The following is a 143465-nucleotide window of genomic DNA, read 5'->3' as shown; positions in this document are numbered from 1 at the left end:
CACATCTCAGGTGTTCTTTTCTTGTGTAGATAGCAGTGCTTTGCCGCCATTATATAATGCCAGAATGATTCTGGTTATTGTCGATGCACTAGCGAGCAACCTGCACGCGCACTATAAACAAAAAGGAGTAAAAAGGAGTAAACTGTCCTCTATCCCACTCCCATTTGAAAAACAGAATATGTTAAGGTAATGTTCACTCTCATTTTACTCCCATATAGGCGTATTCATGTTTGCAGTGCGGTATTCGAAAGTAACACTTGGGATCTGCAGCTTTCCTCGACAAATGTTTACATGAACACACTGGACACAACGTGACGGAAATCCCATCGCTTGGCTTCCAACAATCTACATGTAACACACGGTGTATGAGCACGATCGTTTCCGTCTTTAGTGCGTGCGCATGCACTGAATTAAATATTTTATTTCATTCCGAAATATTAAGTTGGCTTTTGCTTAAACCTCGCGCTTTTGGTCACAACTGGTGTTAGAGTAGGCCCACACAGTGTGCAGCTTTACGTACCTAGCAATTTACTGTTGAAAAAATATGTTACGGCACCCTCTTCCACCATTTCTGGCATTCATCAGAATCAATACTGCAAGCGACAAGCTGCACTACGCACCGTAATGTAGGGGAGGAGGAATAACCGCAAACTTGACAGGACTGAAGATCGAGAAGAGGACAGGACGAGCGGTAACTAGCAACTGAAGTTTATTGAAAAAAGACATGTTGCAGCAAAGGTTGCATCTGCGCATAGCGTACGGGAACTAAGATAGTGACACGTGGAACACACAAGATAATTAATGATATACATCGAAACGAACAAGAAACGAACAAAAAACAACAAAGAAATGCCCGTCACAGGTTTAACAGAAACCGGGTCTCTTTATCTAAAAGCGCCACAGAAGGCTCACTCACACACATATCAAGCCCAAGTTTGCGCATGTGTGCCGCCTCTAAAATCTCTCTTTCGAGTTTCTTTGTTGTTTTTTGTTCGTTTCTTGTTCGTTTCGATGTATATCATTAATTATCTTGTGTGTTCCACGTGTCACTATCTTAGTTCCCGTACGCTATGCGCAGATGCAACCTTTGCTGCAACATGTCTTTTTTCAATAAACTTCAGTTGCTAGTTACCGCTCGTCCTGTCCTCTTCTCGATCTTCAGTCCTGTCAAGTTTGCGGTTATTCCTCCTCCCCAACATGTCTGACCAACTGGCCCAAAGCTTCCCCTTGCTGCACCGTAATGTATTTCGTTCTGCGCGCGTAAAAGACGATATGAATGACGTGTGTCGCCAGACGACAAAAAAACAATGGCTCAGAATTTATCGCCCGATTTCAGTTTGACGGCATAAGCTGAGCAGTAAATACTGTCTTGATTCTAAAATTTCGCACATTGCACGTGTTGCATGCAGAACTTCTGCTCGCATGAAGAAGCGCAACTTTGTCGATGTATTTAGAGCAATAAAAACCCTGAGAGCGCTTTCTCAGTGCTTCTTGTGTTTGCTTGTGCATTTTACATATTAAGGCGAAAGCCTTTAATGGGTCATACTGTCGTCCGTCCGTTAGCAAAGCGTGTCACACGCGTGTAACTCGGGAACTAAAAAAGATAGAAGAAAACCAATGGTTGCTTCAGATAGAGGAGGAAAAAATTAACTTATAAGCCAAGTTCGATGACTGAAGAGTAATTAGTTAATTAATTATAGGCAAAAATGTCGAAATCGCATTGAAGTAGCGCGGAAGTCGATATAGCCACGAGAACGGTGTGACGTCACATTCACCGGATGTCGTCACGGCATAGTGAAAATTGTCACAGAATGGTCGGGAAAACGTCGGACTTGTGTCAAATTAGATGGAAAAATGTGTAATTAAGCGTAATTAACACTTAAGATCCCCGAAAGATCTATGATTTGGGTATCGATATAACCACGGGAACGATGTGAAGTTTTACATCCTCTTTTAGAACCTATGCAGTAGCTGATGGCAGAGATGAGGCAGATATACGGTTTCTTGATGCGCATAAAGTGAACAAGGGAGGGGAAGGTTTAATGGTGCTTGCAAACGTTTTGACGAAAGAACTTGTCTTCGACTCGCCAAAGCGTTCATCATTGGCGGTGTCTCCATAAGGTATTCACTCCGAGAAAGAAGCCCCGGGGCTTTTTCACGGAGTGAAGGCCCTATTTACCCCACCAGTGATGAACGCTTTGGCCAGAAGAAAAGACTTTTTGTCGAAACGTTAGCAAGCTCCCCGCAGCTTTCCCCTCCCTTGTTCACTTTGTGTGCGATGGCTTATAGTACCTCTCATGTTGGGCTATTGAGTACAAGTTAGTGGGCTTGACTCCTTTCGACGGCGGTTGTGCTTCGAAAGAGGCGCAGTGTAAAAACCCGCGTTTAAGGACACTTCAATGGACGTTAAGTAATACCATGTGGTCAACATTGGTACCTCTCCACTGCGGTGTGCTTCATCCCCAGCGTTGCATCGGCGCGTTGAAGCCTGAGAATCTTGATCTTGCCTCTGCGACCCGTGTGCTCTCAGGCACACCGAGCGAAGAGAGTAAGAGTATGAAGGCCCTTCAATACGGTAAATAAAGCTTATTGAAGACAGATTGTAGAAACTTTACTGTGAGACGCACGTCTTGATGTCTCTTGTCCAAATCAACTGATGGGAGCTTTTTTAGCAATCAGCAGACCGCCAAACCGTTTGCTGTTAGCGCTACTGATTGCTTGCGAAACTTCAACAAAAACTGGAGGAGACACTTAAGCTGCGCCTAAAGGGTATGTCGCGATGGCTTCAATGGGTTAATGCCCCTTTTTTTTCGGAATTAGTCACTCCCTACTTTACATTCATGTATCCCTGGGAGTCCTCATACCATTGCTGGTGAAATGGTGTAGCGGTTAAGCGACGCACCATTTCACTATCTTCACCGAATGATGAAGCAAAATGGGGGACTCTTCTCTTTATAACTCTCATTTTGAAATAGAATTTCTGGGTCTCACCCCTCCCCAAATCCGAAGTGGAGTAAAAGAAAAACAGTGTGTCAAGCATACCTCACCAACGCATTATACAATAAGTGAAAAATCGTGATATTAGATTTACTCATGCCTCACACTGATATGACGTCCACGTTTCATCTCTATTTGTTTTACATTGCCGACGCACGAAACATTGCAAGCGACACCCGACTTTTTGAATTGTCTCACAGAAAAATAAAAACGGCCTGGTTTTAAAGTAGAGATTCAAAAACGCTGCACTAAATGAAATCAAAATTATATTTTATAATCTCAGGGACACGATGAGCCCCCAGACGTGAAGAGACCGCCATGGTTGTTCTCTCAATACCAAGAGCAGTTGTCTGAGAAAGTAATAAAAAAGCAAAGAACTGAAAAAAAAAAAGACGGTTAATTCTGCACTTGCGAGATACAGCGACAGCTGTCGGGTTATTTTCGTTTTGCGATATACTGAGAGAAAGAATTTGAGAGCGACATACATAATTGTATAGGTACAGACTACTGTTATTAATTTTTAACCTCCATTTTCGACTAGCACTCCTCTCCAGTCTGCTGCTCCAAGCGCGCGACGCTGTTTCGATCTCGACAAACCCTCCCTCTTGCTTCCAGGTGGTTGGCGGTGGTTGCCGTGCCAACCACCTCCCGGTTACGCATTGAAAGCTCTCACTATACCCTCCTCCTTTCCCGTGATTACCACCATCCAGTTAGGCCGACTACTGCGACGCTAAGCCAAGGCAATGTCCTTTAACAACTGTAACTGTAAGGGGGAGTTGACGTAATGGGTGTGATTACAGAATAATGATGGGTGAAAGCGCAGCGGGTGCCACTAGCGGCGTTTACATGAACCTGACCGCTGTGGGTCGAGTCAGGGGATCGAGTTAGCAAGGTCAGTCCAACTCGACGACTGCGTGTTTAATGAACGCGATTCTAGCGAGTCAAGACCGCTTCAACTCCAGCGACACCAAGCGTCAAACAGCGCAAGCGGGAGAGGGCAGTGGCAGACGAAAAACAGGTTCGCATTTATCCTCTCCCCTCCCGCCAATCCGACTCTTCGACTCCATTCTTTTAGAAAGGCGGGTTAAGCGAGTTAGCCAACCCCCTGCAGGCGAGTTAACTCGACTCGCTCTGCCGCTTATTTTACTCGGCTCGACAGCGTTTACATGAACCCGACAACTGGTGTTTTACTCGACAGGCAAACACGGCTCGACTCGATCGAGTTCATGTAAACAGGCCTACTGTCTCATTGAATACACCTTCGATGCCCGGCAAAGGGGGGGGGGGGGGGGGGGGGGTGCTATCAGAGAGGGAGAAGACGGAGAAGGAAAGGAGGGGAAAGTCAACCACTAGAAGACTCCGGTTTGCAACCGAGCGCTGAGAGAAAGGGTAGAGATATACAAGTAAAGGCAAAAATATACAAAATTGAAGGTCAAAGTGAGCCGCATGTGTAAAGAGGTATTTGGAAGAAAGAATGTGACAAGTGAATGTGCTCAGGGGCACAGTTGCGACTCTATTTAACCGCAGTAATGACAGTCAAACGGGTTATGCGACCTTCCTTGCGACGACCACTTCACACGGACGACGACCAGGAAGATTCGTGGGTGTCTCGCCAACGTCGTTCACTCGTCTACCGCGGAGAAAGGGCTTTCTTCGGGCTGGCACATGATATCGAGATAGACAAAAAGAGAAGCAGTGGAGAAGGGGAGAAGGAGGGGTCTTGCAGCATGCGTGGCACGGGACAAAGGACGAAGGGATTTTCCGGACGCTAAATTATGTCGCGCAAGCAAAAAGCCATGTTATGTGCTAGCTCATTAATGCAACCTACGTGGCATTATTGTAAAGTTCTCTCGTTGTTTTTTTTTCTTTCGTTGGGGGCGCCGAAAATTTGTGACAGCGATTACGCGCGACAAGCTCTCGAAACAGCAATTTCCGCCGGTACGCTACAGCCTACGTGGAACCCAAATGAAGGAGTTATCTTGCACGTCACGCACAGTCGGCATGCTTATCTCGGCGTTCTTCGAATCGAAACAATTAAGCCGGGAATAATGTTTTTTTTTTCGTGTTGACGCCCTCTCCCTCTCAGTCTCTTTGTGATGACGTTTCATATCAGTGCAGGTGACGCTGTAGGTACATTTCACAATACCTTCCGGCATCTTTGAATCAAGGCTATTTCATTATCCTGCCCTTTATACACATTTCATCTGTGAGCTTCCTGGCCGTGCGTTTGCATTCTTACTGCGAAACTACCGGGGATAGTTTTCCTCAGCCATACAATGACGCGCATGTCTTACTTTACATATCAATCCTTAGAGCCACCGTTCTGATCTGCCTGTTTAAGTCACTGATCATGCTTTGCAATTCATCCCCAGAGTGACTTAGCAAGGCAATGTCATCAGCAAATCGCAGATTACTAAGATATGCTCCATTAACTCTTAACCCCCAATTGTTCTCAATCCAGACATCTGAGTATCTCCTGTAAACAGGCGGGGAACAGCACTGACGAGATCGTGTCTCCCTGCCTGACACATGCCCTTTCCTTATTGTAATTTTATTGCCGGCTTTATTAATAGCTTTAGTGGCTGTGCAGACGTTATATATATCTTCCAGGATTTTTACATAAGGTTCACTTACACCCTGATTCCATAATGATTGCATGATTGCTTCGTGCATTATGAAGGCTATATACATATAGGGGTTGGTTGTATTCTGCGCATTATAATTAGTAAAATAAGGGAGTAATTACTCATTGACGTCCACCCAAGCGCAGCCATACGGCTACAAAGGAAAGCTATACAGCTTTCTCAAAAACATCGCAGTTAAAGAAAAATTCGTCCTGGTCCGTGGTTCGAACCCGGGACCACCGCTTCACAGGAGCAGTCGCTATACCAATTGAGCTAACCGGGACGGCAAGCTTATGGTAGGGCGAGAGCGAATTGATCAATAACTCGAAGTGGAAACAGTGTTGACCAAATGTTTAGGGGAATCCCCCAAGGTGGAGTAGATTTGTAATAAGGGAGTAATTACTCATTGACGTCCACGCAAGCGCAGCCATACGGCTACAAAGGAAAGCTATGCAGCTTTCTCAGAAACCTCGCAGTTAAAGAAAAATTCGTCCCGGTCCGGCTCCTACTCCAGCGTCCTACTCCACCTTGGGGGATTCCCCTAAAAATTTGGTCAAGTAGTAAAATAATAAGTAAACAATAAATGTAACAATAATAATAGTAAGTAAAATATTACGAAAGTAAGAATTAATATGCAGAAAGCCAAAGTAATGTTCAATAGTGTCAGAAGGGAATATCAGTTTTCAACTGGTAACGGGGCGCTGGAAGTGGTAAGAGAATACGTCTGCTTAATGCAGGTAGTGACCGCAGATCCGTATCATAAGAGTGATACAACTAAGAATAGGGTGGAGTACATTTGGCGGGTTCTCTCAGATCATAAATGGCAGCTTGCCAATATCCATCAAGAGAACGTATAAAACAGCCTTATCTTACCGGTACCGGGTTTGATTTGATTTATGGGGCTTAACGTGTCAAAGCAACTCAGGCTATGAGGGACGCCGTAGTGAAGGGCTCCGGAAATTTCCACCACCTGGGGTTCTTTAATGTGCACTGACATCGTACAGTACACGGGCCTCTAGAATTTCGCCTCCATAGAAATTCAACCGCCGCGGCCGAGATCGAACCTGCGACTTTCGGGTCAGCAGCCGAGCACCATAACCGCTGAGCCACCGCGGTACTGACCTATGTGGAAGAAACGTGAAGGCTAACAAAAAGGGTTCATCTTAATTTTAGGACAACGCAGCGAGCTATGAATGGAAATTGATAGGAGTGACGTTATGAGACAGGAAGAGGGCAGAGTGGGTGAGAGAAAAACACGGGTTAATGACATCGTAGTCGAAATCGAGAGGAAAGATTGGGCTGGGTTTATAGGTATATAGGTTTATTAAAACCAAATACAAATCAATCTTGAGTGCATAACAAAAGTTAGTACAGCAGGAGGTTCCAAATTAAAACTGTCCGGGAGACCTCCAATCAGAAATACGTGAGCGCAAGTATGCTATTTTGGCACAGGAGCTGGAAAAAGGTATAAATCAAATTGAGCCCTATTAGTATAACTTGCTGCAATGAATAAGTTATACAATAGTCTGCGGGCATAATTTTTCAGGCAAAAAAAAAAGCAAAGGCATAAAACGGCAAAGCGAAAGAGCATGAGAGAGAACCCGCAATGCGAACAGCAAAATAACCAATAGTCGTTAAGGGTAACGGGCTGGATTCGAAGATAATACAAGCGTATCAGGGGGCGGCAGAAAGTTAGGTGGGTGGTTAAGATTAAGAAGTTACAGACAGGACAGAGGTAAGTGGAGAGATACGGGAGACGTATTTGTCCTACAGTGGGCGTAGTTGGGCTGATTATGATGATTATTTCCCAGAAGAAAATGAGCAGCTGCCCGCGCCGCTGATAAATTCGAAGATACTTCATTTGTTCGCGCAGGCGTCACCAGCCAGATTGCAACTAAGCTCTTTCACAGCGTCACGCATTTGCATAGCTTCGCCCGAAAGTGGTCGATCGTCGGTTCAAGCAGGATAAAATAAATACCAGTGCAGAAATGTCAGCAGCCCCCTCTCCCGCCTCCTCTCTTTACTTCCCGTCTCTCAAATGCGCCTCCTCTGAGGACTGCTTGTATCACATGACAAGTATTTTTTTCTTTATTGCATTTTCACAACGGGTACAAAGAAGTAAAACATGTCAGCAACACTTGCACTGACACGGCAGGTTAAAATTTTTTCAGTTCAACCAAGTCATCCAACACATTTAACCAAGTTGGCTGATCAGTCAGGCAGTTCCTGATACACTTCCCTCAGACGTATGACACCTTCAATGAAATGCTCGCGTGGAGATCTCACAACTACTTCTGCATTGTTGAATTGTGTCCTTGTTTTCCATAAACTATGGTGGCCAAGGAGCATAATAGTGTCATAAGGGATGTCCTGTTTTCCTACTGGTAAGAACCTGATGCCATGCGGGTGTAGTGGTAAATCTTTCTTTAAGGTTCTTTGAAGCCCATCCCAGAAGAAAAACGCATCCCAACAATCTAAAAACACGTGATCTATTGTTTCAGGTTTTTTACATAGAAAACAACGCTTTACCAGTCGTTTTAGCTCAGAGGTTATGGCGCTCACATACGATCGCTGCGGCCGCATCCCAGTGGAGCCGAAAAAGTAAAAAGCGTCTGTGGAATGTCGACGCACGGCAAAAGACCGCAGATGGTCGGAATTAATACGGACCCTTTAACTACGACACTCTTTATCTCTCTATCCTCCTGCTCTGATCCCTTCATCCGGCATAGTTGGGTTGTCCGCCTAGAGTGAGACAGTTACGGCTATCGATTACTATTATTGGAGCATTATCATTAGCCCCTGTAAACACTTAGAAACGTGTCTTTCCCGGCTCAGTCCTCACATATATTTCTATAGACAGTCCATAAATAGTCTTTACACAGTTGACAGACAGATGGAATATTCGTAAGCGCTCTCGCTGGCAACTAGCAAACATGAAAGTTTTGGACTCACATGCTTCACCAAAAAAAAGCCCCTAGGAGAAATGCCGGTGTTGAAAGGGGAAAAAAAAAAAAGCAATGAGGTGCAAGCCCATGTGCACAAGCACGCCTTTGAAAGAGTATCGCTGGCTGAGCGCGAAGTACACCCACTGTCAAAAATATACAGCACATCGGGTTTGGTCCTGGGCCATGCAGCGCGGCTCGTTATGTCTCGCCAGCCTGTGAAACCTCTGGAAAATTAGAGCAATTCTCGTCCTTTCTCCTACGGACCATGGAGCTTCCTTGGGTGTCACAAGAGTCCCCCTACACGGTTTGAAAGCGAAACCCGTGGGCTGCACACTTTTGGCATAGGCAGTGCGCGTTGAAAAATTAATGCATGCTCGGCGGATTCGTGCATATCTCCCCTAGTTTTTGGGCGCATACTCAGTAATAATTGAACAGAGTATGGCGCGACAACAACAAAGACGTAAAGAAGCACGAAATGCCTGCAGAAACGTATAGTCATGCCATGATCTGTTCGACTATAAACCAACTAGCCCAAACCAAAGTACTGCTATAACAGCTGAGCGATACCGCGCCATATGATATAGGCCTGCTTTTTACGGTGTTAAAATTTCTTAGCTCTTTTCTCACTTCTGTGCCGTTGGCACTGGCGACCGCAAGCCCACCGCCCGACACCCACCGTTAAAAATCCGTTTCCCACGTACGACCCATTTGTGCGCTGTTGCTGCCCTGCCATGCTTTTAATAGAAGACTAACATTCAGTAGAGCAACGCCTTCCCCACGCAAAGTAGCATGCCAGCGAATTTTAGACGCAGGCTTAATTCTCTCGCAAGTCCTCGCATTCTCTCGCAAGCGCAAGTCCTGTGTCAGTCTTTCTTGTGTACGCCTTTTTGCAGCCCTATTTTTCCTTTTCTGTCTTAAATTCTCTCTTTTTTCACTAAAGGGCTTCTCCCCCTCTCTCTCTCTCTCTCTCTGATTTCCATACCCAACAATGCTGAACAAAAGCATTTTTAAACGAGAAAAAGTTTATGAATGCAATTTTTTTTTCCTGTATGGTAATATTTAACTATACAATCAATATATCCACAGATCTCCTGTCGGCTAGATTGTCTTATTTCTTTTATTAACGTTTTTGTTATCGTCAAAAGCGTTCCGCATTTAGCGATGGAAACATTACCAAAGAAAGATTCTGCTACATATCAAAAGATTGGACCATTATCTTCATAATTTTCATATCAGTACCGTACAGATTTTCAATATTCAAATTTTTTTCCCAAGAATGTTGTACATGCGTTAATGACCTTCAGCACCCACTAATTTTGCAACTCGCAACCAACCCCTAAGCAGTCACCGCATCCAGTAAAGCGTGTATCGATCCCGCCTTTCAAAACCGATGTTTAATTAAGCGTATGCCAATACATAATGCATTTGAGGGATCACAGAGCCGTCATCACTGCGCATGTGGTTTCCCCTCTCTTGTTAGTGTCCTTGTGGCGCCGCCGTTCATCATGCACCAACTCGCCCCTCAGGCCATTCTTCTTAAAAAACTCCACCAACAGTTCTAATACATCTCCATTTCTCTGCAAGTGCAAGCCAGCTAAAACTGGATCATTTGCTTTATAGATTCGTAACCATTCTGTGATCTTCCCTTAGAATTTTGCTGTACGAATTTTACATGCGTCCGGCAATCTAAAATGGCATTTCCCGTTTTATTAATCAAATGATGCGGGCTATGCAGATTAGATAGACGGAGTTGTTCAGGAGGAGCCAGAGATATATACTTGGACAATACGAACAGCAGGGCAGGAGCTAAATAAAGAAACTATTGCGTTAAGATACACTCCCCAGTAAGTCCGGTTTTTAACCAACTCACCTCAAAACAGGTTCACCCGTTCTCTTCGCATCTGTTTTCTTTTGTTTTTTCTCCGCACTCGTACAATGCAAGTGCGCGCAGGGACCTTAGATACAGCTCGCGTTCAAGGCACAATGGAAGATGAAGCCGTGACGACAAAACGAATATATTTTTCTCTCTAGTTTTTATTCTTTTCCCGGCCTGTTCACTGTTCGGTTATCAGATGCGGGCTTCTCGAACTGGGCGGCTGTCGATAACAGAACCCTCGGCGCAGTGAGCCTCTTATCGGGACACTCTTTCAGGACACGAGTCGGAGGCACGTACTAGCGCCCGCCAAAGCCCTGGAAGGCAGCGACGTCTGCACGCCTCCCGTGGCGACGACAGGAAAGGTGCTTCGCGAAAACATCGCGCATTGTTCCTGCGGCACAATAAGCCGCCGACTGCAGCAATCCTCGCGTGCAGCCGAGTGGGTGCATTGTTTTTTGTTTTGTTTTTTTGCCTACCCAGTCGCCTCACTGAAGAAACGGTCCGTTTCTCCTCCCTTCCCGAGTCCCGAACCCCCTTGAACGTTGAGTCCAGTGGCTCAAGAGCGTCGTCAGTTGCGACGATACGTTCGACACCGCGGCCATAGAAAACTGTGGCCATGCTGCAGTCACAGCATGCTGACACCCAGTCGCACTCCGGCAGTGTTACTGTCCGAAAACATTTCGCTGCCAGTACAAAAAAGAGCGGTGGCAACGGACGGGAGGAAGTCAGGTGGGCGGATGAGATTAGGAAGTTTGCGGTGATCAGGTGATCGCAGCTGGCTTAGGAGAGAGTTGTATGGAGATCCCTTGAAGAGCCCCTGTGCTCGAATGAACATAACTGAGCGTATGGTGACATTGGCGACAAAAAGAAGACAAGAGAGAAGTTTAGAAGAAGGGGAGCAATAGAAAAAGAACAAGGAATTAAGGGTGAGATCAAAGGAGGCAGGAGAAAGAAATAACGAGAGAAATAATGGCGAAAGAAATAAATAGAAGGGAACGAAAACTGGCTAAACTAGGCTACAGCTTAGTTCCAACATGAGACGAGAGAGGCATTAATTTGCATCCCTTTATTTTCTCCACTTCTTCTTCTCTTCTGTTTTTTTCTTCTTCTTTAGCTTTCTCTTCTCCCGGCTCTTCGTTTGGCTTGCCTTGGCGTGTCGCCGATCTGTTTGGGCTCTGAGACAAGAAAGAATAACTAGAAAAATACTTCAGTGACATGACAACGCACGGTACGCTCCCGTTTAAAGCTCTCCCCTTAAAATGCGCAAGACAATATTGAGAGGGAATGACGGGTGGAGGCTAAAAGAATTTAAAGGGGGGGGGGGGGGGGGGGGGGGCGTTAATAACAAAGGAACAAAGAGCAAAAATCGGACTGCGCCACTCCACGGCGCTAACGCAACTTTGTTTGCGCGCGTCACACATATCTGCAAGGCACCGTTGCTATTAGCTGGTGGCCATGACACCGCGAACTGCACTTATGTTTTGACAAGCCTGGTGCCCCGCCGCTCTGCCGACTAGGTCATGGGCCTATTTTTTCTTTTGTTTTTTGTATTGCTGTAGCAACACACATATATTCACACAGAACGGGCGCAGTAAAACAGACGATAAACCCTAACCATGCAGCACCTTCGACAGAGCGGTTCCCGCTGAGAACTCTTGTCATTTTTACGAGATCATCCATTAGTCTGAATTAGTCATTGACGTATCGAGATCTCCCAAGTATTCTTCGGGACTTGCTTGTAATAGCAATGAAACACGCAGGTAGAAAGAACATGCGAAAGAGTGCCATTCGGCTGATAGCACGAAGCGTGTGCCTACACCTTTAGGCACCCGAAGTAATGCTCTCTGTTAAGCTATTCACTGTTGATATCCGTGAGAGGCGCAGAAAGATAGTGCATGCAGGTAAAGACAGAGTATGCATCCATCTAATCCACCTGGAAAATAGTTTTGCTTAAGCTCTTAAGCTCTGAGAAACTACTGAGAATAATACGCGAGCAGAACGCAGTCTTTTGGCTTAAAGGAGAATAACGGTCTGGTTGTTTTTCTTGTTATTCATGCCTGTTCGTTTCGCTAATTGCTAATTTCGTTCCTCACTTTGAAACAGCCTTAGAAAAGTACGCGAATCTTTACTCATAGAAGTAATTTCTTTTACCGTCGTGCTATGCAAGGCAGCCTTTAATCACAGATTGCGATGCCTTATCTCTGCACATATTTTCTTGTTGTCCCTTTTCCGAAAATTAATAGCACGCTCTGACGCACTTATCAGTTCCGAAACCATTGCAAAACATACCGTCGAAATGCGTCGATCAAGCGCGATATAACGCCAAGATTAATTTAGTATTTTTTTTCATTGTACCTCTTATCTCTTCATTCTCTGTCTACGTGATCCTGACAGCACCGCCGATATGACAAATCAGCGCTATCCAGTCATAACTACCTGTATTGTATAGGAGGTTATTAATAAACGAGAATAACCGAGTGTTCTCTGGCGATGTGAATTCCAGTGGCTAAACGGCGTCCCTTATGTGGTCCGACTGTGTTTCCCATTCACGTGCCTTGCACGCTGCCCCTAGCTGCGCCGCCTGTGCATTCTTCAGCAGCGCTGCTCCAAACGACGATACGGCGCTATCACGGGAGCGACGCGTGTTTCGACTCTCATTCGTTGGGTTTTGGTTCATTGCAGGGCGATTCCGGAAACCGCGATGACCTCTATCGCTTTATTTTTAAACGGGAACTGGGAGTTGACGGAGTCATCAGTGCAGCTTCAGTGAACTACTGGATCACATACATAACTCTCGTAGTACACATCTTGGATGCATTGATGCGAGTGAGGAGCGTGCCAAACTGCGAATACGCAGGCTTTCGTTCGCCGACTTAGCAAATCTATTCGGCTTAGAAACTGCATCAACTCAAGTGACCTTGAGACACATTCTTTTTCTTGGCGTTATAGGTTCTTTATTTCTTCGATCCAGCTGATACTGTGGTGGCAGATGTAGGCTCAAGCTCGGTGCGAACACAGGCAACACACACGATCCCCGGCCAGTCATGCTTCATTTTTACTCGCGATTGACGAAAGCCCAGGAATAAGTCAGAAAGAGCGCCCGAAAGAAGCGGCCCCTCTCAGAATACATCGAGGTTTCATAGCATCGCATGACGCGCAAACGCATAATTGCACCAATCAGTGCCTTACAAACAATGTTGCATCGCTCTGCGATCCTCCAACCGGGTAGGAATGTTTGGCCTCAGCGATTGTTTCTTTCTTTTTTTTTTTTTGACGTGAAGTGACAAAACAGTGATTGCGGAAGACTTTGTCCACAGCAGTGTAGATTGCCTCGCTCCGCAGTGCTTTGTTTTGGTTGTCGGTTCATCAGCACCGGATGCGTTGTATGATAAAAATGTCACATATCCAATTCCGTCACTGAATAAAAAAATATCCTGCTTGATGAAACGAATGCCCACCGACCGTGTATACTCGCAGGTATACAAAACGCCAGTATATCGAGAAACAATTTTATGTTGCCTCAGTGTTGAGCAACCTTCGTCGCCTTCGCTGACTCGTTATTGCCCTCGTTACAGAATATATATATATATGTATATATATATATATATATATATATATATATATATATATATATATATATATATATATATATATATATATATATATATATATATATTCTGTAACGAGGGCAATAACTTAGCATGACTGCATGAAAAACAAACAGTTGTTAGCTTCCAGAGGCTTTACATCATTGCCGGTAAGCAAGTGCCCCGCCTGTCCACACTGCATGAACTAAATCGAAACACTTGCACCACTGCTTGCTTGCAGGACCAGTGTCTTCAAGGTCGAGGACCACCAGATGATGATCGAAGCTGACCTTTCTTTTCTAGTTAGAACTGCAGCAAGGCAGGGTGATGTGCTTACGCAAAATTCGCCCCAACAGCAAGATCACATATTTTATTGCAATGTTTCTAACTGCAACAGAGCCATCATAACAACCTACGGTCACTCATACCAACAGGTTTCATTTTCTCAGAAGTTGCCGATAAAAATACAGTTGAACCTCGTTATAACGAAGTTGAACGGACCCGGTGATAACTTCAGTATAGCCGTAGCTTCGTTATAGCCCATGCTGACCGAGCTTCCGAGGGGAATCGTCACTGCTTCGTTATACCCATTTTTCTTTATAGACAGTTTTCTTTATAACGAGGTTCGACTGTAGAAACAATGTAGACATCTACGTCAGCTGTGTCAGCGCAAGAAGAAGCGGCCTTCCATGAGATTTCGCTTCCTGCCCTCTCATGACCAGAGACGAAGGAAGATAATGACTTGCGGTTTTCACTTTAGCTGCAGTTAGCACTTTCTTCTATTATTTCTCTGGGCAATGAACTGCGACACGACGGCTGTACATCGAGTGACAGGCGCCGATAATGCCACGGCAGGGACCTGCAGAAGAAGCGTTGATACGAGCCTTCCCACTGCGACAAAGTGTTCGTCGCCACCGCACTGGCGCGGAGCTCACTATAGTAAAAGAAAAAGAGAGACAACTTTGCCTCCAGACAGATAACTCAAGCACGTTACAGATACGTGGCGCCCAGAAAAACCAACAGTCTGTTGGTTGTTTCCTCTTGCATTGCGTGACTAGATAACACTAAGCATTTTTTTTTCTCTATAATTCGCAAGCAAGAAAAATTTCTTTGCCAATTACTTTTATACTGTTTATAGAACTGCAGATTGCGAATTTGACGTGAGATTAAAACAGCCAGACATTAGCACCCACACAATATTGGATAATATAACTTGGAGCCATACCCCATCGCATTCACATACATCCTATTCTCCGCCAGGTTTCATCGCGCCTGCTTGAACGTTGGTAGAGCGGTGAGTTACGCATAATGATAAGTGCTCAGAAAGTTTAAAAGATGTAGCTACGTACTGTGCAGGCAGGCCCCATAAACAACCAATGTCGATGAAGAAGGGGCACTTTACGAAATGCTCTGTCATTGCTAGACTTCCAGACAGCACGATCCGCACAACACACTGATGGATGACAATGTGGCGTGTCTCGACAGCTCTCCGTCGATGACTGTAGATAACATGAAATGACATTCAGGATCAGTCAGCGCGGCGAATTGTTATTGACGACGTCCACGTTGATGACGACCATCTCCTTCGTCACCGGATCCGGCACAGGCACCGTACAGTGTTCGGGGATTGATATAGGCGCGCCACTTCGGCTTTGCTTGCGGTGGGCTTCCAGCGCCTTCCTGGACCACTTGCCGAGTGCCTCGCTGGCCAGCCGGTCCCACTCGAGGCACGAGAACGAAGGCACCACCAAGTGGCCGCAGTTGAAGCACTGCCTCCGCACAACCTTGGGCAGTCCGAGTCTGCCCAGGTCGAAGAACACTTCCACGCCGTCGTCCGTCCAGCGGTGGTCGCAGCGGCGGCAGTGCATCTGGGCACGTCCCACTGCGGAGGCCAGCTTGGCCCTCGCCAGGAGGCTGTTGCGACTCCATCGAAGCCTCTGGTAGCTCTTGGCGCTGCTTCCACAGCCGCCTCCACCCCCAACCCCTCCGTTGCAGACGCCGTTGGCTTCGCCCAGGAGAGAACTGGACGCGGCGATGGACTTCTGGACGGAGTCCCTAATGGCCTTGGAGACCTCCGGCTTGGGCGGGGTGCTCGCTTTCTTTTCGGCCTGAGGAACCGCGCCGTCCGCTGTTCCGCGTTGGTTGGCGACGCTTGTTGAACTTCCGGAGGCACCCATCGACGGCTTACGCTCAAGGACTCACTGCACGCAATACCGTCCGACGCCGCGTACGAGGCGAGTGCCGACGAGCACGTCCCGCTTGTGTTGCTCGGCTGCCAGAGCTCACGGCTATCGGCGACCGTCGCCCGTTCGCAATCGGACTCTCATACAGCGATAAGCGGCGACAGAACGGAGCAGCACTGTCGCGAAAGCGCCACGGAGGTGGGCCCAGTGCACTATGGACGCCCACGGCAATGCGGGAAGCTTTTAATATTTATGAAGTCTGTTCAAACACACCGCACGTGGTTCTCCGCGTGGCGGAAGAGAACGCCCACCTGGTTCACTCGCACTCTTTCTCTTTCTCTCGTTTTCATTGCTTTCTGCAGCTGACGCTTGAGAAAGCAGCCGGTATAGGGGGGCTGGAGGGAAAAAAAAAAGCACACTGATGTCTACCCGTGTGTACACAGCGACGCACCATGCGGTAATTCAGCCACTCCATGTCTCGCCGTTTAGGGTATATGAGTGAATTTGTTCCCTACAGTACAAGCCAGACGCCAGTTATGAGCAACATATCAACGCCTTTTCTTTTTTGGAACCGATGTTGTATATCCAACATCACTTACTTGTAAAGGTAAAATTAACAGCGCAAATGAAATATAAATACGGAGACAGGAAGAAGACAAGACAGGCGCTGTCTGTTGTCTGTCTAGTCCTCCTTTCATTTGCGTAGATAATTTTACCTTTAAGACACATGCGTGGGCTGTCCCAGATACTTCTATTACTGCATCATTTGCTTCATCCCAAAGTTGCGGTAGTTACACCAACTTTTAAGCGCCCATATAATAATCGCTGCGGTGACAAAGGTTAAATGTAATATTTGCTGCTATTCCCAGAAAAGAATTCTTAAAATCGATAAGGTATTTGACAAACTGTGAACGCCGAAGACTCGATAAATGGCATGATCCGTGTGATCCTTGGCATATTTTATCGATGATTTTACAATACGCATGTGTTATAACAAATACATTCAAATAAACATAAATACGTGAACATTTTTAGGTATCCAGGGACTGATAGAATGTACTGGCATTATAATGGAAACATATCTGCAGCCCATGAACTGCAGGAAGTCGTCTCAAGTCCCCTCCATTCACGAAAGTAAGCAAACGTACACAGAAAAAAACGAGATGCTAAAGAATGAAATAAGAGCTTCCAATTCGTAAGGTATGCACGGTAAACCTCGCTCTTTTATATCTGTCTTGCAAGCGCTTCTCTCAGTTCCTAAAAAGTGAAAGAAGACTTTTCAGCATGCCTGCTATACGAGTGATTACATATAATAGTTTACTCACGCGCTTTCTTTTGGGGTTGGCTTCAGAACACAAGTTATTACTGCTCGCGTTGGTCAACGTTTTGCGGGCTATACAAATCCAAGCAACGATCTCACTCGCTCCCACTTCCGGCCTGTAACTCTGTTTCTTCGTTCTAGAAGTAGTAGAACCCTCGGTTTGTTCATCAAAATTGCGTATCTTATCACTTCTTCCTCTTCGATAACAGCCATATTACTCCAACATGCTTGCGATAAGCGTCATCTTGCTGCCTTGGAGGAACCACGCACGCAACTTTAGAGACAAGATATCTACTGCCATGCGAATCCGAGGCACGAGGACGAGCGTAGTATGAAACTTCTTGGAACGCAGCCACGGGAATCGCTGAATTACGTCACACAGCCCCGTAAAGCGTCGCGTACAACGCGAAACGGGTCGAGGGGTGTTGGACGCACGCCCCCGAGTCATGTGACGCTTTGCGTCACGACGTCTGTGAGGCAATACTCGTACGTTACAGCCGGGGACGGAGCTCTCGGGGATTCCTCTGCGGTATCGCTCGACGGGGCGCAAAGCATTCGTGCTGGTAAGGATAACCAAGCATTTAGAAAGGAGAGACCACACGGCGTCTCTATAAGAGTTGGCTGCTGAGCCAGCTGATACAGTATAAACACGCGAGAAAATTAGAAAAAGCGGGAGACGAACCAGCCAAATCCGGTACTAACCGCATTTACATCCGCAGTGACAACTGTAGAACTGACCTTGTTGCTTAGAGTGAGCGTTTAACAAGGAACAAGCACCGAACAACGAGGAACGTTAGGCAGCTCATCAGCTGGACTGCTGTTCAAGTTATAAACGGTCGAGGGAGGAGAAGGGAGGGGGGGGGGGGGGGGGAGGTACGCCATTGTTGTCCTGAAGAAAAAGCAGACGCCACAAATGCGTGACGTACAGCAAATACGAGATTATGATTAACGGTAGAGCAAATGCAAATTATGTCCCAAATATATTACAGACAATGACGTTATTCTGGCGGAAAAACTTGTCGCATGGGAACGGCGAACAGTCCAGTACCCGAGCTGCGTAAGCACTCTTTACTGAGTCTTAATTGCCCTTGCTTCTAGATGCGTAAAAGGCAGGACACGTAACTCTGCACGATATCGCAGTTGTAAATAGCATATGTGTTGGGTCTTTATCAGTTCTCCTTTGCACTATCTTCCCGGCGTATTTTCCAAAAAAAAAACAGTGACAACTGACAGTAATTTATATTCAAGGGAGATTGAAATTCCAAGCACTGGTGATGCGGAGAGATTTCAAAAGCAAACGCGAACTAGTGCTATTATTCAGCGGGTATATCAACTTATAGGCGGCATATCTAGCTTGCATCCGGAAAAACAACAATAATGTCTCAAAGGATGCCTCAAAGGATGCATTCAATTTCTTCTCCAATTACGCCCCGCCGCGGAGGCTCAGTGGTTATGGCGCTCGGCTGCTGACCCGAAAGACGCGGGTTCGATCCCGGCCGCGGAGGCCGAATTTCAATGGAGGCGAAATTCTAGAGGCCCGTGTACTGTGCGATGTCAGTGCACGTTAAAGAAGCCCAGGTGGTCGAAATTTCCGGAGTCCTTCACTACGGCGTTCCTCATAGCCTGAGTCGCTTTGGGACGTTAAACCCCAATAAACCAAACCAATCTTCTCCAATTACCTTTACAGCAAGAAAGAATTATGATTTGTTCTCATTGATTGACGAAATTAAGTGCCCCGCAAAGCACAGCTGTAAGCTCTGTTCTCTTCCTTCTATTCATTACGGCCTTCTCTTCTCTTTAGTTTACTCGGAACGTGTTAACAAATACGCGTATTCCGCCAAGCCTTCCACGTCTTGGACAAAACGGACGAGTCTTCAAGAGGTAGGCGGCAATGCTCCTTATTAACTGATGGAATTGCAGGGTTTCACATTTCACTAAAATTTTGGAATGCTATTTTTTTCATGGGAACGACACTTTCCTTTCTGGTATAGACTTTTTCATGCGTCCCTCGAGGCATCCGGTTTTTTAAGGCGCAGAGAGTGGGGAAGCTTAATTAATCCTCAACCCTTTCCTGTGCTACGAGAGCAGCCCAGTGCTGAATATGGCGACGCACATCAAACCCATTTTGAAAAGGTCTTATAGTCTGCTTCCGAGGGCGATTTCATTCGAGACATCTTCGTCAGATGCGAAACGCTTCAATTTCAGAAACAGCCAGGAGGCTGGTGAGGCCAGGGCTGCAATGTGAGCGAGGCAAAAAACATCGCGGAAACTGCAGGCCCTCAAGCATGGTCTTGGTCTCCGGACTCGTTCGGGGTCGAGCATTACCATGTTTAATGGTTGCTCCTTCCTGGAGATTAACTTCACGCAGATGTGAACGAGCTTTCTGAAGTTCCTGCGCGTTGCGCGTTTTAATTTAGAGTCTTGGCATGTCTCAGAAATTCAACCAGTGCAACAGCATCACAGTCTCAGAAGACGGTCACGATCACTTTTCCAGCTGACGGCTGTGTCATCAACTTCTTGAGGCGAGCGTACTGCTCGCACGTCTGTGCTACATGGACCTTCTCTTCATTAATGCTTCGCAAAGATGAGTCCATGAGCGACCGTTGATGCCATTTGACACTGAAAGTTACTTTCCATTGCCTCGTAGCCAGCTAAATTATATATGTAAGAACATGCGCAGTCAGAATTGTTTCATGCCGTTTGTCAGCTTACGACTGACCTACCTGGGACAGACTGTATTAACATCAAAATCTTCACCGACGGTATGAACCGCTGTTCAAGCGGTTCACCAACAATGTTGGTGATCACCTCTTCTTAATCTGACGATCCGCAGACGTCTGTTCGTCGATATCAGCAACCAGCTTCAGTGTGGACGCACGGACAGGACGTCCACTGCGGCGCTTGTCTTCAGGATTACAGGATGGGGTCAGTCTGTCGGCAAATGTATAGTCCGTCCCCGCCTACTGACCGTGTCGATGCCAACGCCAGTTAACCAATAAGCGAAACTCATTCGATATTGAAGATAATCCCGCAGTAAGAAATTCGATCAAGGAGCACTTTTCTGTCCTTGCCCTGCGTAGGCCGCCATCTTTCCAGCAAATGATTTGATGCTTGTGATGCTACTAGTACTAAATAACGCCAGCTTAGAGGAAATCTCATGCCTTCTGTTGAAGGTAGTGTCGCTTATTAAAAGGAAGCAACACTGCCACAACGGCTCGCCCTTGAGTTCGCAGAAAGGCAGCAAAAAAAAAAAGAAGTTGCCCGAAGAAACAAGAAGAAACACTCAAGTCGTAATATTTCCTCAGTGAAAAAGACCCCTGAGGAAAGTACACCGGAGTTCCTTTCGTGGTTATCAGAAAGACGTTAAGTAGCGAAGGTGTCAGTTGAGCATATACAGAGGGAACGCCTCCCAAAAACGCGGATAATCAGCAAGGCGCTGAAAATGCCCGTACACAATTTTCGATTTAATTGAGACATTTTTGACCACCATATTGCTAAGCACGGGATATATATCACCGGGAACTAATACGTATAAACCCGTATAAAGTCCGCACCTTTTTTTTTAAATTCAGGTGGGAATTTTGAAGGTGCGGTTCATACACACAATTTAAAAAACGTATAACCATGTTTTTCTCTCAATTATCTAGCCTAAAACAGGGGTGCGGCCAATGCACGGATGCAGACCTGAACAGCTCACTAAGGAACAAATTTTTACGCCAGTCACCAATGTGCGTGCCAAGCCGATAGTAGCGCTCCTAGTAGAGGTGCTTCGGTGCAGGAGGACGACGCTCTGGTGCACAATATTTCCGAAAGACACGAAAACGTCGCTAAGCTCAGGTTGGCCTCATGGCTTTCCCAATTAAGCTTTATACCTGAACTCGGTACCACGACATACAACTATTATTGCACATCACGAAAGCATAACATAAAACCTGCTAGTGCTAATCATCCGCCTTACCACTAACTTCACCACTAACCACAACTAACTTTCGTGCATAACAATTGTTTTGTTAATTATTGTATTCTGTGGGTTCGATCCCGGCCGCTACGGTCGAATTTCGATGGAGGCGAAATTCTAGAGGTCCGTGTACTGTGCGATGTCAGTGCACGTTAAAGAGTGGTCGAAATTTCCGCAGCCCTCCGCTACGGCGTCTCTCACAGCCTCAGTTACTTTGGAACGTTAAACCACACCAAAACAAACCAATTATTGCATTCTGGATTTATTTTAAATTTTGTTTAAAGAAGTGAACTTGCACCGTAATTTATTCTGTGACCACTGCTGCCTTGTATGGGCCCCCAGGCACTTTTCAAGCTGTCATAACACAGCTTTTTCGCCAGGAGGCCTTCAACCTCGAGTTGAAAATAAACGAATTGAATTCAATTGAATGTGTAGTCGTCATATACCGTACGATCTCGTGTAAAGACCGCGTCGTGTATGGGTCACAACCCCCTGTTTTGGACCAGATAAATGATAAAAATTATGGTTATACTTTTTAATTCGTGTATGGGCCGCACTTTAAAAATTCACTCCCGAATTCTTGAAAAAGGTGCGGCTTTCACACGAGCTTACAGACTATTATATTGTGACGAAGGGAATGGGTTTATTTACAGGATGAACGGGGATATGGGAGCAAACGGTGAAACGATGAACGGCCAGCGTCGAGCCAGTCCCAGCCTGGAGTACGCGCCCCCTTCGTCATCCTCTTCTTCCCTTGCTCCGCAGCGCGGCCCGGCGTAAGTTGCGTAGCGACCCGGCATAAGTAAGTTTCGTAACACTTCTCCCGGGGCATACGAAGCCCGACCCCGAGAGAGTTAAGACCTAGGATGACAGCGCTTCAGTCGAGCCACGTGAGCGACCTCTGTCTTTCGTGAGCGGCAATTCGCCGAGGTCACTTTCGCGATAACATAGGTGACTTCACTCAGCCGGCTGATAACGACAAACGGCCCGGCGTACTTCGAAAGGAATTTCTGGTACAGGCCCCGACGACGTAATGGTGTCCAAAGCCGAACGAGATCTCCGGGTGCGTAGGTCATTGCCATATGCGCATCGTTGTACCGAGCCTTGGCGCGGCCTTGAGCTGTGATGATTCGCCGACGAGCAAGTCGACGGGCTTCCTCAGCGCGGCAGAGGTGTTGCGAGAGGGTGATGTCCTCATGTGCGGAGAATGGCAGAATAGTGTCCAAGGAGGTCCGCGGGAGGCATGCGTAGAGCAGGAAGAAAGGGGAGGTCCGCGGGAGTCGTGTGTAGAGCAGGAAGGGGAGAATCCCGTGATCTCGTGTTTCGCTGTGTTGTAGGCGTACGCAAAAAATGGCAGCACGGCGTCCCAATTCTTATGGTCTGATGCTACGTACATGGACATCCTGTTGATCAGAGTCCGGTTGATGCGCTCTGTCAACCCATTCTTCTGGGGACGGTAGGGCGCAGAATGGCGGTATTCGGAGCCGCACAGCCGGAGTAGTTCTTCTACAACGTCGGCAGTGAACTGCCGGCCGCGGTCAATGATGACTACACGAGGCGCACCGTGGCGAAGAACGACGTGGGAAGGCAAAAATTCTGACACGTCTGCTGCTTTGGCGGAAACAAGCGCAGCAGTTTCCACATAGCGGGTCAAGTAGTCCACGGCTACGACAATCCAGCGGTGGCCTGCAGACGACTTCGGAAACGGGCCGACCAAGTAATTCCGATTTTCTCAAAAGGTGAGCTCGGTGGCCTTACCGGTTGCAAAAGACCGACCGGTGGTGTGTTGCACCGCTTCAGCCGTTGGCAGGGAGTACAGCTTGCTACGTAGTGCTGTGTTGTTGTGTACATTCTTGACCAGTAAAAACGTTGTCGGGTTCGAGCAAGGGTGCGAGCAAAGCCCAGGTGACCGGAGGTGATGTCATCATGCATGGCATGTAAGACGGCTCCGCGAAGAGAAGCCGGGACAACAAGCAGCAGAGGGGCGCCGTCAGCTGAGTAGTTCTTTTTATGAAGTAGGACGTCCCGGATAACGAAGGGAGTAGTAGTTACAGCCATGTGAGCCCTGTCAAAGAGCGCAGTCAAAGCTGGATCTTGCCGTTGTTCTTGTTGGAGCGAGGCACGGTCCGCAAATGTCTCGGTCAAAGAGGCTAGGCAGTCGTCCAGGTCGTCCTCACCGACTACCGTTGAAGGAAGAGGGAAACGCGATAAACAGTCAGCGTCAGCGTGGCGACGACCGCTCTTATAGGACACAGAAAAGTCGTATTCTTGAGGACGAAAGGCCCAGCGAGCTAACCGACCTGAAGGGTCGCGTAGGCCAACGAGCTAACATAGGGAGTGATGGTCGGTGGTCACGTTGAAGTGGCGTCCATAGAGGTAGGGTCGAAACTTGGCGACAGCGAAAACGATGACGAGACATTCCATTTCTGTGACAGCATAATTGCGTTCGGCTTTCGTTAAAGTGCGGCTGGCGTAAGCAACAACGTGTTGGGCGTCATTCTGAAGCTGGACGAGCACCGCGCCGACGGCCAAGCCGCTAGTGTCGGTGTGGACTTCTGTAGGAGCCGCGGGATGGAAATGACGCAAAACAGGGCCAGAAGTTAGCACGAACTTCAGTTGTTGGAATGATGACGCACATTCTGGGGACCACAGAAACTGATCGTCTTTGTGCAGGAGGCAAGTCAGCGGATGGGCAATTTGGGCGAATCCTTGGACAAATCGACGAAAATACGAGCATAGGCCCAAAAAGCTCCTTGAATGCTTTAAATTTTGAGGTTCTGGAAAGTCACGCACAGCAGCAATCTTTTGCGAGTCCGGCCGAGTCCCGTTCTGGTCGACGAGAAATCCCAGCACCAGGGTTTGTCGCTCGCCGAAGTGACACTTCTTAGAATTTAAAATTAGTCCGGCTTGTTGAATTCAATCTAGTACGAGTCCAAGACGGTCGTTATGCTCACGAAATTTCGTCCCATAAATGATGACGTCGTCCAGGTAACACATGCATACCTCCCACTTTAGGCCACGCGAGATTGTGTCCATAAATCTTTCGAACGTCGCTGGGGCATAGCACAATCCAAAGGGCATCACATTGAATTCGTAGAGTGCGTCAGGGATCACAAATGCTGTCTTTTCCCGATCCGCCGGATGCATCGGTATCTGCCAATAGCCAGATCGCAAATCCACCGACGAGAAACAGGATACGTACTGTAGGCAATCCTAGGCGTCATCGATGCGCGGCAGAGGGTAGACGTCCTTATTTGTGATGGCATTTAGACGATGATAATCAACACAAAACCTCCATGAATTGTCTTTTTTCCGCACCAAGATGACAGGGGCAGCCCAAGGGCTTGCTGACTCCTGGATAACACCTTTCTCCAGCATGTCTCGGACTTGCTCGTTGATTATCCGCCGCTCCGCTGGGGACACACGATATGGCTTCTGCCTGATAGGGGCTGCGTCACCGGTGTTTATCTGATGGTGCATATTCGATGCTGGTGGAGCAGGCAAATCGGCTTTGTGAGCAAAATAGAACACGGATGCGTAGTGAGTCAGGACTTCATGTAAGGCACGCTGCTCTGACGTAGAGAGAGATTTGTTGATTATGCGGTTAATATCGGCGTGATAGTCGTGTTCTGCCCTCTGGTGCGGGAGAGAAGGCACGGACCGAATATCCAAGGTTTCATAGTCGCCAAACGTCGCCAACTTGAGGCCGGAAGGTATACAAACGGGCTCCGACGAAATATTTACAGTTCACACGTGGGCGAAACCATCGACGGCCTCAACAATCGCACGGGGGACTAGGAGATTTTTTTTTTGGCGGCGTTGTTAAGGTTGGGTTCAACGAGCACACGACGGATGCCTGATCGATGGCAGAGCAGCGTACGGGCACAAACATTGCCGCCTGAGCTGGTAACAGTACATCTTTGGCGACACACAATACGCCGTTAACAGGGGCGGCTGAATCCTCAACTAAAGCAGACAGAATATTCCGCCGAAGGATAATTTCGCCAGCGGCGCCGTCGAGCGTCGCTCCACACTCACGCAGAAAGTCAATACCGAGAATAACGTCATGCGTGGCTCGTTCCAAAACCGTGAACTCGACCCTAAACGTTTCCCCAGCAATGGCGTACGGCACACGGCAGAGTCCCACAGGTCGCAAATGTTCGCCCCCAACTCCGCGAAAACTGGCGCTGCTGCGCTCCAAAGCAAACATAACCGTTGGCCCGAGCCGAATTTTAAAACACAAACTCATTACTAGGGCCCGGAAATTTAGGCACTAAAGAACCCCGAAAAAGGCAGGCATCTAGGCTCTAAAAAATGCCGAAATAGGCGCTGTAAAGCAGAAATAGGCGCCTTAAATAATACTCTTTATTCATAAGTACAAGATTCGCCAGTCAATCACGGAGCGTACGCAGTCCTCAACTGAAGCAATAAAGCGCATTCTCAGGTTTTCGAACTTGAAGCGCCTTCGGTTTTCGCTAAGCATAGCTTTGTACTTTGAAAGGCTTCTTTCGACGTCACATGAAGTTAGTGGCGCGAACCTAAAACATGAGTTGATAAGGGCTCAGGCCTTCAGGTGATGTGGCCGTATCGTCTCCGCGTAGAAATTCTCTGATTTGGGAAATTGTTTCTAGGCATCTATTTTTTCTACCAATTGTTGCATTTTCGTAGAAGCAGTAGCGCCCTTTACTTCCAGTCCACGAAGTGCTGCTGGTACTTCTGCCAATACCTTCAATGATTCATCTATTCAGTGTCCAGCCTTTTTAAACTTTGTGATCCTTTCCGTCAGTGTTGAGTAGTTTGCACTAATGTATGTCAGGCCTCTTTCCAAACTCGCCTCTTGGTACACTTCGAGAAAAACATTTCGTTACACTACGTTCAAGCTACACTTCGAGAAAAACGTTTGGCGAGACCCGCGCCTTTTGTGAGTGCATAGGCGCGCTCCTTTCATCATACTTAGACAGATGTCTCAAAATTGAAAAACGGCACCTAGGACCGAAATGCCGGATTTAGGCATTTATAGGCAAAAACTAGGTTAAATAGTAAGTATTTCCTAAAAAATGACAAAAAGGCAGGCAAGTGCGAAAATCCCGCGTTTAGGCACTTATAGGCATGTTTAGGCAAATGCCTAAAGTTCCGGGCCCTACTCATTACAGACACTACGGCACTGGTGTCCACTAAAGCGAGAGTATTTGCTCCGTTTACACTAACTCGCACTTTGTTTTTCAACATCACAGCAGGAAGAGGAATTGGCGAAGATGAACGTTCTGCGACCTCACCCCCATCGGCCGCTAGAATGGTGGTCGAAAAAATGTTTGACTACAGACTTTTATTTAGCACTAACTTAAAACAACTACTTCTAGCAGTTACTAACATTACAGAATGGCATTGCAGTATTTGGTGAAGTTGGAAATAAATTTGTCTAGTAACATCATGTTTTACTGAAGCTGGATCATTTTTTCGATGCTTACATGTGGATACCTATTATTTTTTTGAATTACTAGGCATTTCTTCAATGGTGCCTATGAAGCATATTGGAGTGAATTTTCATCCGAGAGATTCTGTGCACCAATTTTTTGTTTTCGTGGTGAGTGCGCCTGGCGGCTGGAGAGAGGAGTAGGTCGAAACCATCGCAGTGCCTCGCAGAACGCGTATTCTGTAGACGCGTGGTCCAGGTTTCTCCTGACAGTGGGTGCATAACAATTCTTTGCATCATTCCGGACAGTGCGGGCGATGGGATCTGGGTTAACATGCTAGTCTATGCAAAACTGTCTGCAGCCCCCTGCCGCAAGACCGATTGCTATCCACAGGGGCCTGACCTATGTCCGCACTTTTGTTCCGGCCTCCAATATGCGTCACACTTGAGCGCTCACACGGTAGCCGTACTTTGTGTATCAGCACAGGAACAAAAATGCCACTTTATCAAATATGAGGCATCGGAAGCGGATGATGCCACATGTGCAGACCAAGTGACACCGAAATAGTGTGTCCCTTTGTCAGATATATAGCCTACGTCGTTTTTGTTAACATCAGGCAAACACAATAAAAGCACACCTTCCATAGATTGTCACAGAGTTTCCACAATATACTAAACTTGTTTCTGCATGTTACAACTCTTCCTGGTTTCTGCGGAGTTACTTTGCGCGAATTTCTCTTCTTGATATATTTTTCCCCATTTTGTTCAGAATGAAATACGCGCCATCTGTGGCTATGAAGAGCAATGTAGGTTGACCAATAAGCGAAAATTGACACTAAGGGTACTCTGATCCACATTTCATCAAAGTTACTGAGTATGTGCGCAATGAAGGGTCATCGCCTAGTGGAAACACCAACCGCAAGTTTTTTGGGAATGATTGGTGCTGTTCTCAGGGACCAAAAAACGTTCCCTTCCAAAGGCGCTCCCTTCTCTTTTAATTTTCGACTGTTTGGTGGATATGCTTTGCCTGCTTAGGGCCTTAGGGTACGTAAATAAATAATAAATAATGCCATACGCAGGTCGTCATCGGCAATTCGCAGTCACTAGCGATGTTCGGCTCAGCGACTGCGCTTATATGCCATTCAACCTCTAACATCGCAGGCGGGTCCCTCAGTCATATCTGATTTCTCAGAAATAATCCATGCTTTTTCTGGCTGCGACGAATGATAGATACTTAGTCGAAATATTTTTGGCAAAAAAAAAAAATTCGATCGCTTGAACGGCCTTTAGATTTCGCGGCGGGGTACAAACTCTCCACAGAGAAAAAGCTCCGAAAAAATTATGTTTGGCACACTAAAAAGACTTGTTTCTTTGCCTTAAGTCAGCCAAAAAGGCTATAAAAGGAATCCCGTAAGCACGGCAGTGCTATACGATTGATCATAAAAAAGAAAATAATTGTATCTATAATTTTAACGCGATAGCGTTAAACGCTATCGCGTTTCGAAACTTTTCGAACGTATATATATGTTGCTCCACAATAAAATAATCAGTTGAAGTCAGCGCTGTATCGTCTTGCCTTTCTTTGTCCGTGTCTTAGGGGTGCGCTGTGTTTTTCCTCAAGATGAACTACCAACTAGCCCGCTCTTCCACCCTTGCAAGCACAGGAGGGCCTTGAAGGTGAAAACTGTCCGGCGTCGGCGGCGTCGACGTCGGTGTGAAGCCTCTGCCTGCTTAAGGCCGATTCACACGACGGTCCGTTCGCCCGCGGCCCGCGCACTACGTGTTCATGCGTCACCACATTGAGAGGTGCGCTGTCGGCCCGCGGCCTGGTCAGCGCGCCTCGCTGACGCGTTGAACACGTGATGCGCGGGCAGCGGGCGAGCGGACCGTCGTGTGAATCGGCCTTTACTGTGGGAGGTGACAGGTGGAGGGACGGAAACCCCCTCCCCACTTGTAGGAGAGAGGAGGAAGAGGCCGGACTAAGAATGGCCCCGCAAACACGGGCAGGAGAACTGTCTCTTCACGTGAGGCAGCGTCTCGGGTCCGTCATTGCGCCGTGTCTTCTCGTGGAGGCGGGGTACACGGCTGGGGCAGGTGGCGAGGTCGGTTCTTGTCTGGCAGGCTGCCGGCACGGCCGGCCGACGCAGGCCAAGAACTCACGGTGGACGACCATGGCTGACGCAGGACGCCCAAGCACCAGGGCCAGGATGCCGATGATTCCCCAGCACCTCACACCAAATGTCATGTTGCGGACAGCCGAAGAATGCGGCGCGGTGAACGATGAACAAGAGATAATTTGGTTGGTTGAGAGATATAGTTGTTGCTGTTGTTCTCTAAATAATGGCGCGTACCCACTGCGGGGGATTGGCCAAGACGCAGGCGGAAACTGATAGGTACTCAGAATGATAAACAAGTAAATAAATGAGCGGAAAAATGGTAAAAATGATAATAATAATAATAATAATAATAATTAGGAAATAAATGAAAGAAATTAAGATGTGTAATTGAAATAGGCTAAACAAATACTGTGAGATCGGTGACTGAAATAGAGAACGGGGCTAAATATTCCATGTTTCGGAAAGCTTTCGTTGCAGAGAAATAGTGATCATGAGAAAGAGCAGAGCTTAAGATGGCGGCCGTTTAGTGTCTGTAAGGAAGTTTTGCATGGCGGAGAGCACATTCCAGTTACTGTGCCCAAGGCAGGAAGCCCCAAGAGACAGAGCAACTCCAGCTGACAGACTTAGACCTAGCTGTCGTAACGGATGCTCTAGCAGGCGGCTCCGTAAAGAGGAGAAACGGCGGCAGGTCAACAAGAAATTATCTATAGTTTCGGGTTCTCCGCAGAACGGGCACAATGGGGAGACCGCCAGACCAGATCTATGAAGGTAGAAGTTTAAGTGAGGCACGCGACAACGTAGACGCGTGAAGGAAACCTCAAGCTTGCGTAATCGCCATCCTTTACTGCACCACGGGTAAAGGAGATGCCGGAATTCAGGAGAGGAGGTCAGAGCTGATGCTGCGAATTCTTTCAAGAGCAGATACCTGCGAAACCTGGCCGCAGTAATATATGCGCTGGGTGGAAGCACAGATACGACTGGGCCTTGAATAGATGCCTTCGCCAAGGTATCAGCAACCTCATTCAAATGGATTCCTCTGTGCCCAGGCACCCAGACCAACCGTAATGAACACACGTGGGGTGGAATCAAGCATTTGAGTAAGCGTAGTGCCTGAGATGTTGTAGGCGCGGTGAGAGAAGAACACAACGATAATGAATCCGTCATAATTATGACAGAAGACAAAGAGCTGTTTAATTTGCGCAACGCCAAGACTACTGCTGGAAATTCGGCCAAATAAATAGGGGTGTAATCGGGATGGCGGAGTGAGAATGACCAGTCAAGGTAGATGGAGAAAATGCCAACACCGGCCTTTTCTTCACACTGTGAGGCGTCTGTCGCTATGAGCACATAAGATTTAAAGCGCAGCAAGTAATCCTGTAATAAACCGCTGAGCAAATGAAAAGGCATTAACTTTGCATGTTTTGGAAAGATGTCATCAAAGACAATCTGAATAGATGAAGAATTGGCGCATACCGGAAGGATGTCCGAAATGCGGACGTTTAAGGGGTCAAGGAGGGATTGCACAAAACATATCTGATGGGTACGGGAACGAGACCAGGTTTCGTTGAAAAATGGCCGAGGCTGACGAAGGAAGATCCAATTGGAGACATGAAGCGACGAATCGCACGTTTTTACAAACGTTTTCACCGTTAAGAGCCGAAATCTTGAAGGCAATGATGGAATACGCGCTTCCAGGTACGAAACGGAATTCGCCACAAATTTTGGAAGGCCCAAACAGAGGCGCAACGCCTCCCGCTCCAAGAGAATCAAGGGGCTGTTGAGGACGAGGTTCGGGGTCGCGGCTCGACGGATCCACGGTCAGCACGACGCCCGTTTCCACCTCCAGGCCAAGGACAGGAATGCCGCTGAGCGACGGAGTTTGAAGGTGGCGGAAGAAGACTTGAATTTATTTACATATTTACAACAGAAAATGCGTCTGTGACTACATATTGACAAGAGTCCGGAACAGGAAGAAGTGTGTCAGCGACTGCTTTCGTCGCCGCGTTTTATGCGATCCGTCTTCCCTAGCTTCCCCAGGATGATGACGTCAACTCCAGGCTAGGAGAGGCCCGAAACCTTCACTCGCGCGCACAAACCTCCACCCCCGCACCTGTGGACACTCGTCACGCACGTCACGTCACGCGTTGAGCCGGGGAGACAAGGATGCCTTCGAGGTAAAGTTGATTCCAGGATGCAAGGTTCTCGGACGCTCCGAAGGTTCCCCGGGCTGCCAACACCTGTCCGTCAGAAGACATCACTCACGAAGGGTCGGAATGCGAGACCATGAAAAGGGCGGAAGTGGGCCTTTGTCCCTTGAGGACGTTCTTGAATGTTGTGGAAGTCCCCCGCCAGCCCGCCGCGATGCTCGATACTCAGAAGAGCCACGGTGACGAGGGCCCTTGACATGTTTACTGCGAAATGGGAGAGGCAGTACGTGTCCACCTGGGCGCTTTGTGTCCAGCTGTTCTTGTGGGTCCTGCCCGGAGACGCAGAACAGTACGTCGCCCTTGCCTCGTGGTGAATCCGGAACGACTTGAGGCAAGCGTCGCTGAGTTGACAGGGGTTTCTCGGAACCATCCAGGCGACACGTGGGTGCTGGTTTCTTCCTGCTAACGCCAATCTTAAGGTGGCGGTCCCACTCTGACGGTGAGCGGGAACCATTTTTGGTGATATTTGTACGTCGACTGTACCTCGCTCGTTCGCTTCATAAATATGGTTCAGATATCTCCGAAAAGCTACTTTTCTCTGCTTTTAAAAGATGCATTTTGTTTAACGGTAGCTGCAAATTTGTTTCAACTGTAAAAGAAAACGCAAAGATGAAAACTGGCAGTTGAGCTCAACTTGTCTCAGGAAATGCAAAATTGTGAAAAACCTCTTGCACCTAGAGAAATATCTTTCGAGATACTTTGAGATCGGATGCTAATCAACATATTTAAGCATTTAAAAGTACGTGTATAGATTAGTTTATTAGCCACACATGTTTGAAAAGCATAGAAAACAGAACAATGTAATCTGCAATAACTTTTGGGATATGCATTGCATTGCGGCGCCTTTTTGTACAGTTTGAGATCGTTTAATCGCCCTTCCATTCTGAAAATTTCATCCGTCTGCCTTGTTTAGTTTAAAAGTTATTCCTGATCAAAATTAGCGTTTTTTCGAAATAGTTAAAAACGGAATGCAAAATTGTTCAGGTAACCAGCGCGTGGCAGTTTTGAGATTTTGCGTGAAGAAACTTAATACTTCGCTCTACGCGGCTAAGCATCGCCTTTACTCTACGGCTTTTGGGGAATGCGCAATGTCTAGTTGATTTTAGCTACCTTTTTTGTTCTCCTCATGAAGGACACAAGCTCTTGAAACGTTCCGCGGCTTCTTTTTTTCTGGCAAATATACTCTTAAAATGTCGGTCTCTCATTCCTTTAATCAACTTGTAACAATTGCCAAGAACAAAGTCCACAGAATACAAACAATAATAGCAATAACGCAGCGACATGCGATAAATGTAGATAAATTTAGTAAGTAGCGCCATCTACACACATGCACGTGTACTAAATAATCACAGTTCAAAAAAATAACGAGTGTGGCGCTGCTAAACATTTACAATCAGGAGGTGTTCACGAGAGGGAACGATACCTCTACGATGTTCGCACGTTTCCCTCGATTTTGCCCTATGTAGTGTGTGTCGAACTTCCAAGCAGATTTCCGCCATATTGCTTTGCTGGATTGTTTTGTAGCGTAAAGCTAGTAAAGCCACACTACGCGGGTCAGAGCCGAGTTTTGCGCGAGTGTGCGCCGCCTGTTATGCGCAGCGCGAGAACCGCGTGACGTCACGAGAGGCGCAGGTCCGCCGGTGCGAGCTCCTCGCTGCCGGCGCCGCCGGCGTGCGCTCCTCTCCGACGCGTGACCTCGTGTTTACGACAGTTGCGCCGCGCGCTACTGCGCATGCGCGAGGAGGGTGCGCGGAGAAATGACGGTCGCGCTCAACATGTAAGCTCTGGTAAGCTAAGGAGAGTCGAGCCGCTGCCAAACGGCGCAGAAGACTGGAAAATGTAAATTCTTCCGATCCCGAGGTTGTCGCCTGGCAGTTTGCCGTCGAGCAGCCAAGGCGAAACGTGCGGCCGAAACACCGGATCACTTGACGCTACGTATATCCAGGCATAGCAGAGCTAAGCCACTGCCAATTTTTTTCACCTGACGCTACGAAACGCATTCTGGGCGTCGTATTATTTTTCGAGGACAGCTTTGGCATTGCTAAAGCGACAGGAAAGGGAAGAGACAGGCTTTCGCTTCGTGCTGCCGGTTGTTCGTTGTTCCGGCTAGCGCTGTGGAGGGGAAGTTGGAGAGCGCTCGATTCGCCTGCACTCAATGCACCAGTTCGGCAAAGTTCTGCGGCAGCGGCGGTGCGGCGGGTGTGTACCGCTAGTTCCGGCACTTTGAGCGCAGTTTGGCACTGTCTGCTTCCAAAACGGATGGTCGAGTGCAGGCCTGGTCGTCGCTAGCCTTTGCGATGCCAATGAATTGGAGCCAGCTGTTTACAGCCTACATCAGCGGCAGCCAACCTCTCGTATCTCATGAAGAAATGTGCAAACCGCACATCACAATAACATGTTGGCATGAACCAGCCTCGATCCGTTTCTTTGGAGAACTCGAGCAGCGTTCTAGCTTGTCGACGAGTGAAAGTTACTTGAGTCTCCGCCGTTTATCACAACTCGCAAACCATCATCTGCTTCCATGGCGGCTGCAGCTGCACTATTTCAGCACTAACCATGGAGCAGGTGCAGTTTTCCTGAACTAGACTCGCACTTCTTTCAAACGAATGCCGTGGTTCAGAGGGCACCATGTTCCACCGCTGAAATGAATTCATGTGGTATATAAGTCGGGTACAACTCAAGAACGAAGCAGCACATGCCCATCAAAGGAGACCGCCCAGCCAAGCGCGTCGACCGAACAGTTTTCTGTTCGGTCACCACAGGTGCGCCGCGACAGCAGTGGAGACTGAAGCTGCCACGACCGTCTGTTGCCGAATATGACCCCACCTGTAGCATTCAGCGCTTTTGCGAAAAAGACGCTCTCGCGCGGATCTATGCGAAAGGTGAGCAGCCCAGCCCTCTCCCCCCCCCCTCCCCCTTTAGTGGCCAGTGCAGCTGAGACAATTAACGGGGGCACCACACCTACTAGTACCTTCGCCTTTCTCCCTGTCTTTTCCCCTGCTCCTGCTCAGGTGCTCCTAGAGACGATGGCGGATGCCGGGGCAGCAAAATCTCTTCCTTTCTTTTTGCGTTATTATTCTTTTAGCCTTATCCCGAACAAAGGACATCCACCGTCGGCGACACGGGGACAAAGCGCCGACTCCTTCGTTCTCTTTCGCAGACTTGGCTGCATGCACAGCCACACAAATCGACGTGATTGGCTGGAGAGCTCCGTCTGAGTTGCGTGTGCCGCTTCGTTCTTTTGTTGTAACCGACTATAGTGCTGAGAAGTCCCCTTTTCGGGAACTGGCACAAAGGACCGCCCCCTCCCCTTGCCGCGCGCCCCTCCTGCAGGCGGGGTAGACTAGCGCCGCAGGAAAAGGAATTCTCGGAAAATGATTACAAGCACGTTATAAGCGCTGTTTACATGACGGGTTGAGTGGAGGGTTTGAGCTGAAAACCGGTTACTGGGTTCATGTAAACGAGTCGGGTCCGGGAGTCGAGGGAGCGAGTCCAGTCAACTCCGCTGCAGGGGGTGGGTTGACTCACTCGACCCCAACAGCAGACAGCACGTAAACCGGTCTGAGTAGGGTTAGTGGAAGGAGGGGTGATAAATGCGAACCTGTTATTTGCTTGCGCCGTAGCGCCTGCGAGGCAGCCGTGCATGCCGCAATCTTCCCGGCTGCCACTGCCCTTTCCCGCTGCGCCGTTCGACGCTTGGTGCCGCTGCTGTTGAACCGGTCGCGACTCGCTAAAATCGAGTTCATGTAAACATGCAGTCAAGTTGGGCTGACCTTGCTCAACTCGATCTCCTGGCTCGACCCGCCGAAGTCGGGTTCATGTAAACGAGGCTATAGTTTCCTGACAATAGACGGTGTGAAAATAGCAGCTGTTCCTACAGTTTCCAGGTACGCGCGCGTGGACACGCACGCATACACACACACATACGCGGGCGCACTTTTTCAATCTTTGACCCAACCAAATCGAGGCAAATCGACGCAAGGTTAGAAAGATATACATTTCAACACGCGATAGAAAATTCTGGAGGGAATAAGCAACCTAATGATGCAAACTGGATACAAGAAAGACGTACGTCTAAAATGAATAAGAGCACGCAGTTGAGGGTCCAAACGAGAGAGGGGAGGGGGTCGCCCTAAGTGCCTACAGAACTATCGCTTTGTAGCCGACCCCTTTTTTTTGGCAGCATTCCTGCACACCTCGCCCCCCCCCCCCCCCCCCCCCCCCCCGTTCTTCTTCGTACAATGTCTATAAAAAAAGTCTCGAGTCCGCCTCGTGAATGGTATGCATCTGTATACTGCATTTTTGTGAGCCTTGGCAAAGTTCCGTCGAAGTTGATCGGAATTGGTTGCAAGGTGCCGCCGCATGTACGACGAATATTTGCTTCTGAGGTAAACACATTCCGACACCCTGCGGTGCTAACCCTCTCAATAGCAATTTCACGTCTCTTGCGCAATGTCGATTCATCTCAAGGGTAAACAGAAATTGACAATTGCCCACTTCTCTCTGCCTTTTTCTTTACCAACCATAGTTTATAAGGTTGGACAGGCATACGCTGAGCGTTGACTAAATTGTATAGCTGTCTTTGTTATAGTTTTCTTATCATAGATGCAATATCATTTGATAAAAAAATATTTTTTTTTTCAGCGCTATAGTTAGCAGGTTACAGTCTAGACCAGGAGTGTTCCGACTACTACTAATATTACTATGCATCAACAGTGACGAAGTGATTGAACGCGCAAAAGACGAGGGCAGAAGGAAGGACACAAGAAAGGCACCGATTTCAACTATAAAGTTCATTGAAAAAAAAAACGCTAGAAATATATACATGGGACATAAACATAATTAATTTTCTTTATTTCACACCTTCCTTATTTTTGGCGTCCGCTTCCTCTTTTCGCTTACTTACTAATTTGCTCTGTGCAATTATGTCGACAGTTATCACTAACTCTCCCAAGTTTCCACTGTGTCGACGTTGTGCCTTTTGCGATGCGGGCTGGGCAGCATTATTTTTTTCTTTTTCTTTGCTCCCACTAATATATGTCACGACATTGAAAACAGGAAAGTCTGCAGTCGCGTAAAACTCAAGAACGAAACGGCACATTCCCTCAAAGGAGGCCCTCCAGATAGTAACATCGACGGTACAGCTTTCTGCGGCTATTTAGCCAAGGCTAAACAAGAGAGAGAAGGAAACGGTCCTCTGTTCCCGTGCTGGCATCCTTATCCCGAACAAGGATCACCTCACCTCTGACGCCGTTTGGACAAAGACGGTACCCTCTTTGCCCCGGCTCTCCAACTTTTCCCTTCACCCTTCCGGAACCATAGACCGAATAAAGGAAGCCCCACTCTCTTTGGCTTTGGCGAGGGACAGGCAGAGAAAGAAGCATGCGGAACCACCCCAGCCAACACCTCCCCCCACGCACGACGAGGACTAGCAGCCGGGCTTGCCATGGTTCGTTTGTAATCCTCTGAAGGCAGGCGCAGCAACAAAAGAACCCTCACGCAGCACAGGTGCACGGGTCAAGAAAGGACCGGACACGTATCTCAACATCTCAACCAAAACCAGTCTCGGGTCGCTGGGGGCAAGACGGGTAGACACTTTCTCAGTGATGGATCAGTGTCGTAGCCTGGTGGCAGAATATGAACTACTCGCAAGATGGCGGCAGTGGAACCGCCACCTTAACAGGGCGAAGTTTATACGCTGGCGCACCAGAGAATAAAACACAGCCGAACTTTAAGACTGGACGGACGTACAGTCTTTGTCAAAAGTAACCAGGCTGCATGGTTTGCTTCTAGCTCGTACAGTGGAGTCCTTACAGCTTCCCTGAAGCTGGAATGGTCGTTAAAGGTAAGGACTGGAGGTCTTGTTACCTTGCAACATCCTTTGATCTTTAGTAAAGCCACAAGGGCTCCACTATACAAGCTAGAAGCAAACCATGCAGCCTGGTTACTTTTGACAAAGACGGTACATTCTATAAATCATAAGAAGCGAGGGCCTTCTCATGCTAGAACGAACATTGCTCAGCCTGCGCAGCATACCGACTGCTCGGACTCCTTTCGCCACTGCCAGTTTCGTCTTCTCCGTCACAATATCAACCATTCCATAAAACAAGCAAAAAAATCATGCGAAACAATTTTTCTTTCAATCGCCAATCTATTTCAATTCTGAGTCCATTGTCTTTCACTCCCCTGTACAGTTCTGTTTTGATTTCATTCCAATCCCGACGACGTAACTACGCAAACTGTGTCACATTATAATATCGTGGCGAGCCCTCATACCACTACCGGAGGAATGGCACAGAGGTTAAGCGATGCGCCACTGCCCCGGCATGGTGGCTGTTTCAAACACAGCCACCTGTGCATGGGACTTGTGCTACCCAGTTTTCTCTTACCGAGTAGTGCACGAAGGAGTAGCTCCCGCATGCTCCCCTTTTTTGCACAGGTAGTTATTCGGGAGGCTGTATGTTTTGCTTGTAGGCCTGCTGTTGTCCGAGTCCTTTTCTTCGCGGTCATTTTCGTTTTTGCTCAGCCATTATTAGTTTGGTGTCTCCCTTCTCCCCCCTCAAAGTGGTGACGGAGCTGGATGGGAAGAGGAGCGGGAGGAGAGGGAGACGTTTGACAGGTGGCACGTGGAGAGAGGGAAATCCTTAGGAAATCTCCCTAAACGCCACTTTCCACTGTTGACAGGTGAAGGCTTCACACAAATGCCGACGCCGCTGACGCCGGACATTTTCCGCCTTCATGGCCCTCCTAATACAATCGAATTAAAGAACCATTCCCATTAAGTTGGAATCAAATGAACTGAATGGTTCAGCCAAGTGGACTAATGAATCCAGTTGGGTAGCCCAGTTTGTTTCCTTACTTCCAGTTGGGCAGTCCGATTGGGCATTCCAGTTGGATATTCCAATTGCCTCTCACCATATCTACGGCGGCTGTGTGTTACCTTTTAGGTTGCATTTTTTAATGCTTTCTGGTGGAACTTGCGTTTACAAAGCTGTGAGACGAGCCGGCAGCCGGTGGGTACTGAGGCGTTGAGAGAATGAAATTACATAAAATTAAAAGATCGTAAATGATATACTGCCTTCCTTTAATGCGTGCTATCTTCTAGGTTGCACTGTTAGATGCTTTTGAGCCGAAATCGCCGTTAAAAATGCGGCCACTCGTGCTGAGAGAAGAAAATGGAAGTCGGGGTTACGATTATGCCATTCCATTTGGAGGTTGAACAGGACATTTCAAATGGGGCAAATGATTTCTTTGACTGGTATCTGCATATTGTTCTCTACAAACACAGAACAGCGAACTGTATCTTCATGTAAGAAAAATATTAGCAGTTTAATATGCTGAATTGTTTTCATCATTTTCACCATCGCTGCACACGTGATTAAATCCAATAACCTCCCTCAACGGACAGTCGCCAGTGGCTGCACGAGGAGGGTCCAGTGAATGTGGTATATAACCCCAAAGAGAAAGCATGGGCATGTATTAAACACTTCGGTGTCGTGTCGCCTTTTCAGGTTTGTAATGTTCCTATGGTCTGTGTCATGCATGCTCGCCTGTGGCCCATTTGGAATTGCCACTTGAGTTATAAGCCAACAGTTAATCTTCTTGAAGATGTTCGTGGAACTTGGAGCTTCTAATTGATTCTAAATACACAGCCGCAAAGTTCCCAATAGGGAAGCTCGGTTAGAGCCGATGGTTTTTCTTTTACCGGGCAAACATTCCAATGGAGCTCCCAATCGGTTCCAAATACTGAATTGTGAATTTTCCACTTGAAAAGCCTGATTGGAACCACTTTTTTTTTTACTTTTGAATTTGCGCTCAAAAGAATAAGAAATCAAGAAATCCGCGGTGTTTCAATCAACCGTATGATCCCATAGTGGAAAAGAATGAACTGTTTTCACGTTTTGTTAGAACCAATGACATCGGAGTTCAAGTTTTAAAAATTCTTAGGTACGTTATGTGCTGACCGTAACTATTTACCGCCCGGCGTCGCGAGATCGCGACATACCATTTGCACGCAGCGTACCCATTACTGCTTGGCGCTTGTATAGAAAATTTGATGTCAACATGTCCTCAGTAGCAAGTGCTTTTCGATCAACAAGCTTGGCGTAAATTCGAAGCTGAGTGAAGGAAAAGTTAGTGCGAATGTGCGACTTCCAGACACCGGTTAACAACTCGTCACTTTTTCTAATAACTGTTCTGGGAAAAATAGGAAGACATTTGTGCGATAAAATATTGTATACTGCCCTTGGACCCTCGAGATGGTTCTATGCTTTCGGGTTGGTCTTTCACACCACTCGGACTAACGGGACAGAATGAACCAAATGCCCATTGTAGCGAATTTTCGTCATACCGATTGCTCAAATATAACGACGCTAACACATCTTTATACAGGAATGTGGGCACATTAACTATAGCATAATAGGGAGGTAAATATTTTTTTTCATTGCCTCACAATTTGGGTGTTAGAAGGTTAAGAGAACAAGACCTATGCGCCTAAGATTTGTATTGCTCATTATTATGCGCCTAAGATTTCTGTGTCTCATAGCTCAAAGGGACCCACCCCTTGCTCCGTGTTCTTCGTGACCTTCTGCAGAGCTGTGCGGACTTCGGCTTCTGTTACGTCGGCGCCGAGTGGGGAACTATCGTCCTCGTAAGGACAGTCCGGAGATATAGCGCTGTTGTAATTGGACGGGAACAGCGGCGCCATCGCCCTGTTTCTTTTTGTGCAGGAAGGTCGGATCACCTTACTCGTCTCTGTCGGCTTGTGTGGGGTCCAGTAAAACAGGGGACAGCGACCGCATGCCAGCAATGCCGAGCGTGCCTTGAAGCGAGTCGCAGAACCGGTGCCAGTAGGTACTTGCTAGTTCGGCTGCATAGGCCTCCGCCTCGGCACTGCTTCGGGCTGTTGTTTGTTCTACCCTCCCGTTATATTTTTGCCGTTTCCACCTCTTCCCGATTCCCCTGCGGGCCTCTCAAAGGAGGAGGAAGTGGTTGTCTAAGTCGGGAGCAGTTGCTGTGGGTGAGACCGTGGTCGTGGCTCGGCAGAAGTCTTCTTTGACTTTGTGCACTCATTGCAGACGAGGAAGGGGAGAGTGGATTCAACGTTCCTTCTTCCTCGTTACGGTCTCGTACTGCTGTACTTCCCTCTGCCTGCCTAGCCCGGCAAAAAAAGCTGTCCTGCGGCCGACTGTTCGGGTCCCGCACTCTAAAGAAAAGGAGTAAAAAGGGAGTGAACTGTAAGCCCGTAAGAGCGGATTCGCAATTGACTTCTTGCATTGAGTGATGTCTGGAGGGGTAAGTGGGAAGGAAAGGTTGGTTCGCGTATCAAGGTATTGTGTAAGGAGTTCTTTCTCATACATCGATAGCCTCGACAGTCCCACAGCCATAGCCGAATGAGGGATTGTTTGATCTTTTGAAAATATGTCGTCGGTCATAAAATTCGCCCACTGGCTGGACGGAAGTAACGCCACCAGAGCAGATATCACTTCCGGTAAAATAATCAACACCTTCAAATGCTATCGCATAGTCAACACCAGAGTCCTTCAGTTGCCATTCACAAGGCCACGTAGGGAAGTTGACTTGGCTAAGGTATAAGTATGATGAAATGAAACGCGAACAGAGCGGAGGCTACGCATTCCGCTGCTAGCAATTCCTTTCATCACGCCTTTACTTCGGTGGTAGCAAAAAGGCGCTAGAGTCATTCATGACACATTCTAGGATGACTCTATTTTTCTTCCTAGCACGATAAAGAGAAATTCGAACAGCAGAGTGCGTAGATGCCACACTGTTCGCATTTCCTTTCATCGCGGCTGTACAAGGGAGGTTGATGTGTGTGCAGTGTTGCCTTAATTTGTAGCTTAGTAATATTAGTGTGGTTGTAACGCGGAAGTGCGAAGACTGCGGAGCTTTCCTTCGGCCACGCTTGACCCCTTGCGCACCGAGGCCGCTAGGGGAAAATGTGGCGTTGCCGCTAGCAGCGCGCTAAACTCAGTCCGGCTAAGCCGCGCCGGCAGCGCTCGCTTCTGTATCAGTGCAGCTGGCCCAGTCATTGGGTTCCTGGTCATATTACGCTTGTTGCTCGGCAGATCGCGCGATTAGTTCCTTTTGCGACAGATTCATTCGTGGGTGAAACATGCTGTCCACAAAAACAAAGAAGAAACGGCGTCGCTCTTTGTCAGTGCACGTTAAAGAGCCCCAGGTGGTCGAAATTTCCGGAGCCCTCCACTACGGCGTCTCTCATAGCCTGAGTTGCTTTGGGACGTTAAAACCCCATAAACCATTTTTTTTCTTTGCTTCTTGCCTCCGTGCGATATTCATAGCTGTAAAGCTCAGAAAAAGGTTTCTCCGGCCTTTCGGCCTTCCCTAGCGAAAGAATACGCGTTTCGTAGTTCCGTTCGCGCATAATTTTCCTCTAAACCCAAATATTACTGGTTCCTGGTTGATTCAGAGTGAATGTAAATAAATATACAACCATATAAGCATCAAGACCAGAATTTTTAAGCGATTCTGCCGCATTACGGAGCTCGAATTAATATAGGGTGCATATTTTGGATTTGCGAATGCATGGGCATATCTGCGAAGACAAGCTACGTTCGAGGACAAATCTCTGTGGCTATGCAGCCAAGGTCGCCAAGGACAGGCAGGAAAGGGAAGGAGACGGCTCTTTGTTACCATACTGTGTCACTGCGCCAAGTAGTACGGTCAGTAAACGAGGATTGTTCCATACCCACCTCCGGAAACCGCAGACTGTGACGTCATCACAGGCCCACTTGATTGTGAGCAAACTGCCGGCCGTAGCAAGTGGCAGTGAAATTAATGATTGGTCGCGAGAGACCTGGGTCTTACAAGCCCCACCGGTGGCAGCATCTGCCATCGCAGGGCAATCGCTTAACCGCTGCGCCATTGCACCACTGCGCCTGGCGTTGTATGAGGGCTCCCAGCGATCTATGAATGTGAAGTCGAGAATTACTACCACATCATACTCTTAAGGCGGAGCCTGTGTCCCCTCCAGCTTTTTTTAAATTTTATTTCGCTGTTGTGAGAGACACCCACAGCGAGCTCGCCCACTAGGCTCGTGAGGAGCGAGAAAAAGCCAACTTCTCGATTACCTTGGGACATCAAGGCGAAGCGCGCGGCACGCACTGCCGGAAAGGAATTCCTACAAACATGGGAAAAAAAAAACTAGAATAACTGGAATAATAAGAATGGGGTGGAGCGCATGTGGCAGGGTCTCTAAGATCATGAATGGCAGTTTACCAATATCCCTCAAGAGAAAAGAATACAGCACTTGTATCTTACTGGTACTCACCTATGGAGAAGAAACGTGGAGGCTTACGAAAAGGGTTCAGCTTAAGTTAAGGACAATGCAGCAAGCTATGGAAAGAAAAATTATAGGTGTAACGTTAAGAGACAGGGAAAGTGGTTGAGGGAACAAACGCGGGTTAATGACATCGCAGTCGAAATCAAGAGGAAGAAATTAGCTTGGGCAGGGCATGTACTGCAAAGGCAAGGTAACCGTTAGTCCTTAAGGGTAACGGAGTGGATTCCAAGAGAAGGCAAGCGTAGCAGGGGGCGGCAGAAATTTAGGTGGGTGGATGAGATTAAGAAGTTTGCGGGGATACAGTGGCCACAGCTGGCAGAGGACCGGGTTAATTGGAGAGACATGGGAGAGGCCTTTGCCCTGCAGTGGGCGTAGTCAGGATAATGGTGGTGATGATGAAGAAAAGGCGACGCGGGTAATTGGGAAAGAAGTGAAGGCAGTAAGAGAGGTATGAGGAGTAGGGAAGGTAAAAAGCAAACGGGCACAGCTATGGGGCACGAATCAGCAAAGCATGAAGCGGCGGCATGGCGGCCGCTGCTGCTTGAAAGGCCGCTATAAAGTTAATGCACCAGAGGCTTCCCGCGGAATACTGCACATTCGTTATTCCCAATAAGCGGATTTTAAATTTTCCCGCCGAAGGAAATTAGGGACCTTCAAAATCGCAGCTTCGTTGTTTTAATTAGCTCCAACTGTTACGTTATAGCCTGCCTTGGGAGATAGAATGACATAGAGTGAACACTTTATTTGAGCTACGTTGCAACTGCACTATATTACTACTACACTGCTGTTCTTGCATGTCTCCTGAAACAACAACTTTACTGTGATGTCACAGCCAACACGCGACTGGTGGAACTGAAGCTACATGGGAGAAAAAAAATCCGTTATAAATTGGTTATTTGATGCAGGCAAATTCCATGCGATAACCAATGTTGGATAATGCCTTACACACCACTACCAGAAACTAAACACACAAAGGAAAGCAAGCTGTCTCTGCACCTTTAAAGATTCTGAATCAGCATGCGCCACCTCTTGATGCAGCGATGCCGAGCACCAGCCACTAAGCGTAAACCTCTGGGTTATAGTTGAAAACGATTCCAAAGTATTAACAATAAAAAATTTAGAAAGACGCAGCCATCGCGATGAACAATATACTGCCATTTTTATATTTAACCGGTAGATTTGAGTTCCGCATGTTAGGTCTTTTGCAATATATATGATCATGATTCATAGCTGCAGTAACCTGCCACTAGCTCACTTGCTACCGGATGCTGTTTATAGGGTAGAGAATGCCTTTGTAGAAAGCAAAAACTAATCTTCATGTGTTAGCGTAATCAGACAATTTAACGCACACCCGATTTTTATACTGACAGAGATGGAACGAGCACAGTAATTTAAGAAGAAGCCTAAAGCGATGTTCATGTTATCTGCTTCCACGCTCATCGTCGCTCAGTGCACTTCCATGCGGTAAACACGGTAACTACGCTAACTACGACCGTACGGCAAAAGGTAGCTTGGCATGCCTGGCAACGGTAGCAGCGTCCATGCGTTACCGTATGCACCGTACGGCTGTCTTGCAGATTTTAATCTCTATGGTTCATGCCGTAACCAAAAAATTCCCTTAATGATTCACAGAAAGCTGTATTTCTGTCACTTTTTTGTTACAACAGTTTGGAAAGTCCAGAATTTTTCAAAAAGAAAACGAGAAAATTTCACCTCGCGGAATTCCCTGAAAACTTGAAAATTCCTTTTTCATCAAATTTTACTAAAATTCCCTGAAAAAAGAAAAATTCTCTAAAGGGAATCTCACTGTAGTCGCTTTCTTGACTGTTCTTCGCTCTCGTCGCGGCAAGCGCACCTCAAAAGGGGGAGAAGGGTTTCTGCGCATGCGCTTGCAATGCATTGTGGGAAATGCGCTACCGCCATGTTTTTTGGTGGTTCGGACGGTTACGTCGCTCCGCACAACGTTTGCTCCGCAGGTGACGGGAACGCTGCGCTTTTGCCGTGTGAACTGAAATCTCTGGCGAGATGCCTCAGCGGTGCGTCGCCGTCAGGTGCTTTGCTCAGGTAACAAGATGAAGAGATTGGCTAGAGCAGGGCCTGTAATGCGAAGGCAATTGAGAAAGCCGCCAAGCACCCCCGATTCCCCTCTTGTTATTAATGCGAAGGTATTATATGGCCCATCAGCAATGAAACCCGGTGTCGGTGTCCAGAAAAAGTGCTCCCCCTCCCCCATGACGTCAGGAGTAAACCATAAGATGGTTAACAGTTACGAATAGCTGTCAATAGCACTTGTATCTTACCGGTATTCACCTATGGGGCAGAAACATGGAGGCTAACAAAGAGGGTTCAGTTAAGGACGACACAGCGAGCTATGGAAAGAAAAATTGTAGGTGTAACGTTGAGAGATCGGAAGTGGGCGGAGTGGGTGAGGGAACAAACGCGGTTAATGACATTCTAGTCAAAATCAAGAGGATGAAATGGTCTTGGGCAGGGCATGTAATGCAAAGGCAACCTTAAAGGGACCATGAAAAGAATTAAAAGCCGCTTGTAAATGTTAGAAGTGATGCTCAGAAGCATTGACACCAAGTATGAGTCTTCGGAACTGAGCCGGCAAATTATTATGAATTTTTAAAAATCGTGTTTTTTGAAATTCGCGGGCCGATTGGTGTCTTCGTAGGGAGCCATTTTGGAACCAAAATCGGGAAAACAGACGTCACTAGTCCCATGACGTCGGCAGGCCACCACACGCAGTCATTCGCTCGAGCCGCGGCAGCTACGACGTCACGGGCAGACTTCCGGTAGCGGTGAAAATCGTCTGCTCGAGCCGCTGCGCGACCCCCTCGGGCAGGCGCGAGCCAGCTAGGCATTGCCTTTGCGCGTATGGTTTCAATTTACCTCTGCCGCCTCTTTCTGTCGTGAGTTCGGGAGCCAAGAAAGCGCAGAGACCGGAGAGACGCTGCCGACGCACGCTGCCCCTCGGGAGTGCGACAACCGGAAGTCGTAAACCGAACGTCAGCGAATGACGTATTCATGGGCGGAGCGCAGTCCCGGAGCTGTTTTCTTTCTTTTTTTTTATGGTGCCCCGCGCGTACGAGTTGAGGGGGGAGAGGAGGAGCGTGATTTTTAATCGTCTATAACTTCGTTGTTATTGATGCTAGCTCAAAAATTCTTCCGCTGGGGTGACGAGTGATGGATTGCCTATCTTTACGTAATCTCAATAAATTTATTTCATAGTCCCTTTAATGGTAACGGAGTGGATTCCAAGGGAAGGAAAGTGTAGCAGGAGGCGGGAGAAAGTTAGGTGGGCGGAAATTTATGGGGATACGGTGGCCGCAGCTGGTAAAGGACAGGGTTAATTGAAGAGACATGGGAGAGGCCTTTGCCCTGCAGAGGGCGTAATCATGCTGATGATGAAATACAAGGTTCTTCAGAATTCGAAAATCGACTCGCGCGTCTGCAGCAACCATAGTGTGACATGCAAAAGCATTTTCTTCGCATTGCTGCACTCTCTTTTATCAGGAGCAATACCGCAAAACACCGACTTCCCGACCTTTGCGTTAAGTTCGCGAGTAGCAGCTGCATGAAAGAAGGAGAAAGTTTCCGGGCCTGTCAGCTGGCCCCAGCAGGGCCAATATCACTGCCGCGGTCGAACAGAAGGAAGCTTGAAGAAAAGGGTGAAAGGCAAATAGTGGGGGAAATGCAAGCACCGCCGAAGCAACGACGATAGCTTCCTGAACCCAGATACCCCTCTGCAGCGCATGAGCACAGCACGCTGGCGGAAGCCGTCACATCGCGCTCTTCTGCAGTAGCAGCAAAATCCATGGACGAGCGCGAGGTGACGGCGTCCCCAAATGTACAGTCCCCGTCAAAAGTATACAGGCCACGGGTTTGCTTCTAAGCTGTTTAGCAGGGCTACTTAGCACATTACCAGTCCAAAGCTTGGGAGGACTGAGGACGCGAAGCCGTTCCTCTTTCGATACGGTCGCTGAGGGTGCACAACGAGGCATACAGCTGGCCTCATAAGCAAACCCCTCTTTCCGTCCAGCGCAATGCACTAACAGTCAGGTTCCAGCATTGTACACCAGATGGCAGCACAAGAAAGTGAAAAAGGCGGATTGCGTTGCATTTTCGACGAATGACATCAGCCTGAGTAGACATCCTTGCTTGCGTCACTGTCCCGTGACCAAAGCTGCAATGTGACTTGCAATTTTTTCCAGTGAGGATTCACCCGAGGAGATGGCTCAGCTATAAGCTCAGCGGCGGCGGATTGCTGTGCGCGGAAGCCCAAAGCCATGCCCACCTTCGTTCGGCATTGCGTGCTCCATCTGCGATCGCCGATGCCTACCGCAGCAACGACGATTAAAAATCTCACTAGTGAGAAACGCAATCGTCGGCCCCGCAAAATCCGCATGTGGACGTAAAGCTTCCAAGATAGTCACGAAATGAAAGGTGCATAACTGGCTCCCTGGGTCAGCGGACACCTCAATAGCACTTCAAGCTACGTGGTGGTGCGCTGCATGCATTGGTCCCCAGGCACCTGCCCGGGCAGTAAGGTTTTCTCTCCCTAATGTTTCACACCTTCCTCTCTGACGACGGCTGAGCAGGGTCCATTTGGCCCAGGCTAGCTTCGAACCAGCGGGTGTTTACGCTCCAACACGAACTTCCGCGAGAAGACAAAGCTGCGGGCTGGGCGCTTGCCTAGTGTCTCCCAAACTACCCAAACAGCATCACTGTTCACCCAGAAGCAGATCGTTCACTGTTCTGGCTTTCCGGTCGTTCCCATGTGCATTATGGTGGAGCTCATCTCCGCCTCGGCAGGCTCGCCGGCCTGATCATAGTCTCTGTACCTGCATAGGCCTCGTATGCATTCGCCATGCTTTTTCCCATGGTTGTACGATACAATCTAAAAATTTAGCCAATGAACGTCCTATCTGCTCTGTTTGCCGGTAAAGAGGAGCATTGCATAATGGCACAAATGCTATACTCTGATAGGCGGCTGTTTAAATTACAAGCAGACTGAGGTGACAGATTGTGGGTTAATTCCCTTTTAGCAGCCATCAAGCCTGGACAAGTTCCACACTCCCCATCCTAATACCCTTCCCACTTCATGCCCTCCTTCCTCCCACCAGGCCTCGCAGGAGTGAAGACCCCATCTAAACCGTGCCCATGATCAACGCTTTGCCCAGACGAAGACAAGTCCTCTTGTTGAAACGTTGGCAAGTACTCCGAGGCTTCCTCCTCCCTTGTCCAGTTTGTGTGTTTCAAGAAACCATCCGTCCTTACTCTCTCTACTATAGATAACGGGACTGTTTACTATAACAAAAGCTTTTACTCTCTGCTATATAAGCTTTTACTCTCTGCTATATATGCTCTAGATAACGGGACTGCTTACTATAACAGACGCCTTCAATCTCTATAATATAGATAAAGAGACTGCTTATTATAACAAAACTTTGTACACATGCAACCCTGAAAATTTTATTCAAATTAAGAGAAATATTCAAACTCCTATATTTTTTAGCCCCGCATTCTATATTAATGGTGTTAACCTGCTAGCTAGGTTGTCATAAAAGATTGAGACCAAATACAATTCTAAGCAGACGTAGCTATTTGAGCGAAACAACATAAAATGTTAATTTTTAAAGCAGTACAAACAAGTCGAGGGTGCACGAACACAGCGGCGCTGTTTTAAGAACTAACTGCCATCAACTCACCCAAGCTTCTAAGCTGGAAAATGTAGGGGTCTCAATGCATGGTAGGAAATGAACACACCTGCTAAGGACTTATATAAGCGATTTATTTAGCAGTCTGCAATGGAGCTTGCCACCAAAAAAAAAAAGACCCAAAAATAGTGAGCCCAGCTCACAGCCTGCGTTGAACACTATACAGATCTCTTACCCTTTTAACAACCAAGGCACAGACGTGAAATCTGTGCAGCTGTGTTTGCCTAAATTGGCGCGCATTATCAAAAAATAAATATAGCTTGTCCATTGGTTTTCACTAAGTGAACAAGGGACGGGAAAGCCCCAGGGTGCTCGCCAATGTTTCGAACTTGACAAAACCCTCACTTGTTCACTTAGTGATTATCACGAACAATCTGTCCACCTTCTCTCTACCATTGTCCATTGGCTGTTAAGCTACATAAGCAATGCAAATGACTCAGCACAAACAAAATACAACTAATGTTGAGCAGCTTACTGATTATGATAGGGAAAAAGCACGAAAATATGACAATATCTTGATAAAAATTATGCGCACAAGTAGGGACCTTTAAGCAAACCCCGCACCAACATGGAGGAAGCTAAGTGACAAGCAGGTTCGTTTTCAAATGGTCACTTTCCAGGCCTAATAATGACCTCAGCTTCTCGATGGGTGCATCGATGCAGGCATCATCACTCCACCTGGTCTCGGACAGGATCGCACAGGCTTCTTCCAGCTTCTCTTCGTCGTCCACAACTGTGTACAGCAAGAGAGACTCGCAAAGTCTCAGCGCCGTGGCCATGCGCACTTTGCTCCAGACATGCTGCAGCAGATTGAGGAGCTTGCTGAGAACCTTCTGCCTGACGTCTCCTTCAAACTGAAGCCAACTCGCAAGCATGCTGGAAAGTGCTTCCAGTGCTGGAAACGACTTCATTCTGAAATGAGAGATTTCAAATAAGAGATTAACAGTGAGTGACCAGAAACAACAAGCTTAGATCTAAGCAATAATAATCTTGAACAATCAGAAATTCTTTAAATAGACTGGAACCTCAGTTACACATCCCCGCACATGTGATCACAGGCAATTCATTATGAATTACCAAATTTATTCGAATCTAGGCCGATAGTTTTTTCAAAAAAACGAGATGTAGAACTCTTATGTCGGCTTAGATTCGAGGATTTCGTTTTGAGGTTTCGTATTCGTAAAATATGAATAAATGTAGCACACAGGTGGCGCCCCCACAAAACGCCAACGAAAGACAGCACTGTAGCCGTTGCCATCCGTAGCCGATACTGATCAAAGCACACATGAGCACTGGCTGCCATTTTGGCCTTGTTCTATTCTCGTGCGGTGGCGTGAGCACATTCGCAGCAGTGAAGTTTTCGTGCATGGTTTTTATCACCAACACCATGGCACCAAACAGGCGGTGCCATTATAGTGCCGCCTTCAAGCGGAAAGTTATACTCGCTGCAGAGCAGTCGTCAAATCTTCAAGCCGGGCGGGACTTCGGCGGCTGATCCCGGGCTGGCGTTGCATATGTCTCCTCGCCCAAACGCCAGCCCGGAATCAGCCTGAGCGGGTTCCTGGCAATAAATGTCGTTCGCGTGCTGTACCTCTTGTTCGCAGTTGTTTTTTCGGCCGGCCTACAATCGAGGTAAGTTTTTTTTTTTTTTTTTCTGTGGCCTTCAACTTTCGGGTCTCGGCTTAGAATCGTGGCCGGCCTAGATTCGAGTAAATATGGTAGCATGGGCCTTGCAAACCTCGCAGATACTGCACGGACAGACAGACTAGTTTGAGTAAATGAAAAAGAAAAATAATGTTGCCCAGCCCGCACCACCTAAGGCACAATGGGCTGAAAGAGAATGAACCCTAGTGCATTTGATTTTCATTTCGATGATGCAAACACCACCACATGGGAGTTTTAATGAACCCAGCCTGTATTTCTTCTGCACAACCTAATACTATTTTTGTGTTCTTGTGTTCATGTTTGAGTTATCATTTCATCTGGTCCCGAGGTACGAAATGTCTGACAGCATAGCCATTAAGTTTGGATGTTTGCTTATCCTGATCCTCCACCGAACTCATCAACAGGGAATATACGGCTCTGTGTGCTTTGTGGCTGTCCCATTTGTGCCTGCCACTTATGCAACCAGCCAACAGGCCAAACGGCACCCAATAGAGTAGTGTCCTGGATAGACTGCACTTTCATCCACATCAGACGTTGGGAGTCAATGACACTTGTGCAAAGACATGGAGCCATCATGTCACATTTATCGCGAACTTTTGCTTTGGACTGGAGCGGTGCTACGTCGAGCACTGCCGAATTGAAACCGACTTCACTGAAATGCGTTAGCAATAATGCTTGCTTGGTTTCCAACTCGCAGACTTGTGTGAGGAATGTGAGGCAATTCTGAGCCTGCCTAGAGAGAGCAGCGCATAAAGACGAGGAAGAACACAGAAGCTGACAGGACAGTCCTCACCTTTTCTCTAGTCATGAATCCTGACCAACAAACCGAAGCCACTATTCTAGTATTCTGAGCCATGTCCCACCTTTTGCTGCCACTCACTTGACCGAGTGACGAAGTGCCCGTGAATTGACTTCCCAGGACGACGGAAGGCCCCACAGGAAAAGACACTAACATTTGAGTTATGGAGAAGATAGCAAGGATGGCCGGAGTTAACGTAAGAAATATCCACAGTGAGGACACCTAACAACTCACTTGCCGTAATACACAATAAGTAGAACCTCGTTAATTTAAAGTCATTGGGATCGCATAAAATATTCGAGTTAACATGTTTTTCAAATTAATTGAGCACAGCAAAAATGGTACCTAGGAAAAAAAATTTTGTTGCAGAAATGCACTACCCTCATTGGACAAACTTTGCAGTTACCGTATACTACCACGTAAAGCCTGCTTCACACGTGTGCGAAGACGCTCACGATTTCTGCTGCCACGGCACAAAAACCTGTTCCAAGCGGCCAGTCTCATGTAAAACAGCCTTAGAAGTTTACCCCTCAACTCGCAGCCCCCGCTGCCCAAATAAAAGTAGACCTCCCCAACCTCCCCTATTCACCCCACCACCACACCTTGCACTGTAGTTTTTCATTATACTCACTTACCAATTCTTTCCAGCAATGAGATATATAAAACCAAACAGTGAAAGGATTGAAAAAAATTTAGAAATTTTTTGAGCCATTTCTAAGAAAACCATGCAGGCACTTTGGACACCAAGCTTTCTGGTAAGCCAAAAACAATTATAGCTGTCAGTCCTTTCAAGATGAACAGAGTTGAGAGACTTTAAAGGTCCACAACTCATCTTTCTCTAGAAATGGCCTGTCTTGATGTGCCGAGAGTACTAACACACTGCCGTCATTAAGTGCTCTGCCTCTGGGAACTACATCTCGGTTACAAATGTCAGGGCTCAAGAAGGAAATTTTTTCGACCACAGTAAACACCACAGTAGCGGTCAAGACTGGACCATCCGTGGACGAAATGACTCTGAACAATGCGACATACCTGCGTGCTCGCAGCCAGGCAGATTGCTGAGCCTCGAGAACAAACTCAGGAGGTGCTCCGGTGAAGGCGCCCGAGACGGCAAGGTGATCCATGGCTTTGAGGTACTTTGGACGCGCACGCTTCAAGAATTCGCTGTCGTCCCAGAGCTTGATGAGAAACCCGTACACAGACTCTTCCAGCGTCCGGTCCTGTTTCACCAGGCTGAAGTATGACAATAGGGTCTCTTTCCCAGTCATGAACTGAAAAGACCGAGCAAAACAATTGGCAGCACATTATTAAAGGGTCCCTTCACTTGTTGTCAAACAGTACGAACACATTGTATTTCCCAGTCTCCGACTCAAATCTCCACATAAGGCCCGGTCTAAAGAGACCGGACAGCTGGACGGGTGGCGCCACCTCTCGGCGCTTCCCTCGTCGCCAGAATGGGCCGGCGCCAGACCGCGCATTGGAGTGCGCAATCTGTCGTTGGTTTCTGTGGAGTTTACTTCGGTGCTCTTAATTTAGGTGGTGTTGTGTATGAATATGTCCAGTGAAACGAAGTCTAGGCAGGCGTGTTGTGTTGTTGGCTGCACTAACAGCCACGGAAACTCGTCGCACGCTTCTAACCGATTCATTTTTTCCCTATTTTGGCTCCGCATTTTGCATACACATTTAAATACAATATATATACTTTTTGCTTGTGAAACGCAACCGGGAGGGCCACAGTGATTGCACAAACACTGTGAAAAATGGTCAGTGGCCATGCAACATGAAGCAACATATATTGGTTAAAGGCTGCTCTGCAGTGCATCCCACAATGTAACCACACAATGCTATACACAACTTGTGCATTATCAAATACATAAGGGTTTTTCTTTAAAAATTAATTTTTATCTTCTATTAACATTTGTATTTCGATCAGTGCACGAGAGTGCGAGTGGGACGCCTCTCAGTGCCGCTCCCGAGTGAGCCAAGCGAAGCGCACAGCGGCGCGTAGAGCGGGCCTTGCAAAACCTGCTGGTCTCACACGGATTTTAATCGAAAATTGTTTGGATCCTATATAACACAAGGTGGAAATTTGGCATGCTAAAATTTGGAAAAAAAAACTCGTATTATACATGTGTTTTTACGGCAACCTGTCCTGAATGAACTGTTACCATAACTTCAACTTTTCACGATGAAATACGTAATGCTAACCGCAGGTTTGCTAAGATTTAGTCGAAATCTTTCTACACCTCCTTCACTATGAATGTTCGTACATCCAGCAACGAGGCTTGACAGCTTCGGGCCAATGTATATATGCTAAAATTCAGTACTATGTCCCTTTCCTTGCAAGAATTAAGCAAGCAAAGACTTGCACGTACGATTAGGCCCACTTTTACCGAAACTAGCAGTGCCCATTACAACCATTTCAGCAACTGAAAATCTGTGATTTTTACTGCATTTTTTTTCTTTCTGCAGTCAAAACATGACACAAGCATCCAAACATTTCACACCTAATCTAACATCCTAGATACAAAGTCTGGTAACTCACTTCAAACAAAACCTTGCACCAAAATTCAAGACAGTAAAAAATATTCTACATACAGCTTATATAAGTTCTACAGAAAATGGCTCTAGGTAGCCAATTTGGAATGCCAAAAGAAGTTTTGCAAAGGGTAGCCTGATCAAAGAAATTTTCTAAAAGCATGAGAAAGATGCTACTGCTATGAGTGTCCCTAAGTTTGCTTCGCCGAACCTAGCAGTATGCATATCCCTGCTCAACTACCCCATAGAAAAAAGAACTCACGAAATTTTCTGACATGCCGCCCACACCGACGAGAAAGCCCTTCAGGAGAGGTTCACGATATGAGTCTAAGACCAGAAGCTGCCTGAGGTAAGGGAATGTCTCCTTGGGGTGACACAGGTTAACAAGGCTCTCCAGGTTTTCAGGCAGCATCTTTCGTGCTTCTTCTTGATGGGGAATAAAAGGAATTTCTGGTACGCTGCAAAGACAAAAAAAATAAAAAAAAAGAAGCATAAGAATTTGCATTTCTGCACACAACTGCAATGAGTATGACGCATATAAGCATTTGTTCAAACGTATGTATTTACTCGAATGCAATACATTATTTTTTAACAGAACATAGAAGTAAAAAGCGATACCTCGCATTATAATTGAATAATATGCACAGAAAAAGGCACACCATACCGTATTTGCTCACTTATTTGCTCACTTATTACTAACTTCGAGAAATGGAAAAAGAAAAACTTTGTCATACAAAAAAAACCTAGAAAATTTAACCCTCATTAATTAGGAAACCTGGTTAAATTTGGTTCAGATGAATGCCCGTATAAGTCAATTGTGTCGGACGCTGCTAACTGGTTAATCTGCACGGGCTCCCAGAGGAGGTCACGTCGAGGTATGACCGGCACGACAACCGAGCACCAAAATATATCTCTCGCGAAGCGTAAACTGCGAGACATGATGGCCGACATGACGACGATCAGCGGGCCCTCGCTGCTCGGCCGAATAATACCTAGTTTGGCCGCAGAGTTTCGTTTTCTGAGCTTCGCTGCCAGCCTGCGGCAGTCAGCAAGCAAGCCAAATCGGCACAGCTAGGCATCATTCCGGACACTGTATAGCAAGTCGCTAGTCTTTTCTTCTTTCCAGAAGGTGTTCCACCACTCCGACAAGAATACGCATTTCCCTCACTTCCATTCTTCCAGTGCGCCAAAACTGCACGCTCGTCACTGTTAGTGCCGTGAAGCATCTGCACGTTGTGGGGACGCCTTCGTCCCCTGCGTTCACTTTCCCGCATTGCACCCCCACTGTAGTTAGCTCCTCCGAAACGCACTCTTCTCAGTTTGGTTACTTTAACTAACAGGGGAGGGCGCTCGCGTCGCAGCGACACCAGCGTCACGGATGGCGTTTTGCTGCGCACACGCGGAGAGCGACGGGGTCTCTTCTGCACAGCACCGGGATAGCTCGCGGACGTTTCGCGAGACGCTCCGCTCTTCGCCGCGGGCGACGACGTGTGGAAACATGTTCCCCTCAGCTCGTCCCATCCGGCCTCGGAGTTCCCTCTGCCCTACCGTGGGTGAACGTTCGCTCGTAACCGTGCTGGTGAGTCGGACATCCTCGATTCCTCAGTGTATTTTGTTGCTAGCTGGCGTTATTGTTGTTATAGCAATAAATGCCTTGTTTGTGTCAGCCAGTGTGTCGTTCCTTTGTTCCCACGAGCATGGCCCGCCGTGGTCGGCGAGCGCTCGGTAGCGCTCGCGACCACGGGGTGGGGTCCGCGCGGTTTTGAACTGTTTCAGCCGCGGTTAAGCGGGGAGAACGTGTTTATCTCCGCCAATTTAAAAGCCCCACAACGTGCAACACTGCCGCATCACACTGTGACGGAGGATGCAGAGGCCCTTGCTCTTATGGAGCAGTTTTGCTCCAACATCCCCATCAGCAGGCTCCCAGCAAAAGCATTTCACGGGACTGCGAAAAATCATCATTGCTATGCAGCTTTAGCTTGAACTAAGATAAGCGTTGCCCAGTTTCTCACTAGATAAATTTACTAAGCCATGGACGGTTTTGGGCAGTTTGGGGGTGGAGGGTGGGGGAAGGCACTCGATAATTCGACCTTCGTACAATTTGGAATTTTTATGCGAAGCATACTACTTTAGCTACCACTTCAGCCCTTCACCGTGGTTATGCGCCTCCAAATCACGTGATACATGACGTCACACCACGTGACACGATGACGTCACGACAGTAGAGAAACGGGGGCCCACCTCGCGCCGTCGCTGTGGTTGTGTGCCTCCAAATCACGTGACACGATGACTCACACCACATGACACGATGACGTCACGACAGTGGAGAAACGGGGGCCCACCTCGCGCCGTCGCTGTGGTTGTGCGCCTCCAAATCACGTGATACATGACGTCACACCACGTGACACGATGACGTCACGGCAGTGGAGAAACGGAGGCCCACCTCGCGCCGTCCCTGTGGTTGTGCGCCTCCAAATTACGCGACACGATGATGCTTCGCATTCTCCAGGCTTAACCAAGTTAAGCCTCAGCCATTTTTTTTCCAGTCTCTTGAAATTGGAATTAATTAAAGGGGTTTTACCGTATAGGTCGACGGAAGATCAAAGACACAAACATTCAACTAAGCCGACCGGCATGGCACATCACATGTCAGAGCAGCAGAGGAGTAGTGAGACACTCATCACTAAGGGTGGCCCACTACAAACGCAAATTCGACCCTTTATCCTGAGGAGAGCGTGACAGAATGCACGCAAGATGTAAAAGACTTCATTTTGTTGTATTTAAGTTCAGCAGACACCCACAACATCTGCACCAGCACCCACATCACACGTTAATTAGTTCGAGCATAGCACAATCCACTACAGTGATCCGCTTCTGTGGGATGCCACTGTCCGTGTGCAGATCACCCTGAGGATGCCAGATAACTGTTGCTGCTTTTGTCAGTATTAGTATCTAATGCAATTTTCTGCGACATCAAACTCGCACACTGCCGCACAATACTTCAACAGGTCGGCGCCCAAGACGACAGCTCATTCAACTGTTGCTGGGAATGATAACTGATGTTCGGGAGGCATGAGTCGCCACGCAGTCGAGCAGCTGGTAATGGTGGTAATGGCGTGGCGGGACTCTGTGCCTTTCTTTGTACATGTCTTGACTGAGAATGTCTCGTGCGGATTCTTTTAAAACGTGGGGGTGCGTGAAACTTTTGTGCTGCAACGGTGGTACCGACTGCCACATTTTGCTGAGGCTAGATGGCGGCTTTGCACTTCTAAGACGATGCATGGGAAAGCTATTTTTTCAGGTACTTTTGCTCATACACCTCTACACAAATCTCTGTGTACTGCAGCCTCATTCCTTGCATTACATTCGTGTACTTTAGTTTCCTGTAATGCACCCGCAAAACCAGCTCTCACACTATGTATGTGCGCTTTATACCGTGTTTCACGCCCGCAAAGTCGGCCCTAGCATCAGGCCTCACATGAAGCCTGCATGACTGACCTCAAAGTACTACCAGCTAAGCTTACACAGTGAACTGTAGCTTTCAAATGAGTTGCCAGCTAAAAAGTCTAACACTATTACCATTCAGTGACTCATGATACTGTACTGCCCAGTCCCACATTTCCATACTTAATGAACACACTTCTAAGTAATTTATGAAAATTTGGGAAGTGCATTTATAACACAGCACAATAGTATATAATAGGCAAAAACTCATAATTTTGCTACAAAAGTAGCAGATGCACCCATCATGTGAGTAAATAAAGTACTTCTCCTGCCTTCACTAATGCTTCAGGCCATGCATGAGGCCCAGAACAGCGATTAACTAACATGTAAACACGAGTAAATATGGTATTTGTGTAACAACTGGTCAAAAGTCCATTCTTGCAATGCTGTGGCACAGAAGAGGAATAAACAAATAAAGTGAACGAATTCAATATTCACTCCATGCAATACCGTTTGGCGTGTGCACAGAACAGGCCATAACAATATCATGACCGGCTGTGTAATCTACCTTTTACCGTCGCGGTTCTCCTCCTCTAGCACTTTCACACACCTCCAATCAGAGACTGGGAAGAACTGGCTCAATGAAACGGAATAGAAAATTTTTAAAGTAATGCAACCCTCCATGTTCAACTACTAGTCATTTCAATTTCTTTTTGTCTCACATGGCATTCTGAAAATAAAAGCAACTGTGAAATAAAGTTGCAAAATGTCTTAGGGAACGAAAGGTCTCTGCTGTTCAAATGCCACAATGAGAAAATTATTTTAGTGTTTTGTATTGGAGAAGCCACATAACAGAAAAGTCTCCTTTTGCCACTTCCCTCATCGTTTTACTGAAAGCTAAACAGACTGACAACTGCTTAAGTGGAAACTAAACTAGAGGAGGTTTGCTACTGGGTCCCTTGGAAAGCATGTATAAAGGTCATTTTGTGTCCTATAGTCATTTGTATTTGCACTTTATTACTACTTGAAGCAGAAGCCATAAAACCTGATATGAATAGAAACGGCATAAGATATCACTGAGTATGAATTCACTTTCACTGACAAATTATATTCCCAATGCTCTTGTCTTCTACAGCCTCAAAGCAAGGTCAACAAAACTTGCAAATGAGCATTAAATGGTCCATGTTTGTTTTTCGGAACAGTTGTAGCGTGCAACCGAGATGAAAAGAGACGGGGGGACAGGACAAACGCTAATGTCAACTGATTTCATTAATGGCTCACACACACAGTTACACAGCAGAACCTCAATAATGCCAGTCTCACTGGATGATGAGAATTATACTCGTATAATAATAAAAAAGGACAAAATCTGTATGCTGAAGCACAAAAAATGCATTCCAGCAGATTTGTTTATGGCCTGCTGGAACCCTCGAAGCTGTACTGCGCTAATATGAATCCCTGAACATTCTCAATGTCTGCAAAGTTGAAACCCCAAATGTACACGTATCAGGGAATGCCATCACTCAATGCTCAACTGGTGACCTCGACGTCTGCACTGTGTAAGCAGCATGGTAATAGACGTGCATAGAACCCGTGACATGCTAACACCATCGCACCCTTCCTACCACCCCCATTTTTCAGCTCTGTTGCTTGGAGCTTGCAAAGCTGCTGCCACCAAAATCTTAAGCCTCTCATGGCCTCCCCACCACTACTGCGGATACGGTCGTGGCTCCCATGTTTTGTATCATCCACGATGATATGGGAGAGTTTTCAGAACATACAAAGTCCTCACGGGTTAATTTAATGAATTCTCATAGTACCGAAATTCATATCAGCAGTGGCCCTACCACTGAGACTCTACTGCATTTGTTTATATGCGTATCGCACATACTAGCAGTGGTTTTAAAGCAATACAAAAAAAGAAGGGAAAGATGATGTCGGCTGCAGCATTTGCTGTCTCATGCCTTAAGCACCCGAACCGCAATAAGTAAAAATAAAAGGATAAGATAGCGCGGATAAGATAGTGAGAAAGGACCGAGAAAAGCTGCGTGCACTATTTACAAACAAAAAAAGTAAACAAGTCTGCACTGTCGATATAGTACTGCTTGCAACGGACCACTGCAAATATTTACAACACATAAAATACTGTATTTACGAAGCCACATGCACATAGTGTCCAGTCCCTAATGAATCACACGTGCAGCGGGGTAGTGCGCCCGGCTACATGTCATGCAAAAGTAGCCCATGTGGAGTGTCCTCGTGATTGCAAGCACTACCTGGTGAGGATCAGGCAAAATGTCAAGCCTGCTCGATGAATACACAGAGGCTCACCACTGTTCTGTCATGCATGTGCATCCAGCAGAGCGTAAGTGCAAGACATCAACAAGATCAGTTGAGAGAAGCAATTGCTCTGTCCCAGTCTCATGTACCGTATTTTCCGGTGTATAAGACGCATCCTTGTATAAGAGCAGCCGCCATATATGCAGGCTGTCATCGAAAAAGTTGTTATATAAGACGCACCCGTGTATAAGACACACCCTAATTTACCCAGTTAGGCTAGCGAGGCTTAATTAAACACGCTTGCGCGACCATCGCGAAATCCACCGTACCTGAGAAGTTCTTAAGCAACGCTAAGTGATCGAAAAGGCAACACTCGCGCCATACCCGCCCACATTTTAGCAGAAAAGAAAAACAAAAGAACTCGCCTTATGTCCATAACAACATTTTATGTTTACTTAAAACCTTCGAAGTCTTCATCTTCGGATGCGCTATCAAAAAGTTCGCCCATTTCTGGAGGCAACGCGGCAAACAAAGTTGCGACGCGTGACTAAAAAAAAGAACGCTGGCCTGTCTTGGCTTGTGTTGACTATGGCGAGAAGCACGATTGTCGCCATCTTTTGGCATTTCACATTATACTTTTGCTTGGGGCCTCCAAAACGGCCGCGTGTTTGTGATCCTGGAAGTCATCATCCCCGCTGTTTCATGATAAAGTTAACCTAAAATGTTGCGCATGGCGGTCCCGGTATTGAAGTGTAAACTGTGTCACAACCGCGTTATTGGCAGTGATATTTTTTCTGTGAAAAAAGCTTGAACATATGCCCGAGTAATATCTGAACTCGCAAAAAAAGAAACTAAACATTTGCGTATAAGACGCACCCTTGTATAAGACGCACCCTTGTATAGGACGCCCCAGCAAGATTTTTCGAAAAAAGCCGCGTCTTATAGAGCGCAAAATACGGTACATGTCGCTTGCCACATTTATTCCGAAAAAAAAAAAAAAAAAATTTTTTTATCTGCGCAGCAACATGAGCATGCAGCACGTGAAACGAGTCACGCGAAAACGGCTACTGGTGTCAACCTGCAGCTCACCTGTACAGCAGTCCAATAAATGTCCTAATGGCAAGGCAGCAGACTCTGTCGACAGGCTCCACACACTGCTGTGCTATAGCACGCATCATAGTAGGCACATATGTTTCAGGAATGGTGTCAGGTGCCGCAGATGCGAGGTAGCAGACAAGCTCCTACAAGGGGCGAGTGCAAAAGAAACGCAGAAATAAGTACCTAGTGCTGACGGCAGAAAGTAAATTGCCCTGCTGCGGTGGCTCAGTGGTTACGGCGCTCGGCTGCTGACCCGAAAGACGCGGGCTCGACCCCGGCCGCGGCGGCCGAATTTCGATGAAGGCGAAATTTTAGAGGCCCGTGTACTGTGCAATGCCAGTCCACGTTAAAGAACCCCAGGTGGTCGAAATTTCCGGAGCCCTTCACTACGGCGTCCCCCATAGCCTGAGTTGCTTCGGGACATTAAACCCAAATAAATCAAACCAAAACCAAACCAGAAAGTAAATTAAAGACTAAAAAAACAGACATGGAACATGATCAAGATTTACTGAACGTAAAAAATACCACAGGTGAATGGCCAGTGCCGCTCAAAGCCCTGCTTTACAAATGCCACATCTGCCTTGCCGTTGTTAACAAAGGGATTTGCTCGGGGAGGGAGAGGGGGGTTCAAGGCTCAAAATTAAGCCTTTGAGCTTTAGAAAGGAGCTTTAGAAAGTGAGCTTTAGAAAAAAAATTGTATGGGTAACATCAATAGACAGGAAAAGAACAGAGTGGGTTAAGGGACAAACACAGCTTAACGATATTCTAGCTGAAATCAGGAAGAAATGGACACAGGCACGGCATACAATCTGGATGAAAGATAACCGACGATAGGGTATCTGAATGGATTTTAAGGGAAAGTAAATGTAGCACTGTGCAGGCATGGCAGTATCAAAGATTTATCTTCTATTCCCCATTCTGATATATTTCATGTATCAGTATTAGGTACCGTGTGCCAAAAATGAAAGTATCAGAGTATTGATATAAAAAATACATTATTAGTGTATTGTAAATTTTAAAAATACTTGATATTCAAAAAAAAGAATGTGCGGCATGTTTTGAGGCCATTGTGAGTCAGACTTTGGGCGAGTGGCACACTGAAAAAAGGGAACGGAGTAGAATTAGGCATAAATGGTGCTAATTCCACTGATCCACTCAGTTTGCTTTCTTCCTGCTTCATGGTTTGGCAGGCAGACGATGAATATGTTGCGCTTCTGTACACCAGTGACAGAAGGGACGAGGAGATAGGCTCACCACTGCGACGGAAACAAAACCCCTGGGCCCCAAATTAGCCAAAAGAAATGAGAGTGCCATCATGCCCACAAACTGACAGAACATTTGTTTTTGACTCTGTCAGCACGATAGAATTCATAAACTCTTTCAGACGAGGGTAAATGATCTCATCAGAGCCAGCAGCAACAAATGCGTCAGCTAACACACTCCTTTCATTTGGAGAAGCAAGTGCTCCAACAAGTGAAAATTATTAAGAGGCACTAGTGAAACTTGACTATCGCTAATATGCCTCCAGAATCCTCGAGTTGACACGGCCATGCTTCACTATTTCCATTGAAAACAAAAACAAAAAAGCAACCTTGATATTATAACAGAGCAACATGCTCATCTTTTCCAAAAGAAAGGCTTTTTGATACGGTTCGCTTACAGCACAGTTGCATCACATATCTGTTAGAGTGAATGTTATTACTTAATACCATTAAGTAAATGCAATATCTATTTAACAGAGATGATTAAAGGGACACTGAGGAGAAATTGAAGTTGGCTTTTATCGACAGAATACCAGCTCCTGATTACAAAAACACCACTCATACTGACAACAAAGCTCTTGGAACATAGAAAAGAGCAAGAACCAAAATACAGGTGTCGCCGCCACAGGCCAAACTCGCGAGTACAAGCGTGATGACGTCATAGGAGAAAACAGTGCAGCTAGAACCAATGGTTCTAGTAACACTGAGACACGAGGAGCCACGAATCACTGAGGCGCAGCCAATGCATGCGTAAATCTTCTTGACGTCGCCAGATGGCGCCACGTACCCGGCAGCTACGCGTGCGTCCGCAGCATCAGGACCAATCAGCGCCTGCTCATCGGCTATAGGCAGGCTCCCGGTATTCCGCTAACGGTAACAAGATACATGGTATGCTAAAGGTGCCTATTTGCGAGAACTTCGTTGACGACTTCGAGAACAGGATCCATCGTAACGCTGGCAAAACGCCGGTGCAAACGTAAGCGAAGCGACGGTAGCGACGGCCGCAATAGCCGATAGATGCCTTCAACGTGCGGCCGGCGGTAGCTTTCTTTTCAGCTGCTGCTAGGCCGCACTGCTGGCCGCCAGAAAGCACGGAGTCCGCGTTACGTCATGTGCACGTCATGTTTCATGTCACTTAGTCCTGTGTCGTCATAGGAGAATCCAAAGTTTGAATCAGAGCGGTGGGAAAAACTTTTTCAACTTCGAATCCAAATTTCTTAGAAATAAATTAATTTTTCACTGCCGGCCAAGTGGAAACAAAGCCACGACATGCCGAACTATCGGATTTTGCTATAAAACAAATATTAATAGAGCTCTCCTCACTGTCCCTTTAAGATATATTTTGCCTAATAAAAGCATTTTACTCACTTATTTATTATTTTTTTTGCTTTCCTTCTAACTTTTAAAATATAGATTGTTCAACATCAACAGCTGTAAAACACAGTGCTTGGGAAAATAGATTCTCGGCTTTCCCAAGCACACGGAGCTTGCACCTTTTATCACAGGGCAAAGGCAGAGGCCAACGGGTAAATACTGCAGTAACAAACGAAAAGCACCAGAAAGAGTTTGAAGTTTATTCACATGTAGTCACGTGCTCACAGATCGGTTCACAAGAAGAACATTAGCTAAAAAAAAAAACAAAAGCTTTTGACAGGCTCCTCACGGAAATGACTACTATTTCAAAATCACCATGGCTTCAGTTCAATGCTGAAGTTCTTACAAAACCAGCTGTGCCCACAATCCATGTGGCCGGATTCATTAAAACCCTTTTAAAGACAGTGTGCTATAAGGAATACAGTAAAGATTCCAGAAATTATGAAGAAATTTGTTAACTTAAGTAACTGTATTACTAGCTTATGAGCGATTTCAGTGATGTATTGAAGTATCGAAGATACAGTATTGTGTAGCTGTAGTGGAAATCAATTTTGGCTGTGTATTTTGTATCATTATCGGAAATATGATTTTTGTGGATATCGGATATCAGCCTGCGAAGGATGCATTTCGGTCAGCAGCAGTGATGATGGTGACAAAATAACTAACTAAATAGCAGACTACCCTAAGGATAAACTTAAAGGGGACCAAGGAAATTTGTTCACCTAGTCAGAAGTTCACCTTAACAGAAGTGCCCCCAAAAAAGAAACATGCACATGCCGGATGTGTCTAAATACTGTAAAAACTCATTATTCGAAGTCATCGGGGCCGCAAAAGATATTCAAATTAAGTATCATTACGCGGGTTCACAGTCGTTGCAAAAGTTGATCTTAATTGAAGGATACACGAAACAGTTTGTCGTAAACAAATTTTTTTTTTGCACTGAATTCTATAGCAAACCACCGAAATGTTCTCACATTGTTCATCTTGTCTAGGAATTCCCCGTTAACGAATTCGCTTAACAGGACTTTACTGCACAGTAACAGTTGTTACATCCGCAGCAGATACAGGTATGAATGTGTCTCGTTCTTGAAGTCCCACATAGGTAAGTTATATATGCAAGTGGTATTTTCTGGCAAGTTCAACTGGAGAAGACTTTGTCATGCGGTGGGACATAGCTGGGCTAGTTATGTTGACAGTGATGATGACATCATTTATGCACACAATGCTAGGTAGCCACTGCACAGTATAAGCTCTCACCACCCCTCATGCATCGCAGTTTACACAATCGATCCCAGATATATCAAACTCGAAGTGAATAGTGGAAAAGTCGTATATAAAAAATTTGATATACAGAACATGGCCACAGATAACCTTATATGTAGCTTAAAGCGTGAATACGGTGCACCCATACTATCAGTTTGCTTCCAGCAGCAACCTGCCACCCAGCGACATGCGTACTGGATCATAGCCTCTGGCTATGACTGAAAGCATGCCGCTTGCTAGTGCCGATCAGACTAGATCACGCATCGAAGCCTCAGTGGATGGTGCTTTGGAACTACCCATCATCGCCTATCACAACAGATCTAATCCTGTTACCGGCACACTGTTAAAACAATACCTCATTAAAATTTAAGCGCAGATAATTTCCACTACGCTTTCAGCACCAAAGCAGGCCAGGCAAGAGCCGCCGCAAACCACCAGCCAATTAGGTTGGCTTCGCCACACGACAACTGGTGCACAGAACACCGGCTTCCCTGTATGACAGCTTTGTGGCATTGAAAATAAGTACCTGGGATTGAAAGCTATCCATAACCACACTACACATACCCCTCATCCCACAGTTTTACAGCGTATCTACAATGCAGCCCCATGCTGTCAACAGGTGCCCACCAAGGTTTGGTTTGGCTTGGTTTATCGAATTTAATGTCCCAAAGCAACTCAGGTTATGAGGAACGCTATAATGGTGGGCTCCGGATAATTTCAACCACCGGGGTTCTTTCATATGCACTGACATCGTACAGTACATGGGGCTCTAGCATTTCGCCTCCATCTAAATGAGACTGCCACGGCTGGGATCAAACCTGCGTCTTTCGAGTCAGCAGTCAAGTACCACAACCACTGAGCCACCTCGGCGGCTTGTGTCCACCATGGCGACATAAGTCAGTCAGTCAGGTCAGTTTTGTAGGAAGGCCATCCGGAGACACACTACGCTACGACACACAGTTTGATATATCCAATGCACCGCTGAATGGGAATGCAATAAATGCAAACAGAAGTGGTATACTTCTAAATGGGATTTTCAAGGGAATGTTTTAGCTGCTACATCCAGGATCAAGTGCAGCCACAAATGTACACTTCAGCACGACTTACAACCAACCTTAAACGACGTCATGCAGGCCTTCCTGACACCCACACCAGCGTCACCCTTCTTGGGACAGTGGGTGTAGTCATCCATTCCTTGAACGAGGACATCGAGCACAGCTTCTATCTGCTGCTTGCTGACTCCACCTTCCCCAACGCCAACAGAAACACACAGCCGTGCCAGGGAGAGCACTGCCTCTGTCTTGGAGTCAATCTGCTCCCGACCCTGTGTCACAGCAGTCTCAGTGAGTCCACCCAGGATGGCCTCCAAGTACTTCCTCTGGAGGAAGCTTGGCAGGGATCCTGAAAACAACAGGACCGATATATACGAGGGGGTACCCAAAAGAAACCGGACTAAATTTTTTGGTCGGCAAAGCTTCTGTGATACCGCGTTTTGCCACTAGGAGTGCATAGAACGAACATTCCAGAGTCAGTAAGCCGAGTGCCGTCGTTGAAGGAGGTCAGACTAGTTTAGGCAGAGTTTTAAAGTGACGACTGTTTTGTGTGAATGTCGTTTTTGCAATGGCTGATTTTCGTGAACAGCGTGCGCCGGTGAAATTCAGATTTTTGCTCGGAAAAAGTTGAATGGAAACTCTTGAAATACAGTCGACGACCGAAAATTCGGACGCCTGATTTTTCGGACATGCTTGATTATTCGGACTTTTTCGCGGCACCGCGACATGGCCCGTAGAGCCAATGTGTAAGAGCACTTGAAATTTCGGACGCACCGCAACTGACCACTCGATTTTTCGGACCTCGTTCGCACTCGCCGCCAGTACCCAAGCCGCCATATAATGTGTACAGTGGAACCTCATTAATTCAGACTGCAGGAGATATCGAAAACTTGATCAAACAAAACGAAATTCAAGCTTAAAGGGAGCCTCTTGCGACGCTGAAATTCTGCGCGAGTCGGCACATTGTGCTCGCGTGTTTTCGAATTGATACTGTTCTTGAATGTCTTCCGCCGCACGAACTTGAACCGTAGTCTGAGTTCACGGAACTCATCTGTGCCGAGTCTTTAGTCCCGAACACGGAACGCGAATACGATCGCGGAGGCTACGCGCACGCCGTGGCCTCCGCGATCGAAGCGCGCTTCGGGCGCGCCGCCGGATCATATCGCGGCCGCAATCTGCTCCGGCGCTGCACCGTTCGCGGAGGCCACACGCGCGCTCACCGGAGCTTCCAAGTGCCGTCTATGGATGGCGCCGTGATCATTATCATCAACTTTTTTCTCCGTCGCGATTTTCCGCTGTTCACATCGGCATCAGTATCGCCAGCTCCAGCCTTTCGTGGCGTGTTGGCATGCGTGTTAGCGCGTTCGCCGTGATACTAGTTAGTGGCTTTCGCGTGCTGCCGCCGAGCTTCACAGTTTTAGCGCGATGGGCAAGCACCTTAAGCTACACGGCTGGGAGTTAGCTCTCGAACGCGGTCGGTAAGTGTGCGGCGGGCGGGAAATTCGACGTGGCCGAGAAGTGCGTCCGATGGTGGTGCAACCAAAAGAGAAACACAAGCTGCAAAAAGCGCGCTTTCCGAGGCAAGCCGTGCGAGTTTCCTGAACTGGAAGAAGAGCTGCTCCTCTGTGTGATGGAATTTCGGAACAACGGCTACGCGTTGACAGCGGACATGCTGTGCGGCTTCTTTTGGCATGAGCGTGCACCAGAGCGCAGCACCAGCTCAGGAGTCTAAATACTTCGCGAGTGACGATTGAGTGTAGAATAAATGTCGCTCATTCCCTGGTTGGTGTGCTTTTACTTAAAAAAATTTTTTACGCACATCGCGTGTATGGGCCGCACCCCGAAAATTGGCCCTCGAATCTGGAAAAAAAAAAGTGCGGCCCTTATACGTGTTTATACGGTATTCCGCGCGGCGAAATATAGTCGTGAGGAGCTTTAGAATATGTGCAATACAATTGGCCGCTTTCTCCGGCATAGTGGTAATAAGTTTGTGATTTTTTCGGTGAAATTTGATTTTTCGGACTGCCCGATTTTTCGGTCGTTTTCGCGGTCCCTAGAGAGTCCGAAAAATCTGTCGTCGACTGTATTAAGAAAGGCGTACAAGGACAATGCTATGGGGACAACTCAAGTGTTGCTGAATCAAATCCTGTATCAAAGCAACAATCATGCCAATGGAAAACTTCAAATTCACCTCGCCTCAAGAAAGCTCGTCAGGTGAAACCGAACCTCAAAACAATGCTGATTTGTTTTTTCGACGTGAGAGGAGTCGTCCATTGAGAATTTGTTCCGCAGGGTCAGACAGTTAGCCAGGCTTTCTACTTGGATGTTTTGAAAAGATTGGGCAACAGTGTGCGGTGGAAGCGGCCAGATTTGTGGCGGTCGGGTGACTGGTTTTTCCATCATGGCAATGCCCCTGCTCACACCGCCCTGTCTCTACGACAATTTTGGACCAAAAATGGCATGACCCCTATTCCTCAACCCTCATACTCTCCCGACCTTGCCCCGTGCTACTTTCTCTGTTTCCTAGAATGAAAAAATAGGTGAATGGAAAGCGTTTCGCTGATGTTGCTGAGGTGAAGAAAAAAACGACGGAGGCACTGTCAAGCATCACAAAAGATTAATTTAAACAATGTTTTGAAAAATGGAATGAAAGATTCGACAAGCGTATCATTGCAAGTGGGGAATACTTTGAAGGAGATTGAAGGTCTGTGCTTAAAATGTAAACAAATAAGTTCAAACAAAAATAAGTCCGGTTTCTTTTGGGTACCCCCTCGTATAACACAATAATAGACAATGAACAAGACATTCTAATCTATCTAATCTATACACAAAAAAAAAACTTTGATCACAGGTTTTTATTTTTCTTTTAATTTGGGGATACAAATCGGGGCTATTCCAAATTTGGGTAGAAAACGAGGTTATCTAACAAAGATTTTCGTAACTCCGGCTTTTCAGTGTATTTTTAACTGCAAAGATAAGTGACTATTAGAGAAAATTGTTGCTCAAAACATAAAATTGCCTATCTACACTCATTACTTTCAAAAACTGTCTAGAAAGAGCAGCTTGCAGGAAGTGCTCTTTACATCAGGTACTCCTTTTGCGTGTATCATTAAAATTGTTTGATTACAATCATGCAGAGAGAGGGAAATCAGTTCATAGTATGCCTCTGGAAAAGCATGTTTGCTCAATTGACGAATATCTTTCTTAAAGGTGCACTGAAGAGGAATCTGAACTCGTCTTTTTGCCGCGGGAACTCGATCTACACGTTCCTAGCATTCTTAGAAACTGCAACTTATTGCCCTGTATGGCCGATTTCCCTAATTAAATCGAATTAACGTCCGGCTCCCGCCCTTTTTTTTTAATTCTGCCTCGTACGGTGGGCGGAGTCGACCAACGCTTGAAGTTCCTTTCAGCCAGCTCCGTGGAGGCTTTGCTTTCGCTTTATTTTGTTTTTTAGGTTTCCATGAATAAATAGTTTCATTCGCAGATAATATAGCCGCAAAATAAGCCCGCAGAAATAAAAATATGCGCGAACTATTTGCTACTACGGACTACTACGTATTACTCCGCCGATGGCAGAGCGGCAAGCCGCCACGGGACTGGGTGAAAGGCACTCCACGCGTTGGTCGACTCCGCCCACCGTACGAGGCAGAATTAAAAAAAAAGGGCGGGAGCCGGACGTTAATTCGATTTAATTAGAGAAATTGGCCACACAGGGCAATAAGTCGCAGTTTCTAAGAATGCTAGGAACATGTAGATCGAGTTCCCGCGGCAAAAAGACAAGTTCAGATTCCTCTTCAGTGCACCTTTAATACAAAAATGAGTTCACTCATTTTTTGGTGTAGCATGACAACAAAAATTGAACCTTGGGACTAGCCACCTGCCCTCCTGCCTCGATTTCATTAACTCACCCTACCAATAACTTTCGTAGCTAGCGAAGATACAATTAGACAGAGCACAGAATCGGCCACGACAAATTCCGTGCAATGTTTTGCCTGCTGCACTCACTCACCAAGCGCGTGAGCAAAATTGCACCGAACTCCTTCAGTGGCTGACTTCAGTCCCTCCAGGTAGTCCGTGACGATTTCCTCACAGATGTCGGCCTCCTCCTGGCAGTACTCTTCCAAGAAAGCTGAAAGAGCTGCACAGGCATTCGCCCTGAGGCTGCTGTCGTCCCGATGGAGGCACTGGGTGATCACCGACAGCCACTGGTCTGGCCAGGAAAGAACAAGCATGACAGGGAGACAATAAGTGCATAAGGCATTGCGCAAGCAGCTCATGGACAAATAACTCGAAATGACAGGGATGCCATTTTTTGCTAGGGAACAAAACAACACAGAAATGAATGAGCCTGTTTTTCTGCGTTTGTTCTCTTTATCAGTTTTCCACAGCCGAATCCAGTCGTCTATGCATTTCCTTAAAAGGGCCCTTCGTCATTCTACATCCGATACAAAACTTCTTGCTCACGTCCCTTTTATCCGTCCGGTCTTAGAATACGCCAACATAGCCTGGTTCCCCCACACTAAAAACAACGTTAATACGCTCGAGATGGTGCAAAGGAAAGCCGTGCGCTTTACCTTCAACTGCTACGGCCGCATGCATTCAGCCACAGATCTTTTACGCACGGCAGGGCTTCACACGCTGACCAGCCGTGCCAAATTACACCGTTTAAAGTTTTTGTATCTACTTCTTAATAATGCATTAAAGATGTCTCCCACAGACTTTGTTCGTATAAACACTACACGAGGAACACGTCACAAGCATGCACTCACCCTTGAAGAATATTTCTGTCGCAGTAATACTTTCCAATATTCTTTTTTTCCACAAGTTGTTCGAGATTGGAATCAATTGCATCCGTCAGTCACAGCCCAGCGCACCATAGACAAATTTATTACCCTCGCTGAGAGTTCTGTACTTTCATTCCTCTCATCATAACCTTGCTCGTATTCTTCTATTGCAGTACTCTTCTCAGTGTATTTATTGTAATCAAGTGACATCATCAGTTTGATGACATGATTGCTTTATTATTGCCATTTGTATTGCATGTTTTGCCTTTATTTTCTACTCTTAAAAAAAATTAGCACTGAACCTGTATTTGTATGTTTTGCCCTCTCCTGTAAAAATCCCAAGATGGGATTGACAGTATTCCGAAATAAATAAATAAATAAATATCACAACTACAACGCAGTGTTTGTCGCACATTGCCTCAAACCGCTCATATTTCCCTAGCCGTGGTTTTAAAATCAGCCCGCCCCTTAGGTGACAGCAAAGAACTGAAATATTTGTGCTTAGCCTTTATTTAGAGAAGTAGGAAAAAAAAAATTAAACAGAGAAGAAACACTCACCAAGAACAACTCGTGACTTATGAACAGGAAAATGGGAGATGGAGAGCTTGTATATAAAGAAGCAGAAGGTCTCTTTCATCTGGTCCCCTCCAAAGCTGCTGAAGAGTCTGTCCGTTTCATAATTTGATGCCAGCTCTTTCAGCACTTCTACAGCATGGCCACCTGGAAATGAGCAAGTAAAACGCAAGCTGTCCCATTACCTCATGCTGTTTCAGACTGCAAAAATAACAATTTTTAATTCAAACAATTTTTAATTCAGCCTCCATGGATCTACAAGAAACCAGCTCAGGGATAACAGCCGTTAGCATCATTATACGAGTTGTAACTTCTCAAACCAGTAAAGACTACCAGTGTTAACACAGCTACAACATTAGGTAAGAGCTGTGCAGTACGTCAGCACATGCATAAGTTGTTTTAGTACAGTCATACCTTGCTATAATGAAACAGTTTATAATAAAATAATGAATATAATGAAGGAATGGTTATTCCTCTTGGGAGCTACCGTAGAGGCCGTTTATTTGATATTTAGCTCTTATAAAGCAAAATTTTCTGATAAAGAGATATACTATAACAAACCCCAATACATCGGTATGTAACTCCGTTCAATACTTCCATACCCATTCAATGCGACAAACTGAAATTGCTACACATAATCCACTCTGTCGAGTACTGCACAAAAAACGTGGAAAGCTTTTCCCACCTCCAATGGGACCCGCATGGTGCTGTTCACCAGACAATTCATCAGCATTGGCTTCCGCATGACAAAATGACGTAAGCACGCTCATCTTCCAAAACTCGGGCCCACTGATGCTTCACTTTGAGGGTTGCCAAGGTCATTGGTGTTACCCCATTCTCCAATCTCCTTCGCTGCACATAGTCCACTGCGAGCACACTGGACTTCTTAGGCCAGGTGCCGAGGGCAATATATTTTTCAATTCTGCAGATTGGCCGCATGGTCTGACTATATGACAATCCATTTTGTCTGCTTGATGGTATCAATGTTCCACTGTTTCCACAAGGCTAAGATTGGTGACAGCTGTGGAAAACGAAAGCCCAAGAGAGCTTCTGGTGACCAGAAGCAGCCATAATGAAAGCAGTAGTATCAGGTGCAAAGAAATAACAGACAGATGACAAACAGAGAAGGGCTTTGACGTGACTCTAAGCCCACTATCTACAACCCTCGGCAACAAAGACATAATTACTAACGCCGTCACCAGCAGTGGAAAGGAACTAGAGAGAAGATGGTTGAAGGTTGGAGGTGCTCCACCTGTCCTCTTTTTCTCAGTCTGCCCCAAAATTTCCACTGACTTGTCTGCCCGGCCACAATTTGTCACTCATCATTGCCAACATTTGTCATCATATATCCACTCTCAAGAAAAGTCCTTCATATTGTTCATGACTTACGCAATAAAACATGCAACCCACAATTTATCAACAAACGTCAAAACCGCTGCCATACTGAATCTCTTGTCCCACAGACTATAATCCTGTTACACCTTTGAAAAAAAAAAAAAACACAGAAGGACATCTCATCGTTATTTATTCTTTCACTTCAAACTTCAAGGCACTTGCCTGATTCATCCTGATCCCACTGTCACAACCCACACTGGATCATATCTATTGCAAAGCCTAATTACTGCTATCAAAAGGTTAATCACTACCTCATCTATTAATAGCCTTATTGATGCTAGGATAGACTTCTCCGATATATTACCCATTGCCATCTCCTCAGTTGTACTGCTCATTATTATAATCGCTAACTTTTATTTTGCCCTGCTGCCTTGAGTCACCATCCTGATTTGTTTGGTTTTGCTGTGTTCAGCAACATGTTACATTTCGCACATTGTTCTTACAATGTTTGCACATGCTCTGTCCAAATGTTCCTCTTCAGTGTTTCTTTATCTCCTTGTTTGTACCATGAAATTTGGTAGCTGTATAACCAACAAGCACAGCTGTTAGCCATCAAATCTGAACCCTATGTTACAGCGGCTTTGGTTTACACATAATGTGAGACATTACATTGCTCTGAAGTTAAGAGAGCAGCTTAGGAAAATGCTGAAGCACTAAGAGCACCTCAGCGCATGAACAATAAATGCTGAAAGCACTGCTTTCACAGAAAGGGCAATGTGATAGTGCGTACTGTATCTGGTTTGGTTTGGCTTATTGGGGTTTAACGTCCCAAAGCGACTATGGCTATGAGGGACGCCGTAGTGAAGGGCTCTGGAAATTTCGACCACCTGGGGTTCTTTAACGTGTGCTGACATCGTACAGCACACGGGCCTCTAGAATTTTGCCTCCATCGAAATTCAGCCGCCGCAGCCGAGATTGAACCCGCGTCTTTCGGGCCAGCAGCCGAGCGCCGTAACCACCGAGCAACCGCGGCGGGGTACGTGTACTGTATCTGAGTGAACCAACAAATATACACAATCAAATGATATGTAGTATATGCGGGATTCCATGTCCCAAAGCTGTACAAGGGCTCTGAGAGATGCCATAGCGAGGGGTTCCAGGTTAATTACAACCACCTGGAGCTTCTTACTTTGTCATGACATCACCCAGCATTTGGGTGTCTTTTGCATCCATCAAGACACAGCCATTAAAGCCGGAATTCAATCCTATGACCTTGGTCTCAGCAGCCCAAATGCCACAGCCACTGCAGCGGGTCAGAAACAATCAAGTGCAGTCCTGTTGGGTGGGGGAGGGGGAGCAGGATCGGCAGGGCATGCCCACACCATGTGATACGGGTCCGCAAACACTTCCCCACAGTGTGGACACTCGCCCGAAAAGGCCGAATTGAAATGTTTAAGCACTGCCGGGCACAGTACTATGCTGGTGTAGAGGCGAAGAAGCCAACACTCCTCCGCCTTCTTGAGGCCTTTACGGGGGCTGGGTATCGGCCGTGAATGGTTTGATACAGGGAGAGAGTAGAGATCTCCCGAAAAGTAATAGCCGGATTGAAATCAGCAGCCTGATCAGGCAGAGAGAGGTGATGCCACAATCAAGAGCAGCAACATCTTGAACACATCTTGAATACATCTTGAACACAGGGGGAAAAGCTCACCCAGGGCATCTTGAACGGTCTCGCCCCTCTTCTCTCCCAGCTCACAGAGGGAATGCACGACCTCTCCCAGGGCCAACAAAGCCCCCAACCGGGTGTTCAACTGCCGGCTCCTCAGCGCATCCAAAAGCTTGGGCACGCAGGCCTGCCTCACAAAGCCAGGGTCGTCCACGGTCAGCATGAAGAGCGCTCGCGAGCACAGGGTCCTTATGGAGGGGTCCCAGTGTCCCGACTTCTTCTCCACCAGGTGCCAAATGAGTGGCTGCGTGTAGTCAATGAACTTGGCGACCTGCAGGCTGTTTTCATGCAAAAACAGTGAGCAAACAGACCTTTGTGATCGAGAGTACATAAGCTGCCTCGCACGCAGCAAATGGAATACTCACTAAACATTTAAGGGGTTCCCAAACTGAGTTCCGGGGAACCCCGTGGTTCCCTGAAGCCCCCTTTGGGTTCCCCAATTCCTTTACCCCCTTTGTTTCAAGATTAATAAAAAGGGACTTTTTTTAAGCTGCTGGGCATCTTCATGCTCTTTTCGCATAATGCTGCACAGAAGACTTAAGGGGGGAACCTGGTCTTGAAAAAAAATTTTTATTAATCTAGATATAGTAATGAAATTTTCAGGCCACATGTATTTTTGTGTGCTGATTTTAGATATGTCATTTAATTTTGTGTAAAACAATTCCTTGAGCACTTGTGCAATTTTTATGCAAGTCTTTTCGAGAGAGCATATAAGAAAATTTGCTGCAGGAAACTCACTGAAATGCATGCCATTGGGCTCTCTGACACCAAGGAATGCAATAAGGGTAAAATTATCATCCTGGCTATCATAGAACTTGAGTTACAGGGTACTGAAGCTGCCACTTCACAAACAGGAATACACACTTTCCTTCTCATTTCTGAAGCGACAACTTCAAAACTCTATAACTCAAGTGTTATGATAGCCAGGATGATAATTTTACCCTTATTGCATTCCTTGGTGTCAAGAGAACCCAATGGCATGCATTTCAGCGAGTTTCATGCAGCAAATTTTCTGCAAAACTTTTCCCAAAATACTTGCATAAAAATTGCACAAGTGCTCAAGGAATTGTTTTACACGAAATTAAATGACATATCCAGAATCAGCGCACAAAACTACATGTGACCTGGAAATTTCATAACTGTGACTTCATTAATAAAAATTTTTTTTCAAAAACCATACCCCCCTTAAATTTTTACAATTCACCAGCAGTAAACTAAAAACATTAAGGCGCTCTGTTTATCTCGGAACTCCACCTTTCTCGGAATATTCATCTTGTCTTTACAACTTGACAAGTTGCTGAGGGGATATGTGTAAAAAAAGCTTGCCAGCTGGTGCAGCTGCAGTACAATAGAAGGCATGTGGCATCTTGAAATATGCCAATTAGACGAAAGTAAACAGCTACTTTTTTGTGTAACAAGCTATAGGCTTCTTTTGTGAAACTCCTAGTCACTAGGTGACAACACAAATACAGCGAGAGATCAATAAGTCATGAAAACACAAAACCTTTCTTAAAAGAGACCTCTTTATAAATAAAGGACAAAAACGCCTCTCGAGTACTTGTCTGTTATAAAGGAGTTCACCTGTATTTAGCACACAGAATGGAGCGGTGCAGCCATTCATTTCACTAATTTATCTGTGTGTTTCACTTCTATACTACAACAATGGACTTTATAGAACACCAAGTCTTATAACTGTACAAAACCTTGAATAAGCACACACCATGTTACTAAAAAGCCAGATGATAATGACCCGAAAGCACCTGCAGACTTCTTTTAAGAACTGCTGGTGCAAAGGATACCATAAGCAGGCAGCTGAACGATGTTATTTTCAATGAAATGATATTTGTGTCATCCTGTCATACAACTACTTTGCCACACAACGCATTCTCCTGAACTGCTCTAGGTATGCAGGTCACAGCAGACCTATGCAGTAATTAATGCAACAGCAGCATTAGAAACAGCTGGTCACATCAAACAAATTTTTTTCCCCCACACACGATGTCGTCAGCTCAGTAATGAGCTGAAGCTAGAGACACCGTTCAGGAGCGAAAGGAACAGATGAGAAAATAACTTCGTGATGCTAACAGGGGCCGGTGCTCAAATTTACTTAAGTCCCTTTTAGGTGATGCAACATACAACACGATGCCTTGCTGCAAAGATGGGAATAGACAAACACCACTATCGACAACCGTCAATTGATTCTTTGGACTCGGCAGGACCCACAAATTGGTCCGAATAATCGAACAGTCCGAAAAATTCATGAACTTCAAAAAACCAACCTTTCTGCGAAAAAATGGCTTTAAAAATCTCATAATAAGTTGCTCCCCATGTATCACTTGCAAGCAACAATATTAGATTGTATCTGAGCCACAGTCACACTTTTGTCACATCACGATACCAGACAGTGCAATGCGGCCGCAGGGCTGCCGCAAACGAATGCACTCATCGTGCAAAGTAAGAACAGTCAGTCTGCATGGGCAACGACACTCACGAAGACAAAGAGGCAACCCATGGGAACGTGTGAATGCCGCCGAATGCACCCAACCCACCCCCTCCTTCTGCATCTGCTGCCCCATAGGCGGCACCATCCAAGCTGCGGCGGATGCTGCAGCTGTCCCATTTACAACATGATTGCGCACTCTTTGTAGGCCATCTCGAAGGCAATTGAGAGCATGGCATTATCTCTAATGGCAACTATGAAGAACAAATAGCCAAGCCTATCCAAGACGGTTTGTCCAATTCACTCCCGTCAGCGCCCACCAACTTTGTTAACTCTGTTTAAATCCAAGACGGAGCCTCTCAAAGACAGCAGTAAACGGATTTGGTTGTGACAGCGATGCCAGCTTGCATCTGCATTAGGCAAAAAAAAAAAAAAACAAAAAAAAACTTTCAGATGAAAAGCGACCTCCAGAGTATTGCTGGCATTTAGTCTGAAAACCCAAACTTTTTGACTCCACACATCACAAAATATCAATTGTGACAATTGTAGAGGTTTCTATGAGGTGCACCATGGTTCCTTAGCGAAGTCTGAAATATCCAGCAAGTCGAACTATATGGAGTCTGAAAAAAGGGTCGGCTACTGCATATCGAACTTGGAATTTTTTCGTGAGTTTGATATATGCGGGTTCGACTGTACTCAATAACTGAAATTTGCAGAAGTGGCGCATCTCAATGGCCCTCAAAAATTAATACAGCCACCGGCCTGTGTGACAGGCTTTCAGTGACAGCTACTTCTCTTAGCATGTAAATATAAGTCGGTATAAACTGAGAATGACAGTTTGAGAATACATCACCACATTTACTGTTGGTGCATGCTCACCTCAGGTGCAGGTAGCAATTCTGCACCAGTGCCAGGGAGAAATAATTGGCCACGGTGATAATTTCGATGCCATGTGGAAACGTGCCAAGCCTGCCAACGCACTCCTGAAATGCGGCCGCAGCAGCACGACGACACACCACTTCCCTGGGAAACAACAACGGAGAGAAACAGAGACATGTAGGCACCTTCCAAACAGAAAGTCTGAGGCACGAAGAAAGCACCCACAAAACATATTATTCATAAGTGAAGAGCCAGCTCTCACAAAAAACCAGGCACAGAAAAGAAAAAGCAAGGCAAAAACAGAAACAACATATATGTGTGGGCAACAATGTCATTTTCCTTAAGCCTTGTTCTTCTGTACTCACCTTTCTGTCTGCACCATTCTATGTTTCAAAAGCAGTGTGCCAACCAACCCTTCTGCCGTCCCGGTTAGCACAGCTGGTAGAGCTCCGGTGACATGATGGTACCGGGTTCGAACCCCGGACCAGAACGAATTTTTATTTAAAAACAAAGTTTCTGAGAGAGCTGTATACTCTCCTTTGTAACTGTATGGATGCACTTGCGTGGATGTCAATGAGTAATTACTCCCTTATCATAGCAGAGTGCTTCACTGAAAACTGAAAATTCTGACAGAATTGCTGGGAACAGCTCATAGCATGTTGCGAGTCATATTCTCCACACAAAACTTTTTACCTTAAAATGTCCCGATCTTTTGGAGTCAACTCTGCTCCTTCTACACGGGTGATTGGCGGCAAGAGTGTTTAATTGTACAGCTGGTTACTATTACTAATTGAATTTGTGCATTACTTGAAATGCCATACATCTTCGGGCTCATTTCTGCACGCTTATCAGTCAGGAAGAGACAGAAACCAAGACACATGTGGGGTTACTCAGAATCTTTCAAAAGCAAGCACTCGGTGTTAGCCGAGGCTAAAAAGAAAGAACCCCTGAGCTGTGCCATCAGTATCACACAGCAACGCTGTGATGTGCACACCACACTGTCGAGGGACTTTTGGAACGCAGCAGTGGTGCGTCAAACATCGGAGCGCCGTGCGTGCCAGCCCCGCGTTGCGCGTGCGAGTGGTGTGCGCGAGGCAGGCACGAGGAGCGTAAGGCTACGTGTCAGGAAACCGAGGTGTAAAGGAGGACACCGCACCACAAGTCAAGTCGTTCAAGCGTGGAAGTGGCAGCGGTCGGACGTTTGGGTTCAAGCTGCCAATGACTTCCCTTGGATCATCGACACAAGACCATTAAGCCTCATTCAAGTGTGGAGGTGGCAGCCGTCAGACTTCGGGTCTGTGCTGCCGTGGACCTCCCTGAATCAACGACGCAGGCCTACTGCATCCATTTCGAGGTCGGAAGAGGCAGCAGCCAAGGTTTCCTGGGATAGGCTGCACAAGCCTACGGTGTTTACGGAACGCCATCAACAGGACCCGGCTACAGTTCTCCTGCTGCAGCTGCCCAGTTCTTGGCGGCGACTGACAGGAGTTCGTCAGCGTCTCGCGTGTCATTTCCGTTCCTCATCTCCTGGCTCTCTACCACTGCCTCCCTGAACGCATCGCAGCTCGCCAACCCGCGTCTGTGCTACCTGCAAGGCATGCCCGCACCATCTGGGACGCTGTATAGCCAGTGAAATCTCTCCTTTTTATCTGTTGTGTTTTACGCGTGCCTAGTGTGTGTTTTCCTTAGTGTTTTCGTTCCTTTCATTGGCTCCTTTCCTTTAAAACATAAACACGGCTTCGTTTTGTTTTGTTTCATTCGATTCCTTTGTTCTTCGAACCTGCACGCGTTCCCCTTCAGCAGTCGGGGACGCATCCACCCGATTCGCGACAAACGCATGCACTGCAGAACTAGAAGACGACATGAAAGATGCTCAGCAGTCCTCACCTGTCGAAAAGTGCAATGCTGACGAGTGTTCCGCCAATGGCGTTCACAAAAGGAGCCAGGTGGCAGGGGTCGTACGAGCGGCCCAAGGTCCAGCAGACATAGCAGGCTGCGTCACGAACTATGCTCCCACGACTCTGTTTGCCCAGCTGTTCGTCAAACACAAGGCAGGGCAGCACAGATGCCACCACATCGGGCAGCTGGTCAGGAAGCAGGGTGCCCCGGCAACCTGATAGAAAAACAGACCAGGGAAATGGGCAAGGAGGAAATAGATGTCGAAGGACAGACAAAAAGGCAAGCAGCTGAAGTGGAGCGATGGAGCAAAGAATTTTCTTTTAGATAGCCCTCAAAATCACATAACATGCCACAAAAAAAAAAAAAAAAGCCTCAGAAGATGATGCACTGCGTACCACTCATATGGTACAGAACTGCTCACAAACAATATCTCACAACACATGTCACACACACACACAAAGCTAAACAAAGCATGCAAGCAGAGCCCGCTGAAGGCTTTTCGCTTCTCAGAGCGAAGGTCACAATGGAGTTTGCATGGCTGATTTGACTGTTAGAACCGCATTCAAACTCTTCTTTCTGTTTAAAGTTACCAGTTCTGCACAACTGCACTATTGACCTGCAAGTGAACAAATTTAATGGCTATTATAGCTGGTTTAGATAGCCTATTACATTCAAAGGTGAATGTTACTCCCCCCCCAAAAAAAATGCAGAAACTATTTCTCCTCTGGCCATTCCTAAAGCAGCTCCTCAGGTTTCGAGGCTCGTAAATCCAGCAAAAAGTGCCATTTTCCCATTTCCAAGAGAACAGCCAATAGAATTGACTCTCCGTGCTATGCCACTCCGGCGAGGTTCCCAAAAATAGTACCGAAATCGACAAATTTTTTGGCAAATTTTGGTGAAAATGACAGTTTTCAGGCTTAAAACATGCGCTAAAGGTACTAGAGTTTTTAATGAACAACTACCGCCCTTTAGCAGTGTTGAAAATTACGACCAACACAATTATTGACCATAACTCTTCTTTGGCGGTGCAGTGCAACATCAGGCCAGATGAATGCAACTCATCACTGGCAATACTGGTACGATCTCCCATGACGAGTACAACTCGAGGCTGATGGTTAAAGGGTTAATGCCGGAAAAATGTTACCAAGTGTGCCAGTACTACTGGTTTGGTTTGGTTTATGGGGTTTAACGTCCCAAAGCGACTCAGGCTATGAGAGAAGCCGTAGTGGAGGGCTCCGGAAATTTCGACCACCTGGGGATCTTTAACGTGCACTGACATCGCACAGTACACGGTACTGAGAGCACCATAACTGTACCTGCTCAAGCTTGTGCCAATGAAAACAAAATACAGTACTGATTGTACAGCTGACAAGGAGAGGGAAAAGAGGGGCTTGTTATAACATACATGAACGAAGGCAACGGTCACTGAAACCAAGAGGCATAGGAGAATATTCTTTTTAATATGCGGTGTTGATCGATGAGAGATTAATAGCGTAATTATTTTATCGTTTAAAGATAACTTATGAATAATGTGGGATCTGAACCCACATCCTCAGAATTTCGCGTCTGGTGCTTCACCAACTGAGGTACTGTGTCGGCTGTCCAATCTTCTGCTTTTGGGGGTATTTATGTTGCACGTAACCTAACCTTGAGAGTGTTCATCAGCACCACCTTTGTGCATAGCAGCGGATGTAGTACATCCTGATTATTATATGAAACGTGATTGAACGGAGCAGGTGGAGACTGTGCGAGAACCCTCTTATGCTGCCCATGACATCAAGACTGCCAGAACAGAGGCCCTCGTTAAGCTATTAAGCAGACAAGGGAAGGGAAAAACAGGGATGGTTATGACATACATGAAGGAATCCAACAGTCACTGAAACCAAAGGGTATAGGAGAATGGGCTTTTTTTTTTAATTGATCATTGGTTTATTGGGGTTTAACGTACCAAAGCGACTTAGGCTATGAGGGACGCCGTAGTGAAAAGCTCCGGAAATTTCGACCACCTGGGGTTCTTTAACGTGCACTGACATCGCACAGTATACACGGGCCTCTACAATTTCGCCTCCATCGAAATTCAGCCGCCGCGGCCGGGATCGAACTCACGTCTTTCGGGCCAGTGGCTGAGCATCGTAACCACTGAGCCACTGCGGCAGGGCGGAGCTGATCAATAGGAGATTAATGTTCGGATTCCACTGGCAGCATGTTGCTTTCGTTTTTTTTCTTCTGCTTTCTAATTAATTACCTTTTGAGATAAAATAATTCCACTACTAATCTCCCACTGATTAACACCAAATTAAAAAATTAAACATTCCTGTATGCTCCTTGGTTTCGGTGACTGTTGGCTTCGTTCATGTACTACTGGTCATAGCCATTTAATGTAGCTCTACTAGAACCATAACAGTTCGTGAACTGCCTGCCAATGAGCAACCCGTGAATTGCGCCAAACTCCTGGGCCCAAATGAATGGTCTGCTGTCAGTATCAATGCACAGCGGACGCTCCTTACTTTGAACATCCAGTTTATTCAAAACTGAAACTTTTGCCCGGTCAATATTCCGAGTACTGAACAGGCACCCGAATTATTCAAACAAATTTTTACTCTGATTCCAACTGATTCATTGACATTTGGCTGCACAGGCACTAGTAATGCTTTAGAATCCTCCTTTCACGCAGTGTCACTGTTATTTAGCCACAGCAAAACTCTGTTTGCAAAGCTGCAGCCACTCTTTACTTTCTCTTTCTCCCTCTAACCATTTTCTAATATGCAGAACACACACTCCAAAGCATCACATTTACAAACCTTTTCACCCGTTTGCATGCAACTTTTCATCATAAGCTCTGCACTTGGTGATCCTCTGTGAAAGCCCATAGCTTAGTAGACCGAGAATCAAAAAGAGAAAATTCATTTTCCCCCGTATCGAATCTGTGGATACACCTAATATCATACCACTGGCACCAATCAAAAAATCTGGCACACGCATTTAAAACAACCAGTGGGCTTGCTTTGCCAAGGTAGATTTCACAACATGAAGGCAAGGCAGGCTAGCTTTGCGTGATGCCATCGTGGTCGAACACCAGTGGCGATATAGGAGGATGGAACAAGAGCAGCAGCCATGTTATTATGGTGCCCCTTTTGCTAAGGCGCAACCAAAGTAAAGTAAGGCTGCCCTTGGTGGAAGAGAACAATGGAAAGTGTCCAACTATTCTGCTTCCTCCTTCAATACCAACACTTCATATATTGCTCACTGTCTTTCAATAAATATGTGTGCCACGAAGCATTCAGGAACATGCGAAGCTTCTGTCCATTAACCTCAAAAGCTGGACATGGCAGTGCATCTTGCAAGATTTTGAAAAATAAGCCAAAAATAAAGTATAGTTGCATCGGACTACTCACACATAATGTACTTTCACTGTCTTGGCCATAACAGACCTGTGTGCACAGATTTTCAGTCATTCACAAACCCCACTTATCGGCCGTGGACAAGCATGAAAGTCGCACCAATTCCATCTAACTTAACACATACAGTCAAGCCCACTTATAACAATATTCAAGTGCCATGGAAATACCATTGTTATATCCAATAATTGTTATAACAGGGTTGTGCCGAAAAAAAAAGAAAAGATGACAAACTTCACCGCATTTATTGACAGTAAATACCCGGAGGGGTTTGATTGTTCTAATGCCTGTAAAAGCTCGTTAATTCGAACTTCAGGGAACAGGAAAAATGTTACTGATGACCAAAGCACCGCCATCACTGTGCCACCGGGAGCTTCGTGCACCTCCACGTCACAGGAATCAAGCCGTCTTTCCGGAAGTGATTCTTATGGGAAATTCAAGAAGCATGCAGAACTAAGGGTGCGGTGACAGCTGACAAGAGAAAAACTGTGCTGGCTGCATGCGCGCGCACTGCACCGACTGATTGGGGGTGCGCGTGGCGTGCGTAGCCAATGCAGCAATGCAGCAGCTCTACTGACGCGATGAAGCCTGCCTCTTTTGCTTTCGTGGCGTTGCTGCGCTAGCTTAGTCCATTGGTCGGCCCCCCACGTGCACGCTTTTGTGTTGTAAGCGTGGTTTTGCTGGTGTGGTTGTAGCATTTCCTTATTTTTTTTCCTATAATGGCTGACACTCAATTACCAGATTTAATTGTTATAACAAGTAATGTGCCTGGACAGCATTGCTATAAGCAGTTTATTTTACTATAGAACACGTGGCAAAGCTGATGGTGCCATGACTGACCATTGTTATATCTGATATATTGTTATAACCAGTATTGTTATAAGTGGACTTGACTGTGTATGTATCATCTTGCATCGCGACATGTGCATAACCAGCTGTTGTACAAAGGAAACAATACAAACCAAGTTCAGCCAGAGCAAGGCATCCACCATGCAGTGAAATCTCGCTGTCCTTCTTTTCAAACATGGAGAACACCGAGGAGACGACCTCCGAGGCAAAAGCTTTGGGCAGCCTGCTTGAAATACGACCTATGCCTTTTGCAGCTGACCACCTGTAAACAAACAGTTATGCCAACGTCAAGGATTCTCAGCAGGTAACGATCTTTAACTCGTTAATGAAACTTTCAGTGCCAAAACAAAGCTACGAGTCATGTCATAATGGAAGGCTCTGAACTAATTTTGACCACCCGTGGTTTTTCTACAAGTTTTGAAATCTTCGTAAATGGGAGTTTTCGCACTCTGCGCATGCGAAATCCAGCCACTGTGGACAAAACTGAACCTACGAAATCGTGTTTAGAAACCAAATAATGGTGCCAATGAGCTATCACGCCATGTTTATCTGTATGTGATCAGCAATTGCATCTAAATGAGTGGGCAAGCTGACCTTCAGTTACCTAAAGTTTCCAGTGAAATTAATAATAAGTCTGACATCTATGATATCACCAATACTGAATATGCACATTTTTCCTCAAATGAACCACAAAACTACTTAGCTGTGCGACCGATGTTTTTTAGAAATACAGATGGCGTGCAATTAATGCTTCCGCTTTCAAATACAGTGGAATCTCAATAAAACAAGCCCAGACATTACAAATTATTGGCTGTACTGAACTGTTCTGAAATATTTGATAAACGCATGCAATTATAACTTTATACACCAAATGCAGCTGTCCATAAAACGAATACATCAAGCTGTTGGGTGCCAAGCTGTGCCTGCTCGGAAGGCTTTGCCTCACTACACGAGTGACTGATGGTGGTGCAGAAAGCGTTCGCGCCAGAGTGGACGCTTTATTTCGCGCTTGCCAACAGTGTCATGGGCACTGTATCAGCATGAACAGGTTAGTAGCCAGCCAGTCAGCACCCGTTTGAGCCTCTCGCACCCATCAACAGTGCACCAGAGCCAGTGGCATGGTCAGTTGTAGCTTCCAGTAGCTATCCTGTGCTCGTGTTGACTACAAAGGAGGTGGGGAAAAAGGCAAAAGCTTTCACCCTGGCAAAAGAAACGCCTTTGGCTCTTTACCCTTGGCAAAGGCTGCACGTCTTGCAAAGACCGATTCACAACACCTCCACAAAGATAGTTGCAAGCAACACACCCTTCCGTAGCAACATGTCTTGTGAGCTAATTTTTCAAGTGGGTGGTATGAGACATCAACTAGATCACCAAAAATTGCTTAGCGCTGCCATGTAGCCTCACACTGTAGCTGTTCAACGAGTATAGCCACTCACAACAAGTACACAGAAACTTCCTCAACAAATGCTCTGCGGCTACTACCTGATGTCAAGATATCCATCTTCTAGGCCTTGCAAAAGCTTGTCGAGGACATCTTCAATGATTTCTGGCACATCAAATTCCTCATTCTCACGGGCATCTGGGAAGGCCACCTGTGACAGTTCCCCATTCACCGCCAAGCTTTCGGACAGTTTCTTGACCGTTCTTAGGTGTCTCCATGAAGCAAGGTTTACAGGCAGGAAACATAATCCTGCAAAATTTAGAACATCTCAATGACTGCAATGCTCTGTAGTTAGCTGTTATCAACCACCTCTGTCTGAGGGGTTGCATTCAAGATGCACTGTAAACTGAGTAAACAAACAATTGCACTAAATCACTCACCAATTCGTTGACACAACTTCAGGGCAAGCTTTTTAACAAGAAAACTATTGCTGTAGAACAACTTCTTCTCAATCAACAAAGCCATTATGTTGTATGCATGCTTTGTCACAGTGTCCCGCTTCGCAATCTTGAAGATCATGGCAAGCGCTGATAACATGTTGATCGTCTGCACTTCATTGTTGGTGTCAATATGCTGTTAAAAATGTAAGAACAATAAAAACAATGTCAAGTGTTCGTCTTCTCTAACACACTTTTGTCACACAGCTACAGCTACTGCTTTCACACACAGGCATAAACACACAGCAGTAATGCCTTGCCTCACATTCACACATCTATTTTAGTAATAAGAAAGGCACCTGATAAGGCAGGAACCAGAAGTTTGGCATATTTATTTACCAGAAATCAAAGCGCCGCCGCGGTGGCTCAGTGGTTATGGTGCTCGGCTGCTGACCCCAAAGACGCGTGTTCGATCCCGGCCGCGGCGGTTGAATTTCTTTGGAGGAGAAATTCTAGAGGCCCGTGTACTGTGCGATGTCAGTGCACGTTAAAGAACCCCAGGTGGTTGAAATTTCCGGAGCCCTCCACTACGACGTCTCCCATAGCCTTAGTAGCTTTGGGACATTAAACCCCATAAACCAAACCAAACCAAACCAGAAATCAAAGCTGCACAGTTAACAAATCTGACTTTGTACCGTACTAAACAGACGCACTATTCCTGGTGGGTTTTCGATGCCGAGAAGCATTCAAAGAAGCCCCAGTGCATCCTCCAATATACTTACTTCCATTTAGCGCATTAAATAGGTTCTTTCCCTTACAATTACAGAACATAAAATCACAGAGGGCCAACAGTGAGAAGGGCCAGCAAATGACGGGTCAGGAAGAGTGAGCAAGAGGCCATAGCACTGCCAAGATATGCAAAACGAGCTTGGATTTGTTGCTGTGCTGTACCTGCTCTTTAAAATGCTTCTAACCATTGAATTGGAACAGCTCATTCCCCACCCGAGGCCTATGGGAAAAATTCTATCTATTCTATGCAGAGAGTGAAAAAGCACCTCTGACAAAAAAAAAAAAAATGAAGAAAGCTGATCAACGCTGTTTACATGTTGCATCAGGGCTACGGCTTCAGGGAAGCCGCGTTGGACCCTTCTTTGGAACTAGTCACTGCCTATTATAAGATATCTAATCTCGTGAACAGTACACTATAAATATAAGAACCAGTCATAAAATTAAGGCACAGTTGGCTTCCACAACGTCTCAGGCAGAGAAGGAGACCAGGTGAGGACCGCCATGAGGCTTTAACTTAGTTTGGTTCTACCACATGGCAGTGACGTGGCATGGAAAATGAGAACAAGAGATCAAAGGCCACCCTCAAACACATCCCGTGTCCACTTCACAACACAGTTTCACAGCACTAGCACTGCCAGCATGCAGGTATCCAAGGCAGTGCATCCGAACCGTTTCTACACACGAAAAGTGATCGAAGGGTGCCGTTAGGAGAAGCACAACTGGCAGGGGAACGGTGTGCAGCTATACTCCGTTTTATACATAGCAGGCAGCACTGCGGAAACTGAGGAAGCAGTGCATCCGCAAAGCCATATTACTCCGCCACGTTATCATTTTTTCTTGTCAAAAATTCAGTGAGTGTTTGGACGAAAACAGACAGCGGTATAAAATCATGTGGTAGCACTGAAAATCACGGTCAGGGCTGTAAGGTGCTCAGTGTTCGGGCCCCTTGGCTATGATTATCACCAAATGAGAACTACTTTTCGTGCACGGATTGAGTAGGAGCGATTCGCCCTAGCAGCCGCGTGTTATACCGCCATATCTAGTCCTTGCTTCTCGAAGTCTCGATGAGTCGCAAGGACGAAAATGTGGCAAGAGGTGGAATGAAGTGCAGGAGGTTGCCACTCATGGTACTTGAGATATGTCGCAACGAAATACATCTATGGTCACTGTAGTTGTATGGCGAACTACTTTTTGCGCACGAACTTAGCCTGCACGAACAGGCGCGCTAGCTTTGGCAGCGTTGCCAGCCATGTATGAAACGGAGTATAGACATTTCAAATGGGTGTCAAAATTGGAGTTTGATACACTGCCCGACCTTCCGGACACAGAGTTTTTCAAGGGGACAATCTGTGTGTTTGACATAGCCAATAACTTTAAATATCTGGGCTCAACTGTACAGCCAGTAACTCCAAACAAGGAGCCCTGCATCAACATACTTTTAATCTCTCTCCTCCTTTCTCTTTTTGCAGGTGGATTTCCCCACAAAACTCTTTTGCAATATCTGTATAGTAGCCACAGCATTCATCATTACCTGCAAATTGTTCAGCAATTTCCAATTGACTTCAACTGCTCGTAAGTTTGAATGCAACTCTCAGCTTCCTCCCCAAACGTTCGTTCTATTGGTGAGTTAAACCCTGCTCCCTCCTTTTTCAGTATAAATAAAAGTTCCGCACAACTTCTCTGTTACTTCAATGTTATCACAATGCCTGTCACGAAACAGCCAGAACCCAATTTTATGAAAAAAATGGCAGGCAAACAAACACGGCTTCCCATAATAACAGTGACCAAAGGCTAATCCCTCCATACATCCAGTGGCACAGATGTGCAGTGCTTTGTTAATCAAAGGCAGTATGTTTTAAGAAACACATAGCTCACGGACTGTACATCTGAAGATGTAGGTAGGTAAACATTAATGATTAAAATCAGGGGAATGTTTCTTAAGGCTTGTGGGTGGGGTCCTCATTCCGGGGCTCCACTGGCTTGAGCTGTCAGACGAACCTGTTTTATGAGGGCTCTTTGGTCCTCAATACAATTGCTGGTCAGCATCGCCTCCTACCGTTCAAAAGACATGTACTGCATCTAAGTTGTTCGGTTTCGCCCTGCATCCCCACGAAAAGTGGAAAAGTGTTGGACGGGCCTGGCACATTGGGCATGTGTCAGGGTATAGCACTGGGTGTAAGTCCGTGGCGATGAGGGAAAGTATTCGTTTGGATCTGACACCAGGAGATAGCGTCCTCGGTGTCTAATTTTTTCCGGAAGAGAAGGGTATTTTCAGCACTGGAGACGCTGGAACTGTAAGCATTCATTGTACGTGGAGGGAATCGGGATGAATTGGAATGCACTGGAAGGCCCCACTTGGTTAATTGCTGCTCGAGCTAAAGCGTGCACCCGTTCATTTCCCTCTAGTCCCTCGTGACCAGGGGTCCACGTAATCTGGTGGGGTTTATTGAGGGGCCGGTACCCATGAGTCAAGCGATGTGTCTTGGGACGCGTGCTTGCAGCTGAATTCACTCCACCTATGTTTTATAGGTGTGTTAATTTTGCATGTTTAAACAAGAGATAAGCACTCAATAATGAAGGAAAATGAAAGTAATAAACACATCAAGTATGGCATTCACATCACCACGACGTCAGGATATGAAACATTTAATACTGAAAGCATGAGTAACTGCAACAGCCCCACAACAGTTTGAATCCTTCTGTGATGATGCAATACTTCAAAACTAACAGTAAAGTGCGGATAAAGAAAAGAAGGCTCAGTTAGCAAACTCAAAATGGGCACTTTTTCTGCATTATTTTTCAGGGCCATGGCCACTTGGCTGCCCTTTCCAATCCGAAATGGTTCATATTAAAGCCGAGTACACACAGGAGCAAGAGCTCTTTTTGCATATGACATGCACACCCTCAACCAAAAGTTTAACAAGCATGACAATGACGAAGAAATTTTTTTTTTTTCAATCCAAGGTGCATTGCTTGAAAATTAATGGTGCGCAATGTAATTTCTACACTCAGAACTAGGCTACATATATGTACTAAAGGCAGCATGAAAAGACAGTGGGGAAATCTTTTCTTTTTTTTTGTTAATACTGAATTCCACAAGATTTAGACCGCAGATGTACTTGCATTTATTTTCATGTATACTCGCATGTAGTGAAGTAAGAAACAGCTGCAACTCATCCTGCATGCAGCTAAGATTTACACTGTGAGATGCTCGGTAAAACAACCGAAGATAAAGCCAGGAATAAAGCTACGCTCTATCATTAGGGCTATATTAAAATACACTAACACCCTCCTTTTTCACCCCATACTGCGCTATAACAGAGAAAAAGTGGCTATGGCTCAACTCACCCGAGCCAGGATATGAAGAGCGAAAATTCTGTTAAGCATGGTTAGACATGGTTTAGCTTTGGTTCATCTTTATTTTTTCAAGACTTCAGTGAGAGCAAATCCCATGATGCATCATGTGCCCCAAGTGCAAGAGCGACCGTCCAGACATGACTGCCAAGTGCAAGAGCAAATCACATGACACATCACATGCCACTAATGGCGAGGAGGAACGGCCGAGCAGCAGGCAGAGCAGTGGTGGATGTGACTGCCAAGTGTGCAGCTATGGCATCGATGAAGAAGAAGATCGCGGCACCTGCCAGCCATGCGCCATTTTGCTCATGCGGCATGCCTCCCATTAGAGGTCAAATCTAAGAGCCAGTTGACCTTCAGGCTAGGCATGGGAGGAGTACAGCTTTTTGCTCTAAAAGGCCAAACCGCCACTCCTGGTAAATCACACCCTCTGGCTAATCTAAAAATTATCGATATACCTGACTGGTCAGTCCCATCCCCACCAGCACACACAAATGTCAAACCCTTTACGAGGGCCTCCTTACAACACGATTACCACATTTCTCCAAAGATGTCTTGAGACCAGTATCTTATCTTTCAGTCTTATTCACGATGCTTTTAAGCACTCTTTTAAAAGAGTCTGAAATATTACTTTCTGTAATCACAAGGAACACCTTACAGACTGTAGGAAGCCTTACATAAGTGACGTCATCTGGAAAGATTTCACCCTTAGAGCGTGACAGGAGCAGAAAAATTGAACATACAATGCTTGCTTGCTTGCAGTTTCTCTCAATCTGAATTCTCTATTCCAGTTTTCTTCAACCTGAGCTGCCAGGAGCATCACCCTGCTTAATGAAGCCGCAGTTGGTCAATGTTAACCATGCCAAACCAGCACTAGCCATTACCTCAACTGGTGGGCTACATAGACGGCAGCACTGGCCCATGTAAATGTTGACCCTGTTACGTTGGCTACACTTACTATGCCATGATGGCGGCAACAGAGGAGCCGTAAGAAAGAGATGCTTGTTTATGCAGCGTATGAGTATTACATGCAGAGTAGGACTGTCTAACTTGGCCAAGGAATTCATACCAGTAACCTCTATGCGCTAATGTTCCAGGGGTGGTCCAGGGCCGTTATGAACTGCTCTATTCGACAACGAGGAACTGCAAAGACTACTACTCACCTGTTGCAGCCACAGCATGAAGTCGTCAAAGTAGAGATCCTTGATATCAGGACGGGTAATGAAGTGAGCGCTCAGAAAGCTCGAGGCACTGTTCGCCTTGCTAACTGCAGCGAGGTTGGCTTTTATGACATCAAGTATTCTGGAAAAGGAAAATAATGAAATGCTCCATGACTCAACTGCTGTGAAAAGTCACACACAAGTAAAAAAAAAGGGGGAGAAACGCCTGTCCTAAAGTGCTTTCATTTGCAACATCACCACAAAAGGGCTTTACTTTTCATGAAACACATCCACAATATTGTATTCCCCATTCTTCCCTTCAGCAGCCGAACACATACTACCATTGCATCACAAGCCCCTTGCGACGACCTCCTGTGCAGCAACTAAGCAGCTCACATAGTAACAAGTGAATGTGCCCTCTCTGAGCAACCATTCTCTCACCTTTTGGACACTGGCTTTGTATTCACATCACCCGAGTCGAATCGCGAAAGCTGGAACGGCACCATAGACAGCACACCAAGCCAAAGAAGCAACATATAAGACGTTGGTCGTAGCCGGGCACTGTCTGGTGCCATCCTCTCCGCTAGCCTCAGGACTGGTTCAATATCCGATACCTGAAGGAAGAAAAATATAAGAGCAAGCAATAAACATAAACCACTGCTAAATGTACTATCAGCGTCAATTGAAACGCGAACAAGCCAATTGAAACGCGAACAGCACAACTCGCAGATATTATACTAGGGAGGCAAAATACATGAGCAGTTGATTTTCCCATTGAAGCCGAAAAGACCGCTCTTCTGAAATGTTAATAGCCCACGCCTGTATTTCATCTGCAGCCTCTAATATGCTTGATTTTTTGTGCTCGCGTTCCAGTTGTTTTGTTCGCGTTTCATTTGACGCTGATAGTACAAACTACTGCCTTTTGTTCATCATGCTTTCTATGCTGCAACTAAAAGCTCCTTGCCTAAATGAACATACACCCAGCTGTGAGGCTGAGAAACACGGCGGAACATTTAAATTAGAACAATACTTTGACATTGGAATATCACTTTGCAGTGGCAGTCTGCACCTGCAAACGCTGAATTTACAAATGGGGAAGCTCTGCCCATCGCCCAAACAATAATGAGCATAACATTAACTGACAGCATAGGTTTTCTTAAAAATATAGTTTAAAGCACTAAGGCTGTTTTAAAAACATTCAATACAATAAGACAGGTGATATCTAGCACAAATATTAGCAGGTGTTTTTTGCCGCTAGCAGCGCTGCTGATGGCAGCGCCACTGTCAACACAGTGGCAGTCTGCCTTTTCAAAACATTTGAAGAGATGAAGAAAAAGCAGGTGTAAGCCATGCAAGAAACTGTGACTAGTAGTTGCAAGAGAAAAAAATTTAAAGCACCCAAGTTTCTCGCTACAAAAGTAACTCTCTGTATTTCCCTCAGTCTTATTCAAAAAACGCAGTGCATCCATTCCAGGCAACATGGCCAAACTGCCATCAGAGCTACAAAGTTTAAACATAGTGTGGCCCCACTGTTGGGTTCTAGTCTGGCCTTCTTTGCCAATTTAAAACAAATTTTTGCGAAAAATGAAAGTTCTGCTCTTTTATTGTCGCTATAGAGAAGGAGCTCTCAGAATATGCAACGACTACCATTTAAATATCGTTTTTGACAACAAAGGCTCTGTGTACCTAAAACACAATAAGCATAGCACTTCCATTCTTTTTGTAAATTTGGGTCACCGTAGTGGCTCAGTGGTTATGGCACTCGGCTGCAGCCGCAGCGGTCGAATTTCAATGGATGCGAAATTCTTGAGGGCCTTGTACCGTGCGATGTCAGTGCAAGTTAAAGAACCTCAGTGGTCGAAATTTCCGGAGCCCTTCACTACGCCGTTTCTCACAGCCTAAGTCATTTGGGACATTAAACCCCTATAAACCATAAACCATCTCTTTGTAAATTTGTGCTTTACTTGAAAAACTTTGCATAGAGTTCAAGAGGAGCTAAAATGAAGGCAACGCCATAGGCAGGAAACAGGTCTTCTACATGGCTAGAGGAAACAGCGCGAAAAGACGAGGACAAACACAGAGCTAACAGGATAGGCGCCGAACTTAGTTCTGTGTTCGTCCTCATCTTTTTGAGCTGCTCCCGCTAGCCATGCAACAAGATCAACAAGCCCAAACTGTAACTCTAGTAGATCTGCTAACCTAGGTTAATGCAGCCACCTTGAACATCAAGCTGCCATGGGTGCCATCCACCTCTTAGAGGTGCAGTGAAGAGGAATCTGAACTCACCATCTTTTTGTCGCGGGAACTCAATCCACACGTTCCGAGCATTCTCAGAAACTTCGATTTAATGCCCTGTGCGGTCGATTTCCCTAACTAAATCGAATTAACGTCCGGCTCCCGCCTTTCTTTTTTAAATTCTCCCCGTACGGTGGGCGGAGTCGACCAACGCGTGGTGGAGTGCCTTTCACCCAGTCCCGTGGCGGCTTGCCGCTCTGCCATCGGCGGAGTAAGACGTAGTAATCCGTAGTAGCAAATAGTCCGTGCGTATTTTTATTTCTCCGGGCTTATTTTGCGGCTATATTATATGCGAAGGAAAATATTTATTCATGGAAACCTAAAAAAAACAAAATAAAGCAAAAGGAAAGCAAATAGGCTTTAAATAGGGGCTGGTTATACTCTGCGCATTTCTCTATCACCTGATTGTGTGAATACGAAAGCCTGCCTGATCATTTGGTTGATTGAAGTTCTAAGGTTGTCCCGACTTTATTAGCGATAACCTTAGTGAACACCTTAGAGGTAGCAGACAGTAAGCTGATCAGTCTGTAATTTCTCAAGTCCTAGACGTTCCTTTTCATATGGATTAAGATGATGTTACAATTATTCCAAGCTTCTGGTACGCTCAGTGTGATAAGGCATTGTATATAGAGGGTGGCTAGCTTTTCTAGTACAATCTCCCCTCTGCCCTTCAAGAGATCTGCTGCTACCCGATCCTCACCAACTACTCTCCCCTTTTTCATTGCTTCTAAAGCTTTCTTTACTTCCCCTGTCGTTACTGGTGGGATGTACCAGTGCTGTGTGCCGCTACTGCCTCTTTCATTAACATTCTGATTTCCTTGGCTGCTGTATAGATTTGTGTAGAACTCTTTGGCTACTTTAGCTATGTTATCCATATTGCTAATGACATTGCCTTCTTTGTCTCTTAACAAATGCTTCTCTTTTTACCTACGCCTCATTCCCTCTTCACCACTTTTAGGCTACCTCCGTTCTTTAGTGCATGCTCAATTCTCTTATGTCGGCCACCTTGCACGTATTGATTAACTTTGATAGCTCTGCAAGTTCTATTCTGTCTGTGGGGTTAGACCCCTTTATGCTTTGTTGTTTCTTAATCAGATATTTTGCTGTTTAAGGCAGCTTGCCGCTATCCTGTCAAACCAACCTACCACTTACTTTTACAGTGCATTCCGTAGTGATAGCTGTGAGATTATCATTCATAGCTTGAACATTATGGTCATCTGCCTCAGTTAAAACCGAATATCCGTTCTGCAACAATATCCTAAATTTGTCTACTTTCCCTCCCAACGCTAACTCATTAATAGGCTTCTGCTTCACTAGTTCCTTCTTTTCCCTTTTCAAGTCTAGGCTAATCTGAGAACTTACCATCCTGTGGTCGCTACAACGCACCTTGCCAAGGACCTCTACATCCTGCATGAAGCCAGGTTTAGCGCATATTATGAAGTCATTCATTTTTAGCCTCACCATTGGGGCTCTTTATTGTCTATTTCCTGTTTTCTCACTCCCAGATGAAGGAATTCATGATCCATAAATTATTTCTCTCTGCAAACTCTACCAACAACTCCCCCCTGCTATTCCTAGAGCCTATGCCATAGTTGCCTACTATGGCAACTGCCTACTATAGGCCTCTTGCGCTGGAGTTTCAGGTAACGTGGCGGCGCCTGGTGGCGGCAAGGAGAAGTTGGCTGGGTAGTACCAGGTTGGGTCAGTAGTGAGCCCTGGCTGCGGCGGCGCACCTTTCTAGCCTGCGTTTTGCGTCGATTCGCACTTTTTTCTGCACTGTTGTGAGTGCGATAAGGATCGTCACTTGTGACCAACACCCCGCGGCCTGGCCGTGGCTTAGTATTTAGAAAGCCGACGCTCTGTGTGCCTCAGCACGAAACACAGGCAGCAGAAGGAATCGGCGACGCCGATCCGCCCGAGAGACCTCGTTCAGTCTCGAAAAAGCGTCACCGTCGTTAGTGCTGCGTCGTGGGCTGCCACGAGCAAGAAGGTCTGAATCCCAGTATCAAATTCCACCGTTATTCTTCAAGGTCTCACGAAGCGGAGCGCCGGACGCGCTGGATAGCTGCAGTTCGACGCACTGAGTAAGCGAACCTTCTCGTTGTGCTGGCTGCTTCGCCTGCCTTGATGTTTGTTTGCTTATCCGCGTTGCTGAAATTCGTTCTTTTTGCACATGCAGTCCGGACGGCAAACCGTGGGATGCAGTGCCGACCATCAGGATATGCAGTCGCCACTTTGTGGGTAACGAGAAAAACAATTCGACCAGTCATCCCGCATATGTACCTACAATCTTCCCCGCAGTCTACAGCCGGCCTCATCCTCATTGTGTTCGTGTTCTTTTGGCGCTTACCTCTCTCAAAAAATGTATATGTAGCGAGCAGCCGCATATGCAGGCGTAGAATGAGAATTTATGCATTCTACAACACAACTTGTCTAGTAGATCCCTACATAGGCAGTTGGACCAAGCAAGCAGCAAAGCAGCAAAAAGTGTACGATGACAATCACCGAACAGTAGGGAATGCACAACAGAGCAAGCAGCAAAAAGTGAGAAACGAACAGCATAATTCAGAGATCATATCAAGGGAATGCACAACACAGCAAACAGCGCAAAAAAAATACATGGTATAATTCATATGCCATGTCAACATCTCACTTCAGATAATCACTATTAAGGCAAATCGACAAATCAGCAGGCATGGCTGGTGATTCACGACTAAAGACCCGGCCACTGCGACAATTGAGACAATTCTACTGGTGCAACGTGGTGAGGTGGCCAGGTGCGTGCAAATGACCACAAATGGGCGGGTTGATTAGGTCCGAATTCGCTACGCACTACGAGCAGCCCAGTGTCGAGAGTGAAATGTGCACATTGCCGACCTCAAACCAGCACGTATGTGGCAGCGCGGCATCACTGATAACAGCGAACGTGTTCGAGCGATGTCGTTTTAAGGATGAAAAGCTACATCAAGAAAACGACATCAAGCGCGCAGCGCACGAGCTCGCGCTGCAGCGTTATTCGGCTGCGAGCTCATATATGCATTGCATCATGTTAGCATTTGCTGAAGGAACAGATGGCGGCTACTACAAGGCAGGCATGACTACTTGTTTAGCAAGATGCAGTCAAGAAAGACTGCAGGAGGCCCACCGTTTCGTGGCATGCTGAAAGACCGCTGCTAGCGCGGCGTGTACCGTCGTGCGCTCGAGCAGTACCGTATACATGTCTGTTTAGAACTGCTGCGAATTCATATATTGCAAGTATTTCATCGCGTTGGTCCGCTTGAATCTCGAAGCGTGCAGACCTTATCTGAAGTTCAACTTCGTACGCGACTCTCTTCACTTGCGAATGACACCGCGTTGAAACTTCGCTGCTTATTTCTTGAACAGAGTGCACGTGCTTGGCGTTGCATAATTTCTTCCCTTTACACAGCGTGCCAGCCCTGAAAAAATCTTCGGCGCCCGATATTCGGTGTAGGCCATAGAAAAGCACAAGCGAAAGTCGCGGGTCCATACTGCCAACGTGCTTTCCGAAGCAGACGCCAGAGCCCGGTACTACCCAGCCGAGGGCAGAGGGCGCCCTTTAGCACCATTTTCGCAGCGCCCCCTGGGCAATGCAAGAGGTCTATGGCAACTGCCTACTGCCTGGTCTCCGGTCACTTAAGTCGCACTGAGGTCACCCATCAGTACAGTGTACAGTGTTTTTACTTTGCTCATAGCCGATTCCACGTCTTCAAAGAAGCTTTCTGGGATTTGGTCATCACAGCTAGATGTAGGCGTGTAGGCCTGCACTACGAGTTTGTACCTCTTATTAAGCCTAATTACGATAGCTGCCACCTTCTCATTAATACTATAGAATTCCTCTATGTTGCCAGCTATATCCTGATTGCTGAGGAATCTCAAACCTAGTTCTCATCTGTCCACTAATCCATGATAGCACAGTACGCGGCCACCCTTTAACACTGTATATGCTTCATCTGTCCTCCTAACCTCAGAAAGCCCATTGACATCCCATTTAATAGCCTCTACTTCCTCTAACAGCACTGCTAGACTAGCCTCAGTGGATCAGATTCTAGTGTTAGACGTTGCCAGGTTCAGTTTCCAATGATCTTCAAAATTATTTCTCACCTCCATATAAAACAATGTGTAAAACAGGCCGCCAGGCACTTTCTCACTCCCTCTTTATTTCCCTACCCACCTGTGCTCAAATCACTAGAGAACTTCCGACGCACCCAGACTTCAAGCACTGGCTGGACTTAAGTTACCTGAATTGCCCATGGGCCTTTGCATGCCCTTTTGCACGATGTAGGGATGAGTGCTCGTCTGTTTGGTTTGGTTTATGGGGTTTAACGTCCCAAAGCGACTGAGGCTATGAGAGACGCCGCAGTGAAGGGCTCCGGAAATTTCAACCACCTGGGGTTCTTTAACGTGCACTGACATCGCACAGTACACGGACCTCTGGAATTTCTCCTCCAAAGAAATTCAGCCGCCGCGGCCGGGATCGAACCCGCGTCTTTCGGGTCAGCAGTCGAGCGCCATAGCCACTGAGCCACCGCGGCGGCCCATGAGTGCTCGTCTGTGACACAGTTAAACCTTTCTTGTTACATCAGCTCATCCATTTTTCATGTGAACACATTTTTCACCATTGGTTTATGCAATTGTTATTTTATTGCATACTAGTTTATCCTTTTATTCCCCCTTTTTTTTACGCTATAGATGAGGCATGGCCACAATACAATCTCTCTCTTTCATCTATAAATTCATTCAATTTGGTTCACATCAGCTTCAGTAATGGCGTGTTACCACCATACAGACAGCACGCCATTTACGGTACACCACAGTCAAATATTGACAATGCAACCATGGCCAACCAGAGAGTGCAGAGTTAAGTGAGGATTGGCGCCCAGGCTTGATAACTCGTGTCTTAAAGGGACAGTGAGGAGAGCTCTATTAATATTTTTTTTAAAGCAAAATCTGATAGTTCGGCATTTCATGGCTTTGTTGCCACTTGGCCGGCAGCGAAATATGCATTTATTTCTAAGAAATTTGGATTCGAAGTTGAAAAAGTTTTTCCCGCCGCTGATTCAAACTTGGGACTCTCTTATGACGACACAGGACTAAGTGACATGAAACATGACGTGCACATAACGTAACGCAGGCTCCATGATTTCGGGCGACCAGCAGTGTGGCCTGGCAGCAGCCAAAAAGAGAGCTACCTCCGGCCGCATGTTGATGACATCTATCGGCTATGTTTGCACCGGCGTTTTGCTAGCGTTACGATGGATCCCGTTCTCGAAGTCGTCAACGAAGTTCTCGCAAATAGACACCTTTAGTATACCGTGTACCTTGTTACCGTTAGCGGAATACCGGGAGCCCGCCTACCGCCGGTGAGCAGGCGCTGATTGGTCCCGATGCTGCACACGCGTGCATAGCTACCGGGTACGTGGCGTCATCTGGCGACGTCAAGGAGATTTGCGCATGCATTGGCTGCACCTCAGTGAGTCGTGGCTTCTCGTGTCCTAGTGTTGCTAGAACCATCAGTTCTAGCAACACTGTTTTGTCCTATGACGTCATCACGCTTGTACTCGCGAGTTTGGCCTGTGGCGGCGATACCTGTATTTTGGTTCTTGCTCTTTTCTACGTTCCAAGAGCTTTGTTGTCAGTATGAGTGGTGTTTTCGTAATCAGGAGCTGGTATTCTGTCGATACAAGCCAACTTCAATTTCTCCTCAGTGTCCCTTTAAAGCCACGCCCCAAGCTACACATCTAAGTTCCGCAAGCCTTCCAGTTTTATATTCTGGGTGGCAACTGTGGCATCCAGACCCCCAAGTCCAGCTGCTTGAACGCTGCTGCACCCAACAAGTGCCAAACTGCTCATCACAATGTGAACAAGTTAGACTGGCACTGATGACATGGTACGAATGCCACATGCAGCCACCAAATATGGCGCAGTGAAGGATGCCAATTCTAAACTGAACGGCCTTTTGAGATGAATAGGCAGGTACCCCAGAGAAAGGTCAGCTTCACCGAAGAATGAACCTCTCCTCTCCGTAAAGCGCAGCTTAGAGAAGTGTTCCTAAGCGATGCACGTCATGTGCAGCCTTTTATAAAAGTATACAACCCAGGAAAAGAATCATATATATGCACATGCGTGCGTACTGATAACAAAGCTGTACTCGATACAACACCAACACACCAGACACTTGCGGCCTCAGTTCCAAAATCCATCAATGTGTGTTCCGTTATGCGCGGAAGGAAAAATAGAATCTGGGAAATCATTTGCAGTAGCTCCGTGCAAGGCAGAAAGATCACCACTAAGCGCACGGTTTAAAAGCCGAAAGAAAGCAAAACAGAAACTTCTCGCATGGCGAGGTATGCATGCTTACGCACTCTTACCTCATGGGGCAGGTGATTCACCACCAGTTTGTATCCCCGGACCTGTGTCACTATGACAAGAAAGCCCATGCAGATATGCAGTAGATCATCGGTGCAGGCTGGAGACCTTACAGGTCGGAGAAGAGCTTGCACTACCTCCCCTAAGTGACTGTCCAATAGGTAAGGCTGCTCCAGGTACTTGTCAAACGTCTTCTTGAACGTGTCCAGCAGGTGTTCAGTTTCTTGCAAACTGAGCCCACCTTTCGTGACCTTTTTTATGATGTTCATCACAGTTTCATAGTCCTCAAAGTCGTGAAGCGTCTCTTCCGTGGCTTCCACATCGGCGGGCGTGGGTGCGTGGGCTTCCATTGTAGGCACCGTTCGCCGGCAGAGCCGGTCGCTCGACGCACTTCAGCTAAAGACAACGCACTGAATTAAGCATTGCCACGCATAAAACTGCTGCATGCAGCTAATGATGTGTGTACCAAAGGGCACAGAAAACCACGCTGCAGGGGCAGAACGATTGGCACGCCTACACGAACCACGCTGCAACTTTCAGTTTCACGACTACCTCCATTCAAACAGGCCACAGACACAGGAGAAGTGAAGGGGAGAGGAGGACGTGTAGTTGTCAGGGCCATGGAGGAAATGCTGTATTTGACCGCTATCGTCTCATGTCGCCACTGGCGTTTTCTTTTACCGCCACCTATAGATTTTCGTCACTTCTTTCGTTGATCTTATGCCAGGTGCCATACCATAAACTTCTCTCTAATCGTGTGTATAAATAAATATGTTAATATCGTTTGCGGCGAAGTGGCCCTTCTAATCCTCGTTTATAATATTAGCATATCGTGAAAGTATTCAACATGGCGTCCACTGGTAGGTCAATACGTGGGATTTCTTTAACATATTTCTTAACGTTTTTCGCTAATCCAACAGGCAACTCTTGTTCTCAATATTGCCCTTTCGTGCGCGCATCGTCCCGTGCCAGCCATCGGGCGCGGTCGCAGTCTTAGTGAAGGCGGCGTCCGTCCGTTAAATATGGTACTAACAACCGGGTCGCGCTGGTGACGAGTGTTCTCGTGGACCCGCCATAAATTCCTATCGGCGTGGTTATCTCGTATGGTTGTCAGCTATCTCACTGCGTTACTCACGCGGAGTTTCGCTAGTTTGGCCGCCGTCGAAGGGTGTCTCTCATTGTGCGCACAGGGCTGCAGTCCGGCGCCCGGCGCTATTAAGCCTGCTCGCGAAGTTCGGGGGCAGATCACGAACGTGCACAACGTGTTCATTCAGCGTGCGCCCGTGAACACTCACGCGCACATTCGTATTAGACATGCCAGGTAACGTTGTACTCGAGCTGCCGCTCGGGCAAACGGCAACCATTTGACAGTTAGACAGGGGCTGCTTTTTTCTATTTTGTTAAGGTCTCGCAGCCGCTTCGTAGGTTGGCGTGTTCGCGCCCATGGTATTTTTTTCTAGTGTCCCGAATTTCCGGGGTGATGAGAGCTGATTAGGCGGCACAGCGTCTTTGAGCTTGTCGAGATGCGGTTATCTCGCGGCGTGTACTACCGAGCTCCGCTGCCGCGGTTCGACCACGTGTTTCTTTTCTCCCCTTTCAGGTAAAAAGCATAAGGTTAAGGGGAAGACCCTCAACCTCAATGATTTTTTGGGTGGTGATCAAGATGCGCCCTCGGGATATGCGGTGGTCAACACTCGTCGTATCAACTGGGCGGACACCATGGAGAATGAAGCCGTGGATGGTAAGAGAGGTCATTTAATTCCTTCGGAGTCTCTCCAGCGCTTTGTTCGGTGCAGTGCGCCATCATTCCTGATCGTCTCACACGTGAAGCTAACCATCGCACTGAGATAGTCTTTCGTACTGTGGCATTACAAGTCACCCCTTCCCCAACTCAGTTCCTACCCCGTGTGCTGCCATAACTACTTTGATTTCGCTTGTAAGGTAAACGCTTAGTAAAGGCCCGATCTTTTTTCATGCTGTCAGTGCCATCGGACCGCGGCTTCCTTCCTGGCTGTAGAGCGTGCAATCGGCGTATTTAGTTATTAGGCAGCTTTTTTTTGGTAGCTAAAAGCAGTAGAGTGTATGCTTGTAAAGCGTAAGGTGCGTGTCATTGCATAATTTCTCAATTCTTGCAAGCTATGCCACTTATCGCACCTGGTTCCTTCCACCTCTTGTTATTGAAGTGTAATTTGCGCCATGACCCCTACTTTGTCATGAAACTTATCTCAGCCAATACTTGCTTGCTTTTCTTTTTCTTTTTTTTTTGCACCTCCTCCTGTGACAAGCAGAGAAGTTCACCATTGACTACAAGAAAGATGAGAAGATCATCCTTCCCACGGCTCCCAAGGCTGCACGCGGTCCAGACGTGGACATGTCGAGAGTGCCCACCCGACCACCTTACACAGTGTACCTAGGCAACCTGCCTTATGACGTTTGTGATGAGGACGTCATCAAGTTTTTCCGTACCTTGAAGGTATGGTGCAGCTTGAGAATCGTTGATGAAACGGCTTGCTGATTCCTTGTTTTCTTTGTTCAAGGTGTCTTCGGTGCGCCTGCCGAGAGAAAGTGGAGACAGGGGTCGCATGCGGGGATTCGGCTATGCAGAGTTCCCAGACCGAAGCAGTCTCCTTGAGGCCCTCGGTTACAACAACGAGGTGAGTGTGGTTTAACTGGGTTGATAGTTTAGTGCACTGGCGTGTGTAGCGACATCTATGTCTCCCGAATTCAGTATTTCTAGGTGCAAGTTAGAATCAGTGGCCTGACATGGCTTCCACACAAGAACTAGCTCAACTTGCCGTTTTACCACACAGGAAAGGCTATTGATCTTTGGAGCCATTGTGAAACATGTCACAAGTCGGGTCATCCACCTCCCTTTTTCTCTTCTCCAAAAAGATCAGTTTTAAACTTGCTTGTTTTAGTTTTGAGTCCGGTGGTAGGCATGTGATGTCAATCCAGGACGTAGTTGTTTGAGCTGATTCACTGTTTTAGTGCCGCTCCAGTTGCAACGACTGCACAAGAAAGGTGCTTTTCCATACTTGAAGCCAGCTGCATTCTAGTTCTCGTGAATAATCTCATCCGATTAAATCCTAAACATGACACTGACTTGATCAAGTGGTTTTTACCAGTCCTTTTCTTTTCTTAAAATGTGGTTCTTGTTTGTTCATGTGCTACTTGCTTGCAGTTCTGACACACCTTGTGTGCACTGTTTTTTATTAGATATTGCTGCTGGTAGAATTTTCTTGTGCTCTGTATTTAAACACTGATGATAACACTTTTACTTACTGCTTGATTTTGATAGCTTGAGCGAGCTATGGGAAGGAAAATGATAGGTGTAACGTTAAGAGATCGGAAGAGGGCGGAATGGATGAGGGAAGAAACGCGGGTTAAAGACATCTTAGTTGAAATCAAGAGGAAGAAATGGGCTTGGGCAGGGCATGTAATGCGAAGGCAAGATAACCGCTGGTCCTTAAGGGTAACGGAGTGGATTCCAAGAGAAGGCAAACTTAGCAGGGGACGGCAGAAAGTTAGGTGGGCGGATGAGATTAAGAAGTTTGCGGGGAATCAGTGGCGGCAACTGAAAAAGGACAGGGTTAATTGGAGAGACATGGGAGAGGCCTTTGCCCTGCAATGGGTGTAATCAGGCTGATGATGATGATGATTCTGGGTAGTGACCTCGTACCCCATGATTTTGTCCAGTTCTGTCTCTTAGTTGGCTGTAACATGAAGTCTTTGTGTAGCTTCAAGAGGCAACAGTAACGTTGAGCACATTTATCGATACCTAGTCACCTTTTGCCTGAACCGTCATGCATGGACAAGGGAAAAGTAAAACCTGTGCAATGTACATGTATTCAACTACATTTAAAATTGCATAACTCGATGGTTATTGTGATCGTTCACAAGTACATTTGAGGGGGAAACTGGTTTTAAATGAAATTTTTTTGTATCATAGGACTATGAAATTTTCCGGGAACACGTTTTACGCGACAGAATGTTCAGCTCGTTCGGTCGAAAAGCCGTCGCCGTGACCTAGTATTGACCTCAGAAACATGACAGAAATATTCCCAGAAGCTTTAAGTCATAACAGAAATTCATCATCATTTGGGGATCAAACCCAGGCCCTCTGAATGCTACGCGGTCACGCAACGCATATGCCACAAAAGGTCTTTGGTTCATGCGTGTTAAAGGAGCACCAAGGGAACGCATTGTGGTGTGTATGATAGTAAAGTGTGTTGGGGGTGTCTACTGATGTCAAAATAATTTTTTTTTAATTTTTAATTTAAAAAATAAAAAGGAAAACGCGCTATCGCATCGACTCCTATGACGCTTCAGTCATAATTTTTTCGAAATCTTAACTGCAAATACGCTATTTAATTTCATGTAAACCTAGTGCTTTCTTCTTATCTCCTCAGGGTGCGGTTGACATATCCACCAAGAGAGACATTTATTACTATTTGGACCACCTCTTTCCCCGCAAAATATTTTGCAAATACACAGGCGAAACTACTGCATAAATTGCATTCCCATTATTGCCCCAGGAATTCATAGAAACATCTTGTCCCCCTTGTTTTTACACGTTTGCATGTGGTGTCTTGCAGCTAAGGAATGTGAATACTTTCATTAGTGAACAGTGGATGCAAAGAATACATTGCTTATGTCTTATTTGCAGAACTTGAAAAACCGGTCCATCAAAGTGAGCTTAGCCGAGGAGCATGGTAAGTGAAAGTTCCCACCTTGCTATGTGCGTGAGCAAAGGGGCTTAGTGGTGTCGACTGTGCATTGCAACTCTTCTGTTTGACAGACAATGAAGGCCGGGATCGCGGAAACCGCGACATGGGCCGAAGTGAGCGGTCATTGGGTGGAGACTGGCGAGCAATGTCCAGGGACGACGGAGAGGACGACCGCAGGGAGTCCTCCTGTGAGTAGCTTTTAGTCGGGTTTGAGTGTGGAGCATAACAGGCCTGCCAGTTGTGCAGTAGAATATTTTTTGCCCCGTTTTGTCACTTCACTTTCCTCCTCGCTCCTTTTTGTCCTGAAATGTCTGACCTTGGAGAAGTGGGTCTTTTCAGTCTGTCATACCCCTGTCAAGCGGGCAAGTTAAGTGCACTTACGGAGAGTGTACTTCGCAGTAAGTACACTTTGTCGCATCTAAACGACGCAAGTGGAGTGTCACTCGCGGAAGAGTGCACTCCGCTAGGAGTGCGTTCACGGACCACACTTTGCTGGCCGAGTGCGTAGTCTCGACGCCAGCGGTTCGAATGGTACAAAATGTATAGTGCATAAAAAGCACTTACAACTTTATTTTACGAGCTATAACACTGTTTTCAGAAAAAAAGTTTGTTGGTTATAGCTACAAGCGAGGCAACAAAACAAGTAAACGCGATCAGATGCAACATTGCTGCCCGCCGCCATCTTCTTTGTCGTCAAAATTCTGGATAGTCTTGGCTGGACTTGGCTTTTCTTCTATTTTGACTTTTTTTCGTCGTTAAAAATTGTTGAACCTTGTTTTATTTGCGCTATCACGTTAAGGAATCAAATATTATGAGTCTTTTTTTCTTTTCCATCGTCCTCTTCAGAAATTCGGCTCATTTTCTGACGCCATTTTTTTTTACTGCGAGTGCACTTTGCTTTCCCTTTTAGCACTGCATAGCCCAAAGTGTCACTCGGGATGCCGAAGTGCACTCCCCGTAAGTGCACTTAACTTGCCCGCTTGACAGGGGTATCAGTTGCCTTGTTCAGTGTGCTGCCGACATGGGCAGCGAACATTACTGTCTTAGGAACTTGCATTTTGTGGAGGTTTTGGCTATGCAGTAGCCGCATCCAGCTAGCTAAGGTTTGAGACCCTTAGCTCTCAACACCATAACTTACAGTGTACACCCGCAGCAGGTTCTTTGGCTCCCTGAAAAGGTGCAGAGAGTACTGTGTGATTGTTGCAGCCAGCATGTGTGAGCTGCAGGGAGTGCCACTAAATCATGCACAGTCCCAAACAAGTCTGGTTGACAGACACTCCTTGCCGAGACAAGTGCAGCACGTAAATCTGTGCGTTCAGCCTAGTTGGAGACAGCCCAGAGAGCATGGGAGAGGAGGAGCTCCTGTAGGGGTGAGAGAATGCGCTGGAGGACTGCTAGAGGCAGCTCCTTTATCTTTGTGGGCTTTTAAAGGGGCCCAGAAACACAATCTTAGTTGACTGTTTTGCCTGTTGATCGCATACAGTGAGCTACAATGGTGCTATTAGCATCGGTAATACCGCGTATATTCCGTCTTTTAATATTTTAATGTCCTCCCAAAAACAAATTCACTGCTCTGATGGTGTCCCCACACAGTGGCGGGTTTCAGCAGCGGATATGACATCACTAGGCGCTAGCTTGATGATTGGACAAACAGTAAATATACTACAAATTGTGTGAATAAATAGACACACATTTTGTCACCTGTCGGTGTTTTATATTAGATCAACAAAAACAACTTGTTCGTCTTAGATAAAAGCCCTGCAAAGCAAGTAAAATAAAAATACACCACCAGGGGCTCTGGCATGGAAATGACGCTGCCAGTCTCAGCTAGAACGAGTTACAGAGAGAAGGCAACCATGGAATGCAAAACTTCCGCGATGTGCTCTGGCAAGCTGTTTTGATTGGTTGCGCCAGGTGCCGTCATTGGGAGAGCGAAATAGGAGTGGGAAGCCCGCCAAAATCGAGTTGAGGGCAGCGTTTTGTTTTCTTGTATTTTGAAATTTCTTCATTGAATAACTCCCGTTCCTGTGCATCGATTCCTGTAATTCTTTCTAAGTCACCATCTGTGTGATATAAAGAGTCCACCTGAAGTATAGCCGGTATCCCCCCAAGCAGTGTTTCGCAGCCCCTTTAAAGTTAAGGGAAAAGGCAGGTGTTTCAAACAGGCAATACAAGTCGCCAGACAGCATTACAATCGAAGACTATGTTGGGCATCTAGGCATAGCGATGCACAGATGGGGAAGCTGGGTTTGAAGAACATTTAGTTTGCACCACTGCCGTGGTTACATTTAACAGCACTTGGCATGTCGAAGTCATGTTCAGATGCCACTGGTGGCATTTTACTTTCTGTAAAATTATGTGCCATTTAAAATAAATAAGCACTTAATTTTCCTCCTCTGTTCAGCATTCTCCAGTGTGTTTCAGCATTCTTCAGTGTGTTCCTTGGCGCCAGTGACTGACTGTTGGTTTCTTTGATATATACAATTGTGTGTATGTCCCAACGAGCCTATTATCTTCCTATCCTCCTCTGCACTGTTTATTGCTGCCTACTCTTTCCTGGTTCTAGCAGGGTAGACCCGCTGTCACATTTCTTCTTTTTTTTTTTTTTTTTTCAATGTTCTTTTGTGGTACTGCAGTTGGAGGCAGCCGTGGCTATGATGATGATGGTGGTTCCCGTCGTTCGGGGTTCGGCTTTGGTCGGGACTCTGACCGAGATGGAGGCTTTAGTCGTGACGGGTTCTCAAGGGACCGACCTCGTGGGTTCGGAGACCGCGACCGCGATCAAGGCTTCGACCGCGGCTTCGAGCGCCGGGGCGGGCCTGGCAGCTACGACAGGCCTAGGGACAGAGACTACGATCGGGATCGGGGTGAGTCATGTTATTTTTAACATACGGCATAAACGTATGTAGGGGCCGCACTTTTTTTTTTCCCCCTGATTCGAGGGCCAATTTTTGGATGTGGCCCATACACCCAAAAAAAAAATTAAAAACACCAATGACGCATTTATTCTACGTACTCCGAGCTGATGCTGTGCTCTGGTGCATAGCAGAGCAGCTCTTCCAGTTTGGAAAATTGCACGGCTTGCCTCGGAAAGTGCGCTTTTTGCAGTTTGTTCCTCAGTGCATTCTTTTGGTTGCACCATCCTCGGATGCATTTCTCAGCCATGTCGAATTTCCTGCCAGCCGCACACTCGCCATATGCGAGAGCAAACTCCTAGCCATGCAGCAATTAAGGTGCTTGCCCATCGTGCTAAAATTTCAATGCTCGGCGGCAGCGCATGAAAGCCACGACAATGGTGAACTAAGATGCTACCGAAACTCCCGTACCTTTGACAGCCACAAAAAATTCAGGGGGCACTTTGACTGTCTAAAGTGTAGAGGCGAAAGCGTTTTCTGCACCACTTTGACTGCTTCTGTGGCACTGGTGGCGTCACATGTAATTGAGTACTAATTACTAAGTGATGACAAATCACAAATTAATGGTTAATTACTGATTAATGTCTGAGTAATAATTAACTGCTAATTAATGACGCTTAAGCTTCGACTTTAGGAGTGGAACGCGACAGCGTGTTGTAGTGCTGCCAGGGAGTCCATGGAACGCCACCACCCGTTTCCCTTTGAATGAGGAAAGGAAATGCGCAGCAATTCTCTTGTCATCTCCTTGGCCACCTGAACCGCACCGTAGAGGAAGGGAGGAAGTGGGAGTGGAAGAAGAAAGACAAAGATGGGCCGTAATGAAGAAAATGAAAATTGTATTTGAGGAAAGAAAATTACTCAGTAACAGTCTCACATATCTCGTTGGACACCCGCCAAAATTCAGGGGGGCACTTTTTTGACCTAAACTGCAGTCACTGATGTGTGGTTAAGGTGTTAAGCTTCGCCTCTAAGTGGAATGGACAGCGTCTTGCAATGCTGCCAGGGAGTCCATAGAACGCCATCGCCCATTTGGTTCTATGCCTCACTCAGTAAATTGGTTTTTGAGGAAAGGAAATGTATCTGTCTCTCATATCTCGGTGGACACCTAAACCTCGCTGGAAGGGAAGGGAGGAGGATGGGAGTGAGCGGAGACACCATATTCACTAGAGGGGCCTTTGTTCATTCCAAACCATCGAGCTGGCATGGCGGAGTGGATAGCATGCTCGTCTCGCACTCCGAAGACCGGGGTTCGATTCCCGAGCTCGACCAATTTCCAACTCGGTTTTATTTATTTATATGGCCTGACTAGAAAAGTTAATTAAGCTAATTGGGTAATTAAGCAATTAAGTAAGCTCAGTTCCACTTGCTTGGAGCATCACTACATGATCCCTTCAATTGGTTGCATGGTTACTAGCCAAAGTACAATTGGCCCCGTTTGAAATTCGCGCACTGTGGCATCACGACCGTTTCGACCAATTGAAAAGCGTGGCATTTCTGTCGACAACCGCTGCTTACAACGATGAGACATTAAAGGGTTTCGCCTTAAAAACTGGAGCTGGTGATACTGACGCCGATATGGATAGTGGAAGCTCGCGGAGGAGAAGAAAGTTGGCGATGATGATGATGACCCGTAACTTCGGGCGCCATCCGTGGACAGCACCAAGAAGCTCTTGTACGCTTGCGTGGCCTCCGTGATCAAGCGCACTATTGCTCGCAGCTGGAGCTGATTGCAGAGGTTACGGCATGCGTACATTTCGAAGGCTATTCCCACGTGGGTCAAGGAATGTTTGGGTGCAGCCCTTACGCAAATTATTTTTTAAAAATATTTCTTCGGGGAAAACAGGTTGGGAAGGATTTGCTTTTCATAAAATTCAATTGCCTATTTGAAAGCAGCACACAAAAATTCTTGTTCCCTGAAGATGTCATAATTTTTACTCCATAAATGAAAATTGTGTTTGAAGACCCTCTTCTTCCCTCCTTCCCTGAAAAAAAAGTCTCGGCCTGCCCATCTGCTGTTGCCCTCGCAAACTCTTTTCGCCTCGCGTTGCTGGCACACTTCTCTGCATGCCCACTTCTGCTGCACGTCTGCTGTCTGTGCCTGAATCACGCATGCAGCCGAGCAGTGATGACAGATGCCCAGTGCTTGTCCCGTGCCTTCTTTGCTACACGTCTTGTTTGTACTGCTTTAGGGCATTAAGGGGGGACACTGGCCTTGAAAAGAAAATGTTATTAATTTAGTCATAGTTACGAAATTTTCAGGGCACATGTATTTTTGTGTGCTGGTTCTAGATATGTCATTTAATTTCATGTAAAACAATTCCTTGAGCACTTATGCACTTTTTATGCTAGTATTTTGTGGAGAGGTTTGAAGAAAATTTGCTGCAGGAAACTCGCTGAAATGTATGCCATTCGGTTCTCTTGACACCAAGGAATACAATAAGGGTAAAATTATCATCCTGGCTACCATAGAACTTGAGTAATAGGGTACTGAAGCTGCCACTTCACACACAGGAATACACATCTTCCTTCTCATTTCTCAAGCGACAACTTCAAAACTCTATAACTTAAGTTCTATGATAGGCAGGAAGACAATTCCACCCTTATTGTATTCCTTGGTGTCAAGAGAACCCAATGGCATACATTTCAGCGAGTTTCCTGCAGCAAATTTTCTTCATAACTCTCCGCAAAATACTAGCATAAAAAGTGCATAAGTGCTCAAGGAATTGTTTTACATAAAATTGAATGACATATTCACAATCGGCACACAAAAATACATATTCCCTGAAGATTTCGTAACTGTGACTTCATTAATAAAAATTTTTTTTTCAAGACCAGTGTCCCCCCTTAACAGTCGTAGTGCAACCTGGTGTGACGCTGCGAAAGTGGAATCGGCAGAGACTGTTGCTCTTGCCGCAAAGAGACGCCGATCGCGGCGGAGCATGGCACATTGTGTCACATTCATTCGCTTGTAGTGATTGTAGATGTTTATCTCATGGTGGTTCGTGTTTAGTCACAAACTTTCACGTGAGTCGGCTGAATTTCAAAGTAACACAGCACTAGTTATTGAGTAGTCAGCGTTGTGACTTCGTTATGTCAAGGTTGACGGCCGCAACACCTTCGATACATGCCGTTCGCCATTGGGGAATTGGAAAATTTCATAATGTCAAGGAATTTTCTACATGGAGGTTTGTTACATCAAGGTTTAACTGTATTGCTCTGCTATCTTAAACTCCTGTTCACATTAGGCTCCATATCGCCTCTAAATGTCATCTGCTAGCACAGCGCTGTTCACTGTCATCGCCCGCTTAAGCCAGTTACTTAGTAAACAGGTGTCTGCACTGCATACGAGGAAACCTGCAACCATGCATAGGTGTCACAAAAAAAGTGCACTAACTGGCTAAGCTTTACCTGAAATAAAGTCACGCTTTATGGCCGCAAGTGGGTTTCAAACCTGCACCAGCACGAACAGACCAGCTTCGCTGGCCACTGCGGTTCGGCCTCTGTGCCATGACTGCCGCCAAACATTCCGTGTGGACTGCCAAGCGCTGTGCTTTGGATGTGGTCATCTTTATCAACTTCCATCCGTGTGCGCAGTGGATCTGAACACTGAAACCAAGGTGAAAACCAAAATGCTAGCACACCTAATTCACATTCGTCCTAACCAAGCTAAATCGTCCATCGTTCCCCCCTAGTCTTACCCTGGGGTCTTTAGTCACCTGTCCCATGTGGCCGTCTCGTGCCTCATGGTTGTCTCTCTTTCTCTCTCTGTTTTCTGTCCCCAGGCTTTGGTGGTGGCAGGCGTGAATATGGCAGCAGCTACAGGGATGACCGGTACGGAGGGTCTTCCGATGACCGGGATGAGCGCAGTAGTGGTGAGCACCTGCTTTTGCAGCCTTTCTTCTTAATCAACTGTCAGCTCCATGTGTGCCTGTGCAGGCTGCCAGCATAGCAGTGCTTAATGCGCGCTTCACTGTTGCTCAGTTTGCTTGAGTGTGCTTCCGGTGCTTGCAGACTCGGCGCCACGTGAGCGCAAGAAGCTGCAGCTGAAGCCGCGCTCAGTGCCGGTGGATGCCAGCAAGAACGAACCTGCCCCCGCCAGCAGCAGCAGCAGCGCGCCCCAGGCCCCACAGCCTGCACCTAAGGCCTCAGCGGCCATTTTTGGCGGAGCACGGCCAGTGGACACCGCTGCCCGAGAGCGTGAGATCGAAGCACGGCTGGCTCGGCAGCGGGAGGAAGAAGAGCGTAGGCAGATCCGCGACAGGGAGCCATTTCAGGACAGGTATGTGCTGTGCAAATCTGTGTCAAAGGTGGAGGGGCTTGGCAGTTCTTGGCTTGCTAGCAAGGAGGAATAGTGGATGTGTGGGCCCTTTGCTTTCGTTTCTTTTCCCACTGGCTCCTTAGTACTGCCAAATGTAAGATGCAGTAAACTCTTTAATTCGACCCTCGTTAATTAGAAAATGTGGATGATTTGAACTGCTGGCACGGTCCCAGGCAGCGTTCATGCGAGTCTACGACACCGGACACTCGCCAATTCAAACGGTGCAGATCTCGCACTGATTAATTATAAGGCAGGCCGCATTTAGGAATGGCCTGCTTGGTGAACGCTGCAAACTGAGCATCGCAGCTATCAGCTGCGTGTTGTTTCAGAAGCTGATTGGCGCTGCAGCGAGTTTCCCTCACCTCACACCAAAACTGCGCACTCCACACAGGCTGTTTGCTGTGCGTACAGTGAAGCACGGCCACGCATCCAATCCGGGTGGCTAAAGTCTCCTCACAAGCAGGCGTTTGTGAGGGGGCCCACCACTACCTTTTTTTTCCCTCTCTCTCTCTCTCTCTTAGTGGGTTTGGGAGGGGTGGTATTTGAAGCATTTTGTTTTGATGCCTCTGGCAGTGTGCAAGTAAGGCATTTAGAAGTATGAAAAATTGTTATCGCCGTGATGTTTTCTTCGCAAAAGCACAGAGCCATTGTCCAACCGTTGATCGTATAAATTTGCCGTGGTGCAAGCAGTTCTTCTCACTTTTTTTTGAGGTCATTTGGTAATATTTCCCGGTCCCTTGAAATTCAAATTAAGGAGCTTTTACAGTATTTGTTTAGTTTTTGCACTGCACTGACTTGTGGGGTTACTGTGTGTGTTTTGGCCTGGGGTGTACTCGCAATGTCAGCCAATCTTTCTGTAGTGCTTGCAGTAAATTTCCAGGCGGGCCAGGTTGTACAACGGCGCAGCCCATAAGACTGGTCATGCAGTGCAACATTCGGCAACTGTGCTGTTCATTCTGGCTGCTACCAAGTTACCTCCTTTTGCAGACTTAATGCAAAATTTTCCCCAACGAACAGAAAACGTCCAAATTCTTTGTGCTCCATCTGTGTGCATACTACTACTGCCACTCATATTGTGGAAGTACTTTTTCGAGGTGACAGTACTTGAGAGGCATAGTACGTCATTGAAGAACTAAAAAACAGCTCCACAACGACGGACAAGAGAGAAGGACAAGCACTGACTAACAACTGGAGGTTTATTCAAAGAACACTGGTATTAATACACTCTCCAACACAACCAGAATGCATGCGCTTCCCTAGCACTTCCAATCATGAGAATCAAGATATGCAATCTCACAGTCATGAGGCCTTCAGCCTCATAAGGAACCTTCAGTTGTTAGTCAGCGTTTGTCCTTCTTCCTTTTTGTCCGTCGTCGTGGCGCTCTTTTTTAGTTCTGCGATAATGCGCCGACTCTGTTTTTGGTTCCTCTGCATCGTTTGTCTGAGCATGCCCCACTCCATTTTCGTGCTCCATTGCAGTGCAGAGCATTGTAAGAGAGTGCAGTGAATTTCATAATCTGTGGCATTTGTGTGCCCAATGTTTGCGGTTTTCTTTTTCCAGTCGCAGGGACGACCGTGTGAGGCGCTCTAGTGTCGGCTCAGGGTCAGGGCGATCACGGCGCTCGTCAGAATCCGGTGGTAGGGACTCCTACGACGAAGGAGGGCGGCAGCCACTGTCCCGACAGTATAGCAACGTAAGCGCACCTTCATTAGTTTTTTTTTTCCCTTTTTTCTAACATTGCTTCTTTAATTTCACTGTGCACGTAAGAGCATAGCTGCTGAAAGCGATAAAACATATGCTTTGTCATCTGAAGTGTGTATCTTTGCTTTTCTCAAGTTCCATTCCAAGTGCCTTCCTTTCTGACTTCGCTGTCAGTTTTTTTATTCCGACTTTCTACTGCATCCCCCTGATCACGTGCAGGCATTCATTCTAACCAATTATGCGCCAGTGTGCATGAAATTTCCAATAGCATAGCTGCTGCTTCATACTGCTGACCTGGAGATGTCCTTCGAGCATCCAGGGTGACTTTTTCGGGCCAACCTACCCATTTTTGCTTCACCAATGGCCTTCTGGCACTTTGGGTACTTTGTTCTATGCTAATCACTGAAGACCAAAGAGGTAAATGAGACAGATCCGAATTTTTCAAGAAATGTAAGGAGTGCCTAAAAATTTAAAAGGTTTAAAAGGTCCATGAAACAGTTTTGCATAAAAATCAAATGTTTTCAAGGATTTCATTGGCCTGTGCGAACCCTGAATTAACACACTACCTGCAACCACATCCTCTAGCATAAATCGCTGTCTGCATATCACCGACTTAGCAGTCGCCAGTTGTGTGGTGCATACGCCAGAGCAGTGAGCGCATGGCAGTGCACAATCCACACATCAGCATCACGAGTGAACAGTGGTGCATGACCATAAATAAATCCAGTCAGCTGCAAACAGATGGCCATGAATGCATTTGTTGTGCTTCTGCCCTGCGGAATTTGTTCATTTTGGATTGCACAAGTGATTTTGCAACCCTGTGAAGTAGGTTTCATCAATGTTCTTGTGTATTACCGTATTTTCGCGATTCTAAGCACCCCTCCTATTTTCGGAAAAAAATTTCTGAAAAAAAAACTTTGCATGCGAATCTAAGCACCCCCTTTTTTGCGCGGAAGAGAGCGTTGCCGAGGCCGCCAAGTGCACTTGCTCTCTTATTTGTCGAGCCTGTGCAGTCTGAGTCCCGAGGAGGCGCGGCCTGCCCGTTGTTGTTGTGACTGAGAGAAGGATGAAAAGGAAAGTGTACGGGCCTGCCTACTGGCTCGAGCCAAGCCACCACCGCTGCCAAGTGCAGATAGAGGAGAGTTAAAAGATCAGAGGAAAGATAAAGTTTATATCTTCAGTTTATCTGTTTATATTTTTCGAATCTAAGCACCCCCTCTCACTTTGGGCATCGCGATCATGAAAAAAAAAGGGGGTGCTTAGAATCGAGTGAATACGGTAGTTTCCGCGTTGATACGCTTTACTTTTCTTCTTCTTCTCGGTCCCGCAAGGCTCGGATTAGTAAGAAAGATGGCTCCGAAGGTTCTTTGCTAGCTTTGCTGCGTCAGAGGTTGCTGGGAAGGTGTTGTCCCCTTCTCGTTTTTGATTCCTGCGCCTTTCAAAGGGATCTGTAGCTGTTCACGCTGCTTGCTCATTCCTTGTGTGCGCGCTTCTCTCCCTGCAGGACAGCGATCAGCATTCTCAGGCTAGTCGGCACAGCGCCCAAGGCTACGATGCACCACCTGTCCCACGCGGTGAGTGCCCAGCAACAATGTCACTGCGTCAAGTGTGATGGTCAGACTCGCCGTAATCGGCACTCAGGCAATGAGAGCAGTCATGTGCTGTGCAAGCTTGCAACAGTGCGCTCAAGGAAGTAATACCCCTGTCAAGCGGGCAAGTTAAGTGCACTTACGGGGAGTGCGCTTTGGCATCCCGAGTGACACTTTGGGCTACGCGGTGCTAAACGGGAAAGCAAAGTGCACTCATAGTAAAAAAATAATTGCTACAGAAAATGAGCGGAATTTCTGAACAGGCCGATGGAAAAGAAAAAAAAACTAATAATATTTGATTGCTTAATGTGATAGTGCAAATAAAGCGAGGCTCAACAGTTTTTAACGATGAAAAAAAAAATGAAAATAGCAGAAGAGCCAAGACTATCCAGAATTTCGATAACAAACAAGATGACGGCGGGCAGCGATGTTGCATCTGATCACGTTTACTTGTTTTGTTGCTTCGCTTGTAGCTATAACCAACAAACTTTTTCCTGAAAACAGTGTTATAACACGTAAAATAAAGTTGTAACTACTTTTTATGCATTATAAATTTTGTACCATTGGAACCGCTGGCGTCGAGGCTACGCACTCGTCCAGCAAAGTGTGGTCCGTGAACGCACTCCTAGCGGAGTGCACTTTCCCGCGAGTGACACTCCACTTGCGTCGTTTAGATGCGGCAAAGTGTACTTACAGCAAAGTACACTCTCCGTAAGTGCACTTAACTTGCCCGCTTGACAGGGGTATACGCTTGCTCCTTCTGAACGGGCATTTTGGCTTGTTTTCGTCAAAACTAGCTCTACTGTTCATCTGTGCCTGCCTAATTTCTAAATGTGTGATCGTCTTTTTTGGTACAGTGCTCATTTATGGAGACCCGCGTAAGTAGACAATCAATGTTTGTGTGCCACTAAGCAAAGCAGCAGTGTTTCAACGAAAGATGCACAAAGAATACAGTTATGGAAGAACTTGATACTCCTCATTATGTACTGTATAAAAGGGCCGCACATTTTTTTACGCCCCAATTCGAGGGCTGATTTCAGGGTGCGGCCCGTATATGCGATGCGCAAAAAAAAAATTTTAAGTCGTACACTTCAATCAGGGAATGAGCGGCACTTACTCTACGTTCGATCATCACTTGCGGAGTCTTCAGACTCCGAGCTGATGCTGTGCTCTGGAACATGCTCATCCCACACGAAATCGCGTGCATGTCCATTGTCAGCGCGTAGCTGTTCTTCTGCACTTTCATCACATAGCAGAGCAGCTCTTCTTCCAGTTCGGGCAACTTGCACGGTTTGCTTCGGAAAGCACACTTTTTGCACCTTGTGTTCCTCAATGCATCTATTTGGTTGCCCCATCATCAGGCGCACTTCTCTTCCATGTTGAATTTCCTGCCCGCTGCACGCTTTCCGTGTTCGAGATCAAACTCCCAGCCGTATAGCTATTAAGATTCTTGCCCATCATGCTTAAATTGCAACGCTTGGTGGGAGTACACGAAAGCCACAACAACGGTGAACTAATGCCCTACTGAAACTCCATGCCTTTGACATCCACAAAAGGCTGGAGCTGGCAATACTGATGCCAATGTGGATAGCAGAAGCTCGCGGCAAAAGAAAAAGTTGACAATGATGATGACCTGCGGCGTCGAGTGCCATCCGGGGGCGGCACTTGAATGCTCCTGTGCGCGTGCATCCCCAAGGCTGTTCCCGCGTGGGTCGTAAAGTTTGAGTGCCGCCCTTACACAGATCTGTTATATTTATACATTTCCTTCTGGGAAAACTGTGCAGCCTATACAAGCGTTTACAGTTGACAACCAATTTTTCGGACTCTTTTGGGACCGCGGAAACGACCGAAAAATCGGGCAGTCGGAAAATCAAATTTCACAGAAAAAATCACTAACTTATTACCAATATGCTGGAGGAAGTGGCCGGTTGTATTGCACTCATTCTAAAGCTCCTCGTGATTATATTTCCCAAAACGAGAACGCGAAGATGGCGAAACAGTAAGAACAGAGAAATGGGAGAATTTGGCCGCACACTGTATGGGCCATTTGGGCCCATTTAGCCGTATGGGCTGCACCACCCCGTTTTTCTGAAAGAAATGTTTAAAAAAAAATAAATCCCTGTAAGGGCCGCACCCAAACTTTCCATGACCCAGGCGGGAATAGCCTTCTAAATGCACGCGCCATGGCCTCCGCAATCAGCTCTGGCTGCGAGCAACGGTGTGCTTGATTGCGGAGGCCACGCACGCGCACAGGAGCTTTTAAGGGCCGTCCATGGATGGCGCCCAAGGTCACAGTCTTCATCATCATCACGTCTTTTTCTCAGCCGTGATCTCCCGCTATCCACATCGGCATCAATATCGCCAGCTCCAGGCATTTGTTGCTTTTTTTGTCGCGTGTTGGCCTGTTCATTGTAGTTGCCGTGGTTGTGGTGATTGTGGCTTTCGCGTGCTGCAGCTGAGCGTTGCAGTTTTAGCACAATGGGCAAGCACCTTAATAGCCACCCGGCTGGGAGTTAGCTCTTGAACACCGTAAGCGTGCGGCGGGCAGGAAATTCGACGTGGCCGAGGAGTGCATCCGATGATGGCCCAACCAAAAGGATGCATTGAGAAATACAAGCTGTAGAAAGCGTGCCTTCCGAGGCAAGCCATGCGAGTTTCCCGAACTGGAAGCAGAGCTGCTCTCTTATGTGATGGAAGCGCGGAACAACGGCTATGCGTTGACAGAGGACATGCTGCGCGGCTTCTTGTGCGATGAGCGTGCGCCAGAGCACAGCACCAGCTCAGAGTCTACTCCGTGACGATTGAACGCAGCATAAATGTCGCTCATTCCCTGATTGGTGTGTTTTTACTTACAAAAAAAATTTTTTCGCACATCGCGTGTATGGGCCGAACCCCGAAAATTGGCCCTCGAATGTGGAAAAAGAAGTGCAGACCTTCCGTCGCATCAAAAAGTCCGAAAAATTGGACGGCGGGGGGTTAGACCGTCAGAAATTTCAGATGTTCTTATGCATTGATTCTATGGGGCTTGTGGCGGTGCCGCGGAGCCGTCCAAAATATCGGGCATGTCTGAAAATTCGGTCGTTGACTATATACAGTAATCACACGCATGCTCAACATTTTATTTGGCACAGTTGAAATGACCAAGCATGGTGACAGGAGAGCTGCTTAGAATTTTGGATTTTAATGACCTATCAAACAGTTCATGATGTATATTTGTTATAGCTGCATTTTCTACAATGAGGGCAAAACAGCTCTGAAGGTGTCCCGAGGCTGTCGGTCTTTTTTTTGCACTGGCACATCTGCAGGAACTTCATCCGCCGCTTGCTTCCATTTTCATTGCATTGAAACATCCCCTGGTGTTGGAAGCTCTAGACCAACAAGCGCTGCGAAAACAGCCATTCGCAATTTCGCGAGGGGCCGTATCACATATACCTCACTCCGCATCCTTCAAAACACCCACCTTCCGATTAGACAAGTTGAATTAATCCGGGTCCCGGCCCACTTGTCTAATTCGGGGTACGAGGCGGCTCACGCGCAAGCCCGAGGTTTCGTCGACCGGGCAGTGAGCGCGCCCTCAGACCCGAATTTCACATGGGACGGGTTAATCTCATTTCATCACATCACCCATCACTTTAGGCTGGAGAGGCGCGTATATCCCCCTCCCCACAAATCGTTAACAAAAGCGCAAGAAGTCACCTGGCGCCGTCTGCAGACATGCTCCCTTCTCAATCTGGCACTGCTTGCCCTCATGTACCCTGGCCAGTACGACCCAAACTGCCATAAATGTGGTGAAAGGGCCACATGTGACCACATTCTGTGGAATTGTGCAAATGATCCACCTCCGTTCTCCCGAGCGGTGGGAGGCCGTGCTGGTCAGCTCTGACCGCAACATTCAAGTGCGGGCAATTGAGCGGGCCAACGAGGTCGCCGCCAGCCATGGGCTAGCGGCCATCTAGTACGTGCCTCCGCAACCTGCTCTTGACGCAATAAATGTTTTACAATCCAATCCTTTTTCAGAAACTGTTTTTTTGATGCCCTGTCTGCCATTTCTTCCCGCTGCAGGTGAACTGGGCGACTCTGCGAAACAGCCGCCAGCTGACCGTATGCGACGTGGGGAAACTGGCAGCAGTGGTCCAAGGGACAGTCATGCCACCCGAAACGGTGGCGATAGGCCGCTGTCCAAGCAGGACCTAACTTCTGGCAAAGGCGCTGAGGACAAAGAAGTGGTGAGGGGCATGGTCTCTGGCTGAGATGTGCCGCCCAGGCGTGTACATTAGGATGACTATCCGAAAGCTGCAAATGCAGTTCTGGACCTTGCGCTAAGGTTCACATTGGTTTCATTAAACGTCACTTCCACCTTTTTAAGGCAACTATCTGAAAGCTGCAAACGCAGTTTTTGGCCTTGCTCCACGGTCAACATTGGTTTCATTAAAAGTCTCTTCTCAAAACATGTGGGGCACCTCTAGCATTGCAAACATTTCATGCTTGCGGAGGAAGAAAAAAATTTTTTTTTTTACTTCCATTGGCTGTTGCAGTTGAACAGCACACGGTAGATAGAACATTGTCAATCTGAAGTGCATTGGATCACAAAAAATGATCAGATTAGGGCAGTTTCCGAATCGGACAAACCTCAGAAGAGCAAAGACGAATACTCTAGGCATCGTTGCGTAAGCATGCCACCTTTTTTTATACAAAACATTTTTCTTAGGCAAGGCATCACGGTTTGGTAGCATTGCAGTGCCTGGAGACATGTTTCCTAATAGGCCAACTTTACGGTAAAACCTCAATAATTCGTAGGTTTTCTGTGGTCCCGTATTTTCTTCGGTTAATTCGATGATTTGTGGCGTGCTGTGTGGCCATTTCGCCGCAGGACGATGCCACACAGCGATGGCAATGATTGATAGGTGAAGCACCTCCGTACTTCCAGCACAAAAGCCAGTCCGTGGTACACCTTGCAGACCGCCTAAATGCGCGCCTGCGGAGAAGCCATGCTTCACTGCATAGCAGTGGTCGTACCAGTTTTTGTCACTGGCCGCATTTGTTTTTCCAGTCCCGGACTACTTGCTGACAGGTCTCGGCTTCCGCTCTGACAGGAAACAGCCTCATGGTCACATGACCTACTTGCCATAGGCTGCTTTCGAACTCGGCGCCAGAGCCGGGCTCCCCCTCGGTTACCGTACAAGGACGCTGTCATCTGTTAGCAGACGACGCAAGCCACGGCCACCACGACGCCGAAGCAACGCCGTGCGCTCGATCATGATACTGAGTCGATTTGAAGACTGTACTGTCAGCTTAACGTAGGTGCATTACAGAACTCAGCTTCGGAGGTATGCTCACCGCTACTGCTTGCGGCGAAGTTCGCACAAAGGAGCCCAACTCGTTGCGGAAAGGCAGATAGACGAAAGCCTCCGCAAAAATGTTGACAACAAGCTCTATAGCTGCTCCAGTATACAAGTGGTTCACCTGCGATGCTTTCAGGTAAGCGTACAGACAGCATGTGGCAAAACAAGCGAACAAGAACCTCTTGACGACACGAGCAAACAATACGCGCTCGCAGCTCCGAACGCACGTCCGTGTGCGGTGGATTTCAAGAAAATAAACGAATATGCAAGAACAAAAAGTCTTGCGATGGCTCAGAGAGGAGCTCATGTGAAGGTTTAACGCATGATATCGACCTCCAGGAACACGAAAAGCACTCAAAATGCACACGGAGTCTAACTTAATATGGCTGCCAGCGCGTCGCGCAGCTATCGTCTGCTGCCTTCTCAGCAGCCCGCGGACTGCCATAGGCTAAAAACGAACGCATTGCTATGGCGATGCAGGCAGGTGGGCGGAGCTTTCGGGCTGCCTGCGAAAAACAAATACCGGACTCGAGTCCGCAAGTAGTCTCAGACAGTCCGGGACTGAAAAACAAATGCAGCCACTTGCTCTTGCTCCCACTTCTCACAGCATCACCAGGTGCCCCGCAACGCTACCATTCGCCCATTCTTCCTCCACACCTGCAGTGTTGAGTGCGTGCCACGTCGGCCTGCACAGTTTCTTTGTGTTGTGTATCGGCTGTGGCTTGGGGGGGCAGCAGCTTCAGTGGCGTTCTCTGTTGAGCCGTGCAGAAGTTCTGGTCATGTGATCGAGCTAGTGCACAAGTTTTGCTTTATCCAAGAAGCAAGCAGGAACACTTGTTCCAAGACCGAGTTGGCTGCAGGGCACAGCGCTGTCAACAAGTCTGAGGCACTGGAGTATTACAGCGTGACCCATTCCTTGAAGCAGTCACAAGTATGGGCTCCCGCACACCAAGATGTAGAACCTGCTTCAGCTGGCTGCAAACTCGGCCCATCTTCCCTTCATTGAAACGATACTGCTGGAGAAGGCGAAGGAAATGCAGCAGTGAATGGTTTTGCCATCTTGAAGGATGATGGACACCTCATTTTAATGCGTGTTTTCTTCTTTCAAATGATGCATTAGACATCAGAGTATGTGGATCACCATGTGGTTTTCGCTTCTAACGGCTAAATAATTTATAATTAAATTTCTTCTCTCATGCTGTCTGAGTTCAATGTGTAGTTGAACTTTAGGTCACATGATGCATGAAAAAGGCTGCAAAACAAGCCTTTTGAGATCTAGAATTACAACAAACAGTGTGTCAGTAGTTGCCGTTTTTCCATGCCTCACATGACCTAAAGTAAACTACACGTCACAGCCGTTATTCCAGTTGATGAAACCGAAACAGCGTCAATAAAAAATTCAATTATAGTTTATTTAGCAGTCATACGGGAATACCACAGGGTGTTACATGTACCAATGTCTAACTTATCGTTTGAAAGAAAACTTGCCAACAAGAATTGGCATCCATAGCTGCAGGAACGCAATAATTTTACATTCCTTACCATCTGTGGCGAGAGCTGCAGTGAAAAGAGCATTGTGAAGGACTAAGATGCACACCTTGGCTCCACTGCTTGTCTAGTATGGTGCAGATGATGGCAAGCTTGACGAAGCAGCACCTCTTTTTAAGGTGCTGCCAACAAAAATGTTTGCATTGAAGAACATTGCAGTGAAGGGTAGGAAACGGCAAGGAAGCGATCACCGTTTTGTTAGACGCGAGCATGTGTGGTTAACACGTTTCTGCGACTCATCAGCAAGACTGCAAAGCCTGGATGTTTTAAGAATGCACGGCTACCAAAGGAGCATCTTGTCTACTGGCATAGTAAGAAAGCATGGGTGACACAGTATTTGAAGAGTATGTCCGGCAGCTTGACCACAAGTTTGTTGCCACAGGAACGAAAGTCCTCTTTGTCGTTGATGACTGCCCGGTTCATGGGTACATCCTGCACTTCGAAGTCATCGGGGTGGTATTTCTTCCACCATGTGGATCCCACAGCTGGTGGGCGAGGGCTGCATTCAACACAAGATTTACCGCCACTGCCTTCTTAAGAGCATACTCCTTTGCCACGATAACAGCAAGGGGTACTACATCAACCTCCTAGAGGACATCTGCCTTATTATGCATGCATGGAAACAAGTAGAGCCATTTGATCATGCGGCGCTTTAAACATGCTCGCTTTCGAAGAAAAAGCATCGTCAATGTTGATACTGACTACTCATGTGTACTTGATGAAGGAGGCAAGTAGTACGACCACACCGGAGTGCTCTGTCAAGAGGATGATGAGTTCATTGAGTACCTTAACTTTGAGAGAGGCAAAGAAACATGCTACACAGATTTGGAGAGTGAAGTTACCGCTGTTGCGGCCATGTGTGATGACGACGCCAAAGAACCATCCCAAGCACCTACTCTCAGGCAACTTATCGTATCGCTGAATGTTGTCCATAGTTTCGTTCAGTGCCACGATGGAACCTCTTGAATGCTGCACCCAGTTGGTCAGCTGGAAAACGTGACCCTTGGAGTTGCAAGCCTTTGATACTGCAAACCAGCATGTTTGATTACTTTAAGGAATCCAAAAATTCGTCGAATAAAGGTAGTGCTTTCCTGCAGCAAAATTTTTTTCTTAATTTAAAGATTTTTCGCAGTCCCGATGACTTCAAAAACGAGGTTTTTCTGTGCTTGGTGTGTGGAGCCCCCACCCTTTCGCTCCACAAAACTGCGGCCTCAAACAGCTGAGTAATGGCTGGTTTGGTGGGAGTTTGGGCATCATTATCGTATAGTGTTTCGACATTATCATATGGCACATTTTCAGCAATCACGTCTTCAGCGGTTGCACAGCATGTTCGCCTGTCCTGTGATGTTCAGTGACCAGCTGTACTTGCCTTCAGGCTCATTGGTACCTGTGTGGCCGCACATTGTCTACCAAACATTTCTGCTGTCAAAAGAGCGCTCCTAGTGTAGTGACATTGAACACTTTTACTGCTTGGCTTCCTTTTTGATGCACTTCCACACAAGTAAGCACACAGCCTTGTTTATTGGACACTGGTGTCTGTTTAGATGGTGCAGCCATCATTTGAGTTGGGATGCTGTGACACTACAAACAACCAAAGTGTACTCTCTCTTTCTTCAGTCATCGACAAGAAATATGCTGCCGTATCTTATCTCACAAAAGCATCCATTGATATGAGAGAAACCAACAGCCACAGAAACCAAGGAGCACAGGGGATTTTTTAATTAATTTATTTTTTTTGTGGTGGTGATCAAGTAAGAATATTACTGAATATGTTGTCGTTTAAAGCATTAGAAAAGCAGAAGAAAAAACAACCACATGCCGCCGGTGGGATCCGAACCCACGACCTCCAAATTACGCGTCCGGTGCTCTACCTCTGAGCTACGGCGACAGCTGTCAAACCTTCTGCTTTCGGGGGGTATTTATGTTTTACAAATAACCTAACCTCGAGAGTGTTCATCAGCGCCACTCACGTTCGTAAGCGGCGGACGTGGAACGTCCTGAGTTACCGCTGGTGTGACGTAGAACGCCATCGAACGGTGAGGGTGGAAGCTGTGTGAGAACCCTCTTATGCTTCCTATGGCATCAAGGCTGCCAGAACCGAGACCCTCGCTAAGCAATTAACCAAACAAGGGAAGGGGAATGAGGGGCTCGTTATAAATATGAGAGAAACCAACAGCCACAGAAACCAAGGAGAACAGGGGATTTTTTAATTAATTTATTTTTTTTTGTGGTGGTGATCAAGTAAGAATATTGACAGCCGATTTGGAGTCTTGGCATACTGCTCCAGGCAGTAGAGGAAAAGCCTGCAAATGTGCAATAAAAGCTTAGGCCGTCCTGCCTCCAGTGTTGCCTAAGTCCGCTATGTGTGAGCCTTGGTCAGCCAGCTGTAATAGTATGCATTTTGTGTGCCTTTGGTGCAGTTAGCGGGAAAGAAAAACTCACAAGGGCTCACTCCTCAGCTTGCTTTGAAGAAAAATAGGAATGCGGGATGAAAACGGAGTGGTGCAAGGTCCTGTGCGGTGGTCCATTATTATTTAATCGGCAAGGTCACTGGTTTCTCAGTATTCCATGAGAAATTGCAGGCTTGAGCTCATCATGGACTGTTTGCAGCTTGCGCAGTGACTCCTCTTTACATGCAACGGCACCACTTGTGAGGAGTCTCCATTGCTACCACATTGCACCACGAAACGAGGCCGCAGAAGCCTTTGCCACTCTGGAGCAGTCCTGCGTTGACAGACCCGAGCGTGCACGCATTACCTGTCGTTACTAAGAAAAATCATTGTCACACAGTTTTCATCTCACAAAGACATTACTGCTGCCCTGGTTTTCACCAAATAACTATGATGCGAACAGTTTCAGGGAATTTTTTAGAGGCCATTCGTTAATTCGAACATTTTTCCCGGTCCCGTGTCTGAATTAACGAGCTTTAGCGAGTTTTGGAGTAGATGATCAGTGGTAAAAATGCTGTTATATTGGTGCAAATACGATGATCATCTGAATTCTCTTAAAAACGAGGAACCTGGTTAACGAACAAAGTTCTGCTGATGCTTTGACATGCTTACTTTTCTTGTCCACTCCAGCAAGCTTGCATGTCAGGCATGGCGATTCTAGCAACACCACGCTCGCATCGTTTTGCGGGATACTGGTGCCTTTTTTGAGGCTTGTATTAGGTCATTTCGGGCATTTGATAAACGAACGCATCATTTTCAGTCACTGCTTCGACCATGCATCGCATGCAAGTGATTTTGCCTAGTAATGCTTGCGAAAAACCATAGTCTTTCGCCACAGACTGAGTTTTGGTTTTAGTTTGCTGTTCTGAAGTGGTATCATTTGGTGTTTTAAAAAATCGATGGTGGAGAGAGGGGGACTCTGGATGTGATGCGACCATAGTGCTGCAGCCAGTCTGAGGAATGGTGTTCTGCCTGCAGCTGCTGCAGTTGAAATGTCAGCTTTGGGAGCACAGAAAATTAGGAATTGCATGCATCTTATGTAAACCATTTTGCGAGTTAAGGGGTGATGAGGGTCTTGAAAAGAAAATTTTATTAATTTAGTCATAGTTATGAAATTTTCAGGGCACATGTATTTTTGTGCACTGATTTTAGATATGTCATTTAATTTCATGTAAAACAATTCCTTGAGCACTTATGCACTTTTTATGCAAGTATTTTGCGGCGAGTTTTGAAGAACATTTGCTCTAGGAAACTTGCTGAAATGTATGCCATTGGGTTCTCTTGACACCAAGGAATACAATAAGGGTAAAATTATCATCCTGGCTCTCATAGAACTTGAGTAATAGGGTACTGAAGCGACAACTTCAAAACTCTATAACTTAAGTTCTATGATAGGCAGGAAGACAATTTCACCCTTATTGTATTCCTTGGTGTCAAGAGAACCCAATGGCATACATTTCAGCGAGTTTCCCGCAGCAAATTTTCTTCAAAACTCTCCGCAAAATACTAGCATATAAAGTGCATATGTGCTCAAGGAATTGTTTTACATGAAATTAAAAGACATATTTAGAATCAGCACACAAAAATACATATTCCCTGAAGATTTCATAACTGACTTCATTAATAAAAATTTTTTTTTCAAGACCAGTGTCCCCCCTTAAGTATATTTTGCTTCAGTGGCTGGCTACCTCCCTCCACCCTCTTCCATTTTTCTTCTGTCTCGTGTGGTAAATGCTGCCTTATTTTGTTCGTGCGTAGGTGTACACAAGCAGGAACATCTACGCGCATCTGCAGCAGGAGGATGGGGACGAAGTCGCCGATTGAGCTGACTGTGGCGACATTGATGATGATGATGCCTGTGCACTCTCTTCTCTACCCTCGTGGCATCGTCAGCCTAGTGACACTTGCTAAAGAAGTGCTCTCTCTCTCTCTCTTTCTCACTCACTTCTCTTGCGTCCTCTTTCGTGCCCAGCTGCATCTTCTGTCTTTTATGGTTTTGCTTTCCTTTTTTTTTCTTTTTGCTTGCTGCTTAATTTTCTTTATTTTTTTTCTTCGTAAAAACTTTCCAGGATGTATTAGCATTGGTTTAATATACATATTTAGGCTACACTGTTCTTTGTATGTGCCATGGGACACCTTTGCAGCCTGTGGAAGCTTGCAATCATCTTAGGATAAAAAGAAGGCAGCATAGCACACGTTACTAGCAAATTTAAGAGCGCATTTTTAACAGAAATATACACGGCTGCGTTATTGTTTGCGGGTGTTATATGCAAGTCTTCTTGTATTTATTACTAGCTTCTGTGTCGGTCCTTTTCTTGTGACCCGTGTACTGGCATGCGTTAGAAGAAGTGCTGTCTCCTTGGACCGTCAAGTATTCTTGGCTTTTAGCATGCTGTACATATTCAATTGGGGCGTTTTCTTTTTCTTTTTTTATGCCCAACTGACCTTGTTTGCCAGCTAATATCTCTTCCGGGCACTGTGCTGTTGTAGAGCAAAATGTGTAGCTTGCTGCAACGGACTCTTGTATGCCGCTGCTGATCAAAATCTGAAATAGCGGCTGAACGTGTCTTGTCTTGCAAGTAGTGCTCTTTTACATAGCAGAGTGGACTTTTGTTAAAAATTGTTCATTATTTTTCTTCCTCTACATGTGCACTGTTGTGTACAACATAATGCACATACTCGTAAGACATGTACATACCTGAGTAGTTTTTTTTTTTTTATGCATGTTCTGTTTGACCTTCGATTGCAAGGATGGCTGCAAGCCCGAGTGACCCACAGGAGAGTTTTTCTTTTTTAAAAGGCCTTTTTGCCGTCATTGTGGTGGCACCTTGAGCGCGCCAGGGTTGCCTCTGGGCAAGTCTGAGGCTGGTTTGCCTTTTTCTAGGAAAAAGGGAATGGGAAAAAAAAAAGCTACTGAAGGTTTGTAGTTGTCTGGTAGAGAGCAGTGTACATAACTTTTTAATTAAAAAGACTGTGGAAAGTCTTTAATGTAATGCTGCAGCGTGTATCACAAGATGCAAATTTCTTTGGTACAACAGAGTATGGCTGCTTTTTCCTTCCCTCTTCATCAGCTGGGTTGAGAAAATAAAGTAATTGCTATGCTTGTGGAATAAGGCATTGGTTCTTGCGTGCATGTGTTTGACGGGGGTGTTTCTGTTGCCTTTGTCAAGATTTGTTTTCTTTATAGTTAACCATGAAAACCAGGTAGTAATAGCAAACCCATTATGGTGGCTCAGTGGCTAGGGCGTTTGGGTGCTGAGCACAAGAATCCTGCTCATTGCGGCCACATGAAATGCAAAACTCCTTCGTTGCTGTGGGACATGTATGCACATGAGGGAACCCTAGGCAGGCAAAATTAATCGTGGGGGTCTTCTACTACAGCAACTTTCTCCCTTCTTTCAGAAACCCTTTTTCATAGTATGGATTGGGTGTCCACTGTGATGGTGTGGTTGCTGTCTTTCATTTTTCCACCCTACCAGTAGGAAGTTTCTTATTACTCACTTGGCATGGGTACAAAAATTTGATCAAAACTTCTTTGTGTTTATGTAGGGATGCGCAACACGCAGCCTTTCCTCATTGGCAGAATTGAGGGAGGGGGGTCTGCAGGCCATGTTTTTTTTTTTTTTTTTCATGTCCCTCTTGCTTGGGCCAATCTGGCCTGCAGTATTGTGAAATGAAAACCTCAAACGAGAACTTTGTGGTGGAAGAACTACACATTGGCCCCCAATGTCTTTTTCTTTTTTTTTTACCAAAGAAATGCATTGCGCAAACAAAACCACATCATCCAAGAGTTGGCCGCCGCGGTGGCTCAGCGGTTATGGTGCTCGGCTGCTGACCCAAAAGACGCGGGTTCGATCCCGGCCGCGGCGGCTAGAATTTCTTTGGAGGAGAAATTCTAGAGGCCCGTGTACTGTGCGATGTCAGTGCACGTTAAAGAACCCCAGGTGGTCGAAATTTCCGGAGCCCTCCACTACGGCGTCTCTCATAGCCTTAGTCGCTTTGGGACGTTAAACCCCATAAAACCAAACCAATCATCCAAGAGTTGCCCAAAATACACCCCCGCGTTTCTGCTGTGGATTGCTAGCTGCTGGAAGCATTTCTTGCATATTGAATTACGGTCCCCTTGGTGTCGCACATAAAACCAGACCCTGGTAGCTCAGGCGTTTGGCATCTGATCCTAATGTCATGGTGTCATCCTTTCCCCTGCAGCTGTGTTTTGATAAGGAAAAATGCAAAAACCTTTGTGTGATGTTTGTACATGTTGGAAGGTCTGTTTGATTGGGGCCATGCACCAGTCCTGTAAAGTTATGCGGTGGTGCTGCAGGTGTTCAGGCAGCTCACAGCTCGGCTTCCAGAATGAATGGTTGAGTGCAGGCCTCATCTTGCTATGGCGCTATCGCCAAGTTGCAGCTAGCTGAGTGCTGCCCACATCAACGGCCACCAGCAGCCCAGCTTATGTGACAAAATTTCACAGCAGATCGTAGCGGAGTATCGCCCTCAACCAGCCTCAGGAAATGGTGTTTTTTAGTCAAGGGTCTGACGGAATCCCGTCGTGTTGGTGCACAATGGAAGTAGCAGCTGCTAATGCCGATTGATTCAGACCGTGCCGGCGAGTGGCATGATCCACTCCGTCAATTGCTGTTTGACACGCCACACCCCTTCCACGACCCGTTGCATCCCACCCTTTGTCTCTTCTATCTCTAGCCCATCCTTTTCTTATTGAACCAGAAAACTGACATCACAGATGACATCTACACAGTGCGTAAAGTGGAGGGGGACTTCCCTACAGTTTGCTTTAGTCACCCTCCTCCTTCCCTCCCCCTTTTCCTCCGAAAGTGGGGAGGACGTTTCTCCAATAAGCTACCTGCCAACAGAGGCTTTAAACCGATGGATAGCTTTTTTTGATGTGGGGGATTCCAATGCCAACACATTAAAAATTACAAAGGTCTCTTACATGAAATTTATTTTCGTTTTGTATTTGCAATTTTTTCCCTTTCTAATGACCCACGTACTGGTTATCGTAGTCATATACTTGGTCCACATTTGTTCGCCACGAAGTAACGCGGTTTTGTGGGTTGTGTGCTCTCCTCTCAGTCAAGTACTGGGTTCCACCTCTCACACCTTCGGAATTATTTTTATTTAATACCATGGTGATGTCATCCAGGATTTTTGGGACCACTGCTGCTGGTTGACGCCGGGTTTCGTTGCTGATGAGCCATATAAGGCTTTCGCATTAAAGAGGGGTGCAATCCATGCTACGCTTGGAACACTATGGCAGGAAAAGGTTCTGTGCCCCAATGACGGCGCCAAGCTGTGGCGAGAGGGGTCCACATAATGTGACCGGAATTGAGCTCCGCCTCCAGGGGCAGCATGCATTCAGGAGCGGTGTGATGCTACCATAATATATTCTCTCAAAGGCGCGTTTACTCGTGCAATCGGCCGTGCGTAGGCGCCTACTCATTTGTTTTAATTTTAGTGCTGGAAAGCTTAGTGATTATTTTGGAGTTACTACCTCGCAGGCTAATGTTAAAAGGACCCGACTGACTGTAGTCCATTACCCTTTGTTTGTAAATAGGTGAATATGATTCCCTAGTTGCGCATTATAACACGGTTGTGGCTAGAATTTTGATGTAGGGCTGTTTGGGTTGAGTAACAACAATCAAAAAAGGCATTTAACTGCTGCTTCGCGTGCAGCTACAGCGCGTCATGATTCACTAGAATGTTGTTTAAGTGATTGTCGTCTTGGGTCAGCATATATGCAATGATGGCTTATAAGAGGGCATTGTCTTCCCTCGTGTAATTGCCGCGCATAACGCACTGCAGCCTGGACTGCTGCAGTTAATTAATCGCTTTCGGTCCAGGCAGCGCGAAAAAAATTCAAGCGCTGAAAAATCAAAAGTCGAATTTACTCAGTCCTGTTTGAAGCAAAACGTACGTTGTTCGTTTAGGAAGTTGCTTGACGCGAAAATTGAAAACAAATGTATGTAATTATATGTTTGATGGAGGGCCTCGCTTGCATTCTCAAGTATTATCCACGCAGATATTGAGGATTCAAGCAATAGTTCGGTTACTGTGCCTAGGACAGTAACCGCGGCACAGTTCCTTCTGTGCGGTTACTGTGCCCAGGCACAGTAACTGCACAGAAGGAACTGCAACAAAACAAGTAAGTCCAGCGATGCGCGCAGCATGAAAGCTAGACCTGCACTGCGAGCAGCGTAAACGGCGGAACTCAAACAACATGAAGCGCAAGTCTTGAGTTGAGTCCGCGAACGAGTCCGACTATAACCACACCAATATGCGAAGTAATGCGCGCGACATCAAAGCTACACCTGCAGAGGCAGCAGCGTGAACGGCGAGGCTAAGACAACGAGAAGCACGGCTTTCGTAACACGCGAGCGAACGAATCCATCTACAACCATGCCAAACGGCATTAACTGCGAAGAAAGACTGCATTCGCTCGCACTTCACACCAAATCCTCAAAAAAAAAAAATGCTACTGACAATTTTAATTTTTTTATCTTTCTGGTTTTCTAAAATTGATTTTATTATATTATTTTTCCTCTCAGTCAGTGCAAAGTTGAAACATTACATGCGTTGCATTCGAATTTGCACAAAAAGCCATCGTCCCGTCTTCGATCTCCCAGCTAACAGATCCCCTGTCGTTGCTTCGTCCAATCTGTCAGCCTATACCCTATTACTGCTCCTTTTCCTCCTCTATAAACCCTCCTCTTTCCAGCAGTTCACTGCCTGTGTTTTGGCCCCTCCTCCGTTGTTGGTATGTGCCATTTTATTTGAGGCCAACCAACCAACCAACTGAACTACAGTGACTGAACTGCCACTCACATCGTAAAGACGGGGATCTAGCATATTATCAAAGTTTGCCCGGCCGATCCTGTGCAGCCAAACCTTTCGGCGAGCCGCATTGGTTTTTTCCGGACGGAATGACGGAAGAACCTTTTCCCACTACCTCCTGTTGTTTCATCCGTAAGCGCAACAGAAGCTCGGCGTCCCCGCAGCGCGTGGACACCGTCAAAGTTGGCGAAACGTTTCCCGCCAAAGCTGTGTCGCACCAAAAGAAACTAAGCGCGATGTGTACCCCCGACAATGGCGTCGGCGTCTGCTGCGGAGCCAAAAAGCGCGCTCTAACACGTGACCACGGGGCCTCGGCCAATGGGAGGCTCGATTATCCGGCGGAACGTTAGGAGAGGAGAAGAGCCGGAAAGTTCAAAGCTTTTCGTTACTTTTGCTTTTTGAGGGGTTCTATCACTTCGCAGGCGCAGTTGGCTCCTCGTGCAACCAAATCACGCCGGCATCTCTCACGTGCTTTTGTTTTCTACCAGTAGCAGACGAATTTTCGCCTCTCCCCAGAGGGCACCGCATCGTGTGAATAGAAATTCAACATCAGTATCAGTTACATAAACATGCAAGGTGGTAGAAGAGAGCTAAATGGTTAGAAACAGAACAGCAGTTAAAGAACGGTGAAATATGTACGTGTTGTGCGAGACGCATCTCGGGGATCTAGAAGGTCAACGATTTATCGATGGCTATGTCTGGGAAGGGTGCAACAGAACAACAGAGAAGAAGGGAGGAAGGGTAGGTATGCTGGTACATCAAGGAACGAATTGGAAGGAATAAAATCAACTTGCAAAGAAACATGTCTGGGTGCCAGGAACAATTGCTGGTAAACGGACATGGCTAAGGGTAGTTTAGCGACGGAGGGGCAAATGCAAGCAAGAAAACAAGGAATAAGTGTGTCGGTGACGATATTATTCTGCGGGGTGACATGAATGGCCACATCGAGGATCTGGATGTATACACAGATTGTAAGGGGAAGTTAATGCTAGACTTCTCTGAGCGGCACAACCTAGTTAACGTAAGTATAAAAACTAAATGTGAGGGTCAAATCACGTGGGAATTCCGTAACAGGCAGACGACCATTGACTACTGCCTACTGTCGCAGGAAATAGACAAAGAGAGGGAATACAGTCTGGGAAGTGATCATAAGCGCATTAGTTCGCTGTTCGGAATTAAACAACGAACAAATAGCGCTAGTAGCAGCCGGCATGGGAGAAGCAATAGAAAAATACCCATGGAAAAGCGGGATTATAATCAGAACTGCTCATTAGTACAAACATGAAACGAGTAAACGGGGAAAACCGCTGGAGAGGAAGCCACGAAGTTCGGCTTCCATCAACGACGTGTGGCTTCAAGGGAACACAGAGGAGCAAAGAAGGTGCAGTTATCTCGAGGGGAAGTATACCAACAACCAGAAACTTAACGACAAAAGAAAGAGTGCAGGCCGTCCAGGGTAAACTAAAGCAGTTCATTGATCGTTGGCTGGCTGAAGTTCGCAATGGAACTAAAGGAGAGCCAAGAAAATTCTGGAACCATATGAGCTGGCTGGGTAAAACAAATCAAAGAAAGCAGGAACAGATTCAAGACGCTAAGGGAAAATTTTTAGAGGGAGACGACATTACATCAGTTATAGCTGAGTCATTTAGGATTGGCGATAGGGTAATATCTACCCAAATGAGGGAGCAACACAGGACAGCATAATAGAAACGAGCTTATAGAACTGTCATGTCTTAACTGTAAAAAAGCGGAAGCAAATATTCCTAAATGCACATCCGCGGGGATAGACGAAATCCTAGTCAAGCTGATTAATGAACTTGGTCCAAGAAGCAAGGAGACGTTGTTAAAAGTATTGGAGACAGTGATAACAAGCAAATTCCGCACAGCTGGAGACAAAGTATAATGAATTCGATATATAACTGGAAAGGAGATGGGATGCACAAAACCTTCCGACCGATTACGATAACATAGTATATATAGGCTGGCAATGCAGGCGGTGAAATTAAAAATGCAGTCATGGGTAGAGAGTAATAAGATACTCGGAGAACTTCAGAATGGGTTCAGAATGGGTAGGCGTTTAGATGATAGTCTGTTCGCGCTTACCCAATGCATAGAAATAGCGAGAGCGGAAAACAGAGCTCTGTATTCAGCCTTCGTGGACATAAGTGGTGCATACGACAGCATGAACAGAGAACTCCTGTGGAACATATTGAAAGATGAAGGTATCGATCAAGGTGTAATTGATTTCCCACAGGCACTATACCGAGATAATAAAGTTGAAACTACACTGGAAAGGATAAAAAGTACGACAACTGTCGAGGTACGCAAAGGTTTAAGGCAAATTGTCCTTTATCAGCGCTGCTGTTCACGCTTTATATGATAAATATAGAAAGAAGGCTACAGGAAAGTAATCTAGGTTATAATCTGTCGTTCAGATTAGGCCGAAAGGTCATTGAGCAACGGCTCCCATGTTTAATGTATGCGGACGATATATTGTATTTTAGCAGACAGCCAGGAATATTTGCAAACTGGTTAATTGTTGTGGACACGAAGGAGACGCTCTAGGTTTCAGTTTCCGCGCTAGTCAAGTGATGATGATTTTCAACGATACAACTGATCAGGTGCTTACAATACAAGACCATGAAATACAGAGTGGCGGAAAACAAATTTGTCGGGATATGGGTAAAGAAAGGGCAAATATACACGGAAAAGCTCGAACAGACTGTTAGGGCAAAAGGGCGAACAGATGCCGGGGTGATGAAACAAGGCATTATGGGGTACGACAAATATGAAGTACCGGAGGTATTTGAAAGGTATAATTGTGCCGGGCTTACTTTTGGGAATGTGAGAGTAGTAGTAAATGAGAGAGCGTTTGGAAGATTAGCACTCCAAATTAGCACTAAGTGCCTACGGCAAAGCCCCAAATGAGGCAGTACAGGAAGATTGGGGCTAGGCATCGTTCGAAGCACAGGAAGCTCGGAGCAAAATATTATATGAAGAACGTCTGAGGAAATTTGACGATAACAGGTGGGCAGCTAAGGTATTTAAATACTTGTACAGAAAGAGCATTGACTCAAGTGACAGGAAATAATTTGTAAAAACCAGTAAGTATGCAGGACACAAGGGCTGAGAAAGAAAGAGCGTTAAACGACAGGTAAAAAACGTGGGAGGTAAAAACTGGGTTAATTCAAAGGAAAAGCATAGTGTACAACTATATTGATACTGGAAAAGGCAGGTCAGGAAGGAATCGTTCTATGATAACTCAAGAGGCAGTGACGTACTCTTTGAATATAGATCAGGGTGTCTTAGAACGCGGACCTACAAAAAGAAAGCGAAGAAGATGACATGCGCTGTGTGTGGTAAATCTGTAGAAACAATTGAACACCTCATACTGAAATGTGATAGTATCTATCTGGATGTCGATGCAGGCTCAGTCACTGTCTCTGAGGCCCTATAGGGTTTAGAGATAACAATGGTCATGTAAATAAATCTGCGGCGGAAGTTAGCAAAAAGCCATTGGAAGATTGATGGCTGAAAGCAGAGAGGTGACATAGGGTTAGAAGTGCTGGTCTGAAGACGTATTTAAAGAAAATGACGATTTTTACGACCAATTTACAACACTGTTAAGCAAAAACAATAATCTTCTAATAAGAACACGCGAATATATTCACTGAGTAAGTTTTTCATGTGATGGTTTACTGAATTGTCTGCCGTACTCAATGGAGCGGAGCACAGCGATTAGTCGTTCACTGGATAGGAAGAGGGGAGGGTGGAAGGGGCGCTAGCAAACGAACTTGGTGCAGCTGACCCTATAGTGTTGCCATTGCATGCAATGGCGGAACTACTGCGCCAAATCGCATTTTGGCGCAGCAGTTCGAACTCGACTGCGGCGGCCGCGTTTCGATGGAAGCGAAACGCGAAAGGCCCGCGTGTGCTGTGCGACGTCAGTCCACGTTAAAGATCCCCAGGTGGTCGAAATTATTCCGGAGACCTCCCCTACGGCACCTTTCTTATTTTACTCCCTCGTTTATCCCTTCCCTTACTGCGCGGTTCGGGTGCCCACCGAGATATGGGACAGTTACTGTATCATTTCCTTTCCTAAAAACCCAGTTTTCAATTTCAAAAAGCCCACTGAAATACTTTGGTGAAAACTAAACCGAAGCCGGAGCTTTCAAATGTCGGCTGTGCGCTCGTTCCACTGTGGGGTCTCAACAACTTCGAAATTTCCAACCGTCATTGGCTAGACTCTAGTGTTCTATCGCAGTCGCATCGCACGTTTTCTTTTCGGAGTGTCGAACGAAAACCACGAATTTTCCTGCGCCCCTGAACTCGTGGTCATGAAACTGCCGCTTTGCTCGCACTTGTCTCATAATCAACCTGCATTTTCCTCCTGTACGTGGCCGATCGCCAGCACTTGACAAACGCGAACGCTTTAAAAATCGATGGCGACCGAGAGACACCGCGCCCGCTCCACGCTCGTGGACCGGAAAACCACGCGCGGCTCGTTATTGCGCACGCACGTGTCACTACTTAGCTGACAGTTGGCCGTGAACGCGCTAGCGAAGAATGTCAACAGCGAGGCGACAGTTGTCCTACGTTTCCGATATCTGCAATTCCTTATAAAAATGGTCCATAGACAGTCTATAGACTTATTATTGACTCTGTTGACTTCCTATAGATATTTATGTTTGTCTATTCGTAGTCTATAGACTGTCTATAGACAAAAGTCAACTAAAAGTGTGTGGCCATAAATCTATAGATCGTTATGTGTCGATGGCATTTGTATTGCCTATAGACTGTTCTGCAGGATTTGTCTATAGACAGTCTACAGACGTTATAGGCAGAAGTCTATAGACACTCAATAGACAAACTTTTTTTTGTGAGGGATGGGTGGCGCGCACGGAAATAGGGTAGGGCTAGCAGAGGATAGCGGAACGGGCGAAGCTGCGGTACTGGGCACTTCAGCGGTGTATCTGCGGCTACTATAACCCTCGCCTTCCAAAATTTTTGCCTCTGAAAATGGCCCTTCAGGCCACATGGGGTAAGAAAGGAAACAAAAGCCTCGGGCCAGCCCGTGCAAGACCTTTCTATTGAAGGCTCCCTCCATGGGCGTCACCACATTGCTCGCTGGGCTATAGGCTCCCAAAGCATCGCCGGGTGGCGCTGCTGGATGGATGGATGGATGGATGGATAGGAGCGCCCCCTTTGAAACGGGGTGGTGGCAATTGCCACCATGCTCAGCTTTTCTTTATTTATTATTTTTTTTTGTTTACTGTGTTGGCAATTCTCATTAAGATCCTCCATCAACTTTTCCTACGGTTTCCTACTATTCTAACCTTATGCCACATCTCTGCTTTTCAGCCACCAATCCTCCAATCGCTTTTTGCTGACTTCCACTGCAGATTTATTTACATGACCATTGTTATCTTTAAACCCTAGGGCCTCAGAAAGAGTGACTGTGCCTGCATCGACATCCGGATGGATACCATCACATTTGATTATGAGGTGTTCAATTGTTTCCACAGATCTACCACACACTGCACATGTGTCATCTTCTTCGTTAAATTTCTTTTTGTAGCTGCGCGTTCTAAGACAACCTGATCTAGCTTCAAAAAGTAGGGCACTGCCTCTTGAGTTATCATAGAAAAATTCTTTCCTGATCTGCTTTTTCCAGAATCGATATAGTTCTACACTATGTTTCTTTTCCATTGAATTCATCCAATTTTTAACTTCCGCGTTTTTAACCTGTCGTTTAATGCTCTTTCTTTCTCCGTCCTCATGACCGGCATACTTACTGGTTAGTTTTCTAGTTCTTTTCCGCCAATGTGAGTCAACGTTCTTTCTGTATAAATATTTAAATACCTTAGCTGCCCATCTGTTATCGTCCAATTTCCTCAGGCGTTCTTCATATAGTATTTTACTCTTAGCTTCCCGTGCCTCGAACGATGCCCAGCCCATATCCCCTTGTACTGCCTCGTTTGTGGTTTTGCCGTGGGCACCTAGTGCTAATCTTCCAACAGCTCTCTGATTTACGTCTAATCTCGACTGAACTTCTGCCCTTAAGCACAGAACCGCATTGCCGAAAGTAAGTCCCGGCACCATTATTCCTTTCCAAATACCTCTTAGTACTTCATATTTGTTGTACCCCCATAATGCCCTATGTTTCATTATCCCGGCGTCTCTTCGTCCTTTTGCCCTAAGAGCCTGTTCATGCTTTTCCGTGTATATCTGCCCTTCGTTTAGCCATATCCCAAGGTATTTGTATTCGGCCACTTTGGGTATTTCGTGGCCTTGTATTGTAAGCACCTGATCAGTTGTATCGTTAAAAATCATCACACCTGATTTAGTTGCGCTAAAACTGAATCCTAGAGCGTCTCCTTCGTCTCCACAGCAATTAACCAAAGTTTGTAAATCTTCCTGGCTATCTGCTAACAGTACAATATCGTCCGCATACATTAAACCCGGGAGTCGCTGCTCAACTACATTTCCGCCTAATCTGTACGATAGATTATAACCCAGATTACTTTCTTCTAGCCTTCTTTCCATATTTATCACGTAAAGCATGAACAACAGCGGTGATAGAGGGCAACCTTGCCTTAATCCTTTGTGCACCCCTACAGTTGTGGCACTTTTTTTCCCTTCCCATGTAATTTCAACTTCATTATCTCGGTAGATTTCCTGTAGAAAATCAATTACCTCATCACCAATACCTAAATCTTTCAATATGCTCCACAGGAGTTCCCTGTTCACGTTATCGTATGCACCGCTTATGTCTAGAAAGGCTATAAACAGAGGTCTATTTTCCGCCTTAGCTATTTCTATGCATTGGGTAAGCACGAACAGGCTATCATCTAACCGCCTACCCCTTCTGAACCCATTCTGAAGTTCTCCGAGTATCCTATTCCCTTCTACCCATGACTGCATTTTTAATTTCACCGCCTGCATTGCCAGCCTGTACATAACAGATGTTATCGTAATCGGACGGAAGGATTTTATGTTCATCTTATCTCCTTTCCCTTTATAAATCAAATTCATTTTACTCTGTCTCCAGCTGTGCGGAATTTGCTGATTTGTTATGACTGCCTGCAATGCTTTTATCAGCGCGGCCTTGCTTCTTGGGCCAAGTTCATTAATCAGCTTAATTGGAATTTCGTCTATCCCTGCGGATGTGGTTTTAGGAATATTCGCTTCCGCCTTTTCCCAGTTAAGACTAGTCAGTTCTAAGCTGTTCTCTTTTGTGCTGTCCTGTGTTGCCGCCTCACTTGGGGAGATTACCCCATTGGCGTCGCTAAAAGACGCAGCTATAAATGACGTAATGTAGTCCACAGCATCGTCTCCCTCCAAACATTTTCCCTCAGCATCTATAATCTGTTCCTGCTTTCTTTGATTTGTTTTTCCCAACCAGCTTATATGGTTCCAGAATTTTCTTGGCCCCCCTTTATTTGCCTCGCGAACTTCAGCCAGCCATTTATCAGAGGACTGCTTTATTTTAGCCTGGACTAGGACCTGAACTTGCTGTTTCTTTTGTCGATAAGATTCCCATTTTTTTCCTATTTCCTCTCCTATTTCCTCTGCTGCGCCTGATGTGCAGCGCCATCTATGGGAGAAAAGTAAAAACTGGGGCGCTGCTCGCTGCTCGCGCTGCTTTCACCACGCTTCTTTGCACGCGCGCTTTCTCGCACGTGCACGCGCCCGCGCTGTCGCGATGTATCGCCTGCGTGAGCCGCAATAAGATCGTTCAGACTGACGCGCAGTTCCGCAATGCAAACTTAATTAAAGGAGGGAAACTGATTAGTCGCGTCTACTGTGTGGAGCAGACGATCGACGATGAGGAGGCCCAATTGGCTGTAAAATGCGTTTCTCGAGTGAGTAATAACGTCGTACTGTATGACATGTAACTAGAGGTAAGTCCATTGTATAATTATATGCTCGAAATATGCGAAGTACTATCAGCTCGGTGAAATAAAGCGAGACACTTGTTGATCGTAGTTGTCAGTTGTTGCATGCGATGCGCGGGGCGATCCACTTACGTGCGAGTCGAAAGGACATGCGACCAGGCAACAGTTCGTCAACATTCTACTCCACCTTGGGAGATTCTCCTAAATATTTGACCACCATTGCTCACACTTGCAAGTGCGACCTGCGGGTCGCCTTCTCGCTTGAAACGAAAACTCTCCGGAATAACATTGCTTGCGCGCTTTTGAGAATTTTGTCTGCTTTGACCGCGTCTCCTGCACTCGCGCTCGGTGCGATTCGCAATGCACTACGGTGACCAGGAGAATGTTGTGACGGTATTGATGTGCACCACAGTCGTACAAGCGTCATGATGACAGCGGCAGCGGCGCGCTTCTCAGGGCCGGCCTGCCGGCCTGTTTGCCTGCCGCCGCCGTCAGAACAATACGCTAATATTGTTTGTTCGCGTTCATTCCAAGCCCTGGAGTACAGCAACGTCAAAAATGAATCATTTTTGAGGATCGTTGGCCAATACCGAGCTGCTGGTAGAAGTGATAACTGCGATACAAGGATATTTCTTTTCCAAAGCCGCTTTGCTGATGCCCAGTGCTGCTCGCCTGTTGTCACCTTGCTCCGCTGTTAAAGGCATCACGGAAATCGATCACGTCTATGTTTATTATGTGACGATGAACATAGTAAAACGGTGACGCGAGTAGCACCTTTATTGCAGCGCTGACCAGTTCCGAAGTGCCCTCAGCTGCAGCATCAATGCGAAATGGTTAGGCTTAGCGACGACTACGGCAGCGAGGGAGCAGCGCAGTTCGCCGCCCGGCGTGGCCGCGGGCGACGTCGTTGCCGAAAGCTCGACTGTCCGCGGGCGGCGTCATTGCCAAAAGCTCGACTGTCTCGCCGATTAGTTCAGCGGTTTGCGACTCGCAGTCGCAAGGCTGGAAAATAGAGCAGCGAGCGACTTGCCTGCGCGTCGTCTGCCACTTTTTCGTGCATGGTAGGGACAGACTCACTGGTTCTCCGAAGAGCGCGGCCGCATACTGGCGTGTTCGCGGTAAGAGTGGACCACCGTGTACATACGCTTTGGTTTTTACATTACGGCCTTCGTACTACTCCTTTTTGCTTCGCCGAGACCAACGTTTGCCGAGACCGCGTCTGTCAGCGCGAAGATTGCGCCTCGCGCGACTCTCCCGTCGCACGTGCACACAAAGCTAGCAGGGCGTCTGCTCCGGTGGCGCCCCGAGTTTCCGCTGCTCGCCGCTGCGGCGCTGGCGTCGCTTGCTCCCTATTGCTCCCTAGAGTTGATGGATGGATGGATGGATGGATGGATGGATAGGAGCGCCCCCTTTGAAACGGGGTGGTGGCAATTGCCACCATGCTCAGCTTTTCTTTATTTATTATTTTTTTGTTTACTGTGTTGGCAATTCTCATTAAGATTCTCCATCAACTTTGCCTACGGTTTCCTACTATTCTAACCTTATGCCACATCTCTGCTTTTCAACCACCAATCCTCCAATCGCTTTTTGCTGACTTCCACTGCAGATTTATTTACATGACCATTGTTATCTTTAAACCCTAGGGCCTCAGAAAGAGTGACTGTGCCTGCATCGACATCCGGATGGATACCATCACATTTGATTATGAGGTGTTCAATTGTTTCCACAGATCTACCACACACTGCACATGTGTCATCTTCTTCGTTAAATTTCTTTTTGTAGCTCCCACTGCACCAGCGCCACTTCTCCCCTGCTGGTCATTTTGGCGTTTCCGTCCGGGCACGTCGCGGGCGGAGCGCATTGAGCCAGCAGCGTGTCGACTGGTACGCGCGTGCTGCTCGCGCAGCTGGCACTCTCTCTTTCATTGTGAGCACGTGCCGTCCTGCTCGCGGGCGCACAAAAGTGTTGTTGCCGCTCGCTGTGAATTCCGCTACGTTCTAAGAGTTGAGAAACTTGTGTCTGGGGCTGTCACAATAGTTCTCTGAACATCGACGGCCAAGGACTGCCCGTGGAATTCTACAGATTTCCTGGAGATGCCCTACATTCTTGGGGAAAAAAAATTTAATATTGGAAAATCGTAACGTACAGTAACGGAAATATTGAAGGTAATGGTCCACCCTTTCTATATGCAGCAAAATCTTAAATATTTTTCATCGCTCGTATCGAGCAGTTGACGATAGGAAAAACGTTAATACGAAAAAAAAAATGCAAGCCTATCGATGGGAGATTGCTATAGTGAAATCTTCCAGTATATAAAAAAAAATGCGTTCATACACTTTTTCTTATTAAAAAATGTTTTTGTCCGGAATTGTTGGATATGAAATGGATGAGAACGAGAAACGGCAGGCCTCGATAACTGCTATGGGCAGGGTGAAGTAAGCTTTTTCCTGTTGCTAAACACGTTTGGCATATTGCACGTGTAATATTATTTCTGAGCAGTTTTTGCTGTAATTCACTAAGCATGCAGTGTTTAGTAAAGCTCGCGCTAACGAAACTCATTTCTTTTGCCATTTTTTATTTTGGAGACTGACAACAGCTAGCGGCATTATGCAGACGCGTGTGAGGCAAGGTCAGTGATCGCCTCAATGTTCCGACTTGTGACGCCTGGCTCAATTTTCGAAGTTGCTTTACATGTAAAAAATTTATAAAAACAAAAATAATCAAAATGTTTGCTTGCACATGAATCAGCGTTTGCATATGAGCGATGGCTCTGCAAATAAATTGTTTTGGGGATGCGCGTGCGCTGTAATCGGCATTAAAATAAATATACCAACCGCTTATCTCCGTTGCAGCGATTGACCAAACTAGAGCATTTTTTCTCTTTGCCGTATATAGGAAGAAGCTGGTAGGCGCATTTCGTGAGTGTTTTCGTTTTTCTCCTCAACCTCGCGTGTCGCCTTAAGGCCACTTTATTTTAAGTTAAAATAAAAATTATTTCCATTATTTTTCAGCGAAACACGTAACAAAATCCTTATTATTTGGCCAACAAATCTGCATGTACCTAACTGCTCAGCCACCCAACGAAATTAAGCATCTTGCGAAGGTGACCGCGCCAAAAAAAATGGTATTTACCTCGAATTCCACGTCTTAAATGACCTCGTCATTTACTTGCGATACACATTTCGCCGTTACGGTACCGGCTTTTTCGTCAACAATCTGCTTCACGTAGTGGGCCTGATCCACTAGCAGTACATTTTTCAAGTCTGCAGCGAAAAAAAAAATTCACTGTCCACTATTTATTTTAACCTACATCTCAGAGCGTACTGCCGCGACAGAAAGAAATGCGAACAGCGCAGTGCCTAGGCGCTCCGCTGTTGGAATTTATTTTCGTCACGCTTATACTTGGCTCGCAACACAAATACTCTGGAGACATCCGTGATACAATAATGTACCACTCTAGCGTCTTTTTGTTACTACCGAGATAAAAACACATTGAAGATAAATTCCGACTGCGCAGCGCGTGGGCGCCGTGCTGTCCGCATTTTTTTCTAGCGCCCCTGTACATTTTGCTAATCCTCTGAAGCTCGTTAGCGTTCAAGCACGAGGGAAAAAGCTCGCGACTGCACAAAGAGATTTGCAGGCTGGCCAACACGTGCAAAGTACGTGCAGAACTGGCTTTTTTTCAGGAGAAAGCGCGCTGCTCGCGCAGCTACTCAATGGGAGGGAGACCGGTTTGCCCGGACAAAAGTGCGGAATCGGCCGGAGAGGGCGCTTTTCAGTGGCGTCCGCAGCGCCCCCCTGCGAAGCTGCGGTCCCCTATTGGGTGAGCTTGGCGCAAGCGTGGTGGAAGCGGCACCGGAACCGGTTTTCAAGAGCCGAGAGGGGAGGCGTTTCGATATCATCCTCTCCCGATCAAAAGGTAGAAGTGTTGAAAAACTGCAAACGACGCTATTGCCAACCATAACTCGTCCTTGGCTGTGAGAGCAACGCAGCATCGGGCCGGACGAGTGTGACTCGTCATTAGAGATATTGGTACAATCTCCTATGACAAGTGCAGCTCGGAGTTGGTGTTAAAAGAATTAAAGGAAAGCATCCTTGCATTATGTAGTTTTATTTCCTATATAGTTATTTTCACGCTGAATAAAATTTGCACTGTGTTCAGCAATTTGTTTTTAGGGCTTTTTTTTTTAACAAAGAGCCCGGTGATGATGGCATGCGCTTGGGTTTAGAGTTTTGGATTTTTCACTTGACTGTGATCACATGCAGTGAACATCTGAACTTGCCGGCTTCAAAAACATGTTTTGCAGCTCCCGTTTTTTGTGTGCTGAATGAAATTTAGCAATGAAACGCAATTTTTTTTTTCTGCTACGAAATCAAGGGCATCTGCTACAAAAAAAAACAAAAAAACATTTGTTTCTGCAAAACCTGAAATTGCTGCTACAAGTGGCAATAGTCTGCTATAAAAGCTGCTACAGTAAACATTTTATAAATTCTATCAGTGCAATTGGTTGGTTGGTTTGGTTGGTTTAAGGGGTTTAACGTCCCAAAGCAACTAAGGCTATGAGAGACGCCGTAGTGAAGGGCTCCGGAAATTTCGACCACCTGGGGTTCTTTAACGTGCACTGACATCGCACAGTACACGGGCCTCGAATTTCTCCTCCAAAGAAATTCAACCACCGCGGCCGGGATCGAACCCGCGTCTTTCGGGCCAGCAGCCGAGCACCATAGCCACTGAGCCATCGCGGCGGCAATATCAGTGCAATTGGTTCCAGATACACAGTTGCAGTTTTTCCAATTTGAAGGCAATGATTTCCTCGACTGGGATGTGCATATTACAGGGAACTAATTAATTAGCTTTTTGTGAAGATATTAGCAGCTTAACCTGCTAAATTGTTTTCATCATTTCTACTTTCGCTGAGGTGATAATTAAATGACACAACTTCCCTCAGTGGCCAAGCGCCACTGGCTACTGAATTAACAAAAAAGTTAATTCAGGGGCTGTCACTTTCGTGTTTGTCGCCTCTTCAGGGTTTTAGTGTTCCTGAGGCTTGTGTGTCATGTATTCTTGCATGTGACCCGCTTGGTGCTGCCACTTGAGTTGTACGCCAACAGTTAATCTTCTGGTGCGGTTAACTGACCCCGGTACTCCAGATTTAAGCCCAATGACTTTTTTTTTTTTGGGGGGGGGGGGGGGGGGGGCTGAGTGGTGCGAATACCCTCCGATGGTTTCGCACTGCCCAGGAAACCTATCCGTAACGCGTTACTTATGCTAACACGTTACGGATAAATAACGCATAAGGCAATTCATGCGTTACTTATGCGTCACATATGCCTTACTTATGCGTGACACATAAGTTTCCCACGCTATCTGAAAGCATCGTATGCC

At 46.5% G+C, this 143465-nt stretch overlaps 3 protein-coding genes and 1 long non-coding RNA gene across 5 annotated transcripts in view; 1 reads left to right on the top strand and 3 right to left on the bottom strand.

Moving 5' to 3' along the window:
* Positions 1 to 17814, bottom strand: part of LOC149339644 (uncharacterized) — a 19203-nt gene extending 1389 nt beyond the window's left edge. The window contains exons 1-2 of the long non-coding RNA XR_016283550.1: positions 17538 to 17814; positions 16524 to 16607 (exon numbers count right to left, since the gene is read on the bottom strand). This is a non-coding gene — a long non-coding RNA (uncharacterized LOC149339644). The remainder of the gene's footprint in view (positions 1 to 16523; positions 16608 to 17537) is intronic.
* LOC149339645 (uncharacterized) lies at positions 14443 to 16516 on the bottom strand. The gene has a single exon (XM_089550522.1). The coding sequence runs from the start codon at positions 16204 to 16206 to the stop codon at positions 15562 to 15564; it is 645 nt and encodes a 214-aa protein (XP_089406648.1). The 5' UTR covers positions 16207 to 16516; the 3' UTR covers positions 14443 to 15561.
* A 30514-nt stretch (positions 17815 to 48328) lies between the features above and the next one.
* Tbcd (tubulin folding cofactor D) lies at positions 48329 to 99335 on the bottom strand. Its single transcript, XM_089548348.1, has 16 exons — positions 98741 to 99335; positions 90498 to 90670; positions 90060 to 90198; positions 84754 to 84946; positions 84415 to 84622; positions 83046 to 83194; positions 78674 to 78899; positions 76787 to 76930; positions 73453 to 73745; positions 70392 to 70553; positions 69059 to 69259; positions 65109 to 65395; positions 60087 to 60238; positions 53536 to 53731; positions 51768 to 52006; positions 48329 to 49183 (listed from the first exon to the last, which is right to left on the bottom strand). The coding sequence occupies exons 1-16, from the start codon at positions 99086 to 99088 to the stop codon at positions 48850 to 48852; spliced, it is 3444 nt and encodes a 1147-aa protein (XP_089404474.1). The 5' UTR covers positions 99089 to 99335; the 3' UTR covers positions 48329 to 48849.
* Positions 99336 to 99447: 112 nt separating this feature from the next.
* Positions 99448 to 126442, top strand: LOC149339642 (eukaryotic translation initiation factor 4B-like). Of its 2 annotated transcripts, none has more exons than XM_089548346.1 (13): positions 99448 to 99598; positions 100339 to 100479; positions 101024 to 101211; positions 101276 to 101392; positions 103405 to 103450; positions 103537 to 103653; positions 106102 to 106332; positions 110163 to 110252; positions 110392 to 110659; positions 112260 to 112392; positions 113905 to 113974; positions 118052 to 118215; positions 125088 to 126442. In XM_089548346.1, exons 1-13 carry the CDS (start codon positions 99586 to 99588, stop codon positions 125151 to 125153), a joined length of 1644 nt encoding a protein of 547 aa, XP_089404472.1. In that variant the 5' UTR covers positions 99448 to 99585; the 3' UTR covers positions 125154 to 126442. The 2 variants fall into 2 exon arrangements, with proteins under 2 accessions (XP_089404472.1, XP_089404473.1); XM_089548347.1 differs by having other exon boundaries at positions 99449 to 99598; positions 101027 to 101211.
* The last annotated feature ends 17023 nt before the right edge of the window (positions 126443 to 143465 follow it).

The sequence above is a fragment of the Amblyomma mixtum genome, chromosome 6 (assembly GCF_055824585.1).
Source record: "Amblyomma mixtum isolate Tamu chromosome 6, ASM5582458v1, whole genome shotgun sequence".
In the NCBI taxonomy this organism is placed as follows: Eukaryota; Metazoa; Arthropoda; class Arachnida; order Ixodida; family Ixodidae; genus Amblyomma; species Amblyomma mixtum.
Note: the sequence above shows the minus strand (reverse complement) of the source record. Positions and strands in the feature narration are given on the sequence as shown.

Excerpts from the sequence above, each read along its gene's own strand:
- LOC149339645 (XM_089550522.1), bottom strand. The coding sequence starts at position 16,206 with ATGGGTGCCTCCGGAAGTTCAACAAGCGTCGCCAACCAACGCGGAACA.
- Tbcd (XM_089548348.1), bottom strand. The coding sequence starts at position 99,088 with ATGGAAGCCCACGCACCCACGCCCGCCGATGTGGAAGCCACGGAAGAG. Across the intron at positions 83,195-84,414 it reads GATGGATATCTTGACATCAG|GTGGTCAGCTGCAAAAGGCA; the intron begins GTAGTAGCCGCA and ends GTTTGTTTACAG. Across the intron at positions 52,007-53,535 it reads GCGGCATGTCAGAAAATTTC|TTCATGACTGGGAAAGAGAC; the intron begins GTGAGTTCTTTT and ends CGGTCTTTTCAG.
- LOC149339642 (XM_089548346.1), top strand. Across the intron at positions 103,451-103,536 it reads GAGCTTAGCCGAGGAGCATG|ACAATGAAGGCCGGGATCGC; the intron begins GTAAGTGAAAGT and ends TCTGTTTGACAG. Across the intron at positions 110,660-112,259 it reads AGGGAGCCATTTCAGGACAG|TCGCAGGGACGACCGTGTGA; the intron begins GTATGTGCTGTG and ends TTCTTTTTCCAG.